Source organism: Carex rostrata, chromosome 14, assembly GCF_964058835.1.
Source record: "Carex rostrata chromosome 14, lpCarRost1.2, whole genome shotgun sequence".
NCBI lineage: Eukaryota > Viridiplantae > Streptophyta > Magnoliopsida > Poales > Cyperaceae > Carex > Carex rostrata.
The window spans coordinates 7,463,568-7,607,746 of record NC_135931.1 but is presented as its reverse complement, the minus strand read 5'-3'; the positions used below and the strand labels follow the sequence as shown (position 1 = coordinate 7,607,746).

The window sequence follows — 144,179 nt, the reverse complement described above, 5'->3', positions numbered from 1 at the left end:
TAAAAACAAAAGCATAGCAGTACCACATTCTATAGATATTCAATGAAATAAACATGATTTGACATTTTAGGCGTAGGTTTTGGTACAAAGTCTGGTCGGAATATAGATAAAATAGTGAGACATCATACTCTTTGTCTAATTCAACTAAACTGTGCTCGAGACCTATCACCAGAGGAGTCGAGATCCGGGACCGAGATTTGTCAAGTGATATCACAGCAAGTTCAACAACCACCTTCGTGCTCGCATGAAGTTGTATCCCCGACAACCACCCCATTTGACAACTATCTTCATCTACCATTCTATTCAACAATGACCGACTCAAACCTTATCGCCATTTTTGAACGAATGCAACAAAACCAAATCGCGCTAGTCGAGGGAATCTATAACAATCAAACCAAGCTTATCACTACACTCATGGAACAACTAAACTTGAACAACAACCAAGAAGAAGAAAGACCACAAAATCGAGACCAAAACCCTTAGGTTCGTGAGCGGGACTGAAATTAAGACGGTGGTCTTCGAGTAGAGATTCTAGATTTCTCAGGAAGTCTCAAACACGAGGAGTTCCACAATTGGACCAACACCATTGAAGATGTCTTCAAATTGAAAGATATTACGTCTGACAAATGCGTGCCATGAGTGACAATTCATTTTCGAGAACGGGCCGTAGTATGGTGGCAAAATTTCAAATCTTGTTGTTATCTCGACAACCTCCTGCCACTGAATGACTGGAATAAGCTCAACCACGGGATGAATCATAAATTTTTGTCGCTCAACTATCGATAGACTTTATACCAGCAATTTCATACCATTTCTCAATGTTACGTTACGAAATTTTAACAATTTATTTCTAAATATCTTAAAAGCAAGAATCGAAAATCGTGCTAACAAAATAGAAGTTTAAACCTTAATTAAGGTTCCTCTAAATAAGTAAGTCAAGTGTGAATCAAAATCGCGTTGAAATTTCGAGAATTTGAGACTTTATAGGCTCAGTGCGTCCGCACTGGTAGTGAGTGCGGGTGCCTGACCCGCACTGGCCTCTGTTTGCCTTGGATTGTTTTCTGAATTTCTCCTCAGTGCGTCCGCACTGGTGTGAGTGCGGATGGGTGACCCGCATTGATTCCAATTTCTCTTTTCCTCCAATTCTAACCAAGTCCTGAGTGCGGGTGACCGACCCGCACTGAAATTGAGTGCGTCCGCATTACGCTCAGAAATTTCCCTTGTTCAGTGCCGTTTTCATGAAAATTTGACTAAGTACTGAGTGCGTCCGCACTGGGGTATTCTTTTATGTGTTTTCCAAGCTGCCGAAATTCTGCCAAGTGTTGAGTGCGGGTGATTGACCCGCACTGGAAATGAGTGTGTCTGCACTCGTGTATATTTCTGTGTATTTTCAACTGCTGAAAATCTGTTCTAAGTTCTGAGTGCGGGTGGCCGACCCGCACTGAATTGAGTGCATCCGCACTCAGGGTATCTTTTCATAAAGGCCCAAAATTTCTTTCTTTCTCTCTCTTCCCCTGCGCCCATTTCCCCATTTCTTTGTGATTTTCGCCAAGAGAGAAGAAAAAGTGTGAGAGAGCTTTCTTTCCCTCTCAAACCCCCGATTGTTGCAAGAAATCGAAGTTGGAACCGAGCAAGTGGCCGTAGATCTCTCCTAGCTCTCCTATTCGGTATTTCTTTCTCTTTCCGTTTCTCTCTAAAAACTTGGATTTCTCGATTTCTCGGGTTTTCGTTTTAAACCTGAGATTTGTGTTTGAATTGCTTGTAGACTAGCTCCTTGAGCTTTTTTTATTGTTTATTTGCCGATTCTTTCCCCGATTTCACCCCGGTTGCGGATTTTGATTTCTAGGGTTTCGTGCCAAAACTGAAATTGGGCATAATCGTGAATTGATTAGTTTAATCCAACCGATTAGACTTGTAATCGGTAGGGTTACCTCTTGATCTTGAATTGCTAGAACGTTTAACGGCTAATTTGAGGTTTTGACCAAATTAAGGTTAACCACTTGGTGAATTGAATTGTTACGGGAACCGAAACTGTGAACTAGTAAATGAATTGTTACCAAATTGAGATCGTGTATGGTCTAGAAGACCCAAATGGAAATTGTGAGAAGTTAGAGATTTTAAAGAAAGAAAGAGGAATAGGAAAGTATAAACCCTAATATAACTTGAGTGAATACCTCGATCATGAACCACGGTTAAACCTAGTATACGTGTAATATAGGTGTAGGCTCGGTCGAGCAAGACTTCCCGGGGCAATTCGAGACGCCCGATCCTTAATTAAGCGATACGCTCGTCGTAATCAGGTGCAGGATTCTTGGACTTGTTTGATACTTTATTTTCAGGAATTAAACTGTTTATTCATTTGTCATATTGAATATCTGATTGATTGCATCATTGAATTGTGTAAAGCATTTGCATAGCCCAATCAAATTAAACTCGAATTTATGTGACTTGAGTAATTTGCATGCTGGTATGGTTGTTGGTTGTGTCGATCTATTATGATCTGATTTTTATTGAAAGTCACCACGAACTATGTATGTGAATGGATTTACGAAGTTAAGCACTTGGATCCAATGAATTTGCAAAGTCGGGTTGTATGCTGGCTTTAATTCCCAGGATCCTTCTGGCGCATTAGGTGAACGGCCCTCAATGTTTCCCAGTACCTGTTGGGACGAGGGAGGGTGATTATGTTATGATGTGTGAATTGAAATCGTGGGTGACTAGTGTGTAATGTCTGTGGCTCGGTGGTATTCTCCTACGTGTTAATGCATTTGGACGGTCAATTGAATATTACGAATATTGGAAACGATTCTAAAGAGAATTTTCTTTATGTGACTTGAACCAGACCTTAATAACTGTTAAGCCAAGCAATTGCAGATGGGTGTCAGATAAAGGGTCCAGCTCGGTGGAACGTCTGTAGGTGTCAGTAACCCTACAGACGAGGGTTTGATAAAGGGTCCAGCTCGAAAGAACATTTGTAGTTGCTACAAGCCCTGATGAGTCGAGTTAAGCCAAATATGTGTTGTGTTTGAAATTCATCTTGGAAATTCCGTTAATTGTGATTCAGTTTGATTAATTGTTATCAAGCATTGGCATTCTGTTATTTATGATTATATATCTATTTGAATTGTTTTGGTTTGGGTTTCATTTTTGAATATGGAGTTTGATTGCAAGTCCAATAGTCTAAACTGTGGCAAATTCGCACTGAGAATTTTATTCTCACCCCCACCCTTCGGGTTATTTTACAGGTACGGGTGCGACTGATTCCGGAGAGGCACGCGAGTAGTAGGCCTTAGTAGTTGACCATCACAGGACCCTAGATATGTTTTATCGTGTAGTTTTAGGGTATGCCTCATGGTTGGTATCCGGATGAGATACTTTTGTTGTATTATATTCTGACCAGACTGTGTACTCTGATTTATATTTAGAAACTTGTTTTATATTGCTTGTTGTTTGGATTAAATTGTTAATTGCCTTGTAAGCATACACGGTATTGTATGCTTACGGCGGGGGACTATTACGACCCTGGCCGCATGGTGTGACACTCAAGGTCCAAGGAGTGTAGACAGGTATACTCTCGAAGTCTATAAATTGGAAGCTCAAACCAGTTGAATGAAATAGAGGATTAGTGAGTGGCTCGATACCTTCACTGGCTTAGCCACACCATTGAAGATGCATTTGCCGTGCACACCTTTCATAATGTCTTTGAGGATCAGTCCAAAATGAAAGTAACGGAACAATAATAAATTCGTACTCGCAATTTGGTCCTGAGGAACACATATTCACCAAACCGTACTCAGCTCGAAACTCCACTAAATTTAAATCAACCACTTATTAAACCAAACAACAACTCATCTTACTCACAAAATTGCACTTCACCTTCATTACTCAACCAAATCAACCCTCAACCACAGAGCAACCGGAAGGCCAATATTCGGTATCATAGATGTCATGATTTGTATAGGGATATAGAAGGTTAAAAATCTGGATATTGAAAATCTGGAAATGATGGAATAAGGAAAGAAATCAGCAAATTTATGCCATGTCACAGACAACCGTTATAATGGTTGAGGAACCGTTGTAACGGAACAGAAAATGCTTATCAAGCATTGCAACAGTTCCTGTAACAGTTGTCTCCAGAATAAATCTAGGATTTTCAGAGGAAAGATTTGATTTATTCTGTTACAACGGAAGATTAAACGTTACAATGGTTAATGATATTTTGTTCTTTCTGAAGTTAATGTTGATATAAATTTGTTCTAAATTGTTGGTATGATTCCTGAGTCCTAACTAACACATATGAACGCATTCTAGGATATAATTCAACATTGGAATTCAAGTATGCATGCCCAACCTAAACCTAAGATCGTTGTTTCTTTTGAAATTCTGCGAGCTTGATACAAATATTTGTCATGTGATGTAAAAATTTATTTTCAATGATCCAAGCAATTTATTTGTTAGTAATAATCAAAACACACCCACAAGAGTATATAATAGTTATATAAAAATAGATAATAACTAATATACACCTTTATCTTATCCCCCCCTTAATATTTTTGAATTTCAATAATTTGACCAAGATTTAGTAATCCAAACAATATTTGACATGTTGTTTCCCTTTCTAAATCTATATTCCAATGAAGTATGCTCAATCTTACAACAATAATTACAAAAAATTAGTGATGGTTTTCAAGATATTGAGGGATGAGGTGTGTTCAAATTCGGACTTTGCTTGAAATGATTTTGGAAGTGATTTTTCAACCCTTGAATTTTTTTTCAAATTTCATTTGAACTCCAATTTACTATTTTATGTGAAACATTTTTATTTTGGTAGGATTTAACTTTATTGTGAGGTTCAGAAATATTTCTAGTTGTACCATTAGTTTGAACTCTATTTTTTGAGATATTTTTATCCTTTAAATCATGAAACCATTGATTTGGTCCTTTAGTATAAATTTTGTTTGCTCCTTGGGAATTATTGTCTTATTACCCTTCTAACTTTTGTTATTATATCTATACCAAAATGCATAGTTATGTGACCTTTAATTATTATTCTTTGAATTTTGAGTATGTTTCTCTTTTGATTTCGAGCTTGAGGAATTATTGGATTCTAAAGAGGATTGTCCCATTTTGTATCCGACACCCGACGTGTCAAGTGTTTGGAGCATTCCAGTAGTATCTCCAAATGGTAAAATAATAAGGCATTTACAACTCCAATACAAAACTCCAGTTGAAAGTGTTTGGAGCACTCTAGTAGTGTCTCCAGATGGCAAGATAATATGGCATTTACAACCATAATACAACACTACAATCGAAGGTGTTTGCAGCGCCCTAGTAGTGTCCCTCTATGGCAAGTTAATAAGACATTTACAACCCTAATTCAACACTCCAATTGAAGGTTCTTGGAGAACTCTTCACTATATGGCAAGATAATATGGCATTTACAACTCTAATACAACACTCCAATTGAAAGCGCTTGAAGCACTTTAGTATTGTCTCTATCTGGCAAGATAATATGACATTTATAACCCCAATGCAACACTCTAATTGAAGGTGGTTGGAGAACTCTAATAGTGTCTCTATATGGTAAGATAATATAGCATTTACAACCCTAATACAGCACTCCAATTGAAGGTGTTTGGAGCACTCTAGTAGTGTCTCTATATGATAATAGGGCATTTACAACCCTAATACAACACTCCAATTGAAAGTGGTTCAAGAACTCTAATAGTGTCTCTATATGGCATGATAATAGGGCATTTGCAATCCTAATACAACACTCCAATTGAAGGTGTTAGGAGCACTCTAGTAGAGTCTCTATATGATAAGCTAATAGGCCATTTACAACCCTAATACAACACTCCAATTGAAGGTGTTTCGAGCACTCTAGTAGTGTCTCTATGTGGCAAGATAATATGGCATTTACAACCCTAATACAACACTCCAATTGAACATGTTTGGAGAACTCTAGTAGTGTATCTATATTGCAATATTATAGGGCATTTACAACCGTAATACAACACTGTAATTTAAGATATTTGGAGCACTCTAGTAGTGTCTCCAGTAGGCAAAATAATTAGACATTTACAAACCTAATAAAAAACTATAATCGATGGTGATTGAAGTGCTCTAGCAGTTTCCTTCTATGGCAAGATAATAGGGTATTTACAACCCCGATACAAAACTCCAATTGAAGATACATGGAGAACTCTACTAGTTTTACTATATGGCAAGATAATAGGGCATTTACAACCCTAGTATAACACTCCAATTGAACGTGTTTTGATCACTCTAGTATAGTCTCTATATGGCAAGATAATATGACATTTACAACTCAAATACAACACTCCAATTGAAGGAGGTTGGAGAACTCTGATGATGTCTCTATATCGCAAAACAATAGGGCATTGGAGCACTCCATTAATTAGATATGGAAAGAAAATAAGGCATTTACAACCCTAATACAACACTCCAACTAAAGATGTTTGGAGCACTCTAGCAGTGTCTATATATGGCAGGATAATAGGACATTTACATCCCTAATACAACACTCCAATTGAAGGTGTTTGGAGCACTCTAGGAGAGTGTCCATATAGTAAGATAATAGGGTATTTACAACCCAAATACAACACTCTAGTTGAAGGTGTTTGGAGCACTCTAGTAGTGTCTCTAGATGACAAGATAATAGGGCATTTACAACCCTAATACAACTCTACCATCGAAGGTGTTTGGAGCGCCCTAGTAGTGTCCCTTTAAGGCAAGATAATAGGGCATTTACAATCCTAATACAACAGTCCAATTGAAGGTGCTTGGAGAACTCTAATAATGTCACTATACGGCAATATAATAGGGCATTTACAACCCTAATACAACACTCCAATTGAAAGTATTTGGAGCACTCTAGCATTATTTGTATAAGGCAAGATAATATGACATTTACAGCCCTAATACAACACACCAATTGAATGTGTTTGGAGCACTCTAGTAGTGTCTCTATATGGTAGGATAATAGGACACTTACAACGCTAATACAACACTCCAATTGAAGGTGTTTGGAGCACTCTAGTATTGTCTATATATGGCAAGGTAATAGGGCCTTTACAACCCTAATACAACACTCCAATTGAATGTGTTTGGAGAACTCCAGTAGTGTCTCTATATGGCAAGATTATAAGGCATTTATAACCCTAAAACAACACTCTAATTTAAGGTATTTGGAGCACTCTAGTAGTGTCTCCAGTTGGCAAGATAATAGGACATTTACCACCCTAATACAACACTCCAATTGAAGGTGTTTATAGCACTCTAGTAATGTCTCCAGATGGCAAGAAATTATAGCATTTACAACCCTAATACAACACTTCAATTGAAGGATCTTGGAGCACTCTAGTAGTGTCAATATATGGCAAGATAAGAAGGCATTTACAACCCTAATACAATACTCCAATTGAAGGTATTTAGATCACTCTAGTAGTGTCTCCAGATGGCAAGAAAATATGGCATTTACAACCCAAATACATCACTTCAATTGAAGGAGGTTGGAGAACTCTAATAGTGTCTCTATAAGAAAAGATAATATAGCATTTACAGTCCAAATACAACATTCAAATTAAATGTATTTGGACCATTCTAGTAGTGTTACTATATTGCAAGATAATAGGGCATTTACGACCCTAATACAACACTTCAATTAAAGGTGTTTAGAGCCACTCCAGTAGTGTTTCTATATGGCATGATAATAAGGAATCTACAACCCTAATACAACACTCCAATTGAAGGTGCTTGGAGCACTTTAGTATTTTCTTAATAAGGCAAGGTAATAGGGCTTTTACAACCCTAATACAACACTCCAATTGAAGGTGCTTGAAGCAGTCGAGTATAGTCTATATATGGCAAGGTAATAGGGCATTTACAACCCTAATACAATACTCCAATTGAAGGTATTTGGAGTACTCTTGTATTGTCTATATATGGCAAGGTAATATGGCATTTACAACCCTAATACAACACTCCAATTGAAGATGCTTGGGGCACTCTAGTGATGTCACTATATGGCAAGATTATAGGGCATTTACAACCCTAATGCAACACTCTAATTTAAGGTATTTGGAGCACTCTAATAGTGTCTCCAGTTAGCAAGATAAGAGGGCATTTAAAACCCGAATACAACACTCCAATTGAAGTTATTTAGAGCACTCTAGTAATGTCTCCAGATGGCAAGAAAATATGGCATTTACAACCCAAATATAACACTTCAATTGAAAGTATTGAGAGAACTATAGTAGTGTCTCCAGATGGCAATAAAATATGGCATTTTCAACCCAAAAACATCACTTCAATTGAAGGTGGTTGGAGCACTCTAGTATTGTCTATATATGGCAAGGTAATAGGGCATTTACAACCCTAATACAACACTCCAATTGAAGGTATTTGGAGTACTCTAGTATTGTCTTTATCTGGCAAGGTAATAGGGCTTTTACAACCCTAATACAACACTCCATTTGAAGGTGTTTGGAGTACTTTAGTAGTGTCTCCAGATGGCAAGTAAATAGGGCATTTACAACACAAATACAACACTTCAATTGACGGTGGTTGGACCACCCTAGTAGTGTCTCTATATGGCAAGATAATATGACAATTACAACCCTAATACAACATTCTAATTTAAGATATTTGGAGCTCTCTAGTAGTGTCTCCAGATAGCATGAAAATATGGCATTTACAACCCAACTACATGACTTCAATCAAAGGTGGTTGGAGAACTCTAATAGTGTCTCTATATGACAAGATCATAGAGCATTTACAGCCCTAATAAAACACTCAATTTAAAGGAATTTGAAGCACTCTAGTAGTGTTACTATATTGCAAGATAATATGGCATTTACATCCCTAATACAACACTCCAATTGAAGGTGCTTAGAGCACTCTAGTAGTGTCTCTATATGGCAAGATAATAGGGGATTTACAACCATAATACAACACTCCAATTGAAGGTGCTTGGAGCGCTCTAGTGGTGTCTCTATATGGCAAGATAATAAAGCGTTTCAAACCCTAATACAACAGTCTCATTGAAGGTATTTCGAGCACTCTAGTAGTGTCTCCATTTGACAAGACAATAGGGCATTTACAACCCTAATTCAACACTCTATTTTAAGGTGCTTGGAGCACTCTAGTAGTGTCTCTAGTTGGCAAAATAATAGGGCATTTACAACCCTAATACAACATTCCAATTGAAGGTGCTCAGAGCACTCCAGTAGTGTCTCTATATGGCAAGATAATGAGGCATCTACAGCCCAAGTCCATCACTTCAATCGAAGGTGGTTGGAGAACTCTAATAGTGTCTCCAGATGGCAAGGTAATAGGGCATTTACAACTCTAATACAACACTTCAATTGAAGGTATTTAGAGCACACTAATAGTTTCTCCAGATGGCAAGAAAATATGGCATTTACAACCCAAAAACATCACTTCAATTGAAAGTGGTTGGAGAACTCTAATAGTGTTATATGACAAGATAATAGAGCATTTACAGCCCTAACACAACACTATATTTAAAGGTATTCGGAGCACTCTAGTAGTGTTACTATATTGCAAGATAATAGGGCATTTACATCCCTAATAGAATACTCCAATTGAAGGTGTTTGGAAAACTCCAGTGGTGTCTCTAGATGGCAAGATAATAAGGCATTTACAACCCAAAGACAACATTCCAATTGAAGGTGCTTGGAGCACTCTAGTATTGTCTATTTAAGGCAAGGTGATAGGGCATTTACAACCCTAATACAACACTCCAATTGAAGATGCTTGAAGCACTCTAGTATAGTCTATATATGGCAAGGTAATAGGGCATTTACGGCCCTAATACAACACTCGATTTAAAGGTATTTGGAGCAATCTAGTAGTGTTACTATATTGCAAGATAATAGGGCATTTACAACCCTAATACAACACTCCAATTGAAGGTGCTTGGATCACTCCAGTAGTGTCTCCATTTGACAAGATAATAGGGCATTTACAACCCTAATACAACAATCCAATTGAAGGTGCTTGGAGCACTCTAGTATAGTCTATATATGGCAAGGTAATAGGTCATTTACAACCCTAATACAATACTCCAATTGAAGGTATTTGGAGTACTCTAGTATTGTCTATATATGGCTAGGTAATAGGGCATTTGCAACCCTAATACAACACTCAAATTGAAGGTATTTAGAGCACTCTAGTATAGTCTATATATGGCAAGGTAATAGGGCATTTACAACCTTAGTACAACACTCCAATTGAAGGTAATTAGAGCACCCTAGTAGTGTATATGACAAGATAATAAAGCATTCACAGCCCTAATACAACACTTGATTTAAAGATATTTGGAGCACTCTAGTAGTGTTACTATATTGCATGATAATAGGGCATTTACATCCCTCATACAACACTCCAATTGAATGTATTTAGAGCACTCTAGTTGTGTCTCCAGATGGGAAGAAAATATGGCATTTACAACCCAAATACATCACTTCAATTGAAGGTGGTTGGAGAACTCTAATAGTGTCTCTATATGACAAGATAATAGAGCATCTACAGCCCAAATACAATACTTGATTTAAAGGTATTTGGAGCACTCTAGTAGTGTTACATAGCAAGGTAATAGGGCATCTACATCCCAAATACAACACTCCAATTAAAAAAATTTGGAGCACTCTAGTAGTGTCTCTCTACATGGAAGATAATAAGGCATTTACAACCCTAATACAATACTCCAATTGAAGGTATTTAGAGCACTCTAGTAGAGTCTTCAGATAGCAAGAAAATATGGCATTTACAACCCAAATACTTCACTTCAATTGAAGGTGGTTGGAGAACTCTAATAGTGTCTCTATATGACAAGATAATAGAGCATTTATAGCCCTAATACAATACTCGATTTAAAGGTATTTGGAGCACTCTAGTAGTGTTACTATATTGCAAGATAATAGGGCATTTACTACCCTAATACAACACTCCAATTGAAGGTGTTTGGAGCACTCGACTAGTATCCCTATATTGCAAGATAATAACGCATTTACAACCCTAATACAATACTCCAATTGAAGGTATTTGGAGTACTCTAGTTTTGTCTATATATGGCAAGGTAATAGGGCATTTACTACCCTAATATAACACTCCGAATGAAGGTATTTAGAGCACTCTAGTAGTGTCTCCAGATGGCAAGAACCATTTACAACCCAAATACATCACTTCAAATCAAGGTGATTGGAGAACTCTAATAGTGTCTCTATATGACAAGATAATAGAACATTTACAGCCCTAACACAAAACTCGATTTAAAGGCATTTGGAGCACTCTAGTAGTGTTACAATATTGCAAGATAATAGGGCATTTACATCCCTAATACAACACTTCCATTGAAGATATTTAGAGCACACTAGTAGTGTCTTCAGATGACAAGAAAATATGGCATTTACGACCCAAATACATCACTTCAATTGAAGGTGGTTGCAGAACTCTAGTAGTGTCTCCATTTGACAAGACAATAGGGCATTTACAACCCTAATTCAACACTCTATTTTAAGGTGCTTGGAGCACTCTAGTAGTGTTACTATATTGCAAGATAATGGGGCATTTACAACTCTAATACGACACTCCAATTGAAGGTGTTTGGAGCACTCCAGTTGTGTCTCTATATTGCCAGATAATAAGACATTTACAACCCTAATACAACACTCCAATTGAAGGTGCTTGGAGAACTGTAGTATAGTCTATATATGGCAAGGTAATAGGGCATTTACAACCCTAATACAATACTCTAATTGACGGAATTTGGAGTACTCTAGTATTGTCTATATCTGGCAAGGTAATAGGGCATTTACAACCCTAATACAACACTCCAATTAAAGGTATTTAGAGCGCTATAGTAGTGTCTCCAGATGGCAAGTAAATATGGCATTTACAACCCAAATACATCACTTCAATTGAAGGTGGTTGTAGAACTCTTGTAGTGTCTCCACTTGGCAAGATAATAGGGCATTTACAACCGTAATACAACACTCCAATTGAAGGTATTTAGAGCACACTAGTAGTGTCTCCAGATGCCAAGAAAATATGGCATTTACAACCCAAATACATCACTTCAATTGAAGGTGGTTGCAGAACTCTAATAATGTCTCTATATGACAAGATAATAGAGCATTTACAGCCCTAACACAAGACTCAATTTAAAGGTACTTGGAACACTCTAGTAGTGTTACTATATTGCAAGATAATAGGGCATTTACAACCCTAATACAACACTCCAATTAAAGTTGTTTGGAGCACTCCAGTAGTGTCTCTATATGGCAAGATAATATGGCATTTACAACCATAATACAACACTCTGAAGGAGCTTGGAGCACTCCAGTAGTGTCAATATATGGCAAGATAATATGACATTTACAACCCTAATACAACACTCCAATTGAAGGTGTTTGGAGCACTCTAGTAGTGTCTCTATATGGCAAGATAATAGGCCATTTACAACCCTAATACAATACTCCAATTGAACGTCTTTGGAGAACTCTATTGGTGTCTCTATATGGCAACATTATAGGGCATTTACAACCCTAATACAACACTATAATTTAAGGTATTTGGAGCACTCTAGTAGCGTCTCCAGTTCGCAAGATAATAGGGCATTTGCAACCGTAATACAACACTCCAATTGAAGGTAATTAGAGCACTCTAGTAGTATCTCCAGATGGCAAGAAAATATGGCATTTACAACCCAAATACATCACTTCAATTGAAGGTGGTTGGATAAATCTAGTAGTGTCTCCAGTTGGCAAGATAATTGGGCGTTTACAACCGTAATACAACACTCCAACTGAAGGTATTTAGAGCACACTAGTATCTCCAGATGGCAAGAAAATATGACATTTACAACCCAAATACATCACTTCAATTGAAGGTGGTTGGAGAACTCTAATAGTGTCCCTACATGCCAAGATAATAGAGCTTTCACAGCCCTAATACAACACTCGATTTAAAGGTATTTGGAGCACTCTAGTAGTGTTACTATATGGCAAGGTAATAGGGCATTTACATCCCTAATACAACACTCCAATTGAAGGTGTTTGGAGCACTCCAGTAGTGTCCTATGGCAAGATAATACTGTATTGACAACCCTAATACAACACTCCAATTGAAGGTGCTTGGAGCACTCTAGTATAGTCCATATATGGCAAGGTGGGCATTTACAACTCTAATACAATGCTTCAATTGAAGGTATTTGGAGTAGTCTAGTATTTTCTATATATGGCAAGGTAATAGGGCATTTACAACCCTAATACAACACTCCAATTGAAGGTGCTAGGAGCACTCTAGTAGTGTCTCTATAAGACAAGATAATAGGGCATTTAGAACCAAAATACTACACTCCAATTGGAGGTGCTTGGAGCACTATAGTAGTGTCTCTATATGGCAAGATAATAGGTCATTTACAACCCTAATACAACATTTAATTGAAGGTGTTTGGAGCACTCCAGTGGTGTCTCTATATGGCAAGATAATAGGGCATGTACAACCATAATACAACACTCCAATTGAAGGTGCTTGGAGCACTCTAGTTGTGTCAATATATGGCAAGATAAGAAGGCATTTACAACCCTAATAAAATACTCCAATTGAAGGTATTTAGAGCACTCTAGTACTGTCTCCAGATGGCATGAAAATATGGTATTTACAACCCAAATACATCTCTTCAATTGAAGGTGGTTGGAGAACTCTAATAGTGTCTCTATATGATAATATAATAGAACATTTACAGCCCTAATAAAACACTCGAATTGAAAGTATTTGGAGAACTCTTGTAGTGTTACTATACTGCAAGGTAATAGAGCATTTACAACCCTAATACAACACCCAATTGAAGGTGTTTAGAGCACTCCAGTAGTGTCTCTATATGGCAAGATAATAAGGCATCAACAACCCTAATACAGCACTCCAATTGAAGGTGCTTGGAGCACTCTAGTATTGTCTATATAAGGCAAGATAATAGGGCATTTACAACCCTAATACAACACTTCAATTGAAGATGCTTGGTGCACTCTAGTATTGTCCATATAAAGAAAGGTAATAGGGCATTTACAACCCTAATACAATACCCCAATTGAAGGTATTTAGAGCACTCTAGTAGTTTCTCCAGATGGCAAGAAAAATATGGCATTTGCAACCCAAATACAACACTTCAATTGAAGGTGGTTGGAGAATTCTAATAGTGTATCTATATGACAAGATAATAGAGCATTTACAGTGCTAATACAACACACAAATAAAAGGTATTTGGAGCACTCTAGTAGTGTTAATATATTGCAACATAATAGGACATTTACAACCCTAATACAACACTCCAATTAAAGGTGTTTAGAGCACTCCAGTAGTGTCTCTCTATATGGCAAGAATTGGCAAGATAATTATTCATTTACAACCCTAATACAACACTCCAATTGAAGGTGGTTGGAGCACTCTAGTAGTGTCAATATATGGCAAGATAACAAGGCATTTACAACCCTAATACAATACTCCAATTGATGGTATTTAGATCACTCTAGTCGTGTCTCCAGATGGCAAGAAAATATGAATACATCACTTCAATTGAAGGTGGTTGGAGAACTCTAATAGTGTCTCTATAAGAAAATATAATAGCATTTACAGCCCAAATACAACACTCAAATTAAATGTATTTGGACGATTCTAGTAGTTTTACTATATTGCAAGATAATAGGGCATTTCCGACCCTAATACAACACTTCAATTGAATGTGTTTGGAGCACTCTAGTAATGTCTCTATATGGCAAGATAATAGGGCATTTACAACCCTAATACAATACTCCAATTAAACGTGTTTGGTGAATTCTAGTGGTGTCTCTATATGGCAAGATTATAGGGCATTTACAACCCTAATACAACATTCTAATTTAAGGTATTTGGAGCTCTCTAGTAGTATTACTATACGGCAAGATAATAGAGCTTTTACAGCCCTAATACAACACTCGATTTAAAGGTATTTGGAGCACTCTAGTAGTGTTACTATATGGCAAGGTAATTGGGCATTTACATGCCTAATACAACACTCCAATTGAAGGTCCTTGGAGCACTCTAGCATAGTCCATATATGGCAAGGTAATAGGGCATTTACAACTCTAATACAATGCTTCAATTGAAGGTATTTGGAGTAGTCTAGTATTGTCTATATATGGCAAGGTAATGGGGCATTTACAACACTAATACAACACTCCAATTGAAGTTGCTAGGAGCACTCTAGTAGTGTCTCTATAAGACAACATAATAGGGCATTTAGAACCAAAATACTACACTCCAATTGGTGGTGCTTGGAGCACTATAGTAGTGTCTCTATATGGCAAGATAATAGGTCATTTAAAACCCTAATACAACATTTAATTGAAGGTGTTTGGAGCACTCTAGTGGTGTCTCTATATAGCAAGATAATAGGGCATTTACAACCATAATACAACACTCCAATTGAAGATGCTTGGAGCACTCTAGTTGTGTCAATATATGGCAAGATAAGAAGGCATTTACAACCCCAATACAATACTCCAATTGAAGGTATTTAGAGCACTCTAGTACTGTCTCCAAATGGCATGAAAATATGGTCTTTACAACCCAAATACATCTCTTCAATTGAAGGTGGTTGGAGAACTCTAATAGTGTCTCTATATGACAAGATAATAGAGCATTTACAGCCCTAATAAAACACTCGAATTGAAGGTATTTGGAGAACTCTTGTAGTGTTACTATACTGCAAGATAATAGGGCATTTACAACCCTAATACAACACCCCCAATTTAAGGTGTTTAGAGCACTCCAGTAGTGTCTCTATATGGCAAGATAATAAGGCATCTACAACCCTAATACAGCACTCCAATTGAAGGTGCTCGGAGCACTTAAGTATTGTCTATGTAACGCAAGGTAATAGGGCATTTACAACCCTAATACAACACACCAATTGAAGGAATTTTGAACACTCTATTACTGTTTCCAGATGGCACGAAAATATGGCATTTACAACCCTAATACAACACTCCAATTAAAGGTATTTATAGCACTCTAGTAGTGTCTCTCTATATGGCAATATAATAAGGCAATTACAACCTAATACAACACTCCAATTGATGGTATTTGGAGCACTTTTGGATTGTCTATATATGGCAACTTAATATGGCATTTACAACCCTAATACAACATTCCAATTGAAGGTGTTTGAAGCACTCTAGTAGTCTATATGGCAAGATAATAGGGCATTTACAACCCTAATACAACACTCCAATTGAAGATATTTAGAGAACTATAGTAGTGTCTCCAGATGGCAAGAAAATATGGCATTTTCAACCCAAAAACATCACTTCAATTGAAGGTGGTTAGAGCACTCGAGTATTGTCTATATATGGCGAGGTAATAGGGCATTTACAACCCTAATACAACACTCCAATTGAAGGTATTTAGAGCACTCCAGTAGTGTCTCTATATGGCAAGATAATAAGGCATTTACATCCCTAATACAACACTCCAATTGAAGCTGCTTGGAGCACTCTAGTATTGTCTATATAAGGCAAGATAATAGGGCATTTACAACCCTAATACAACACTTCAATTGAAGGTGCCTAGAGCACTTCAGTAGTGTCTCTATATGGCAAGATAATAAGGCATCTACAACCCTAATACAACACTCCAATTGAAGGTGCTTGGTGCACTCTAGTATTGTCCATATAAAGAAAGGTAATAGGGCATTTACAACCCAAATACAATACCCCAATTGAAGGTATTTAGAGCACTCTAGTAGTGTCTCCATATGGCAAGAAAAATATTGCATTTGCAACCCAAATACAACACTTCAATTGAAGGTGGTTGGAGAATTCTAATAGTGTCTCTATATGACAAGATAATAGAGCATTTACAGTGCTAATACAACACACAAATAAAAGGTATTTGGAGCACTCTAGTAGTGTTAATATATTGCAACATAATAGGACATTTACAACCCTAATACAACACTCCAATGAAAGGTGTTTAGAGCACTCCAGTAGTGTCTCTCTATATGGCAAGATAATTAGGCATTTACAACCCTAATACAACACTCCAATTGAAGGTGGTTGGAGCACTCTAGTAGTGTCAATATATGGCAAGATAACAGGGCATTTACAACCCTAATACAATACTCCAATTGAAGGTATTTAGATCACTCTAGTCGTGTCTCCAGATGGCAAGAAAATATGAATACATCACTTCAATTGAAGGTGGTTGGAGAACTCTAATAGTGTCTCTATAAGAAAATATAATAGCATTTACAGCCCAAATACAACACTCAAATTAAATGTATTTGGACGATTCTAGTAGTTTTACTATATTGCAAGATAATAGGGCATTTCCGACCCTAATACAACACTTCAATTGAAGGTGTTTGGAGCACTCTAGTAATGTCTCTATATGGCAAGATAATAGGGCATTTACAACCCTAATACAATACTCCAATTAAACGTGTTTGGTGAATTCTAGTGGTGTCTCTATATGGCAAGATTATAGGGTATTTACAACCCTAATACAACATTCTAATTTAAGGTATTTGGAGCTCTCTAGTAGTATTACTATATGGCAAGATAATAGAGCTTTTACAGCCCTAATACAACACTCGATTTAAAGGTATTTGGAGCACTCTAGTAGTGTTACTATATGGCAATGTAATTGGGCATTTACACGCCTAATACAACACTCCAATTGAAGGTCCTTGGAGCACTCCAGTAGTGTCTCTATATGACAAGATTATAAGGCTTTTACAATTCTAATATAACAGTCTAATTGAAGGTACTTGGAGCACTCTAGTAGTGTCTCCAGTTGGCAACATAATAGGGTATTTACAACCCTAATACAACACTCCAATTGAAGGTGCTTGGGGACATTCTATTATTGCCTATGTGTGGCAAGGTAATAGGGCATTTACGACCCTACTACAACACTCCAATTGATGGTATTTAAAGCACTCTAGTACTGTCTACATATGGCAAGTTAATAGTGCGTTTACAACCCTAATACAACACTTGATTTAAAGGTGTTTGGGGCACTCTAGTAGTGTTACTATATTGCAAGATAATAGGGTATTTACAACCCTAATACAACACTCCAATTGGTGTTTGGAGCACTCCAGTAGTGTCTCTATATGGCAAGATAATAAGGCATTTACAACCCTAATACAACACCCCAATTGATGGTGCTTGGAGCACTTTATTATTGTTTATATATGGCAAGGTAATAGGGCATTTACAACCCTAATACAACACTCCAAGTGAAGGTATTTTAAGCACTCTAGTATTGTCTATATATGGGAAGGTAATAGGGTTTTTACAACCCTAATACAACACTCCAATTAAAGGTGTTTAGAGCACTCCAGTAGTGTCTCTCTATATGGCAAGATAATTAGGCATTTACAACCCTAATACAACACTTCAATTGAAGGTATTTGGAGCATTCTAGAATTGTCTATATATGGCAAGATAATAGGGCATTTACAACCCTAATACAACACTCCAATTGATGGTATTTAGAGAACTCTAGTGCTGTCTATATATAAAAAGGTAATAGGACATTTACAACCCTCCTACAACACTCGATTTAAAAGTATTTGGAGCACTCTTGTAGTGTTATTATATGGCAAGATAATAGGGCATTTATTACCCTAATATAGCACTCCAATTGAAGGTATTTGGAGCACTCCAGTAGTGTCTCTATATAGCAAGATAAATGAGCATTTACAACCCTAATTCAACACTCTATTTTAAGGTGCTTGGAGCACTCTAGTAGTGTCTCCAGTTGGCAAGATAATAGGTCATTTGCAACCCTAATACAACACTCCAATTGAAGGTATTTGGAGCACTTAGTATTGCCTATGTGTGGCATGGTAATAGGGCATTTACAACCCTACTACAACACTCTAATTGAAGGTATTTGGAGCACTCTAGTACTGTCTATATATGGCAAGGTAATAGGGCGTTTACAACCCTAAGACAACACTCGATTTAAAGGTATTTGGAGCACTCTAGTAGTGTTACTATATTGCAAGATAATAGGGCATTTATAACTCTAATACAACAATCCAATTGAAGGTGTTTGGAGCACTCCGGTAGTGTCTCTATATGGCAAGATAATAAGGAATTTACAACCCTAATACAACACTCCAATTGAATGTGCTTGGAGCACTCTAGTATTGTCTATATATGGCAAGATAATAGGGCATTTACAACCCTAATACAACAATCCAATTGAAAGTGCTTGGATCACTCTAGTAGTGTCTCTATATGTTAAGATAATAGGACATTTACAACCCTAATACAACATTCAATTGAAGGTATTTGGAGCACTCCAATGGTGTCTCTATATGGCAAGATAATAAGGCATTTACAACCCTAATATACAACAGTCTAATTGAAGGTATTTGGAGCACTCTTGTAGTGTCTCCAGTTGGCAAGATAATAGGGCATTTACAACCCACACTCCAATTAAAGGTGTTTGGAACACTCCAGTAGTGTCTCTATATGGCAAGATAATAAGGCATTTACAACCCTAATAGAGCACTCCAATTGAAGGTGCTTGGAGCACTTTAGTATTGTCTATATATGGCAAGGTAATAGGACATTTACAACCCTAATACAACACTAGATTTAAAGGTATTTGGGAGTAGTCTAGTAGTGTTACTGTATTGCTAGATAATATGACATTTATAACCCTAATACAACACTCCAATTGAAGGTGTTTGGAGCACTCCAGTAGTGTCTCTATTTGGCAAGATAATAAGGCATTTACAACCCTAATACAACACTCCAATTGAAGGTGCTTGGAGCACTCTAGTATTATCTATATATGGCAAGGTAATAAGGTATTTACAACCCCAATACAACACTCCAATTGAAGGTCTTTGGAGCACTCTAGTATTGTCTATATATGGCAAGGTTCTAGGGCATTTATAACCCTAATACAACACTTCAATTGAAGGTGCTTGGAGCACTCTAGTAGTGTCTCTATATGGCAAGATAATAGGGCATTTACAACCCTAATACAACACTCAAATTGAAGGTTCTTGGAGCACTCTATTATTGTCTATATATGGCAAGGTAATAGGGCATTTATAACCCTAATGCAACGCTCCAATTGAAGGTGCTTGGAGGACTCTAGTAGTGTGATATGACAAGATAATAGGGCATTTACAACCCTAATACAATAATCCAATTGAAAGCGCTTGGAGCACTCTAGTAGTGTCTCTATATTGCTAGATAATAGGGCATTTATAATCCTAATACAACACTCCAATTGAAGGTGCTTGGAGCACTCTAGCAGTGTTTCTATATGGCAAGATAATAGGGAATTTACAACCCCAATACAACATTCAATTGAAGGTGTTTGGAGCACTCTAGTGGTGTCTCTATATGGCAAGATAATAAGGCATTTACATCCTTAATACAATTGTCTAATTGAAGGTATTTGGAGCACTCTAGTAGTGTCTCCAGTTGGCAAGATAATAGGGAATTTACAACCCTAATACAACTCTCCAATTGAAGGTGCTTGGAGCACTCTAGTATTGTCTATGTATGGCAAGGTAATTGGGCATTTACAACCCTACTACAATACTCCAATTGAAGGTATTTGGAACACTCTAGTATTGTCTTTATATGGCAAAGTAATAGAGCATTTACAACCCTAATACAACACTCGATTGAAAGGTATTCGGAACACTCTACACAACTGACCAACTCACCTAAAAAATAACACATCTGCTTGTTTTTGATAGAGTCAAAACTTGGTATATCTTTTTTGAAGGGTAAACGTGGTATATATTTTTTGATAGAGACAGATGATAAATGCTTTCTTTTTCTTTACTTGTAAATGTAGCACAGTATATGAGATCAGTGTTTTCTCCTAATTCATGAACTTTTGTTTCATAAATTAGAATAGGGGTATTAAAAGTATGTTGTTATAATAAATTGATGCTCTTTGTATATATGAAAAGTCTTCAAAGTCTGGTAATTAGATCTGTCATATATATATTTGGTATATTTGAATCTGTCATATATTATTAAATTTGTCATATATATATTTGTATTTCTTGCTATTTTTTTGGTAAATTGATTGAATAGCCAAATAGGTTTGAATTTCTTGCATTAATATATTTTTTGCTATTTTTTTGAATTGTGTCTTGAATCCAAACCCGATCCCGTTAATTTATTTGAACCTGAATCTGATTTTTGTCTACCCCTAGCTCAAATTCTAGCCTCGCCACTGGTTATGAATCTCATATCAAAGAGACCTAACATGCATGCAAACAGTAGGTCTGAAACTTTATTGGTATTGCATCTATGTTTTTCCTTTAAAAAAAATATTTTTCTCTTTTTTCTTAGAACTATGCTGCCTTCACAAACTATGGTATTGCATCTATGTTTAAATTAGGTATCAATAGCCATTAGTGCTTACTTGAAGCTTGAATTCTTATATTTCTTTGAATTTCATAACTTGATTCATATTTGGAGTGTCAAAATATTAGTAATGTAGTAACACTATATACCAATCTCAAATTTATTTTCATTTTGGTTGTTGCTATTGAGAGTCTCGTAATTAGAAGGATTATTGAATTACCTTAAATTGACCTCATTTTGTTTTTGACATCCATTTGTACCTTTGATGAAAGGGTTAGATGAAAAGGGTTAAGTAAATCAAGTAGTAGTGGTTCATGATCCATTTCTCTTAGATGAAAGGGTAAAGTAAATCAAGTAGTAACACCATACCAATTTCAAATTTATTTTCAATTTAGTTGTTGCTGTTGAGAGACTTTTGTATTTTTTTTTTGTAGTTTGTTGCATATGAATATCTAGTAGTAAGTGAAAACTATGAACATTTAACTTGATGCTCTTAAAGGTAATATATATATATATAGAGCTAGGCTACGGTGAGTTGCGAAGTAAAGCAACTATTTTACTTCACGCTCATATTTTGTGATTTTAAAGTTCAAAACATCGATCCTAACCGTTCATCTTGTTCTTCATATTGAAATGTGCTTGAAGACCAAATTTTACATTTTTTGGAATTTTTTTACTATTTATTAAGCAATTTTGAAAATCGCTGATCTGATGGTCCAGAAAATTTTACTGCTTTTTACTGTTCACATTAAAACAGCAATTTTAAAAAATATTTAATAAATAGTAAAAAAAATTCCAAAAAATGTAAAATTTGGTCTCCAAGCACATTTTAATATGGATTAAATATCTAACGGTTCGGATCAGTAATTTGGACTTTCAAAATATAAATACGGCGTGAAGTAGAAACGCATTTTACTTCGCAACTCACCGTAGCCTAGCTCTATATATATATATATATATATTACCTTTAAGAGCATCAAGTTAAATGTTCATAGTTTTCTTTTAGATTGGGCAACAGCAGCCATGGCTAAGGAAGCATTAGAAGGACACTGCATCTAAGCTTTATCTGGCCTACTCTCGTCATACTGATCTTATTGTTAAGGTATCACATAGCAAACAAAATTATATATTACTTTTTTATGTTTTTAGAAGGATCAGATCTGATGTCATTTCTTAAAACAATATTTTTCATTTTGATTGGTTTTAGGAGGTGTGTTCATATCTGTTTATGATGATTGGTTTTAGGAGGTGTGTTCATTTCTTAAAAAAAATTATGATGATTGTTTTAGGAGGTGGTCTGAAATGTATATAATTTATGATGATTGTTCATTTTTAATGTTGAAGTATATAATTTATGTTATTGGTTTTAGTGGTTGTTTGTAAAGGGTAGAATATAATTTTGAAATTAGTGGGTGTTTGCTGGACATATTGGAGCAAAATTATATCCACATTGGTCAGTATTAGTCATGTATCTTTCCAACTGATGCATTGTTTCAGTTAGTTGTATACCTGCCAAAAAAAAAAAAAGTTGTCAGAAATATTAGAAGTCAATACTGAATTTATCTCACAAAAAAAAAAAGTTACTGCTTAAAGAAGTATATTGACCTATTGCTGGATTCAAGCATATCTTGCATTGAAGTTAGATTAAAATAAATTAAGTATATTCATTGATTGGTTAATTGGTTTTAGGAGTTGTAGAAGTTAGGTTAATCTTGGGAAGAAAGAAGGAGATGAGAAAGCTCAATCTTCAAGGGAGTAACTGCTTGTTATCAGGCAAGTTTTCTGTCTTTCTTAATGATATTATTAATATAGTATTATGTTATAATCCAACTAAACCGGAACTTATAGCTAGTATGCCTTTTAGGTTTATACCCGTTCAAAATTAATCCAATAGTAATTAATTTTAATAGTACTTGATTTGGGACTGCTCTCTGAATGCTTTGTCTCAACTAGGATGTGAAGAAATGTATGTGGATCTAGTATTTAAGAAAAAAATTGGTATCATTTTCCTTTGTTCCTACGAGTACGTATTGAATTACATGTCCAAAAGGATGTGTTTCTAACGCGTACTCGGGGAACTGAGGGAAAATGCTGTCGAATTTTTATTAAATACTAAATCAACATACATTTATTCACTACTGAGACGTAACATTCAAAGAGTGGGATAGGATTGTACACCGGCCCTGTGTAAGCTCCAAAAGACTAATGAGTTTGGACTTATTAATATTTAATGTCATTATTTTATTGAAGTGTCAAATAAATAAGCAAGGCATAACTTTAAGTTTAGTTTTGACCTCGTGCGCATTTTATTTTATTTAGAACTAATCAAGGCAAGGCAAGGCAAGGGAAGCATCATCTCTCCCTCTCTCTCTCTCTTTGGTACGTACGTTTAAATTCATAGCTTATGTAGATGCCACTTGTATGGCTATATACAAGTCCTGTTGCATGGATGATGCAATACTTGATTTGATTTTGTGTTTCTTCCGTAACTTGTTTTTAGAGGGTCTGTTATCAATTGATGATATCTGGAGGGTCTAAAGTATAGATTTGGATTTTTGTTTCCTTTAAATTGAATGAACTAAGATCGTGTATTAATTATTACAATTCTAAATTAGAATACATGTGAGAGAGAGAAAGCGAAGGAGTACAGTTGGACGAAATTTTAACAATTCTTTTGTTTTTTTTTTGCCTGAGATTTAATGTGGATGAAAGAGAAATTCTAGAGAGAGAGAGAGAAAGTATGAAGTCAATCCAAAATGTGTGTGCTTGAATTAAAATGTTTGTACCAATATAATTCTTGTCAAAATGTCTATGTTCTAACTAGAGCAAAGCTAGGGTATGATGTGCTCACCAAAAGGGTTTGGTGAGTACAACTTCAAAAGTATATCGAATTGACTTCAAACGACGAATCTAAACCGTTGAAATCCATGTACTTCATGAGTGATACATGTACATGTAAAATTTTGAAAATTTCAAATTAATTTGCTACAAGGTCAAGCGGTCAAAGAAATAATGAAAACAACTTATAAAATGATCATTTCTTTGACCGCTTGACCTTGTATCAAATAAATTTGAAATTTTCAAAATTTTGAATGTATATGCATCACTCATAAAGTACATGGATTTCAATGATTTGAATTCGTTGTTTGAAACCGATCTGGTATACTTTTTGAGTTGTGCTCACCAAACTTTCTTAGTGAGCACATCACACCTTAACTTTGCTCTAATTATAACATTAACAGGGACATTTTAACAAGAATTATATTGGTACAAACTACAAACATATTTTAATTCAAGCACACACATTTTGAATTGACTATAGTCATACTTTCTTTCTATCTCTCTAGAATTTCTCTTTCGTCCACATTAAACCTCAGGAAAAAACAAAATAAGAATTGTTAAAATTTTGTCCACCTGTACTCTTTCGCTTTCTCTCTCTCACTTTCTGGTAATTGGTACCAATAAAAAATCATCAGATGATGTATGTCAAACCTTTCTTCTCCACTGGAAGAGTAGAGACCCAACATTGAATCTCTCTTCTCTCTCTTTACCCCCTCTTTCAAATTTAATACTCCTCCTGGTCCTAGTCAAGGTTCTCTCTCTCTCTCTCTCTCTCTCTCTGAAATAGTGTTTTCAATTCTATCTCAATCTGAATCGTGGTATAATTTGTTAAAGGAAGACCTAACTAGGGTGTACTGTTAGGAATTAGTATGTGTCAGTGTCTGGACACGTGTTGCACTACAGTGGTAGTAGCAGTAGGTGCCCACCTTCAGTTCCTGTCCTTGTACTGTGAGATGTAGTGCTCAACCATGCACTCAAGGTGTTTCTGAAAATGTCTGACTTAACATTTGTCAGGATAATAATGAAAAACACCCACGAAACGATGGTTAACAAATAAGGACTAGATGAACCTTCTCCTTGTATCAAGGCAATAATGAAGAATTTAGCCTTTCAGTTTTTCAAAAACCTAGAAATAAAAAAACCATCTTGCACGTGCAAGGTGAAAGATCTCTGTACAAGAGGTTAAATCAAGAGAAAGCCCAGAAAAATTTTAATGAAAATTTTGGAGTGGTGTACCAGTACTAGTATCTTGCAAGTTACAACCATGCTTTTGACCTACTGGTATTTTCTCAGTAAAGAAAAGGAAATAGACAAATTGAAAATGAGCAAACAAAAGAATGACGACCAGTGTGGAGAATTTTTGGTCATAACTACAGAAGTTTTCACAAATAACTTTAATTAATTTAATGTTATTCTTTTTTCGCTTATAACCATTAAAAGTCTGATCTTTTGCATTATGTAGGTTTCTTTTCTTGCTTGATCTTCAAATGGAAAAGGATGGCAAAAGCATGATATCTAAAGCCATGGGACATGTCTCTTTTGTGATACGTAAATGCCTCTTTTCTATCCTCTCGATGGGTCCGGTACCGGTCCACATTGCATTCATAATGGACGGTAACCGTCGGTACGCAAAGAGACATGCCTTGCACCAAGACAATACCGACCCAAATAGTGGTCACCGGGTCGGGTTTAAATCCCTCATATCAAATCTCCAATACTGTTATGAAATGGGCGTGAAGTATGTGACAGTGTATGCTTTTAGCATCGACAATTTCAGCCGGGACCCACACGAGGTTCAGGCATTAATGGATTTGATGAAAGAGAAAATAGACGAACTGATGACAGAAGGGAGCTTGTTGAAGAAATTTGATGCGAGGATCAACTTTTGGGGTAATTTAGAACTTCTTACCGAGCCGGTACGTGTAGCTGCAAAAAAGGCTATGGATATGACAGTGCAGAACAAGGGACCCGTGCTCTCGGTTTGTGTAGCCTACACCTCGACAAATGAGATAACACATGCAATAGAGGCATCCGTTAGAGAGAGGAGAGAGAAAGTTCAAATCGATGTGAATGATCTGGAGCGAAACATGTACACGGCTGGTTGTGTGGAGCCTGAAATCATTATACGGACTTCGGGTGAGACCCGTTTGAGTAACTTCCTTCTGTGGCAATCAGATTTCACCCACTTGCAGAATCCAAACCCGTTATGGCCTGAGTTCTCTCTAAGACACCTTGTTTGGGCTGTGCTCAAGTATCAAAAGGTTCGTGGGTATTTGAAAAAACATAATGGGGAAACCGATAAGAACAAATGAGATTCTTCATTATTGTTTTGTTAATTAAATTATTGTATCGTTATTGTGTTATAAGAGTTATCTGTGATTTTATCAGGGTTGAAATATGATGATGTGTAGCTTAATTTTGTAAACATAAATAAAGAAAATATAATTAAACAAATGAAATAGAATTTTGAATGGTATGCCCCAGTTTCTTTTTTTTTCTTGAAATCTATGTCCCAATTTCATAAGAGATTATTTGTTCTGACTTGCTGTCTTATTATTTCGTATACTTAAAAAAGGTTACTTGCAAATAGCAAGGTCTTACTAGCAAATTTAGCAGCAACACTGATTTGGTACCGTATGGAACTGGTACCACTGGTATGATATGTTGGTACAATTTACATAAGTGCTTTTGAGTAGTTTCTGTGCTATCTATAAATGATCTGAATTTTTGAGTGCTATTACAAGAGTTTGCAGGGATTTGTTTGCAAAAGATACAACTGTAATCTAAAAAAAAAGAAATTTTGTGCAGGGATAACTGACAAGTATTTATGAGGAAATTGTTTATTTAATAGTCCTCAGTTGTGCAGGGACGATTTAAAAAAAAAAATTGTGCGGGGACATGATGAATTGATTTATTTTTTCATAAATAAAAATCATTGCATAGAGATTAATACTTTGCAAATTCAAGATAAATATTTTGATGCCTCAAATTAAATACTAACAGTTTACGAAACGCTTATTAATGACTGAGCGGTTCTCTCATGATTTTTTTGACAGTTTGTATGGAGTTTTTTGCGGGGATTGTTATCAAGATAAAAAAAAAACAGGATTTTAGCAAGACACCAGATTTTGGGTGGAATGATTATTTCCAAAAAAAAAAAACCATCCAAAAAAAATTACTATATAAAAGAAATATTACTCAATCAATTATACTCTTTCAATTTGTTTATAGATATATAACTAATTAAGCCATAACCATACCATCTCATCAAACTAATACATTTTGTTTCTAGATATTAAGAAAGTAGTGTACTGATCTATTCCCTTTTCTTTTTTGTATCCTTCTCTTAGAAAATAAAAATTAGGTGTAACGTAAAACACTTATTATTTTTCAATTTTTCAATTGAAATTATGTCCTTCCATTTTAATGTATCCATCTTCATCTATATTCTTTTTAATGTCTATATTGTTTCCTTAATTCATTGCAAATATGATCCAAATACTTAATCTTTCCTTTTCTCTTTACCAGGATTAATAAAAAATAGCCAGCAATTGTTCGGCATGTCTTCTTTAACAGTTTCATACACAACAGTAAGTTCATTTTTCTTAACTCTCAATTTCTAATTCTTTCTCCCATGTTTGCCATCTTTTTTTTTTTTCAATTTATATTTTCTTACAAATATTTAAAAAATATTTTTGAAATTCGTAATCATTTAAGAATATATTCATACATGACACCATCTTATGTCATGAGCAAAAGAGAGAACGAGAGACTAAAGAGGTTAGAGATCAAGAGAGCAAAAAGAGTATGCCGCAGTTCTCCACCTCAACTGGAAAAACAAGTTTAAATGCATCGGATCGATCCTTATAATATTAATCATGAATTAGAATTTTCTGCTCAACACTCTCAAAGACAATCTTTTGATCGATCTAATCAAGAACTGACAATAAGAGGCAGTGCACATAATCAATTCAATGGTCGTCATGATGATATGCTAACATGAGTAGAACTAGGGTGCTCTTAAGCTCACCAAAGTTTTGGTGAGCTTAACTCTAAAACTCATTAAATCGATTTCAAATGACGAATCCGAACCTTTGAAACCCGCCTACCTTACGTGTGATGCATCTACATGTGAAATTTTTAAACATTCGAATTAATTTAGTATAAAGTCAAGCGGTCAAAATTAGAAGGTTAATAAATTAATTTTAGTGCATTCATTTTTAAACGTTTTTTGACCGCTTGACTTTATACTAAATTAATTTGAATGTTTAAAAATTTCATATGTAGATGCATCACACATAAGGTAGGCGGGTTTCAACGGTTTGGATTCGTCATTTGAAATCGATTTAATGAGTTTTAGAGTTAAGCTCACCAAAACTTTGGTGAGCTTAAGAGCACCCTAGTTCTACTCATGCTAACATTACCATCCACTGATGGTAAGTTGATTTTTCTTCACATACATATCTATATGTATAACATTGCGTGAAAGATGTCTGCTTAATGTAAAAAAAAAAAAAAAATTGCTATTTCGTAAACAGGCTTATATCAAGCTACCACAGGATGAGAGAAATCAATCAAATGTTGCTTCTCTTAATCTACTATAAACATCTTTATGGAGAATCTTTTCTAGAGCACGTCTAATAGTAATCTTACAATTTATTTCAAATTGACATTATGATAGATACAACCTATGCATTCCAAGTAAGGTTGTTAGATCAACCTCTCCTTCATGCACAAAAATATTAAAATATCATTCATCTTAAAACAATCCAACAACCATTATTGTTCAGTTCAACTTCACCTCAAGCGAAATTTACATCTGCCAAAATAGACACGACAAATAAACTACCAACTTTACTACAACATGAGGCAGCATTGCGAGATGACATTCAACATTCTACTCAGAATGAAGCTATAACAAGTACGCACATATCTTAATATAGATATACATATAAATATATACATTTTTTGTTACTTTTACTAAATGGTTGCATACCAAGAGTCATATAACAATTCTATAATAACAACTATTTCACTTTTACCATGAACATCTGTTTTCATTCATTGGTTAGGAAAATATTTGCAACCACTTGAGTTGGGAGTGCCTAATCACATCTGCAACTATTGTGGTGCATACTTTTGGCTTGCCGAAAAGAGTACCAAAACATCAACCGCAAAAAATCCAAAATATAATCTTTGTTGTAGAAAAGGAAGAGTTTCAATACCAACTGTAACCAGTTTACAAAACACGATCATATAGCAATGTTATGAATAACATTACTTGTGTCTATTCCTTGCCTCGTGATATTATGAATAATATACAAAAGTATGGTGGTGTCATCTTTGTAATATGTTTGTTTCCTGATCTCTCAAGTAAATTATAAATATATAGTTGACAACGCTTCAACTATACTGCATGCATTTATAATTCTACTCTATCAAGGGGCCCAACAATATCATCACTCATTATAAATGAGGAGCAATAATACTATTGACATATATCTTTCTCCCGCACATGCCATATACAAAGAACTACTATTTTTATCATTACTTACAATAAGCAACTTTTAATAGTAATTACATTATACATTTATCATATGAAAAAGATACAGTCTCATATCTTAGAATTGTAGACACAATGAAAACATTAATGACACAAACACAATTCATATAATGTTTCATTTGTTAGGTCTTGTTCAATGTATGGAACCTTTCATACACTCATGTTATCAAATGATAATATTTTATCAACATTCATAGAACTATAATGTACTTTAACTAACACAACAAGAATGAGACACCTTTCGCGAGGATAAAAAAGTGACTTTTTGCGACGGACTACTCTCATTCTTCAGCTTTTTCTTTTTGCGACGGTACTTTTCGCGAGGGAGTACCGTCATAAATTTGTTTTTTCTCTCGCAAAAAGTATCTACATTGTTGTAGTGTAACACGACAATTCTTTTGTGATATATTAGTGTTCCATGCTAATTATCAAGATTGTGAACATTTTAGAGTTATATGTTTATTATGATTTAGAGTTATATGGTTCAAGACTAAGAGCATCTTCTTGAACACTTCTAAAGTCAAACATTAAACTCAAGGAACAAAATGTATATAACATCCAATTCATAAACTCAACATGTAAAAGTAATCAACAAAAGATAATTTTTAGAAAACAAAACTAACAAAATAATCCCACTTACAATATTTTAGAGTTGCCTATAATCCACAAAGGTCAGAAAAATTTTAATATAATTTTGTCTTCACTGAAATGAAGTTTTTTCACTATTTTTCACAAGTTTTCACAATTGTAGATCTCATACATTACTTGACTGTTCTATTCACTGTGTTGCTTCACGCTTCCTCACAATTGCCCTCAATTTTGTAGTTATTAGATTAATTTCTCCATATCTCGCATTCCAATTTGTCTTACATGTTCATTCATCTTCATTTATAGATCTTATAACAAATTTCGCCTTCTGCTTTACAAATGAGAATGGTGTCTTCATGCCTGAATTGTCCTTCTTTGATATTGTTGCTTAGCAGCTGCAAGATGAATTACGGCGTAGGTCGTATGATAGCAAGCAGCAATAACTGCTTGATTCTACTTTGGTTTATTCATGCTCACTTTTCAGGCTGGTAACTATTTCCAGTATCATGTCTTACTTGAAATCTGAGAGGATAAATATATTTTAGTTTTGCAGTCCATTTCTATTGACATAATACAAAATATTTTTTCACACTGAACGAGTCGTGTACTCACAAAATTGGTCTTTTCTTTTCTATTGTGAGTGATTATATTACAAAAGCGCAATTTTGTGTGTAGTTGTGGGTGCAATAATAAAAGCTTCACGATAATTGGATATCTCACCCCTCTGTTCGTATCCTCAAACTTGCATAATATTTTTATCCTAATTTTGAAGGTTGCTTAAGTCTATCAATAACAAGATTTCTAGAGATTTTTAGGTTTTTTCTCATTATTTTCCACTTAAAAATTTTGTCTGTGTAGCATCGCATCATGATCTGTGAACATTCCAAAAGCCTACCACCATTCTCCTTTGGAATATTAACCAGTGCTCTACTGGACCTCTACTGAGATAATGATACTTTTACGTAGGTTTCTGGTACATGACGATAGATGCTGGGAGTGGCAACCATGAAATATTGTGCAGTTCATTCTCATGAATGTTTTATCGAACTCACCTTAGGACTTTGCACGAAGGTAATTTTATTTATTTCTCACAATAATTTTAGATCATCTCAATTTCTCACCTTCAATTGATTTACATGTCTATTTTTTCTGGTAGGATAAAAAATCAAAGGCAATAGCAGTGTTCGAGAAAATATACAACTCAGATCAGCTTCAGGAGGACATAGACCATCTAGAGGCTGCTTCAAAGCAATTTTATTAGTCTTGACAAACTGTTTACTTATTTGGATGTCAGTTGAAAGAAATATAGCTTGCATTCCTCACTGGAGCTAGACTACAGGTATATGAACTAAATTAAAGATTGAAAAAAAGTTTATTCTGCTAGAAGAATTTACCATTGCCTCATATATTTTGGGATATGTATTCATATGAGCTGTGGTTATTATAAGTTATAACAGATCTAAGGCTTTGATTTTGCACATTTTTTTATTTCAGTAATGAGCGGCTAGACTGATGTGAATGTGAATGTGAAAACATTTAGTTTGTTAATCACCCTAAACCCTAAACCCTAAACCCTAAACCCGGTAAAGGAAATATTTTAAGAAGTTAATCAAATTAGAAAGTCTCTATTGTAGAAGTATATTCACTGGTAGGGGATTTGAGGATACTCCTAATTATATGATATTAATACATTCAATAATTAAACAATAACTATAGTATATATTTAATATATTAAGAATATAACATATTAATTTAGTAATAAGAGTTAACAATCCCTAGAATAATCAATAACCACATGAAAAAAATAATAATAAAGCTACATAAAATTTTATTATATCATGCCTAAGTAAAATTAACAATTCACTGAAATTTCTTAAAATAAAAGTTTAATTTGCTCATGTTTCAGCATCGACAGATTTTTTTTTTCTATTAGCATCGACAGATTTATATAGTATGAAATTCACTTTTTAAAATAAAAATAATTGTGAAAATCGACAAACAAATAAAATTTACAAAAAACAAAAGTATGCATATTTTAAAAAAAAACTTTGATAAACATGCAATTTACTTACAAAAAAATAATATGCAATTTTTAAACAAATATTGATATACTTCAAAATAATTTATTTTACTTGAAATTAATTTGTATTGATATATACATGTGTTTCGTCAACTTCAAAATACCCTCAACATCACCGAAACTTTTCTTCGTACCCTCAACATCACAAAAATAATTTACAAAAAAAAATATGCATATTTTTCAAACCACAAACCATGACCCTACATTTTTAAACAATTCAAGCAATTGAACCATAAACCCTAACCCTAAATTCCGAGATTTTTATTTCTATCCAAAAAATAAATTATTTTATTATAAATAACCACGTTATTTGAAAAATTATATTTATACCCAAACCGCATATATTCCTGGCGGTCTGAATTTTTAATTCGAACCGCCTAGAATATATGTGGGGGCGAATTAACAATTCCAACCGCCAGAAATATATGCGGTGCGAATTAAAATTTCCCAAGTATCCTCTCTGTCTCCGCCAGAAAAAAGAAAGCCAGAAAAAGGAAAAAAAAAAGAAAAAAGGAAAAACAGCGCCTCCGCCCCCACAGCGCCGCCCCACCGCGCCGCCTGTGCGCCCGTCCGCTCCTCCGCCTCTTCACTCGCCGCCACCACCCTCTCCCGCTGCAACTCTTCCCTCTCTTGTGCCTATCTGTTGAGGAGAAGTACAAGAAGGGAGGGAGGATCCGGTGCTTCAACCATCTCGGACTAGTAATTTGAATTTTTTTCTTATTTCTGTACTGATTTGATCGATGATCTTTGGAATTTATGTATAGGAATTGATTTTGTACGTATGAATTGAAATTTAATTAAGGTGCGGACTGGTACTAGAACCGTAACCAAATTGTTTGTTGTGAGAATTTGAGTGGTATAGGAATTGATTTGGTGCCGGTTGGGTATGAATTGATTTTGGTAGTGATATTTTTCTAGTTTAATTTAAATTTGGTACCAGTTGGATGCTTGCTGTTACTGTTCTGGCACTGGTACCAGTCAGTACCAGTGTTGTTACGGTTCTAGTACCAGTTAGTTAGAATTGAAAAATATGTCATCTAGGAAGTCAGTACCAGTGTTTGCTGTTACTGTTATGGCACTGGTACCAGTCAGTACCAGTGTTGTTACGGTTCTAGTACCAATAACATTTTTTTCTTTTGTTTGTTTATAAGCTCGAATTGTGCGTATACCATCTTAGGTAGTCTTGTGGGATTTCAAATAACTATAAAATTAAAGATTGAAGTTTCATCATCCCCATGTATATTGTATTGACGGGCTTGATTGCCAAATTTTGCTTGTTTATTTTTTATCCGAACCAACTATCAAGCTCCTCCAATAACGAAGCATATGACCATTTGCATCTTTCTAACTATAATGTGCTGTGATTCATAATGTTTTGTAGTTTGAACTATGTTATATTTGATACTGTACCTTGATTGGCACTGCTATGTACCTTAAAAATTTATAAGGGTGTCCTTCCTATATTGGGAATTTTTTTATGTTGGTGCATATATATAATTTAGAACTGATGTGCAATTGTGGTGTCCTTCCTATATTAAGAATTTTTGAAGAAATTGAATGAAAAAATTATGCATTCTTCATGAAAGAACCAAAACTGTGCTATGCATAGTACTAACACCTTTGTGCTATGCATAGTACTAGCACCTTTGTACTCCAGGTGGCAAAATTTCATAAAGGATGTCCAAAATTCAGGTACTGCACCCTTTTTTTTTGTATGGTTGGATTTGTCAATAATCCAAACCCAATGAATTGGCAATCTAGCTATTTGCCAAGAACTTCTAATTGGTTGGGTTCTTATAAAAAGATTCAAGAGAACTTCTAATTGAATTTGAAATTGGTTTTTTACTTGTTAGGAAATGCAAGAAGGAAATGATCTAGTGCCTTGAATAGAACAAGAAGAAAGAAGAGAAGAGGTTGAAAGAAATAGAACATTGCTATTTTAATTTTTTTTGGTTACATAGTGAAGACTGTAAATAAATTAAAGAAAGAACAATGCTGAAAGAAATAGAACAATGCTGGATTGGCGATGGAAGAAGGGGAGATTGGCGAAGAGGGAAGATTGGCGAAGGGGGCTGATCGGTGCTGTTAAGTCTAGGGTTCACAATTATTAAAGTTTTGTAATGGCATTTTCACAATTTTGAACTTTGTAGTGGCATTTTCACAATATGAAGGTTTTGTAGTGGCAATCTCACAATTTTCCCTATTATATGGTCCCATCTTATAGCACAGGAATTCACTTTTATTAAAGTTCAATCCACAAAATTATTGAAGAAAACTACACTTCACATATTTGTTAAATTATTTTAGCATTTGAGACGATTTCTCAAATAAACCAAAGATAGGTTTAAATGTGGTTAAGAGTTAAGAGCCGTCAAAGTAATAGAAGGCAATATATTTAAACTGTGCATCATAGAGTAAAATGGCAGAGATATGACAAGAAAAAATAACTTTGTTGGCAATACTTTAACTAAACTGTGCATCATAGAGTAAAATGGCAGAGAGAGAGAGGATAGTATTAACTAATACTTCAACTAATACAAAAATTGTTAACTAAACTGCCATTCTTCTACGGCTGACTACCTGCCATTCTCCAATTGAACTTTGTTGATCAGAACCAAAATAGAAAAGAATTGAATTCTTCTTCATTTATTGATTGGAAAGTATACATAATAGAAGAGAAATAATTTCAATTGAATAAAAATGACACTTATGCTAATTAAATGTGATAAATGTTAATGCTACAATGATTTTTCTCATTTTAACACAAAACTATATTACATATAGTGTCACAAAATTTAGGAGCTTAAGTGTAATTTCTGGTGCAATTGCAGAGGCATACTGGAGATGAGGAGCTTAATTCCAGGGTTGGCATGCAAAACAAGGACACCAGTAGCATGCTATATAATGGATCGATGCCACTTTTCTCTCAGAACAGAACAAGTCAGCAAAGGTAACCGCCTTAATCAGGCCCTCTGGCAATGCCCTTAATTTGTGATATAGTCAGATATAGTAATCAGGCCCTCTAGCAATGCCCTTAATTTGTAATATAGTCAGATATAGTAAAATCTTGATGTCTTTCAAGGCAAAATTCTTTTGAGTTCCTTCAATTTCCTTTTGAATGATTGCTCTGATATCTAAGTAAAAAGCTTGGAAGTTTTATATTTCTGTCTTTTCAGTTTGGCCAGCAGGGATCCACTGCTAGAAGTTTTGGTGCCAAATCAGTGCAGATAAAATTAGCTTTCAATTAACCTTGTTTAACGTTTTAGTAACAAGCTAATAGGTTTGATATCATATACATGTTATATTCTGTGTACACAGATTTTCACCATTGCACCATGAGCTGACAAAAACAACAAAACAAATATTGCCAATCTTTACTCTCTTGATGCCTATCAAAATGACATCCAAATCCCATGCCCCATGGTTTAATTTTTTTTTTTTTTATGTATTGCCAATGTATAGCACAGAAAACCATTGGCATGACTACTCAAACAAATAGAAGATAACAAAGTCCATCCCATTGTGGTCCCCTTGTTAATTTTGTCTAAATTGAGACAGTTACCGTACCAAAATTAAACCATAGTTCCATCAATACAGAATGTTATTTAACTATTTTCATGGAGGTTTAGGGTTGTATTGTTGTAAAGTGCAATTTTCAAGAAACACATTATAATTGAATTCTTTGTTGATCAGAACCAAAATAGAACTGAAAAGAATGTTATTTAACTATTCTCCAATCAATACAGAATGTTATTTAACTATTCTCCAATTGAACTTTGTTGATCAGAACCAAAATAGAAAAGAATTGAATTCTTCTCCATTTATTGATTGGAAAGTATACATAATAGAAGAGAAATAATTTCAATTGAATAAAAATGACACTTATGCTAATTAAATGTGATAAATGTTAATGCTACAATGATTTTTCTCATTTTAACACAAAACTATATTACATATAGTGTCACAAAATTTAGGTAGTCCCATGTTGTTCAATGCCACATACTAAGTACATCATCTACTACAAAGAACTTTTCAAAATAAAATAAAAATTGAAATTGAATGCTAAATAAACATTCTTTACCAGTCCGTACATATATTCCTATACATAGTACCAGTCCGTGCTAATCACCGGATCTAGTACCAGTCCGTACCAATCCGTACCAAATCAATTTCTATACATAAATTTCAAAGATCATCCATCAAATCAGTAAAGAAATAAGAAAATAATTCAAATTACCTGAACAGAGACGGACTAATCACCGGATCCTCCCTCCCTTCTTCTAAACCACCACTGGCCGGCGACAGAGAGGAGACTGAGGCGGAGGGGCAGACGAGCGGTGGTGGCAGAGGCGGCGACTGAGGTGGTGGTGGCGGCGACTGAGGCGGAGGGGCGGACGGGCGGACAGGCGGCGCGGTGGGGCAGAGGCGCTCCCTTTTTTCTTTTTCTTTTTTCGTTTTTCTGGCGGAGACAGAGAGGAGAAGAGAGACGGTATATGAAAATAAGTTCGCCCCGCTAATATTCGCTAATATTCCTGGCGGTCCGAATATTTAATTCGGCCCGCATATATTTCTGGCAGTTTGAATTAAAAATTCAGACCGCCAGTAATATTAGCGGTTTGGGTATAAATATAATTTTTCAAATAACACGGTTATTTATAATAAAATTATTTATTTTTTGGGTAAAATTAAAAATCTCGGCCCTAAATTGAACCATAAACCCTAAAATTTTAAGCAATTCACAATTCAAGCAATTGAACCATAAACCCTAAATTGAACCATATCACACTCAACTAATTCAAGCAAGTTTACCATAATAAATAGATATTAATAATCCACAATTCAAGCTATTCGATAAAGCATCCAATTCGAGCAATTCAACAAATTCGAGCGATTCAACCAATTCAGCCAATTCAACAAATTCGAGCAATTCAATCAATTGAACCAATTTGAGCAATTCAACTAATTCGACTAATTAAAAAAATCTAATTTAATTCAACAATTCACAAATCAACTAATTCACCAATAAACTGTTACGTTACGAAATTTTTACAATTAAATTGAAATGAATTAAAAGAAAGAATCGAGTTAATTGTGTTAATAAAATGGAAGTTTAAACCTTAACCAAGGTTTCCCTAAATAAGTAAGTTAATTGTGAATTGAAACCGCGTCGAAATTTCGAGATTTCGGAACTTTATAGGCTCAGTGCGGATTAGATTGACCGCAGTGCGGGTGGAAGTCATCCGTAGTGGCTCAGACTTTTTCTGGAATTTTGACAAAAAAATGACTAAGTAGTGAGTGCGGGTGAGGGATCCGCAGTGCGGATGGGTTTAGCCGCACTCATGAATTTCTGTATTGCACTGAATTTTTCTGAAATCGGCTAAGTAGTGAGTGCGGATGAGGTTGAACCGCAGTGCGGATCAGGTTCATCCGCAGTAGGCTCGGACTTTTCCTGGATTCGGCTGACAACCGACTAAGTCTCGAGTGCGGATTAAGTCACCCGCAGTGCGGATTGGCTAATCCGCATTCAGGGTAATTTTAACCCTAAAACCCAAATTAAACCTTCTCTCTCTCTCACTTCACCATTTTCCCCATTTTCAAGTGAATTTCGGTTAAGAGAGAAGGAAAAGATCCCGTGAGTTTCCGTTTCTTTCAGACTCCCGATTGTTGCGAGAAATCGAGTCTGGAACCGAGAAAGCAGCCGAGGATCTCTCCGAACCCTTCTATTTGGTATTTCTTTCTCTCCTTTTTGCTTTCGAAACCTCGAATTTTCTCGATTTCTCAGATTCTCGTTTTAAACCCGAGATTTGTGTTCGAATTGCTCGAGGACTAGTTCCTCTACACTTCTTACTAGTTTGTTTGTCAATCTTTTTCCCGATTTCTTCCGATTTGTGAAATCTGATTTCTAGGGTTTCGTGCCAAAATTGAAAGTTGGCATAATCGTGATTTGATTTGTTTAACCCGACCAATTAGACTTGTAATCGGTAGGGTTGCCTCCTGATCGTGAATTTTTAAAACATTTAACGGCTGATTTGAGGTTTTGACCAAATTAGGGTTAACCAAACGGTGAATCGAATTGATCCGAGAACCAAAGTAGTGAAACGGTGATTGATGGTTACCAAAGTGAAATAGTATAAGGCTAGAGGGCCTAGATGGAATTGTGTACCGTTATGTGAGATTTTGGTAAGAAAGAAAGAACCGAAAAGAATCGATACCAAAACATAAGAATTGATTTAGGACTGTACAAACCCTAAGTAAACGTATGGACCACTGAATCCAAATTAAACCAAGTATACGTATAATATAGGTGTAGGCTCGGTCGAGCAAGAACTTGCGAGACAATACGAGACGTCCGATCCTTAAATTAAGCGGTACGCTCGTCATACTAAGGTGCGGGATTCTTGGACTTGTTTGATACTTTATTTTCAGGAATTAAACTGTGTTTTCGTTTGTCATGTTGAATATCATTGATTGCATCACTGAATTGCGTAGAGCATTTGCATAGCCCAATTAAATTAAACTCGAATTGATCTGAATTGAATGATTTGCATGCTGGTATGGTTATAGGTTATGTTGATCTATTGTGATCTGATTTTGATTGAAAGTCACCACGAACTGTGTATGTGAATGTATGTGACTGGATTTACGAAGTTAAGCACTTGGATCCAATGAATTTGCCAAGTCGGGCTGTATGCTGACTTGGATTCCCAGGATCCTAAATGGCCTTAGGTGAACGGCCCTCGATATTCCCAGTACCGGTTGGGACGAGGGAGGGTGATTATGTTATGAGATGTGTGATTGGAAATCGTGGTTGACTTGTGTAACGTCTATGGCTCGGTAGCATTTTCCTACGTGTTAATGCATTTGAACGGTCGATTGAATATGACGAATATTGGAAACGATTCTAAAGTGGATTTTCTTTACATGATTTGAACCAGGCCTTAATAAACTGTTAAGCCAAGCGGTTGCAGATGGGTGTCAGATAAAGGGTCCAGCGGTTGGCCATCTGTAGGTGTCAGTAACCCTACAGATGTGGGTTTGATAAAGGTTCAGCTCGAAAGAACATCTGTAATTGCTACAAGCCCTACTGAACTGAGTTAGGAATCGAGTTAAGCCAAAATATATGTTGTGTTTGAGATTCATCTTGGAAATTCCGTAAACTGTGTTTCAGGTTGATTAACTGTTGTCGAGTAGTGGCATTCTGTTATTTATGTTTTCTTATATAACTGTTTGCATTGTTGTTGTTTGGGTTTCATTATTGAATATAGAGTTTGATTGCAAGTCCAATAGTCTAAACTGTGGCAAAATTCGCACTGAGAATTTATTCTCACCCCCACCTTCCCGGTTATTTTACAGGTACTGGTGCGACCGATTCCGGAGAGGCACGAGAGTAGTAGGCCTTAGTAGCTTACCAGCATTACCCTAGATGTGTTTTGTTGTATAGATTTAGGGTAGGCCTCGTGGTTGGTATCCGGATGAGATACTTATATTGTATTATTTACTGTCCAGACTGTGTACTCTGATTATATATTAGAAACTTGTTTTAAATTGCTTGTTGTTTGGTTTGAAATGTGAGTAGCCTTGTAAGCATACACGGCGTTGTATGCTTACGGCGGGGGACTGTTACGACCCGTGGCCGCGGGGTGTGACATAAACCCTAACCCTAACTCTAAATTGAACTAATTGAATCGAAAAAAAATATAAACTTACATTTAAGAGAGGGAGAAGCGAGAGAGAAGCTCGGTGCAGCGGCAGTGGAGGGGGCCGTGGTAGCGGTGGTGGCACCGAGCGAGGGAGAGGAGAGAACGAGAGGGAGGAGTGGAGTAGCGGCGGAGGCACGGCGGGTGCGGAGCTGGACGGAGCTGGGCGTCCTTCCTTCTTCTTTTTTGGGGACGGAGTGGAAACAGAGAGAGAAGAAGGGCTGGGGGGTTCACGGGTCGGGTTAAAAGGAACCATAGTGGCCCGTCTCTGTGCCGGGCGGTCCGTTTGATTTTTGGACCGCCTCAGACCCAGGCGGTTGGGTCATTTTTAAAAAAAAATGACATTCGAGGTTATTTGTAAAAAAAAAAAAAATTGGAGGGTATTAATAAAAATGCCCGTTTATTTCTCTATTTGGAACTGCAATTGTATAAGAGTATAATAAGAGTATAATAGGTATCTTTTTCGTTAACACTAGAGTATAATTGAATTAATGAAAAAGACTGGACATGTATGATATTTGTGTTTAAATAGGTGTGTACTAACTTCTAAAATTTTGGTGGAAATATATTCAATACTAAAATTTTTGACGTACCATACTAATAATTTTATGTAAATTTATTGAGGTTCATTTGACAAAATATCTAAACTTATTGTGGTTCATTTGGCAAATTATCGAGTTTTATTGGTAAATTTACTTGCGGATTGCGGTCTCTCTCATTCACCTCACCGCCATCTCTCGTCCATTTCTCTCCGCACGCCTCTCTCTTTCTCTTCCTCTTCCTCTTCCTCTTCCTCTCTACACCATGCCAGCCATGGCCACTTCTCTCTCTGTTGCTGTCCGACTCTTCACCCCAAAGCCTCTCTCTTTTTTCTCCAAGCCCATCGCCAATCCATCCAATCTCTCTTTCTCCTCTCCCATCTCCTTCCAACGAATCAAAACAAAAGCCCAAATTCAACCTCAAGACCGAATTTCTCTCTCTAACGCCTCATCTCCTTCTCTCAATCTCTCTATCCTTCCTCCAAAGTTGGTCGAGATCATTTCTCTCTTTCAATCAGTTCCCGACCCAAAAACCCGGTACCAGCAGCTCCTCCACTATGGTACCCAGTTGCCCCCTCTAGACTCGCACTTCAAGACCGATGCGAGCCGGGTCCAGGGTTGCGTATCACAGGTATGGGTTCGTGCATTTAAGGACCCGCAAGAAGGTGATAATGGTGCTGATCCTGTTGTGCGCTTTGAAGCGGATTCAGATTCGCAACTCACGAAAGGAATTGCTGCGCTTCTAGTTTTCGGGTTATCTGGTTCGCCTGTTTCTTCAATTGTTCGTCTAACGCCTGATTTTATAGATTTGTTAGGCATTAGGCAGAGTCTCTCTCCTTCCAGAAATAGTGGGATGCTTAATATGCTCAAGCTCATGCAAAGAAAAGCTCTTGAATTAGCTATCCAGGAAAATTCAGGGAATTTTGATGGTCCGGGTAGCAAGGACTTGTTCTCAGGTACTAATTCAGATGAAATTGAGGGAAAACTAGACAACAAAGTCAATTCAAATGGAAAAGATGTAAATTTAGGTGGAATTGTAGGGACGGATGTGGTTTCTAGCTTCAATGGTGATGGTGCCTCAGTCCATATAGAAGAAAAACTGCCGAGTTCGATCGGAGAATTTGGAGGGAGAAAGGAGAGAATAAAGGATAAATTGGAAAAAAAATTGTCTCCAGTTGAATTGAATATTGAGGATGTATCTCATCTCCACAAAGGTCATGCTGCCATGATTGGAAACAATAGCAATGGAGAGACCCATTTCAACGTAAGAATTGTATCAAAAGAATTTGAAGGGAAAAGTTTAGTTAAAAGACATAGACTAGTGTATGATTTGTTGAAGGAGGAGCTCAATAGTGGATTGCATGCTCTTTCAATTGATGCTAAAACGCCATCCGAAGTTTAGTTCAAGGAAGAAATGGGTGTGATTTCATACTAGTTTTTGCCCTCTTACAATTTACAATTTTGAGAAATAATGTATTTGTTATGGTTCAAAACTTTTAGATGTGTATTTACTACAAATGTTGTATCTTGTTAAATTTAGTAGGGAACTAGTAGTTTTGGTCTTTAGTTAGCAGAAATTTTGATCTGTTGAAAGATATTTCATATGCTGTAGCAATTTTTCATAATAAAACTAATAATTCAGTGGCTATTTGAATTATAGTAGTGTGTAGTTTACTGCAGTTATTATTTTCCATTCAAGATATATTTGAAACATGATCCTCAACTAAATTATAGTTATGTTTAAATATATTTCTTTGCCAATTCTCTCTATCTTGGTCGCGCATGCACACCCACACGCACTCGGTCTGGTATCCCAAATATAAAGTTGTAAATAATTTAATTAAGCTGGTAACTGATCAGATCCAAAGAGAGTTGTACTATAGATTCTAATGAAAACAAAAATAAATAAATAAATAAAACATTTAGCAAAGGTTCACCGTGTGACAAAATATTAGTTGTTCAAAAAAATTGGCCTATTATTGTTGAGAGAACAAATAAAGCAAAATAATTTAGATGTAGGTAGGTTTCTTAAGCATTTCATAGAAGTATTTTTTGCTTTTCTCGTACCACATCAAACAAGTACACTTCTAATCCAGAGCTGATAAAAGTCTGGTTTTGCCTGACGCTCCAGAATTTTGAAACGTTCATTTTGTGGTTTTCCATCAGACTGTATTTTTTTTGTTCTAATGGAACCAATTACCAACCTGTAACTCTAGATAATTAACCGTATTGTCAAATTTTATTTAACAATATTTAAGCAACTAATTAAGAAAATAACTACAAGGGAGAATATACATTTTAATCTTCAATTGGTAACCTTTTGGTGATTAACTATTTGCTCTATACACCAATAAATACTATAGATCACCTTTAATCTTAATCCTACTATTATTTCTGCTTTTTAGTATAATCCGTAAGGTTTATCTTGTCATAATACATAGTGTTCTTACAAAGAAAGTACAAACAAAGTATAAAAACATAAACCTTAAAATAATTACAAAACAAAGTATAAAAATAAAAATAGGATGGCTTACTTTATGTTGACTATGTTGGCAGATTATATATATATAGACCCTCATCATTGACAAGATCTTCTTACAGAAAATTAGAATGAAGTTAAGAAAAATAAACTTGGCCATGCCAAAATTTATAATGTGAATAAATTGAGAATAAGGGGGGAAAAAAAAAAACTATGAACACTGAGTCACCGCTCTTCACTCTGTATACAACATACTTGTATTAGTTCTACTGTTCTAGCAACAATTCCTATGTCCTAAAACATAGATTACAAACATTGGCATCACCTCTCAAGCCCAATTACTCTCAAATCAAAACATAAAGTAGAAAATCCTCTCCACACACACCCCCCACCACCCCACTCCCCCCCCCCCCCAACCAAGCATCATACCAGTTGAGGAATTTAAACAATAAACAAGATAACACTATATTCCATAAAGGCATTAACCCATCAATCCATCATAGTTAGGTACCAACTGGTCCTGCCAGAAGATGTTATCACGTACCAAGTAGTGCCAGCAAGACAACAGATGCAACGAAGAACAAAGAAAAATGCTTGTAAGTAGCAGCACTATCAAAAGAACTAAAGCAGCTGACGAAGGTGCTGGTTCTCCTGCCGTAGCAACTGCACTTCCTTTATTAGAAGTTCCTGCTTTTCCAGCAACTCAGAAATTAAGCTTGTCGTATTCATCTGAGAGAGAGAGAGAGAGATTAGTTAACCAATAACTGCCATATTGGCTGAATGGTGTGATTCCAAACCAGCAAGGTACCCCTATGGCCCTACCCAGCATCAAGTTCCTCTATGAGTATTCTATTTCCACAATTAATCCAGGTACACCTTAATTAAGCCTTTACCTGTTTAATACTCAATTTAATCCAGGGTTACTGCTTTCATATCATCTTACCCAAAGCAGTATCCATACCCACAAATAGTGAATAAGGGTGTTAATATTCATACCCACCTGCATACATATGAGAATATAAACGATGGTTGGAAGGGGATAAATTAACAAAGTTGCACAATATATAATACCCTTATGTAAATTATATAGTGATTATCAGTTTCTTCCTACAGAAACAATGGACCAAGTGCAACCAGCCACTTCAATTTTAAAGCAGGAAATGATATAGTCAGAAAAAAACACTCAGACTATAGCAGATTAGCAATATTGCACAATTAAATAGTTCATGTGATCCAATACTATATGCAAGCTTTTAAAAAATGGCAATTAAGTGGTTAAACTGGATTCTGGACTCGCTAGCATTAAAATTCTGTAAAAGAACAGATCCAATGAATTTTGAGTGCTTAACAGGATTTAGTGTAAAAAACAGTTTTATTAAGCATCAAAAACCAGTATTATCTTGAAGCTTTTCTTTATGGTTTAATTCAAGGGTTAAAATGCAATCTAAAGTCTGACATTTTTTAAAAAGTTATTTATAAACTAATTTGTATCTAAAAAGGATTGTGTTATATTATTAAGATTAAGGATGTGTTATTTATAATTGGACTTTGTAAAACTATTTAAAAAAAAGACTTTATAAAAAGTGCTGGTCTCATGGTTAATTGGCTGTTTTATTCCATTTAATCATTAAACATTATATAAAACAGTTATATGTATATCACACATTTCAGAAATAGTAAAAAATGATGCAAGTTTTACCATTAATCAAACAACTTGATGTAACCGTCCATATTTGGTGGCCATATTTGGTGGCCTATAGAACATCAATGGAACTCAAATTGAACAATTCAATAAACAAGGCCAACAACATGTCCATAAACTTTTTTATTGCTAAAATGTGTTGGCTTAATTTTTAAAATATTGTCAAGGTTGTGAACTTTGCTATTGACACTGAAAACGCATTGACACATAACATTAGATTGTTTTCAATGACTTTTAAATAGTAGGAGTATCATTCATTTCAATACCCAAATACATATTGATATCCATATTCCTATCCAGAACAAATTTGATAAAAAATATGACTACAGATGACGAATCCATTTAACCCAGGTTAAATCCAATTATCCTTGTATCGTCCAACCAAAACCAAATGCCCAAAAAACACAAAAAGAAACACGAGCTGAAAAAGATGATTCACTGGGGACAATGAAAAAAATCCGTGAGTACAAAATTAAAGAAAACATTTATAACCTCTTGCATGTGGAACTGCCTTATGAGATCAATATGAAGGTTCCTGACGTCCTCATGTATTGACTTCTGAACAGCACCTAGGGTTTCTTCAAGCGTCCTTTGCACCAGCTGAAGAGAGAAGGAAGAAAAGGCACCGGCCTGCTGGTCCAAGTCAGGTGTATCTAGTGCATGGACTGCTTGTTCCGTCATTCCCTGAAAGATAGAAGCATGAGAACCTCAACTCGAATAGTGTGTCTTTCTAATGTATACTCAGGTTTGTACTGGACCTCTTGTATAATGGAAGTACAGGTGGCCAACTGCCACAACTACTTCTTTAACTGCAGAATATAAATAGGTACTCGGTTGCTATTTGAGGCAGCTAAGTACTGGTGTTAAAACTCACCCGCAGAGCAGGCAAAAATGTTTTTTTTTTACTCCTGAAGGTACATGCATGTCTATCATTTAGGATTCAAGAAATTAAACAACAACATAGCAAAAATCAAAGAAAAAATAAATCAAATAAGAAAGTTTTGATGGAACTAGCAGCAACACTATGATACATTGACGAAGCTTGAATTCCATGATGTTTGATTTCTAATATAAAAAAAAAGATGCAATTCTTACATTGGTTGCAATCTGTGTGCTGGCACCAGAAACGGCAGAAGCTGTTCGGCCCACCTCTTGCCTTGATATATTCAACAACTCCTCCCTAGTCTCCGCCCCAATTTTTTTCATCTTTGGAGATGCCCCACCCAACCCATCATTAAATGTTGATGTGGCACTCAGCCTCTCAGCATAGCTGGATAGCCTTGCCGAGCCGGGTTGTGAGTTGTCCAGATTGCCCTTGGTCAGTGTGGCTGTGGTAATCTGAGACAGACTGCGGGAGTTGAAACTAGTGGATGGATCCTGGACAGATGAAAAGGCCTGACCAGCACTGGGACCAAAACGTGAGAGAGAGGCCGATTGGCGCAAAAAAGATGGATCATTTCTGATTGATGGTGAACTAGTTGGAGAGGAAGTATCATCCTGTTGCAGAAGGAAGGCTATAATTATCACAACAGTATGTCTGTTTTGGTTGAGGGTACATGCAACAGGCACTAATATATTCTTTAAGAATATGACACAATTTAAAACGACCATGGCAGCCAGGTCAGATCAGTATCTTTTTTTCCAAAACAAAATTGAGTTCAGTCCAATCCAACCAACCGGTGAATATCCCCTACCCCTTGACCTATTGGATTGACCTGCCACATCGTGAAATTTGATTATTCCATGCACAGGATTTTATTCACTTTAGTATAACATTCTTGATTACTTAGGAAAAAAAAAAGTATAATCTTTCTGAACGACAGCTGGCAATCCAAAAAAATAAACCACTAATCATAACATGAAATAAAAGAAACACAGCATTGGGTCTATTCGGCAACCCCACCTGTCAATGGATCCAGGAATCTCAATTCAAAACTGACTAATTAAAACAAAAAAATTGGACTTGCACAGGTCTATCCTGGGCAGGCCAACAATTTTCAACCCGAATATTAAAGGTACATTAGACTTAATATAAATAAAGATTTTAACCAATATGTATGTCTATCTTCAATGTCCAATAACAACTGAATTGGTTTACTACAACCTAACTACATCCACCATAATTTATTATTTACCTAAAAGTATAAAGCAACTTAAGAACCAAACCTGTTTGTGGTTTAATGTGTGCCTCCAATCTGATCCATTACGCTCTTCCCCCAAGGGATACTTCCGAGAAACACTTAAGTCCGAGAAATCAATGGAACGCTTGTCCAGGGTTTTAAAACTTCTCTTCCCTTCATCTCCGTCCTCCCACCACTTGCTGAGAGAAGGTGTTATAGGTTGCACATCAACAAGAGGAGAGAACACATCCATTTCATCCTTCAGTGCCTGAGGCTTGGAGATAGAAGTGGCTTTCAGGGAAGTGCGAATGCCAGAAAGTGCGGTTGCAGAGGTGAGAGATGAGGAAGGTAAGGGATCAGGCATGAGCACCGAGTCATCAGCGGTCCCTCCTAGAAGAGCGATTTCATCAGAACAGTTTTCGTTTACTGCTACAGGCTTTGATCTCTGCCAGGATAGGCTTGTAACTGCCTAAGAAACAGAAAAATTAACACATAAGAAATAGTAGTAACTAAAAAGATTTCTCTGTTAAAAACAAATAAATAAAAATGAAAAGAACAATCAGAGGTCTCAACTCTCAACTCTCAAGTGACTTATCTAAAAGGTACAAGAAACATTTTGGAATAATGATAAACAAATAAAACCCAAACCCATTTATGTTATAGTTCTGGGCAGAAAATGAAGTGGCCAAAAAAAAGGCAACTACAGCATGCAGTATACCAACATGGAACCTGTGCTGTAATAAAACTGATATATACCAAGAGACCAAGGATGCCATGACATTCTAGAACCGAAGAAATGTGAGTAGTAATTTCATATAAGAAATTATACCTCTGAGCTATTGTACGCACGGAAAAAGGTGAAAGGCTGATGCCTGGCTCGTACATCAAAAAACACTATCTGTCCCCCACTCGTACCCGCAGCAAGAATGGTGCCATCATCATTATAAGCCAGAGAAGCAAAAGGCTCTTTGTATGGGACGCAATCACTCGGCTTTTTCATACCAGTGTCAAACAAGTACAGCTTCTTGTCAAGACCAACACTAGCAATTATCTACACCAATGCATAACAAACAAGAAAAAAGGGTGTGACTAACAACCAGAACAGATCTACAGAAGCTAAAAGGTATAAATGCCAGTACAAAAAATGCATCATTTTTGGTATTTTACCGGTAAATTCATACAAAAGAACAAAATGAGGATTTGTTTTTGGTTATCAGCTGATGGCGTGATGCTTAAATCAGTGTGAAGAAACTCTATGAAGTATAGAAAGTATTCCAGTCACACCCTTATAAGTGATCAGCTGTAATAGGAGGTATAAGAAACTTTCAGAGAGATGGCATAGATGACCTTGTCAGTAGATGGTGAGAGGCATAAACCAGTTGTAGGTGCAGAATGTTGCTTCAACCAAGAGACCTGGGAAGAAATCAATGCAAAATAATAACAAGAATTATAAAAATCATAACATCAGAGCTTAAATAGCAAAATAGAATAAAAAATTCAGACAGAAAATATAACTCAATTTAAATTTATGGATTACCTACAAGGAATATGAAGGTAATTGATGCTGTTTTCTTCTTATTTTATGATCAACAGAACAAAACTAACATAATAAATGGAGGATATCTGGTAATTTTGCTTGGTACCTTGGGTGACCTAGCAGTGGTGTCCCACAAATGAACACTACCATCATCCCCAGCTGTAGTCAAAACGTGGCGGCTGAGTCGGGAATAGTCAAGTACTCTCAAAACCTGACATTACATTATTCAAAAAATATAATTAAAATAAAATGAAGTTAGTTGCTCCAATGCTTCAAAAAAAAGGAACCTCTTTTTTTAAGAAGTCAAGATGTGACAGAGAGAAAAGGTAGTGCATCTTCTGTTAACTTATCCAATCAATAAAGACCACAGTTCATCATGTCAGTAGACTACATATATGTGACAAGCAGATTGAGAGAGAAAGAAAAATAAATAAACACATACAGGCATGGCGCGTTATACACCTCATATACACTAATCCAACATAACAAAGTACTAATATGAAGCAGGAATTAGAGATAACCTGACGATGTGGATCTTTAACCTCCGTTGTACGGGCCCCAGAGGCAAGATTGTGAAGAATAAGGTCACCCCGCACGCTAATTGATGCCAGGTACTCGTCACGGCAGTTGTACATGACGCCTGTTATGGTATCCGAGTGGCCTGCGAGCCATTTAATGCATTTCTTTCTCTGTATATCCCATATCCTGACAATTTGCCCACTGCCGCCGGAGCAAAGGTACCTTGAGCCTTTGTTGCTAAAACTGATAGATGCTATTGATTCCTGACAGGGAAAATGATAGACAAACAACTAAATAATTGAAAAACAACAAGAAGGATAAGGTGATTAATTACGCTTAATTAACACCTCGTGGATATGGTAGTCAATTCCTTGTAGTCCAGTGATATTTCAAGAGAACATATCCCTTTTCTAGAATGATTGTTGACTTCTTTTTGTCTTGAATTATGCAATTTTGGTTTTATTTTTATTAATTGATGAGTACAGATGTGAACTGAAAGGCCATAGGGTCTAAGTCTTAGATTGTAATTCTTGGTGCTAATCAAAATCGAGAGATTTCATTTCTACAGCATCAACCTCTATATTGTCTCCCACATCAGTGCCAGGATCAGGTAGAACAGCTAAGCACCGGCCTTTCTTATGCCAAAAGGAGATTTTCTTATCATCTCCCGCACTTGCAATTACTAAATCTGGAGAATAAGCATGAAAGTAGAGCTAGATATGCATTAGAAATACTGTTCATAAATAAAGCATTCTAATAAGAATAACACGAGGGTTGCAATTTCAGCTGAGGGGCACTGGTACTAAATCCTTAGTTACAATAAAAATAGATGGCACCCAACTGACTCAATTAACCCATTATGCAACTGAACACGGTCAAGCACAATCCAACTCCTTTTTTTTTTAAAAGGAATAGGTCAGTTAACCATTCCATTTCGAAACACCTGGTACAGACACTAACACTTTTTAGCAACTAAGCCTAAATCTAATCACATTGGCTTCAATCACACATCCCACCCCCACACTGAACTGTGCAACTGACGTCAATTTATCATTATCTGCAAAACTGAGCCTCCATTAAGCTAATTTGGGCTCGGTTACATATCAGCTCAATTAAACCCAATTCAGGCTGTATGGAGCCTCAAGAAAACAGATGACTATCTTTAAATAAGGCACGATCTTAAAAAATGTCTTCCAATCCAGTGTGCAAGCCCTTCAATGTAACCGATCATTTGTCATATAATTAAACCCTTCCAATATTGAAGACCCCTTAATCAGTTAAATTATACATTTTTGAATGCATTTTTCTGGAAACAGCACTATCTAAAAATCTAAAATAATAGCATGATATTTAAAAACCCAATACCAGACTTTAAGTGCAAAATCAACCATTTGCAATTCAATTCCAATTTTACTGGAGCATACTATAACCATGTAGGGGCAGTCCCTCTACACCTAATATTCCCAAATCAAACGACAGAAAATTAACAATAGATGCAAGCATATAAAGTGAAAAAAATTACTTGTGTGATTCCACCTGACAGCATTCACAGATCCGGCACCGGGAGAGTAGCTCAGAACACACGGGTCGCCTCCGCCCGAGCCCAGCACTACTCCAGTGTCAATTATCTTCACTGTAGACCCGCCGCACGTGGTGAGGTGGAGCCCACCCGTCAGATCCGCATACCCCATGTCCACACTGTACAGAAGGGGCAATGGAGGTGTTGGTGTACCTTGCAAAATGGAGGGAAGATGCAGTGGAGCGGGTACCTGGAGGTGTCTGTAGGGTTTCTCTTTTCCGACTGTCGAACAGCCAAGAAATAGAAATAGAAATAGAAATTAAATATTTGAAAAGAAATTTGAAAGTTGGAGAGAGGGTGTTTGCGGGAAGTCGGAGAACTGGAGAAGTTGGATGGGATCTATACTGGATCTTTTGTTGTTACGTCCTTTCACTTCGCTATTATAGCATGTATGTTATATAATCATTTTTCTTAAAACCTAATCCACATCCCTGACTACTAATCTGGTTCCCTCATTTCCCTTTTTTTTTTTGAGAATTTCATATATGCCGCTCAAAAACTGTAAAATTACGTATTTACCATCCAAATTTCTATAATTACATATTTACCATCTAAAAATCTAATAACTCACATATTTACCCAATTAATTAAAAATAGAAGATTTATTAAGTTTAAGATTATTTAAAATATAATTAATAAATTATTTAGTCTCTTCTCTATCTCTTCCCCTTCATCTTTTGCGCACATATTTCCCTCCCCCATTTTTGCTTGAACTCTCCTCATCTCGTCTCCCCCGCTTAAACTTTGAGAAAAGGGGCAGCATACTCAGATTTAAGAATTCAAACTCCATCTTAATCGTCTAAAAATAAGGTAACCACTCCAACTTTTCCAACAAAAATAAATCATACTGAATTCGACGATGATATCGTAACTCATTATCAAAGTAGTAACTGAGTTTGATAATCTGTGTTTTGTTACTGGTTCAGTTTGAAATATCTGTTTTTAATCTTTTACATTGGGTATAAAGGAGAACGGTTCTAAGGAAAGAAAGAGAGGGTGCTAAGTTAATCCTTGATTAATTATAGTTTTAAGAAAATTAAACATAATTAATCAGAGTTTTAGATATATTTGATATATACTAAAGTTATATTGGGTAAATGTGTGAATTATTAGATTTTTAAATGGTAAATATGTAATTACAAAAATTTGGATGGTAAATATGTAATTTTACAGTTTTTGAGTGGTATGTATGAAATTCTCCCTCTTTTTTTACTTTACCTAAATTACCACAAGCTCAAAACTTCTATTTAGGGGTGTCAACAGTATCTTTTTATCTGTTTATCCGATACGTATCGTATTCAAAAACTCAAAAAAAATATTGTTAGTTTATCGAATATGGATAACGATTTTTTTCGTTATCTTACCTGTTATCGTATAAGATAATTTTTAAAAATAAAATTTTTTATATATATATATATAGAGAGAGAGAGAGAGAGAGAGAGGTTGGCTAAGATCAAAGTGGTAGTTCCTGAGCTTTGGTGTTACCAATTCGTTTTTTTAATTTTCAAAGTTCAAAACGTTGATATGAACCGTTCAAGTCAATCTCTATATTAAAATATACTTGGAGACCAAATTTTACATTTTTCTTAATTCTTTTACTATTTATTAAGCCACTTTAAAAATCGCTGATCTAATGCTGGCTTAACAAAACAGTAAAATCAGAAGCCACCGTTGCATCAGCGATTTTCAAAGTGGCTTAATAAATAGTAAAAAAATTTAGAAAAATGTAAAATTTGGTCTCCAAGCATATTTTAATATAGAGGTCAACTTGAATGGTTTGGATCGACGTTTTGAACTTTGAAAATTAAAAAATAAATTGGTAGCACCAAAGCTTAGGAACTACCACTTTGATCTTAGCTAACCTCTATATATATAGAGAGAGAGAGATATATATATATATATAGAGAGAGAGAGAGAGAGAGTAAGGTTATGGTGCTATAGGTTGCATAGAGGACTACGGTGCTACAACTCAATATTCGAGTTTTCAAAATTCTAACGGTCGATCCGAACCGTTCATCTTGTTCTCCATATTAATATGTGTTTGGAGACCAAATTTTACATTTTTTTGAAATATTTTACTATTTTTTTAGATAGGTAGAAAATTAAATATCTGAATGGTGCATAATTTTTTAGATCAAGTGATTTTCAATAAATCTAAAAAAATAGTAAAAAATTTCCAAAAAATGTAAAATTTGGTCTCCAAACACATATTAATATGGAGAACAAGATGAGCAATTCGGATCGACTATTAGAATTTTGAAAACTTGAATATTGAGCCATAGCACTGTAGCCATACTCATATATATATATATATATATATATATGGAACCTGCTAGCATGCTACGCGTAGCATAGCTCCCCTTCATGCAACGGCTCAATATTTGACTTTTCAAAATCCTAATGGTCAATCCGAACCGTTCATCTTGTTCTCCATATTAATATGTGTTTGGAGACCAAATTTTACATTTTTTGAAATTTTTTTATTATTTTTTAGATTTATTGAAAATCGCTGTTTTTTATGGTCCAGATTTATTTTTGCTATCATAACGAATACGGATATGAAAATACCTCCACTAGATCCGTATCGTTTCCATTGACTATCCAACATAAAAAAAGGCCCGTGCTTCGAATTCGTAAATTCTAAATTTTGTAAGCTTTTCATGCATCCTAATTTTCATGAAAATATTATGTGATGTCATTATTATGTTATCATACAATCAAAAAAATTTAACAAGTCCGCATTTTTTTTTTGGTCCGGTTAATTTTGTGAACAGATTACCTTTTCTATATTGTGTAATATCCTGACAAACGATTTGTGTATTATTTTAGCAGGCTTTCAAAGTTGGTCCGGCGAATTTCTACGACAGTGCTTTACAATTCAGTTTGTGCATTTTATTTTATTATTTAATTTAAAATAATTATTATCATTCCCACGCTCTACTTCTCTCTCTGTCCCTCCAACAATATTAGAGAAAACTTATACTATGGTCTCCGCTAATTATATGATCCCCTTTTTCAATTCCCACACTCATTATGCGTCAACCTTCATAGATATAAATATTTGGAAATTAAGAAATTAATACTTGCAAACTAAGATATTAATACTTGCATGCGTAATTTGATATGTCCATCCATTTTTCAGTCCCTCAATGGTCCCCGCACCAACCTTCCTCTAATAAAGTAGTAGGGACCCTCCATCCTCGCATCAACCTTCTTCAATCATCCCTGCGTCAACCTTTCTCTAACAAAAATAGTTGACCACATAGGTATAAATACTTCAGTGCATAAGTATAAATACTTGTAATACTTGATATTAACATTTTCATATGTCAGTCAGTGTCATATGTATAAAATACTTGCAAGTATAGATATAAATACTTGTGTGATGACGAGTCCGAAAGTACGTCATCATAGATTTAATTTGAAAGATAAAATTGCGTAGAAGACGTTCATAGTTTTAGATTCACAAAATTTCTCATAGATCGTCAGAAATGTGGATGAGATTCAACGAAGAAGAAAAAAAAACCTCTAAAAACGTGTATGGTCCCCCCCCCCCCCCCCCCCTATAAGTCTGAGTGGTCTCCATATATATATAGTTGGAGATAATTATTTATGTAAAAATTGTTTACCTCCATTCATATATATAAATACTTCAGTGCATAGGTATTAATGTTTTAGAAAAAAAAATTAGTACTGGAGTTTTTGTGGTCCCCCGGACAATTATGGTAGTCATGATACAGAAATAAATGTTTTATTATTTGTCACCGATTATTTTATTAATAGAAAAAAAAATATCAAAATAGGAGTATATTTTACATAAATGTTGATATATAGACAGGACAAGATAAATATTTCCGTCCGCTACATTATTCGTTCTTTTCACTATAAATTGTCCGGGAAATGAAATATGTAACAGGAATGTCTATCCCGTTCATAGAAATGTACTCCTATTTTAAAGTATATATTACACTACATAATAAATATCTACTGTTCGAATCCAAATAATTAAAATTTAAAATTATATACGTATATGTATTTACACGGATATTTAGATATCTAATTTTCGAATACGAATCAGATACTATCTGTTTTGTTTTCACCCCTACAGCCCTACTGGAGCTTCAACTACTCAGGCTATGTAATTTATTGCTAAATTTAAATGATATAATTTTCAATTTGTGCACTATATTGTTCGTTTAAGTACATTTGTTTGATTCAGAAGATGGTTCAGTGTTCTATTTGTGTGCTTAATTGTTCAATAATAATGGTTTAGTATTCACTCGGTATACTTTATTGTTTAAATTGTGTACTTTATAGTCCAGCTTAAAAGCTTTAATATTTAATGTGTACTTTATTTATTGTTCAGTTTTAACTTCTAATAGTTTGAATGTGTGGTGTGTGATTTCTATTGGTTACTTTAAATACTTTAATGTTAAGTATGTGTGTTTTATTATTTTATATTATTATTTAAATACTTCTTTGGGAGTTTCTTTCGGAGCACCACAGAGTTCGTCGAATTAAAGTTCACCTGATCAAGATTTCCACACAAGATTGTATGGGATAGAAAATTAGGTTGGTTAAAATATTTACCAGTCAAATACAGTAATAGTAACAGTACAGTAGCAGCAAAGCTATCGGTCTGGTAGCTTTCATTTTTATTATACACACTGCTTAGAGTTTGTTTTTACGGACGATGATCTAAAAAACATGCATTGGTATTAGAGTTTAAAATAAAAAAATTTCGGACTCCAAAGTCTTTCTCTGTTTTTTCTTCTCGGCTCAGGACTGCGGTTTAGGGGTGGCAAAAAAAATCGTACTATGTGATTTGATCGTGACTTGTATCTGATTCGTTCGCTAATATCATTTTTGTTATTGGACCGAGTTGTTAATGAACCAGCTCACCACTAGTTTGGTCCAGAATTAACGAGTTCAAGCTGAGACTTAGCTAGCTCGGATAGGTATCAATTTGTGAATTTATATGAATTTGTGTGCATTTTATACTGTCTAGCTCAGTTCCGCTCGGTCCAAAAAGTTTGTAAATTTTTTTTTTCTTAAAACAAACTAACTTGGTCCAGCTCATGACGATTTCAAACTGAGATTTTAGCTCGGACCTCTAAAATCTCAATTTGAAATCGTCATGTGCTGGATCGAGTTAGCTTGTTTTAAGAAAAAAAAAATTTCTGCAAATTTTTTGGACCGAGCAGAACTGAGCTAGACAGTATAAAATGCACACAAATTCATATAAATTCACAAATTGATATCTACTCGAGCTAGCTAAGCCTCAGTTTGAACTCGTTAATTACGGACCAAACTAGTAATGAGTTGGTTCATTAACAACTCGGTTCAATAACAAAAAAAATGTTAGCGAACGAATCGATACAAGTCACGATTCTTGGACCTCTAAAATCAGCTTGCTCGTGACTCGAACGAACCAGCTCGTTACCACCTCTAGTGCGGTGTAAGAAAAAAATATAAGAGCAATTTTTACAATGAAGTATTATAATTACCGTTTTCATCATTTAGCGAGTCAGGTGTAGTCGATTCTTTTAATATTCAAAATTAAATACAAAATAGTAGAATTGTCCAACCTTAACATTTTTAAAAATGCTCAGGCCACTGGAATTTTGGCGGACCGAATATTTAATTGGGTCGGTCAAAGTTTTTGCAGTCTGAAATTTTTTTTTTCGTGAAATAGTTGATAATTTAATATTTTGATTGTGTGATTTCTTTGACAGATTACAATGCAATTTTGACCGAAATTTTTATTAATATTCAAAAAAACTACAAAATTACGCAATCTATCCATTTTCTGATGGAATTTCGAAAATTGTCCCTTCCGGTTACTAAATAACCGGACAAATGGCTCTTTCCGGTGATTTAGTCACCGAATCCAGTTGCTAAATTAACAGAAAGAAGTTCTTTGTTCGGTTATTTAGTGACCGGACTTGCAATTTTTTTAACTGAAGCCATGATTTCAACTTCATAAGTTCCGTTTTTTCTAAGGCTGCCCACGTGTCTTTCTGTAAGGCCAGCAAATTTTGGCTGTTACTCTTAATGATATTTATGATTGTTTAAATATGAACTTAAGTCAAAAGTATTAACTTGTTATTTAAAGGTCATTAAACAGTTCAAATCTATTCAGATCATGTCGGTCATTTTACGATTATAATTTTTCATTAGGGGACGCTTGGTTGGAGAATTTTTTAGGAGCCTGGTAATTGTACCTTAAACATAAACAAAATTTCCGAGTGCGTTCCCCTTTAACAGAAAAAACTTTTAATATTATATAATTTTCATTTCCAACCTAATATTCAAATATTTAAAGCTCTGTTTATAACATTTTACAATACTACTCATAAACATTTAAACCTCTGTCAGCAAGCATTAAAATTATAAATCTGTATAGTTTTAACTCCTAACTATTTTTGTTTTCAAGTCAAAAATGAAAAGAATCATTTTACCCACTTTTTTTTTATTTTTCTCTCTGATCATTCTCATCCATTTTCTCGACGATCCGTGATGAATTTTGCGAATCTAAAAATATGAACGTTTTTTTATCCGTGATGAATTTTGTGAATAAAATATTCTCGCTTGGTTGCCTGTTTCCCCGTATTTATGCGACAGACACATGGTTCGGTTATTTCGGTTTATTGGATCGGTTCAGTTATTTTAGTTTATTGGATCGGTTCGGTTGGCTTTTCAAAACCAAATTATAACTTCGGTTCGGTTTGAAAAATTTCAAAACCGAAATAACCGAACTGATCGAACTTTCATATAATATGAATTTGATCGGAACCACCCCGGTTTTTTAATACTTCGGTTTATTTCTTAATCAATTGCTTTAAATACTTGGTTTATTTCTAAATATCTTAGTTTATTTCTTAATACTCCGGTTTATTTCTTAATTTACTTCGGTTTATTATAAATCAATTGTTTTAAATAAAAAAATTAATATATTTCAGTTTGAACCGAACAAACCAAAATAAAACTTCGGTTCGGTTCGGTTCGGTTGCAATGCTAATTCGGTTCGGTTCTATTTTTAAAGCTGAATTATAACTTTGGTTTGCCAAGTTCGGTTCGGTTGAAACCGAACCGAACCGATGAACACCCCTAATCCCAGGTTGATGAGATACGAGTCCATCCGGTCATAGTACTGCATTTGAATAGTCCGATGCTTGACATCTAAGGGCGTGCTACACAAAACCACCACATAAAGTGAAGGAATGGAAGGAGAAGGAAGGGATTGGCGGTTGTTTACTCTGTCTACATCCCGATTCGGAGGTGACAAAATTTAGAACTTTTATATAGCGAGTTCTTCCTTTCTCATCTCCGCTCTCCTCCGCTCCTCCTCTGATTTTCCTCTTCTGGAGCACGATAACGACCTCGATCAAAGTCGGTCACCTGGCCTTTCTCCTCCTCTCACGTTCCTTTCCTTTAATGAACGATGTTTCCCTTCAATTGAAGCACAACCTAAAAAGTTCGTGTTCTCGTTGAAAAAGTAAAATTTAAACTTTAAAATTAGATCAAAAAAGTAACATACCTCACAAGAAGCTAGTGAGACTCGGTGCTCGTGATGGAGCATTCATAGAAGAGGAATAAAATGTTCCGTGCTATTAGTTGGAATCGGATCAACAGCTGGTACCGGCTGAGGTCGAGTCCTAGATCGTCCTCTAGACATTCTAATTTCATAAAAATTAACAGTAAATCTAAGTCGAGTCTTATGCCAATTATACTAAAATATACTAAATTATGCTAATTATACAAAAATATACTAAATTATACTAATTATATTAAATTATACTAAAATATGCTAATTATAGCTAATTATCCTAAATTATACTAAATTATACATAATTATGATAGTTATACTAAAATAAACTAAATTATGCTACATTATGCTAAATTATACTAAAGTATGCTGATTATACTAAAATATACTAAACTAAGTAAAATAAACTAAATTATGCTAAATTATACTAAATTATGCTAATTATACTAAAATATACTAAACTATACTAAATTATATTAAATTATGCTAATTATACTAAAATAAACTAAAAACTAAATTACACTAATTATAATAAATTAAACTAAATTACACTAATTATACTAAATTAAACTATTAACACTAATTAAAACTAATTGAGAACTATATTATACTAATTTTGATACATTTCTAACAAATTTTAACAATTTATAACCATTTTGGACTTAAAAATAAATTTTAAAAAAATATAGGAACTTACTTGTAAATGTGAAAAGAGGAAGATAAATTTTGAAGAAAGAGAGAAAGTGAGAAGAGTGTGAAATTTGATAGAATGAATTTTAGAAAAAATGCATAGCCTCCCCCAAAATTATATAAATACTCGGGCCAGCTAAAGTTTCGGTGGTCTGTTTATTTATTCGGCTAGCCAAACTTTCGGCAGATTGATTAAAAATTCATCCGGTCCATGTTTTGGCGGTCCGAGTATTTTTAAAAATATTCAACAAAAATGGGCAATTATGCTATTTTGTATTTAATTTTTAGATATTTAAAAAATATCGGCAGGTGTAGTGTTTCCCATTGCCCCATTAATTAATATATTAAAAAAACTAAGAGAAAAATGGAATATAGTAGCAAAAAATTCTGAATTTATGTTTTCATCATTTGAACGAGTGTTTCCATGCATCTGTATTGTTTGATGAATTATCTACACTAGCCTCAATGCGCAAAGAAATGAAGCCACCACAAACAAAATTGTTTTCTTTTTCCAATGAATGTTAAATACAAGACCAATTTGGTACAACTTGAAAAAAAAAAAAAATTTAGAACCAAACTAATTTTAAAATAAATTATATTATCAATGTATATGACGTAATCCAAATAATAGGAATTTCTAATTATACGGCCCGGCCCAAAGAAATTTGCCTTTTTCCCAAGCAGCCTATCCTACTCGACGAACTCATGTCATCGTCTTTTACCTTTTAATTATCAAAACATACTTCACGGCTTCACGCTAACCCTAGTTCCTCTCATCAATTCAGTCACATCCAGCTTCGAACAATCATCAAAAGATATTACGAATCAATCGACGCAAATAGCAACAATATCCTACTCGACGAACTCCGACGGTTTGGAAAGTCGCCTAATAAACGGATCGCGAGCTGCCGATAGATTTTCCCAACCATGGTAGCAAGTAGCAACAATGGAATACCTCTATTTTATTTTGAAGTTCATTTTTTATGGATGAGTTTCTAATTTCTTTTTCTACATGGTACATGCAGATCAGTTTAGTGCATCATTGAGGACTTGAAGCTGTCGATTTCAAAGAAAAGAAACTTATTCTAAAAGCACCATGTGTCTCCTATGATTTACTCTTTTTGAGGTGTTAAATTGCAATATTACAATAATCTTTTCAAACCATGCGGTAACACAGTCACCAAATAACTTATTGAAATCGACCAAAAGGAGCAATGCATAGGGGTGGCCTCGACAGATTTAAGAAAGCCCAATCCATCGAACCCTTCTCTGTCACCACCAACTCAAATACCAAAAATACCCCTCCAAATACCAAGCCCCCTCATGCCCAAAGTTCTGATAAAGAAGCCGTCGCTGCAGCTGCAGCCGCAGCCGCAGCTGCATCAGCACATGCCACACAAATTGGTGGGGGACAGTCCACATGGCAACCACCTGACTGGGCTATCGAGCCTAGACCGGGTGTATATTACTTGGATGTGTTGAAAGATCGAGAGGTGATTGATAAAATAAATCTAGATAAAAAAAGACATATTTTTGGGAGGCAATTTCCGATGTGTGATTTTGTTTTGGACCATCAATCGGTCTCTAGACAGCATGCTGCTGTTGTTCCACACAAAAACGGATGGTATTCTCTACAACTTCAGTGACTTTTTATTAATAAAAAATTGCAGGTTCCCTTAGTAGTTGTTGGTATGTATCATACCAAATTTTTTTTTATCTCTGTTGCTTATAAAGCAAGTATTATGTTACATGAAGTGTATACTGTTATTGATGTTGATGGTTACACCAAAGTTTAGGCAACTTGTTTTATTGCTAAATTGCCTGAAAGCTTAAGATCAAGGAAATGGAATAGAAACAAAGATAGAAGTCACAGTTCGTGGTAGGATTTTGGTTTGGGCGAGTACCATTTTTTAGTTTTCTATCAGCTTGTAGTTCTTGTCGCACAAGCAAATTGAAGATTTGTTATTCAAATTTATCAGTAATTGACAACTCATTGAGTATTAACAATGCAATGTTGGATTGTTTTAGAACTTACAATTTGCCATTGTTTTAATTACATCAAAATTTTCTGTCTTTCTTTTTGGAAAAACTTAGCCAGCAGCTGCTAAGTAAGACTCTTTCTTTCTCTCTGTAGCATTTTTGTGATAGATCTTGGATCGGTTCATGGCACATTTGTGGCAAATGAGAGGCTAACGAAAGACAGCCCAGTTGAGCTGGAGGTTGGCCAGTCACTCCGTTTTGCGGCCTCTACGAGGACTTATGTTTTGCGAAAGAACAATGCTGCTCTTTTCCCAGCAACTCCTACCCCATCAGAACTCAACCTTCCCTCCCCGCCTGACCCTGATGACCTTGACTCAGTTGTCTCATACAACACCATCCTCAACCGGTATATTCTCATGCTCTTATCCAATACAAGATCAGCATTAGCTGGGATTCAATTGCATATAATGATCCATATCTGCTGTGATTCATGCCTTCAAAATTAGGTCCATCTGATCTAAAATGAACAGATTGGACGAATATTTAATATGGGTTTTTACTTTGAGCCATCCATGGAAACTCGTGCCAAACCATAGCATCCAAATCTGACGGCCCAGAACTCCCTACTATTCCAGCTATTCATGGGATGAATAACAGCAGAAACATATTTTAATTGCATAATGTAATAGCTTTTGTTAATCGATAAGGCTTGCCTACTTTCTTCCAACGTTTCAGTCTAGTATCTCAATTAAACATGCATGAAGTAACCTATGATTCAAGGATATAACTGAATGACTTTTGTTGCTTTACTGTGTTGGCCAATTTTCCAGCACTCAGTATTTGGTTCGTTTTTTTCCTTTGGATTGCTGGTGCTTAGTAGCATAATTGAGGGTCATTGGCTTATAGAAGTTTTAGTTGGGCTAAATTCGTTGTAGTTGATATTTATATTTAATTACAGTTATGGCATTCCTCGGCCCGACCAGCCATCAAGCTCGGGACTGAATGAAAGGCCTGCGAAGAGAAGCAAGAAAGCACGGATCTCATTTCGAGACCAAGCTGGTGGTGAATTAATCCAAGTGGTTGGTATTTCTGATGGGGCTGATGTGGGGCCTAGCCCTGGTCCATTAGGAGTAAAGGAAGGTAGTCTAGTTGGAAAGTATGAATCTCTTGTACAAGTCACTGTCATACCAAAAGGGAAAGAGCAGCAAGGAGGTGGTGCTTCTCTCTCACCGAAAGGAGGTGTCACGGAGAAGTTGCAAAGAGTGATGGATAAGGTAAAAAATGGCCCCAAAAGTGGAGAGGGAATTTATGATGGGATTTATGGTGAGACTGTGCAGGATAAAGTGGGGGGTTCATCTTGGGCATATAAATTGGACCATCAAGATGAGAAATTAGAAAGAAATGCGGGACATGTGAATGTAGATGATGACGCTGATGATTTGTTCGGTGATTAGTTAGAACGATAGAATGGAGAGTCTGAACATGTTTCGAATTTGAATTGGGGGTTATGCTCCAGGGTTGCATTAAAACAGAAGTGTTGTGTTCTTTCGACACGATTGTAAGATTGAACTGTTGTGCTCTGTTGTGATCTGAGAAATTTTGTAACTACTATTATTTGGAATACGTCTTTGTGGGATTAGCACAAAATGATGGGTATAAAGACGAATTCCAACCTTTGTGCCGAGTTTTTACTGCTCTTTTACCTTTCTTTCCCTTTTCCAAGTTAATTTTTGGCGGAGCCCCCAAAGTACAGTGTAGGCCGACCTGACTTACAAAAATTACACTATCACAGTGTAGCTGTGTAGACCATTTGTATTGCAAAGTTTCACGTGAAGTTGCGTGTTCAAGCCCTCCAAAAAAAGATCCTTAGATTATCAATGATAAGAATTCAAACTTGAACCTTGGACTTGTTTAAACATAAAATTCACAGGGAGGCAAACATAATATAACAAAGACTTGCTCAAACTGCTGTCGTACATATCTGCAGAGCTAACAGATGTAACCTTATTTTGTGTCTGTTCTAATGATTTCAGTTGTTACCCAAGTTGCCCCTATAATAACAACCACAGAAAATATAGTTTAACATCTTATCTAAATTTAGAATTGTTCAACTGTCTCTATTTCCCTCCAACTCATTATGCTATCCTTCCCAAATAATTTGTTCTGTCAAAATGTAAAATCCCAAAACCCTCTCTCTCTCTCTCTTCCCTACCTCCTTTCTACCATTCTCTTTCCTTCCTCCTCCCCTCCCCCACCTTCTCTATTTCTCTCATGGCATACAATACAGGAAACCCCGTGCCACCTCCACCGCGGTATGTGATGCTTGCAGAGCAGGGTGGCAGGGAGTCGATGAATCTATGCCCTCCTCCCACCAGTAGAAACTTCCCCCGCTACCATCCTGAGAAGTCGAAGGGCAATGGCTGCTGCAAATGCTTCTGCTGGTGCTTCTGCTTCCTCTTCCTTTTAATCCTTGCCATTGCTGCTGCTCTCGCCTACCTTTTCTTTATCTACAAACCACAAATACCATCTTATTCTGTTACAAATTTCTCGGTGGGCTTTCTTGAGTTCCGCCCATCTGAATTTACCATGCATACAAAGCTCTTTGTGTCAGTGCGTGCCGAGAACCCTAACGAGATGATTGGCATCAAATACGGGGGGGCATCAAGTGTTGTGGTATCGTACCGCAATAGCACTTTGTCATCAGGGAAGCTGCCAAGTTTCTATCAGGGACAAAAGAATGTAACGGTGATGCATGTCACATTGGAGGGGGTACACCCATATGGATCGGGTCTACAGAAAGCCATCGAGGAGAGCTCAGATTCGGGTAGCGTACCACTTGATGTGTATGTACGTGTTCCTTTCTCGCTTAGGCTGGACACGCTTGATTTGCGTGAGGTGACTGTCAACGTGCATTGCGCACTTGTGGTAGATAGTATCTCTCCTAAGAAAAAGCCAAATATCAAGTCAGCAACTTATGATGCGAATGTCGAATTCTAGTGCAAGCTGTCATTGCATAAAGAAGAGAAATAGAATGGGAAGGGAATTCAGGGGGTAGAGAAGAAATTAGAGTCTTTCAAAGCAATATGTGATGGAGCAGAAATAGAGAAGGGAAATGGTATTCTTCCTTGAATTGGATGGAGCATAAAGATTATTTCATGTAAGTTTAGAGCCTTTTGAGATCTGTTTTATCGGACACTAATCGTAGGATAGGACTTGTTTCTGAAGTAATTAAGTGTACAAAAACAATAACATCCTGTTTATCTGTAAAAACTAAATTATTTGTAACCTGAACATTTTATGTCATCTGCACCTTTTCTTAAATATATAATAGTAATGTAGTTTCTCTTCTATAGACCAAAATGTTTTGGGCCTAGAATTTATCTTTTAATGAACTTGCTTAATTAAACATGTTCGGTCCAAATTCAAGCTGTTGCTTGAACGTTTAATAGCACGTTCTTAAAGCCGATTATTTCATCGTGAAGTAGTCAGCGCAGTGGAACTGTGGATGTAAGTTAGATTGCCCGATTCCTCTGTAGCTTTAGTTCGTTGATATCATAATTAGAACAACAACTGATCATATATGTTCACAACATAAATGATGTTTAACTCATGATTAATTCAAGAGCAGACCTGATATTTCATGAAATTTGGTGCCGGCTTAATGGATTATGGCGAATCATGTTGCATTACAAGGGTTTGTTTCTGCTGGTAGTCAATCCAACACCGAGAAGAGGAAGCCGCCTTCTTTGGTGTTGTTCATGATTCGGTGGTGTGATCTGATCTGTTCTGTCTTTTTAAGATCAGATGGATCAGAAGAAGAGACCTTTTTATCATGTGAATAATAACAGATATGGAATTATGGATCCACTGAGTCAATGGCTGGTTTGTACTTTTGAATTTGTTTATTTCTTAGTTGGGTTTTGGGCTAACAATTTTAGAAACCATGTCTAATTTACTTACTATACGTAGGTGCATTTAGGCCCATAAGGTACTATAAAAAAATGCTGTAAAATTTGGTTCATCTTCTGCTTAAGCTCAACTGTCAACATAAGATGAAACTAATTGGAAGTTGAGCTATTATGTTCTTTCAGAAGTATATATAGTAAAGGGAGGGGAGGGGAGAGAGAGCGAAGAAAGTTGACCTCTTCTGCATCTCCATTTTAAATTACAAAAATCGAACAGTTTGTATACAAACTTTCCCCTTCCCTTCTTCTTTCTTTCAAATTTTGTTGCTTGGGAAATGAATTGTAGCCTTGTAGGATACAAAAGGTCCTATCGACGCTCTTTTGTTTTCTTCATGAAAGAAAATTTCTTTTTTAAATTTGATATTTCTCTAATTAGATATGTATATTATACTGAATATTTTTTTACCCTTGATAGCACATTAATAAAATTAGTACCAGTTTAAGCTCACCAAAAAAAAGGTTTGTGAATTGAACTTCATAAGTTATTTCGTTTAAATGATTAATTTCAATAATTAATTTTATTCTATTTAACAAGTTTAAGCACTTACGTTCCAAGTTTTTAATTTGTAGGGCCTTTTTTTGCATGCAATCAACATGTAAAAAAATATTTAAAAAAATTAGTACACCAAAAGGTACCTTTTTCACTTCTTGATATCAAACCAAATAAATTAAAAAAAAAGGTTTGGAGTGTAAACTCTGCTCATCAAGCATATTTATGGTCAATCATTCGTCAAATAGATTGATTATCTTTTTGAAATTAATCTCGCTAAAGCTCTTAGTGCGAGCTTGCTGTACTTGTAAAAATCTTTACTTAAGATGATTATGAAATTATTTCAATTCCTGATGAGGCGCCTTTTGACAATGTGCAAACAATTGGGCTCATTGTTGCAATTTCAAAAAGAAACTAAATAATCCGTCTAGACTTCACCAAATAGCGCACCTTTCACATAAATTCAAGGTACATATCAATTGCAGATATCTGTAACCGTTGACAATGATAAAACATAGTACAACTGTACAAGGCTACAAGCAGCATTCCAATTGGATTGGCAAAGAAGGGGTAAAAATCCAGGGGACAGAATCAAGCAAGAGAGGATCCATCTGGCATCCCGTGTCTCCACATAGTGACACGATGTACGGCCCACTGTGTGACACGTGTCTCACTCTGAGCTCACATAAGGAATCATGAAAGATTGTGTGGGAATATATACTGGATTCTGGGGGAATCCCACAAAGAGGAGCAAAAATTATAAGCTCCTGCCTCCTGTAGATCAGGTCTAAGATCTAATAGTTAGATAATCTAGTGTATATTTGATTTTTATTTTTATTTTTAAGAAAGATGAGTGTACATTTGATTTTTGTTTTCAATTATTTAAAAATTTAAGTTATAAAATAAAAAGGTGTGTGTGTTTTTTTTATTAAATAATATGTGTATCAATTTTATTTATAATTAAGGGAGAACTTCATGTATAGTTTTCAATAACTTCGAAATTACCTATTTCTCTTTCTAAAATTTGTTATATCATATTTGCCCTTCTGAATCAAAAGCTTACAAATATATGCAAGTTATTATATTTTCTATTAAAACTCATTTTAAATTTATAAAGTTCTCATTTTATTATTTATTAAATAATTAAAATATATAACTTATGTAAGAGAAATATTTAAAACATGAACCGTTTATCTACTTATGACGTATACATGGTGTTATTTAGGCATGCTCTTATATATGCGTCACAATTAGAGGAATAAATCATTTTCCTCACAAACCGATCACTTAGAAGATTGAATATTTCTCTTACATATGCTACATATATTTTTATTTTTTTTATTAAAGGATAAAAATAGGAACATTATAAATTTAAAATGAGTTTTAATAGAAAATACAATAAATCAGATAAATTTGCGAGTTTTTTAGATTTAAAAGTATAAATATGATATTATGAATTTTAGAAGGAAAACATATGTAACTTCGAGATTTTGAAATTTTTTAAGGGGAAAATACATATTTTTGAAGGCAAGAAAATTTGAGGTGCATTGAATTACCTTTCTTTTTTCATCTTTCTTATGTTATTTGTTATGTTTATACACAAATTCATGTTGTCCATGTAGTATTTTAAACCAAGTTTCTGTACAAATCTTTTACCCACTATATATATATTTCTCTCTTCTTTCCTTTTGTTTGGTGTATGCCAACGCCTTTAAGTACTCAATCATAGAACCCAACATGAAGCAAGGTTGTGGGAGGTGGGGTTTGGAATTCTTAGGAGATGGTAGATACCCTTTTGGCCTTTCAATGCTTTTATGATTGCCAACTTTGATCATACCATTTATGACAGAAATGATTTGTCATGATAGATTTCAACAGTGTTTGTCCCGTATGAAAGCAAATGACACGGAGGATTTTACGGGCCTGGTAGACAAACAAATAAAATAAAAAAGAAGTAGGTTGGAAGAAATCCATGAAATGAAATTAGTATTTTGAAAACTTTTATGTTTGGCTGCAAAAAAAATTTGTAGGTACAATTTGTTCTCTGAAAGCTTTCTGTTTTGGTTGCAAGAATTTCATGCGGGCGTAATAGATAAAGGGACGTGCATTTTTTATTTTATCTATTTAGGCAGTTATTTATATTTATTTTATTCCAAACCAATAGAGTCATATAAATAATGACTGGATGTATCTTTTCAAACTATCTGATTACTAAGAAAAACCGATTTTTTTTTATAAATATCCAAAACAATAATTAAATTTCAAAAACTAATCAAAGTTGCACAAGATTTCGAAATCTACCCAAACCGCAAAAAAAATTTGCGGTTTTAAAATTCCAAAACCACATTAAAAAAAAAAACCGTAATTTTTTTTGCGGTTTTAGAATTCCAAAACCAAAAAAAGAAAAAAAAAGCGGCAAATTTTTTTTGCGATTTCAATTTTTTTTCATTTTTCAGATTTTTTTTATTTAAATAGAAATATTTATAATTTATTTATTTTTTGTATTGAAATATTAGAAATATTTAATATATTTCTTTGAAAATAGATGGAATACTATATAATTTGATTTATTAGAAAGACTACTACAAATAACCCAGATCAACATTTTTAGTGCCGGATTTTTTGCGGCTGTAAGAAAAATTAATATATTTCTTTATGAGTTATTGAAAAAAAATAAAAAAGCTTGGATTCTTAGTTATTGATCCCGGTTTCAAAGTCACTTCTATGTAATACAAAAAATATTGTGATATTTCTAGTACATTTAATTTATAAAATGTTGTATCTATTTTGAGAATTCTTTTTAATAACAATCATTAAATAACTTAAAATTTTTGTTTTTTTTCAAAAAAGATACAACTTTTTAGAAATTAAATGCACTAGAAGGATGACAATATTTTCTGTATTTACTTAGAAGTGATTTTTGAACTGGGATCAATAACTGAGAATCCAAGAATTTTTATTTTTTTCCAATAACACATAAATAAATATATTAATTTTTCTTACAACTACAAAAAATCTGGCACGAAAAATGTTGATCCGGGTTATTTGTAGCAGTCTTTCTAATAAATCAAATTATATAGTATTCCATCTATTTTCAAAGAAATGTATTAAGTATTTCTAATATTTCAATATAAAAATAAATAAATTATAAATATTTCTATTTAAATAAAAAAAATCTAAAAAATGAAAAAAAAATTCAAACCGCAAAAAAAATTTGCGGCTTTTTTTTGTTTTGGAATTCTAAAACAGCAAAAAAAAATTGCGGTTTTTTATAATGTGGTTTTGGAATTCTAAAATTGTAAAATTGTAAAATTTAGATTGAATTACCGCAAAAAATTTTTGCGGTTTGGGTAGATTTCGAATTCTACCCCAACTTTGGTTATTTTTTGAAATTTAATTATTATTTTTGGATATTTATAAAAAATTCGGAAAAAAAATGTTTCTCACATTTGATTGTGGATGCAAAAGGAGTTATTCTCGCTACTTGTTGTGTCAACAAACATGCATAAATTTCATCAATTACACACAAACATCGTGTTTTGTTTTTGTTTATTTTTTTATTTTGAATGAAATATCAAAGGAGATACGATAAAATGAGAGAAAAAAGGAGGAAGAGTAAAATGATGAAGAAAGGACTGACAGAGAGCAGAAAAATTAAACACGGTGAAGCAAGAACAAAAGGGTGAAATCTTTTTGCAAATTTAATATGGTTTATTTTCAAAAGCTTTTTTAAGCTAGCAATTAAAAACGGACACATTGGAAAAATACATAAATCTTTCACATATCCACTATTAGTGAAGAAACTTACTGAGTAATTGATTCTTGGTTGAGTTCCTACTTCAAAAAATATAAAAAAAAAAAAAAGAAATATTCTTGGTCGAGTCCAACCAGGTAGGTTTCAGTGCATTTCGACCTAAATCCACAAGAGATTTGCATTGGATAGCATAACTAATTGCATCGCACAGCATGAGCATGCCTTTGCTTGGTTTGAGAGAAATATTAAACTGTATTGTTGGCAGTTGGCACAAATTCACATTTGAACTCAAACCAGCGAACCAAATTGAAAATAAAGAGACTCAAATAAGTAAACATAGCTGAAAATCAATCTTTGAAATAGTGACAAAAAAAATGTTTTATATTCTCTAAAAATATTAAATAGTTGGGATAAATAAGTGAACATAGCCATCACATATTTATTGCAATGGTGAGCTGTTTATTACCGACTGATTAGTGATTAGGACCAAAATTTATTTTTGTTAACAAAATTAAAAACATTCTAGAAGCGAAATAATTTGAGCATTGACTCTTATGCTGTTCTGCAAGCCAAGTTTCTGTCTTGCGTTAATTAATGCTGATCAAAGAGATCGGTTCATGTCAAAAATAGATACTCCAATCTCTTTCTACAAGAAGTTTAGCTGGGTTCAAATTCTATCAATTATAAAAAAAGTTACAAAACCTAGGAGGCTAGGAGAGTATGAAAGATTCTTTCCTTTAATTGCAATTAAGAACAAAAGCCACTAGAGCCTCCTTTCTTCATGTTTGGTTCTTAATTTTTTTTTTTACCCCTTTTAAACAAAATATTTCCCTCATTTAGGTTATTTGTTTATACTTGCCAAGTGCCAAAATGTCTGCATGTTTTTTTTTTCTTTAAAAAAGACAGAAAGTACTTGAATCAGAACAAGTTGGTGGCAATAATTATTTGAAAGAAAAATGCAGGGTGATGCCTCCACTCTGTTTGCAACTTGCACTGAGAATCACAGCCTATAAAAATTAAAATTTTGAAAAACATGCCTCTCCTCTTCATGTTTTCTGGTAATGAAGACGCCTCCACAATATTATAATTGAGCCATCCAATTTCAAATAAATATCATTATTTTTCCTGTATTAATTCCATGCATTTTTTGTATTATTAAATGTCAAACATTCTATATTCCCTCCGTTGATTCTGTAGATTAATTTCTAAATATATACTTTGCAACATAAAAATATATAAAGTTTACTTTAATATATATTTTTTTCCGTCAATTAAATAATATTCGATAGGTTTTGAAGCAGGTAACACTCAATCTCAACATAGTAGTCTTGACTTCTCCAGAAATAAAATAAATCAGAGACAATTACTACAGAAACACCTGAAACAGACGACACCGCATTATCAGTGTGACAGAAATAAATTTCGGTTTTTTTTTTTTTTTTTTTTTAATTCTGTCAGAACAATAACACGACAGATATGGCCAGTTATTTTGTCCGTGTGTACCAATTCCTCTTTCATTAATTGCTTTGTCTTTCAAAAAACTTTCAATTAGGTATGAAACAAGGTACGTAGAAGAAGGTGAAGTTTAAGATTGACTGAAACAGAGAGATCATTCTCTCTCTAGCTTATAGGCCCTCAACAAAGCCTACACAAAATGGTCAAAATATTCTGTTGCTGAGATGAGAAATTATCTTTTTTTGACATAGAATTTAACAATGAAATATGGCTGAAACTCATGGATTCATAATTTTTTGTTGTAATAGCAGCGGTATTAAATAGTTTGACGGCTTAACTTACAATCTTTATTATAAAAAAAAATAAAAATCATAATAAAATATAAAATACATAATTTGTAGAAGATGAAATTTAAATTTAAATCTTCTCAACTACAAAGTGGAATTCTAACCGCTGAACAAATACACATTTAAGCTGAATTATATAAGAAATTTCAAGACAATAAAACTAAATTAAATTTCAAATACATATATAATTAAAAAAATTAAAAATCATAAATATGATTAAGTATTCTTCACTTACATTAGAGGAGGGTTTAAATGCACCATGATTTTGTGCTCCAATATGCTCTTCATCATTTATCTCCGTTTTCAAAGTCCGAACAGTCAATCCGAACCCCTCAACATAAACTTCATAATAAAATATTCTTGGAGACCAAATTTTAATATTTTTTAGAATTTTTTTACTATTTTTTTAAATAGGTACAATATCACTTTATTGGATGATCGAAAATCTCCTTAAAACAATGATTTTGTATCTATATAAAAAAATTCTAAAAAATTGTAAAATTTGATCTCCAAGCATATTTTATATGAAGATTATGTTGAGCGGTTCGAATCAGACTGTTCGAACTTTAAAAACGGAGATAAGATCATGTGGAGCATATTGAAGCTAAAAAAATTATATTAAGATGAAATGACATTACTTGCAACATAGACAAGGTCATATATAATCCAGTCCCAAATTAATTGATGCCCTTTTTTTTTTATGTCATCTCCATGACTAGAAGATGCTAGTACTATATTGATATCTTGACCGTGGCAACGATTAGAGTAGATATTAGATCTTCTTGTTGGTTGCGTTGCCGTTTTAGTTGCCATCAATTTCTATACTAATTTACCAATCCGCTACCGGCTACCCCTCCCAATTAGAATCTCTTGATTGCTTATATCCCCTTTTAGTCTTTTACCTCACCTCCTTTTAATGTATATATGAATGGTTGTAGAAAGAACTGAATCTCTACAAATTAAAGCTCTCTCTCTCTCTCTCTTCCCCTTGTGGTTAAGGTGGTTGAGCGTGTAAGCTAAGAGAATATATACCCCTCTCTCTCTCACCTTTTCCTTCAGTTGGACACACAGATACATAGAGAGAGAAAAAGGTACACACATCTATATATCCCAAGCACATGCTGAGATCTTCAATACAATTATAGGAGAAGGGTCACGGAGTACATGTATTTAACGAGGTAAACATCCTCTCTCTCTCTCTCTCAGACAGACACACACACACACTGGAACACTCACCATACACTTGTGCTTGCATAAGCACTGGCGCATGCAGTTCATCGTGATTTCGAGGTAGATTTTTGATGCCTAAATTTCGTAATTTTTTTTTTATTATATAACAAATGAAAATTAATTTCCATTCATAAGCTCATCAATCCTTTTCCCCTGTTATCTTTAACATGTAAGATTGTACAAGTACATTATTCGATCAGAAATCATTATGAATTTCTAAGTATAGGAAATTTCCAATGCATGAAAGGTTCTTAATTTCTTTTTCTGAAGAACTTCCCCATTGTGAATTATATCGTTTCGCCCTTATTATAAGTACTACCTATCATAAAAGCATGATTCTATATATTTTTCAGTATATAACTATATATACTCAAGCAATTCTGTTGCATACTCTTCAATTCTGCTATTTCCTCTGTTGCCTCCATAAAATGAAGTATGACTATAGCATGCAGCAATAACAATAACGATAGCAATATGTCATTGATAACTAACCATTGCATATTTTTAAAAATTAAAATCCGGTAGAAGAAAAGGTCCAAGTAAGGCACAAAATAATTGCCAGGTAGTAGACAATTCTTTGAAAAGAAAAAAAAAAAAAAGGAAAGGAAAGGAAAAGGATGTAAAAAGAAAACACAATAACAGAAACAATGATGACAACAACCATGATAACAATATTAAACAATTTATATATATTATCATAATGAGAATAGCTATCTCCCTCTCTATATCTATTTTGTCATAATCCATGTCCTATTTGCATGTGATATGCGTTCTCTTTTCAAGTACTCAGCACCCTTGTAATTTATATTATTCTAACAAATACCATTATTCTAACAAATACCCTGCTTTTTTGTTCCAGCAGATCAAAAGCCAGATTGATTGATTGCTTGATAAATTAGAGAAAATTAGAGAAAATTAGAGAAAGAAATACCCATGATGGCTACTGCTAGCTGGAAATGATAGCTTGAACAGGTCAGTATATATTACTGTTCTATCTTAAACATGCACAGTTTTTTAGTGCCGCCTTTTCTAACCCACAAGCTACAAGGCCCCAACTGATATTTATTTCTCTAGATCGTACATTCTTGTGAGAAACATTTATATATGCTTGATCTATATACAGTGACTTACTATGGTGTAGATGTAGGTGTAGCACGAACTAAACTCGAAAATTTAAATTAGAGGGGTTGAAATGTAAAATGTATAATATGAGATCATTATATAAGATTTAAACACACAGTTTTCACAACTATAAAATTAAAGTTTAACTACTACACTATAAACACATATTTAACATTTATGAAGAAAGCTGAACTATATTAAAACTTGAAAAAAAAAATTAATATTCACAATTAAAAAATTTAAAATTATGAAGGTGATGATCATTTGACAGTAAATTGGTCCCTAAATGTTAAGCAATACTTCATGGTTCACTTCCTCGATCTAGGTCACCACATCCTGTCAAGTGTCTAGTGTGTGTGTGTAACACCCTGTCATGCATGATGCACCCACCTAATCAACTTGTTGGTCGCGGTGAGATCCATGCATACATGAAATTCGACGTCAACGATTAGTTGGAATTTAATTATAAAATAGCCTTTCTCCAACCAAGTCAACTGCAACCAATGACTTCTCTGAAACTGTAATATATTGGAACTTGGAAGTCTGTCTCTCTATATATAAAAAGTATTAAACCAAACTGAATTTTCGTCACTCCCAGAGCAGCCACAACGTTCTTAAATAAATTTATATTATTTTTTAGTATCATGCATTTTGAATTATTTTTAAATCTGACGAATTATACATACTAACAACATGTTATTTATCTGATATAATTCAAAAAAATTACAAGTATTAATTATTTGTTTTGTAAGTATTATTATTTTGATATATTGTTTGTGCTATAAAAACAACGAATTATTTTTGAATTATAACTGTATATATAATTAATGTTCAAACATGAACTAATGTGTAGGTTAGACTGAATTAATCCTGAATTACAAAACTGTTACGTACTATGCTCCCAAATCTCTGTCAAGCCACATTTCTTGTGACTTGCATCTACCAAGTTTTCAAAACAAACAAAAAAAAAAAAAAAAATTCTTGTGAATTGTTTACACTTGAAGAGTTCGTCTAACTTTGAAAAGGGTCATTTTGCAAAAATTTCGGAGAACTCCAAGCAAACCGTTAAATTAAATTGATATTCATAGGTTGATCGAGAGCTTCATGACTTCAAAATAATTTAAGTCATCAAGCATTTTTATGGCAAAAATATATTTAACTTTTCACTAATAAATGTTCATCAATCAATTAATGAGTGAGATTATATATCTAATTCAACATATGAATTAATTTTTATTGTTATCAATTAAATTTTTATATATTTTTTAACATTTATCTTAATTTAACATTGTCTTAATTAACATTTGCCTTAATTTAAAAAAAAAAAAAAAAATTCAAGACTTATTTTTATTTTAGGCACGAAATCTGAAAATATATAGTCCTAATTGATATATAATGCTCTTAACATGCATGTCGTCTTAAGTCTGATTTTCAATTATATATAGCCTACTACACACAATCGAGTTCTTATGACTCCATTTAAACATTTTTTTCTCAATAAAAAACAATCATCAAAGTGATGCTATTAATACGGCCACAGCATCTAGCCGAAATAATCTTGAAGGACATGAATAAATATATATCAAAAAGTTGGAAATGTGACTTCTGTGACATGAAAAATGAAGAACCGGTCTTTATTGGTCTAGTGGCAAAAACAATACTCTCCGTGTAGGAGATTACATATTTGAAACTCAAAAGGAACAATCATTTATAAATTTTAAATAGCATGATGGACTCCTAACTTTTACTCAAAAAATAAAAATAAACATGAAAAACAAGGGTAGTGATGCAGATTTACACTTTAAAGTCGGAATTTGGTGCATGATGGTCTTTCCCATGACAAATATTGCTGGAGGTCCCATATATATGTCCTCCAATATTACCTTTTGATTTTGCATCCTTTGGTGATCTTTTAATAATGCAATGGAGAATAGGAAGAGGATGTGTGTGTGAGTGGGTGGGTTGGGTTGGAATTCTTATCACCTGAGGTAACATAAATTTTGAATTTGGATACGGACCGTCTGATCTTTTTTGGCATGAATATTAAAGGGGCCTCGTGCATTACTCTTCTGACCGGATTGGCCAGACTGCTGATCAGATATCCATCTATAAACTCAAAATTTCTGTTACTTTAGGGGATCCAGAATCGGGTGTGTGTGGTGGGAGGGGGGGGGGGGGGGGGGGGGGGGGGGTCCCTTAACCCACCGAAACCTCGTTTAAAGTTAACCTGGCCATGGATCTCTAAATATGCCAAAGACAAATCTACTTGAAGAATAACAAATTAATTTCCCATATATATTTTGCTTTGCAAAATTATCGTAATTTACATGATGAAATATACGGTGACTTAAAAAAAGAAAATTAAAAAAAATCAAAATATTTAGCTGAATTACACTAGGTTATTTTTTTTTGGTCCTCTGATTTATTCGGTTTAAAGGTTGCAGCCATCTCAATTTAACGAGCACAACCGGTTTTTTTTTTTTTAACACTCATTTGATATACATGAGGTTAAATGTTAATGTTGTCATAGAAACATCATTCTCCCAATATCTTTTATTTTCCTCTTCTCAATTGAAATATCGAAATTACAAAATTTACAAAAGTCCAATCTTAGCTAAAACCAAACCCGACCTGATGGTGACTCTCAAAAGTCCAATCTTAGCTAAAACCAACACAATTCAGGGGATCTTCAATTTCTTCTTACAAATCCTTATTTTTGGATTTTTTTTTTTTTTTTTTTTTTAAATTTGACAGCCTCTGTCAAATATTATAAAAAAAATCCTTATTTTTGGATTTTTGCTTCCTTAAAAAGTGCCCATAATTTGTGTAATTAGTCCGGATTGCCTTTGTCACAAATGTGGCCAACATGCTTTATTGCCAACATAGATCATGTTTGTTTGTGCACATTCTCTTCTGTTTTTTGAACAATTGGAATGCTATGCAATTCTAAATTCGTTTAGAGGAAGCAATTTATAAAAAAGAATCTAAACTGTTGATCATGTTCTATATACCACGGAAACTATTTGCTTATAAAAATTATAATATTCGAGTTTATTTGATACAAGATAAAAAAAAAAGGCAACACATAAAAGTGGTAACCAAATCTTTTTCTACAAATCAAACTCTAAATTTTTATAATTTTTAACAGATACATATTGCTAATGAAAAAAAAAAACAAAATTAACAATTTATTTTTATTATTTGAAGTTTAAGAAATTAAATTATCAATGCAATAAATAATATCTTGAGTTATTGTGATGTACCATAAAACAAGTTAAAAAAAAAATGAATTGGTACCAGAAATGGATCAAACTTAATATGTGAAATTGTTGGATGAATTATTCTTGGGGTCATATAATCACAATCAGACCTCACCCAAAAAATGGGACCTATCAGGGCAAACTCTCCATTAACCCTAGTGGAGGTGATGTCATGCTGAGACCAATATGAACATAAACAGGAAAAAAAAGATTTTTTTTTTTACATATAATCTAATAAATTAGTGACTTGCAGTAAAAAATAAAATAAAATTTAGTGACATTTCCTAATTTGTTGAATGCCAATTTTTACATATAACCTAATAAAAATCAGCGAAGAGTGAGTACTGTATTATGCCTCATTATCATTTATCTTTCAAGTTTTGACATTCTCATTGTATTATTGATGTTTTTGGATGTCAATTTCAACTTCTTTTTTGGCTGTAAAAAAAAATATGACAACACTAACATACATTTTTTTTCTTCTAAAAATTATATATAACGCATAATCGACATAAATGTCTATCTACAAGTTATGCTAATTTTATTATTCATTATAGAATAGAATTTCCACCCACTAAAATCCAAAAGTGACTTAGATTTAGCTTACACCTATTATTAATTAGATGGAATTGCTAGTTGTATTCTCTCTTTTTTAGTAAAAGTTAGAGATTTAGTTATAACTATTTAATATTTACAAAAAAAATTCAATCGAATTTTAAACCTGTAACATCTCACTCAGAAAATTCTAACTGCATAATCGGGTACCAAGCAGATTTGGAAAATTTTCCTTAAGGTCCCTGGTTGGGATAAGGGGCTTTTTGCAAATGGGGTGCTCAAAAACCAGCAAGTAAGTTTTACCGTAGAAGGGGTCAAGGATTAGAGTGTTTAGTTTAATATATATGATGTAATATGAAGTGCTCCTGAGTGTAACTCAATTTTTGGTTCTAATATATTAACTGACAGTATCTGTCAGTTCTTTCAAAAAAAAAAAAAAAAAATAGAATAAAAATATTGTGCCTACTGCCTAGCACCCCTGCACACCTTACGCCACCGCATCCGTACTCTGCTCATGTATAGTAATTTGTACAGGTATTTATATTTGAGCTACTAGGTGCATAACCTTAACTTATTTCGGTATGTTTAACTTGTCTATTTAGGTGTATTATTTGAACAATCACAATATTTAAATTTGAACTATTCCGTATTTAAACATGCACATTCATATGTTTGCTCTTTATTTAAAAGTTATATATTCCTTACTAACTAAAATTAAAAAATAACAATCAATAGATATACACTGATTACAAATGCAAAACTTATATATCTAGAACAATGAAGATAAGCATGTTTTGCATCTATAAACCCAAAAAAAGAATACCTAGAAAGAAATTTGTACGATAAAAATTAAATTGACTATTGGGTTTGAATATTTTTCCCCGGAAGAAAAATGGTAGCTCAACTTATAATGATGTTCACCTTTTTTTAACTCAATATGTTCTTACTAAGATTCCTATCTATATTTCACCAAATAGTTTGCACAAATTTTGACACGGATCGTACGACTTTAATCGCACATCATATGAAATTTGACCTGATACTCATCAGACCATCTCTATTCCTATTACCTTTTAATCCTTGATGACCACAATGCACGTTCATTTTACCAACACACGGAGCAACTTAATAAATAAAACAGAGCAATAAATGGAACTTGAGAGGCAATAGATTTGGGATGTGAGCAAAGCATAGTGAGAGACAAACGATCACTTCAACAGGAGATGTGGTCCAAGACTGTGTGAGTGACTACTGAGGTTTCTTTCATTCACTCTGTCTCCCATCTCAAATAAAAAATTGATTTTTGAGTTTTACCTGCAAAAAGGTTGAACCCTCCTTTTCAACTTTTCATCTGTCTAATGCCCCACCAGCTCTAAGAGAGAGAGGGGTCAGTTTTACTAAAAGGACCCTCCTAGTAACATAATTTTGGTTTGCTTGTTTAACAGGTTAATTAAAATTAAAATGAAATAGATGAAAAATTGAATTGTCCTCGTTAGTGAAGTTGGTTTATTTTAAAATAATTTGTTTAATTCATTAAAATATATTCAGGCACTTAGATTACCATCCTTCACTTGCCAAGAACATGCTTGAAAAAAACTTGTTTTGTATTATGGATTCCCCAAACAACAGAATTCATTGGGCTAAAAGTGCATTTTCTTGGTAGACAACTAGACATGCAACAAGAAATAACAACACTTACAAATTATCAGATTTATTTGATTTTAATTACTTTCTGGACTAGATATTTGCATTTTTTGGAACATTTGATGACGTGTTTTATAGCCCTGAAAAGAAGTTCCAATGCTTCAGTATGCTAAAATGTTTTGGACAATCTATGTTAATCAGACGGTTATAATTTAACTTAAAAGTTTACTGTTAGTAATATTATGTATAAATATTGTCTACTTAATGTATGTTTTAATTAAATTTTAATCCATATAATCAATAGATAGAATATAGACCCGAATGTAGGGCTGCTCATGAGCCGAGTTGAGGCCGAGTTAAGGACAATTTGGATTCAACTCACGAACTCATGAGCCGAGTGAGTCTGAGTTGCTAATTCAATTCCAAATCAAAAACTCCAATTTGGAATTAATTCACGAGCAACTCCAGTCGAGACGAGTCAACTCGTGACTCATCATGTAGTACATAGTGAGACAATCTAATTTAATTCTAACAAAAGAAATATTACATAGTCTATCAAAATAATACACAATTAAAGACAGTATATAATGAGACAATAATCAATACATAATTAAAAATTACGTATATACCAAAATAGTATATAATTAAAAACCACCAAATAGATAAGGTTTAGTTGTTTGAGAAGTGATGATTTTTTTTTAGTTCCAAACGGCAATATAGTAGATTATAGAAAACACGTATAAGGTTTGGGTACGCAAAAAATAAGATATATGGATTAGGGTTTGATGTGAGTCCAACCGAGTTAGAAGTAATTTGGATTTAACTCATAAATCAACCGAGTCAGTAAACTCAAGTCAATTTCAACTCGAGTTATTAGCGAGTTGAATCTAAATTGATTCCGAACTGAGTTTCAAGTCGTGAGTTTTTTGTGCACCCCTACCTGAATCCATCAGGCCCACATATATCCTGTATTCTCAATTGTTACAATCTAAAAGCAAATAGATTTATTACAGAAAGCAAAAATTAAATATCTTTATTTGTTCATATTCCTCTTGATTTGTCTTTGTCAACCAAGAGTAATATTAGAACAGGAGGCAGAGGCATGTGAGGTTTTTCTTTTATAATCATAGGTGCATATAGGTAGACTGACTGTACAACTGATATTTCTTATTTTACCGGGGTACAGTTGATATTTTGGCATTTTGCAAAAAGGAAAAAAAAACAATAAGTTAAACCATTTTTAAAAATTTTAAATCGGGGCTTACGAAGAGGATGATTAACCCCACTTATTGTTCTTCATTGTAGATTTTGAGGAAGTTACGAGCAGAAAGAAACTTAAAATTTAAAAGAAAGAAAAATCGAGGGAGGTCTGATGTTAGTAGAAAGAGGAGCAGAAATCAGTGATGAAGTATATGAAACTTGGATCGAAACCAGACACGTTCTACACAGAGGAAGCTACCAGGTTTGTACCTATAAATCAAAGAAAAGAAATATTGACCACAAAATAATAGAGAAAACTTCAAGCAATTTTTGTTGCTTTTCTGCAGGTCAGTTTTATCTGAAGTTCCAACAGACATCATCATACAAATTAACAACACCAAGTACCATTTACACAAGGTAAACTCTCATTTCACAAAAATTTACTCATTGTTTTAGTAGAAAAGTGGCACAAAATACTAAGCCAATCCATAAGAAATGGAAATTGAACTCAAATGACCAATATTCGAGATCAAGTTCTAAATTTTTTTTTTTGTAATACTAGACCTCAAAAGTAAAAAAATTTACAATCACAATTTTGGTAGTTTGTAGTATACAATAGTTTATGAAGTCGCACTGAACAAATTTAAAATTTAAGTCAAGTTTTTTTTAATTATTTATGTATCGATCAAAACTTGGAACATGAAGAATGCAAAATGTTAAACGCTTTTATCGAAAAGCAAAGCATCCAATCATAACAAAACTTCTATATTCTTACAATTTAACTTTTGCAAATTAAATAGAAGAAGAGAGTGCTTCTTGATTAAAGTTTCTAAAGCATATCTTTAAGTACAATGAATCACATTATAAAAAATAAATAATCATCAATTACATGATGTAGCAGCCTAATCATAAAGGAAATCCTGAAATCAATATTTAATTAATTACAATAAATAAAAAGGTCTCTACTTTGTAACTTCTGTAGAAGCGTGGCTTCCAAAAAGAAAAAGGTAGATGCTCTCTGATCAAAAGTCTAAGCTACTATTCTGACTAAAATACTGAGAAAAAAATACAGAAAAAAGAGAGCTCCTAACTCCTTTCTTTAGCCTACTCCTTTTTTTTTTCTCTTTTTTTATTTAGCGTGACAATCACAACCGAATCCAACTATACTCTAAAGAGCTTTAGGATGTACTAGATTATACATCCAGCTCAGGTTGACCCAACTTAACCAGGCGCAAACCACTACATATACTGTTATCCTTTCTCTGATAACACATGGAATCAAATGATTGCTACAAATCTAGGTATGTACCACTTTACATAGCTTTGGTTAAGGTCACATGATTCATAATTATATATATAACTAGATATGGTTTAATCAAACTTCAATGAGTACTCCACATGCTGTGGCTAGTTTGTAATCATCATCAGGGACTTATTTTAATATAATCTAAGGATTAATTTTAATAGAACATAAAAGTGATACTTATCTAGTCATCAGGCTGGTAATGATGAGACGTGATCGCTTAAAGTTGAGAGAACAATATTATATTGATTAAAGTAATAGACAAAGAGCATCATGATATTGTACCATAGATTAATGTGGTATAATACTGGTATGTTGTGGTGTGCCAACTTTAATTCTTGATTGTAGCTGTATAAAAATTCATATTAGTAATATGAATATGAGAATCATTTTTAGAAGAATAGTTAGTTCAATTATCACATATTTTGTGTTCGTGTGGAGTGAGCAATACAAATAACTGACTGCAATTATTTTGTTAGTATAATCATGCAGCAATATTCAGAAAATTAAATTAAAGTTATGTGAAAGTAATCAATCACAGACTATTCATAATAATGGAGTAAAACATTTCAAATAAATTAAATTATAGTTCCCATTTTGTGGATTTAGTTTGCTTATTTGATGATCACTTAATTTCACAAATGTGGTCATTACGGTATCCAGCTCCGCATAAAGTACATGTTACATGAACAGCAGCTAGTATCCCTATCATACATATTAATCCACAGTTCATTTTCAATTGGAGTTGACAATCGTTTCAGCAAATGCCTGGTGATATCTTCAACTGGAATTCACCAATTTTTGTACCTTAAAGTACAAGAGATAAGTCAAAAAATTTGAAGGACGAACTGCAACTTTTCAGTTTCTCTTTGTAACAATTTTCAATAGTGCAACCTCTTGATTTCAGGCCTTTTATTGCATATATAAAATGTAGTTCCCTCTCCTCCTCAAATGCGGTCTTCTCCAGCAACTCTGCTCCTCCCCTTCCTCCCCTACTGATGAGCGGTCCCTGCCGTTTTGCCTCTCTCTCCATGACATTCCTGGAGGCCATCAGGCCTTCGAGCTGTGTGCCAAGTTTTGTTATAGCATCGCGATCAATGTTAGTGCACACAATTTCGTACCAGCCGTTCTAGCGGCGAGGTACCTGAAGATGACAGAATCGGTTTGCAGGAGCAATTTGGTAAATAAACTAGAGAACTTTTTCGATTCATGCATTCTACAGGGATGGCGGGATTCAATTGTGGCACTGCAGTCTGCCTGGCAATTCTCAGGTTGGGCTGAGAACCGCATTGTGCAACCCTGCATGGATTCTATTGTAGAAAAAATATTGGTACATCCATCTCAGGTTAGTAAAAAGAGCGGCATCTTACATTTTATAGATTGATGGTTCTAGGCCTTACAAACCTGAATCCATATCATCTGAGGTAACAGAATATTTCTATTTAGATTTGGACCGTTCGATCGGAATTCGGGTCAATCTGGTCTGAGGTGAAACGCACGAGGCCCCTTTAATATTCGTGCAGGTTCTGTTTGGACAGCTGGATCCGAACAGAAATATTTTGTTACCTTAGGTAATACGAATTCTTACAAACCTTCGCATGCACAGTCTCCTGGTACAAACCAACATTCCTTATAGGCAAATTCTTAAAAATCATGTGTTCCTGATGTAGGTAAATTGGTCATACACGTATACTAGACCAGACTATGCAAAGAAACAACACCAATCAGTACCAAAAGACTGGTGGACTGAAGACATATCAGATCTCGATCTTGACCTATTTCGCTCTATAATATACACCGTCCGGTCCACCAAGGCTCTACCACCAGCATTGATAGGCGAGGCACTCCATGTATACACATGCAAGCATCTGCCTGACCCGCTTTACACTGCGGGATCCCAGCCCGAACCTGAACCTGAAGAGATGCTGGTCAAACAGAGGAGGATCCTTGAGTCCATTGTTACCATGTTACCACCAGAACCGGGTTCAGTTACTTGCAGGTTTCTGTTGAGGCTGCTGAGAATTGCTAATTATATAGGTAAATATTCTTTACAAATCACGAAATTTATAATTTTGCATGTATGACACATTAGTTCATGTTCATGTCTATTCATGGAATCTTACTACCATCAATGCAAACAGGAGCCTCATCTTCTACCAAAGCTGAACTGATAAAACGATCAGGAAGGCAACTTCACGAAGCAAGTGCAAAGGACTTGTTAATTCCATCACAATCTGATCCAACAACTTATGATTTGGGTGCGACGGAGGCAGTCCTTGAAGGCTTCCTAGCACAGTTCAGACACCGGCCATCAGATCCAGCTGAAGCACAGCAGATGGGATCCGCAATGGAACGTGTGGCGACTGTGTTTGACTCGTTCTTGGAGATGGTGGCAAGAAGCAATTTGGATTTACCGGTGTCAAGATTTATTGATATGGCTGAGGCTTTGCCAGATGTTGCAAGGAAGCAACATGATGGGCTGTATAGAGCTATTGATACCTACCTCAAGGTAATTTGTTAGAATGAATCATTTGCAAATGCAAAAAAATAGTCATTAGAAGAATCAGGGTTATTTTTTCTCTTTGCAATTCGCTGAAATGTAAAGCTTTTTTTTTTCACTATTGCTTGGAAATAAACATAAGCATAAAACCACACTTGTGTGCATGAATAATGAATTATGCAGAGATTACACGCACTGAAAAACTAATATATATGACTTAAGAATGATAAAACTCGGTTAAATTTTAGTGAATGGTGTTCACTGTATACCATAGGATGACTACTCTGTACCTACCAGGTACCTCAACTTGATCTAGACCTAGTATCACCATTATGTACAGGACCTAATTAAGCATATTCTTTTCATTAATTGACCAAGCTAAGAAAAAAAAAAAAAAAAAAGACAGAAGCTCGCGTCATTCCTTTTTTTTCCCTTCTTTTCATGTTAATTAGGAGCATGCTGAGGTCAGCAAAGCAGAAAGAAAGCGGCTCTGCCGAATGATCGACTGCCGAAAACTATTACCAGATACCCGTGCAGAGGCCATCTGTAATGACCAGATGCCGCTCCGTACAATCGTTCAATTACTGTTCGTAGAACAGGAAAGATCATCTACAGGCAATGCCTTGAACGTTAGTAGAGTAATACATGAAGAGCCGAGGAGATCCGAGCATGCATTGAGAGAGCAGGGCCCACAGGAAAGAGGGGTAAGCACAGCTGTGCCTGCCATGTCCAGGTCTTTGTCAGTTTCTAAAGCAGTGAAGAAGAAACAGTAGGTAACAGAAGGTAGTGGGAGCAAATCTAGAATATACTTTGCCATTTTTGTTGAAAAAATATTGAAGATTGTTGATTTGTAGCTCTGCTGCAAGAAATCGTTTGTACCCTTTGGTCAGAAGGAAAAAAAAAATGGAATGTTCTCATTTTCCAAAATTCAACGGCCATGTTCAACATGTAAGGAGCAAAACTTAGCTCTGAAAATGCGCATCCCAGATCAAATTACTTGACAGCTACTGTCAAGGTTTCAAAAAAAAGAAAATGCGCATCCCAGAAGTACAAACGAACTGTTATTCGAATAACCAGTAACCACATAAGAGCTAACAAAATATTGCACAAAAAATAGGAAGATGCATTTCTTTTTTGAGTAAAAAGTAAGGATCAAGCTTTTATTTGTATATATATTGATTGATGAAAGAAGTTCAGGTTTTGACTAAAACCTGTTGCGCACAAACATGTTAACTAAGAAAAACTAAAAAGAAAAACCTGGACTAAAATAAAAGGAAGTCTGATAACAATAAAACAAAAACTGAAGAAAAAAATAAAGGAAACCAAACTTGAACAGTGAGTGAAAGAGAAAGAGATCCGCAGAGATTAAGACATTCTTATTACAAGAGAGATACTCATAATTGCTTTATATAATTTCATTAACCTGTATATTGTTTGTACCACAACCAATATATATAGGCGTTAAATAGCATTTTGTAACAAACTAGACATTAGACAATGCTGATTAATTGCTGACTGAGTGTGATTTGACCAGTAATACACACTTAAAAAACCCTCTAAAGATGTAATTGATGAAAGGATCAAATCATAACTTTTATCCTTAAGTCTTGTAAAAATTAAAGATTCATACAATTGGGTCAATTTAGCTTAGATTCGGGTCCTAATTCACGTTGTGACCAAACACATCATAGCACGGTATGGCTCCGTCACGGAATGGCACAACACATGTGTCAATCACGTGTTGTGTCTCGTGTGTCCTGTGTCATGATCATCTTCCGAACTGTATGGTCACAGCATAGCATGTGGTCACGTGAGTCATTAAAGATAAATCACCCCGGATGACTCTAGTGATTTTTCATCAAACAGTGAATTTTGAATAAATTTGAAAATAAAGGCATGTGAATCACCCCGGACGAATGTGCATCGGGGATTGGGGTTACCACATGTGACCACACATAACTAACACGACCAATTATGAGGTGACTAACATGTCACGTCATGAAAATTAGAGTTTGTTGTTTTATGATTTTCAAATTTTGTTTTATAATAAACTAATCAAGCCAAATTAATACAAACGGTTAAATGTTATTATCCGTTTATTGTTTGACATTTTTTTTTTAAATTCCGTGACAGGAGCTGCTGAGGATGTTGCATTAGCAATACTTCTCATCAAAAATACATGGTACAGTGGGAGAAAAGTTACAACCTATTATCCCACTTAATCTATCAAAAAAGAACGAATTAAAATAAAGAAAATAGCTAAAATAAAAACAAAAGAAAGAACTACTGCGCCTAACAAAAACTAAGCCAAAGTTTATATTCATCTACAATCCGATCTACCATCAGCTCAGGAGGTAGATATCTTTCTCTAAAAATTTGCTCATTTCATTGTTTTCAAATGGCCCATGCCGCACATACGAACCATGATATCCAAGTTTTCTCCAAGCACCCCGCCAAATGTGAGTTGGAATAAAACTGCCGTAGAGATCGAAAAGAAGAAATCCACATTTGTTGTATGGTTGCTTCCCTCTTGATGAGATTAATACCCAACTTCACCAATAGCTGGTCCCATACCGGCGTTGCATACAAGCACGTAAAACACACACCTCATTTAGCATTGTATATGTTTTTGTTAGTGTTATGGTCTAGAATCCAATCACATGATAGTTTTTATATTTTGTTTATGATTTGTATTATTTTGTTCCTTAAGTATTTGTCGTATTATAAATTATTTGAGTTGATAACTTGAATTGTAGAACTCTATAATTAAGATGGTAATTACTCTAAAAATAGTCTCTAATCTTAGCAATTAGCATGAAACACTAATTTACTGCACAAGATTTGTATGTGAATTAAATGATGATTATGTTCTACAAATCATAGGTAAGTAGTTACCAATTTAATCACATAAATGCATGTTAGAGAACATGATACCCTGAATTAATGATGACACCCTAAATGAAACATTGAATGGATTGTGTTATGTGTCATCAATTGTTTCCTATGTGTTGAATTCTAAAGTATGAGATGTTCACCTTTCCTACATGAGAAATGTATATTGTGAGTATTGTCCAATGCTATCCTTAACCAGTAATTATATAGATGATATTTCAATATGCATGACTTGTGCGGAGGGAAGTTATTCATCAAGATTACTATTGTCCTTCATGTTTGATGAGTGATAATATCACCGGGCCCCTTGATAAAATATGATTGTATGCATGCTATATGACTAAGAGTTAATTATAAACAATCTGCTTTAAATCAAGAAATGAATAAATTCTAAAGGATGACACATTCTTACCTTTAATTTATTCATGATATCATGAGACATAAAAATTAACACAAATATACATTTATTTTATATTGTATTGTACACATCATTTGTGTCAATTGGGTAATCACAATGTATTGCTAGATGCCACTTGTGATTTATATAATTAAAAGAGTTTAAATTTTATTGCCAACATGACATAGATCCTCTTGAGTCACATCAAAATAGGATCTTAATTAGATAAATTATTTTAGTTTGTCATATGTGATATGAATATGGTGGTCGAATAATTAATTATAATAGTTATACTTTAATTGATTATATTCTATTTATTATATGATACTAAAATAAATGTCATCGAGATGACAACCTTAGTAAAAAAAAAAAAAAACTACTATGTCATATGTTGACATGTCATATAATTTTATTATCAATAAAAACATGAGAAATATATTGTATTATAATTATATGATGCATATGATGCAACATGCAATTAATTGGATTAATTGTAGTGGATTAATTTCGAATAAGTGAGAAAGAAAGTTGGCAGTCATAATTGTCAATTAATTCCTTTAAATTCGAAATTAAAGAGAAATGGAGAAAATGTGAACAATTAGTTTAGTAACATTCCAGCCTTTCTTAATTAGTGGAAAGTCCTAAAGATGTTCCTTAAATATTAATTTCTTTCTCTCCAATTGTGCAGAATTTTTTTGTCTTCCTCTCCAAGTTGCTGAAATTTAGTCCACTTATTTCTCATGTGTTGAGTATAATTTCTACTAACAACAAATAGTATTCTCTAGCAAGAAGAAATTTGTTTTTCTAATTAATCCTATCTATTTGTTGCTTGGAGGTAGATCAAGAAACAAGAAGGCCGACTAATCCATTAGAGGTTCTTCACCTTTGATTACCACAATGAATTCTTGTTTTGATAATGGCGCCACCACCATCTCAATAACAATGAGATATTTTGAATCTCCAAATTTCTTATTCTCAACCCTCCCCATTCTTTCGGCATACAAGCTGTTTTCCAATTTATCAATGACATGCCTCTCCCACCATTTTCATTGTTGCCTCACAAAAACAACCGACGTACCTTGTCCATTATTGTTTGACATCTTGATATGTATAAAATAAGCTCTAACAATCACAAAATTTTAAGTTTGACATCTCTCAAGTAGATAAACAAGGTTAAACGGTTTGGATTCAATTTGAGTTTCTAATTTTGAAATATAAATAGAAAAGTGAGGGTTGTGGCATCGAAAAAATTGCTCAAATATGGTATTTGTAATTGTAGTGAAAGATATTTGTAATTTCGAAATATAACAGAGATATACATGAAATTATGTCTTATGAGTTTGAACAAGAATACAATATGGACATTTTTTAGTAAAAGATTTACTTATGTTTAAAAATTAATGAAAATATAGAGGAAACATTTGTTCTTGGCTCTTTGCAAAGGAAATGACAATCAGAAAATTAAGCGGCTGCAGAGATAGACACTAAAAGAGGATTAAGTGGTCATTATAAAAATATAGAAAAAAAAATCACATTTTATAAGAAAAAAAATTAATTGTGGTAAAGATTAAGAGTATTACAAGATGCTATATATAAAATAATGACAGATTCGTAATAGAAGAAAAAACAAATACACTTTTTATAAGAATCAGCCCAAAAGCACAACTAATAAAAGAGAGCATAGAATAAAGAAACGAACTAAAAAACAAATAGAAAGTAAAAGCAGACTATACTATATATAATAAAATTATATTAATAATTAAAACAAAAAGGGGTGGTGGCGCAGTTGGCTAGCGCGTAGGTCTCATAGCTACTGAGTAATCCTGAGGTCGAGAGTTCGAGCCTCTCTCACCCCAATATTTTTTTTCTTTATGACTGTGCTCTATTTTTGGGGCTATTTTTTTGGAAATTGATACTGCGGCCGACAGTAAACTCACTCATGTTCCGGTGTAATAAAAGCAATTCGAGTTTTCGATTTAAAAATTTTTTTGGAACAAAATACTTTGCACAATAGATGGATTGATGTAATGATTTTCAAATCAATTAATTTTGACAAAAAAAAATTCAGATGAAAGCCACCTAGCAAAATTAATGATTTTGGCCCTTGACAAGAGATTCTGTAATTGTGCAAATTTTCTTCTGCAAATAGTGAAACAAATCTGGATTCATTTCTCCCTTATGTATTCGTTCTTATTATGGTATATGAAAGCAAAATTACGGCGTTGCATGCCTTCTGAGGTCTGAATAATTTGAATGGTTCTCAAATTTAGTTGTGCAGTTTTCAAATTTCAACTTAACATAATAATGCTAAGTTTCATAATATTTATTCATCAAAAGGAACATTAAAAATATATCAAATCTCAGGTGGCAGCTTCTGCCACTTTTCTCAAAAAAAAAAAAAATATCAAATCCGGTAAAGGTTTAACATATTTAAAGAAATTATTTATAAAAGTGGGTATATTTAGAGAAGGGTGGATTTTCATTTTTCAAGGTAAAAAGTAAAAAACTATTGTGTGTTTGGATCGTCTAGAATAGTATGGGATTAGCATTGTTTTTGGGTTAGCGACTATTCTTATCCACTATTCTACGTTTGGATCGCCCTAGGAATAAAGCTATTTTTTGGATTAGCATTGCTCTTGCTAACACCATCCAAATAATGAAATAGCGCTAACTTCAAATCAGTGCTATTTCTGAGATTGCATTCAAATAATGAATTTCTCACACTAAGCTTCAGTTCACAACACCATCCAAATAATGAAATAGCGCTAACTTCAAATCAGTGCTATTTCTGAGATTGCATTCAAATAATGAATTTCTCACACTAAGCTTCAGTTCACATTTTATTTTGTGTTTTGGGCGTTTATTGTTACTTAACCAACCCCAGTCCAAATGGTTGGGCCAAATGCTCACAAAAGAAGTTCGGCTTCGGCTATTTCCAGAAAAAAAATTTAATCTGAACTAGCATTTTGTCAAGTGACAGAGATAATTTTTTTCGTGTGGAGGGTTGCAGGTTCGAAACCTGAAAAAGAAAAACAATTCTTTGTGAATATTAAATAGTTTGGTGGCTTGATCTCCATCCTTTACTCAAAAAAATTATCATAGAAATAATAGAAATTAATTTAGAGCATCTTCATTTCTAAAATTAACTATAAATTATAATTGAAAGTCCAATGTAAAATTAGCAATTAATAATCAACAAATGAAAATCTATAAATTTTCCAACGTGGTAATTAAAAGTGCTTTCTTTTAAAGAAAGCTTACTAATTATGAAATTCTCATACACCCTAGAAATTGGGATTTTTTTTTTTGTCAAGTTGAATTAGAAATTAAAATAGAAAGTCCAATGTAGATACTCTTAGTCTTTATTAATCTGGTGTATGCAATTATGCCGCAATTACACTTTGATTAACCCCTTTACAACAGTTAAACAGTGTAATATATTGCATATGATAATTCCTTGATTATTTAAGGGGTTTCTAATATTCCTTTTTCTGAGTAAACTCTGATATTTCTTATATTGGCATAATTCTTCTCTTGATGAGATACAATCATACAAGGTAATTTGCCAGGACATACATGAATTCCAAAGAAATCACTTTGTATCATCGTATGCATGACTCTCGTCCCGTTCAAATGTTCAATGCCTTCTATCCTTTGGCTGGGATAGGCATTGTCAGTTTTGTTTGTAGAATTATTGGAAAATATGAAAGACACACACTTGAAGTGAAACATGTTGAGAAGTTCGTATCTCTTCTATTTCTTATTTTTTTGGTGAGATTAATTAGTCAATATGGTACGCTTTACGTGTGATGTTAGAGGCTGAAGAGGTAGGATGGTTCTCATTTGAATTTCTAATGTCTTTTGAAATGTGACAATTTATAATTTTGACAATTCTTTCTATCTTTTTTAATATTTTTTAATTAAGTGAGAGATGTACTCTTGTTAAATTATCAAAATATGTATTATCAAGGATCCAATCCTAATTTTTTGGGCATCTTTTTTTTTTGTGTTATTTTGGATAATTTTTTCCGCACTTAATCGCTGGGAAATGTTGTTGTCTGCCCTTGATTTAATCGCTTGGGATTTTTTGTTTTTTTAGCAGTTTATACGGAAAAGACCTGTGATGTCTCTACCGTGGTGTTCAAGAGTTTTGACAAAGCGGCCATTAATAATTTTTATCTATACTGATTATCCGTATATTCAATTTGTACAATTTCATTTAAAATAAAATATTTGATGGACAGTATCCAACTAAGTTTAAATGAGCTGATCCTCACATTGAAAAGTTTCAATAGTACACATCTCATTTTAATTTATAATTAGTCATGCATCTTACATTAAAAGGTGTGAAAATTAAAATATGGGACAACTGCATGAAAAACTAGAACAGAATCTGTCTAGAATCTTTTGTTTTTCTTTTGGTTTTTTTTTGTGGTTTCAACTCAAATTTTCCCCAAGGAAAGCCGCTCCCGGTCTGTCCATCAAAATAAAAAGATTTGTTTCATGTCAGAATGAAAATAAAAAGAGGTGAATTTCTCAATAAAAATTAAAAATAAGTTCAGAACCTTGGGGACAGCTAAGCATAAAAATTTTGCATTAGGTGCACCATATTGAATACAAATAAAAATGAACTAGGTGTGTTTTCGATATAAAAAAAATAAAAATAAAAATAATAAATTAAGAAGGCTTTGCAGAAGACTTTGCATTCAGTTCTCCATACACAATAGACACGGCTGCAAACGAACCGAACCGAACCTACCTGGTTCGAAATTATTTCAAACCGAACCCAGTTCGAAATTGAAATAGATTTCAAACCTAACAGGTCAATTCGAATTCGGTATAATTCGAACTAGTTCGATTTGATTCGAAATTAATTCGAAATTGAGAGCAAAAATATTCAGATTTAGATCCAAACAAATTTAAATTCAAACCCATACTGAATCCGAACCCAATAGCGGAGTCCAGACCCGTTCGGGTAACTCTAACAAACACCTCAAGGCTCCTTTTATAAGCTGGAGAGCGGTTTTGACTGTGATCGGTTAGAACTGTGGGACTAACATTTTTCAAGTATGCATTGACCGGAATTTGAATAAATTGGGCCGTCGGGTAAATTTGGGCCGAAGTAAATTATAGTTAGTTAAAAGCTTCGGAGATGTTCAAATGGAAAAATAGAAGCATGGACACAATTATCAGACCGATTCTGTCTGAATTTGTATCATGCTCTCCACGCTATTTTCAGTCATGGACACGGTTTATGGGAAACCTTCATGTATTGAGTCTATGGTTTATAGCACCGGGTATAGGCGATATAATGAAGCCTTCTCTCCCAAACCGTTCAGCAAAAGAGAACAAAACGCAAGGACACAGCTGGCGCCAGCAAATTCCTCCTTCAAATTCTAAAACCCTAGACTCTTTGGCTGCAAATGAATCGAACCAAAAAAAATTTCGAACCAAACCGATTCGAACCTGCCCTGGTTCAAATTCGAATTGAATTAATTTCAAATCTAATTGATTTGAATTAATTTCCGAATTACTTTCGAATCGAAATTTTTTCGAACTTTTTCGAATCGAACTTGAATCGAATCACGAATCTTGAATTTTTTGTGCACCCCTAGACACCAACCAATCTTTTGAAAGGTAAAAAATAGAAAAATCAAGCAGAAGAGTTAAGCATGCATTGCATACCTCTAATGTAACCGAAACATTTAAAGAGCTTTCTAAAATAGCCAGTTTCGTTTTCTCCAGATTTGTTTTCTTCGTCATGTAGACCTTCATGTGCTGTTCCACCCTTAACAAAAAGTGCGGCCATGATTTTGGCCTTCTCGGGTCAGGTTTCTCATTTGAGGAAGCCTGTGGGAATCAACATTCTTTTTAATAATTTTATTCCAATACAAGACAAGAGAAATAGGCTACCTAATTTATTACTGGTATATCATTACAGAGATCAAGGTAATAACAAGGAGCTATTCAAAACCAAGATTAAAAAAGCCAAGAAAAGAAAAGACAAAAGGTTCTTCAAATTTGAGATTGCAATCCTCAAGACAAGAGAAAACAGAGTAGATATATTTCCAAATAACATGTACTTTTCTGTTTGTATCTAAGACCCAGCATTGTTCAAGTTTTTGGTTTTTTTTCCAGTAATATGTAGTCATAAACTTTTTGAGCAAAAGATGACTAAATGAACCTTAACATTTTTCATATTAAATGATACAGATGTCAACATAGCTGATGCGTAATTGCTTACCAATTGCCACCATCTGTATCCATCAGTAATTCAGAATCATATGCAGAAATTCAAAATGCTAGCCGAAAGTACAGTACTCAGTATGCATATATAGAAACATGTGGATGTAATTTGCAAAAGGACCCTGCTGGAAATTGGGACTTGTTGCTTACAAGAAAGCGTGAAATTTCATGTTCAATTTTTGAAAATGTTGTCGCTAAGGCCTCCACACGGCCAGTTGCCTGACAAAACTCGCACGGCTCACTTATCACAAATGAATCACTGTGATGCACCTGCACAGGAACAAATAAATAAATAAACAAATCACAAGAGATCACCTTCGTTTCATTGGGCATTGACAAATTTACCTCTTGTTATATTGAGAATGCTAAAGTGCTTTTGCAAATTACCATATGTTAAATTCACAATAACAACCAACAAGTTAATTGTTGTTTGTAAAAGACCCAAACTGCTAAAACCAAGGTAAATTCAAGTAAAAGAAATTGACCAAATTACCACTTTGTCGAATGGGTGAAAGGACACAAAAGGTTGATTACATAGAAACCTTTTCAATCACCTCATTTTAATGGTTCAACATCACTTACATATGATTGGAAAAAGATCAGGGTGTTGATTGCAGAGTAACTGCAAAGTATTTGTAAAGATGAAAACTTTTCTGTATCAACCAGAAAACCAGTACAGAAATCATTAACTTTCAACATGAAAGAAAAATTATTACACACCATTTCTCTTGTTATTTCCATCAATCCTAGATTGGATATTTTTGAGATTGCCACTTTAGACCTATCCCTCTCTACTTCCTTCTTCATTTCTTCATACACAGAGATCTTATTTTCTGAAAATAAAAATCAATTAATATTTTCTTAAAAAGTCCTCCTCTGGTGGTGCCCATTCCCAACAGCCAACAGAAGCCCAAAGAGGGTAAAAGAAAAAAGATTTCGTAATCTCACAGTTGATTTTGCATTTCTTCTTCTTTTTTTTCAGAAGGAAACAATAACTGGTTCAGGTAATATGAGTATTAAACACAACATAACACGAGATACCGATATTTGCTATATTGTACTATGAGAGCCAAAACAATCGTAAAATAGCATTTTACATACGATCATTGGCCATGTCGATAAAATCCACAATAATGCCTCCACCAATATTTCTTAAGCGCAATTCCCTTGCAATCTATTATAACAAGCAAAATATTAGTATTTACAATTACCAAAGGTAAACTAATCAGCTCTCGCTTCACTGCTTTTCCTTTTTTGTGTGCTTCTGTGTTCTTGTTTGTGTGTGCTAATTTGGTACATGTAATGGGACCCATGATTAACTATAGAAAATTTATCAGTAAAATGTTGAATTCAAGGATTACAATACCACCGAGTATTGGGAACAGAACTAATCTTGTCTAACAATTTTATTCAAGCACTTACTTTTTCAGCCATGAACTCTTAAGACTTAATTAAGCTTCAAGTGATCAATCACACAATTATAAGACCAAATAGCAAACAATTATCCAGCAGGGACCGGTCACCCCCGGGAATATCCCTCCTTATCTGTCGGAGGTCTTAATCATTACCTGCTTAGCAGCAGCAAGATTGACTTTTTTAATTGCTTTCTCTTGAGATAATCTCTGTCCAAGCATACTCCTCCCACTATTCACATCTATTGAGACAAAGGCTTCAGTTTGTTCTATCACCAGATGTCCACCATCTGGCAGTGGTACTCTATAAGAATTAAAAAATTATACGTTAGTGAGCATGCCATGTCTTGTACATATAAATGGTACAAGTGACATGAGGTGGTATTAAACTGGAATAGTAATCTTCGGTTGATATGATGCGGTTGTAAGCTTCTGTCGATCTTATTTTCATAATCAATTCCAAAACAAAAGAACTAAGTAAAATCAAAGTTTTGTTTTGTTAGTTTTTTTGTTCAGATCAAATCCCCCAGTCACACCCATGTGCCCATTCCCTCCCACAAACACGCACGCAGACACACACAAAGGAAGACAACAAAGAAGAATATCTCCACCGACAAGCAAAATAAATTTTGCAATTAATACCTGTTACGAAGAATTCTCTCTATCTCTTCTTCAATTTTATATTCGTCAAAAATTGGAGTTCTCTTCTTGTAGAGCTCAACCCGGTCACAGAGCTCTGGTGCTATTTTTTGTACGTCAATTGTCACCTAATAGATTATGCAAGAGACTAATTAGTTCAAACTAAAAATGTAATTAATTTACTGAGACATGGATAAGATGTTGATCATTGAACAAACGAGGGTCTAGAATCTAGATTAAAATTTATGATACACAAAAAAAATGTCAGTATCCATGTAATTAATATGTGATATTGAAGACAATATATTAGTATTCATGTCAACTTTATTAGTTGATCATTGAACAAATGCTATTTGTAATTCTAAACAGACCATGCGATAGATGACAATATTATTTTACGGATGTTAATTTAAATGCAGGACTGGTTTGGTAAACATTGGAAAATCTAAAAGCAAAATGATACTTTTATGACTTTTAAGGACCAAAATAAAAAATGGGTAATACTTTTTTTTGTTTAATTTGTTCTACCTCTACTGTTCTTCATTTGTGTGTGCAAATTAATATATGCTAATTGACATTCATTTAATGAATTAGGAGCAGTGAGGCTCTAATATGGCGTTCAGCCAAGGAAATTTACTAATAGAAAACACAAACAGAGCTACTCTGGCGTGAACCACACTGATACTGTACAGTACCAGCAAGGTACAGTGCAGGAATGCAAGCTGATAAGTATGCCATTCCTTTAAATTAGCAGTACCTCATGATAGCTACGAGGAGAGTCAACCAGCACACTCTCGACCTGAGGCAAATTGAATATCATGTATAGCAGTTAATAAACAGAGTTTTATTAGCTGCAACAATTAAAAAGCAATAACTAGTCGTAAGCACAAAGAAACATATTATCGAAGTTCTTAGAAAAAAAATTAAAAACAAATAGAGTCACGGTCAGGGATTGTAGAAACCAAGGATACTATACATAATGGCAGAAGATCTCTATACTTAGTTAATAGGATAAAGTGAGTCATTTATTCACTTTTGTGGATTCAACAGTTGGTGTTTTATGCAAAAAATAAAAAATTGCTTAATGCTCACAATGTAATTGCAAGCTTAAGAAATCTCTGGTTTATTTTGTAAATTGTAAAAATGATTGCAAAAGACAAAATTAGATATTACCTTATCAGAAAAATAGTCGTAAATGACAGTCAAGTTCTGATTCATGGCTCGATGAAGCATGGCAGGTACAGCACCTACAATTTTCTCTTGTGCAGCCTGTACTGCCGATTTTGCATGCTCAACTATCCCATCCCAAGTTGACAGCAAAATGTCAAAATCTTTTTCCAACTCTTCAGATGGGTGGCCAGCAGCTGCTGGTTCTGCCTAAATTTGCAAAGCGGAAGGGCACTTTAGTTTTTCTAATGATACAATATTTTCAGCAGATTCCAATTAGGATATCATTTTCTTGGTAACAACACCCGAAGTTTCAGGTTTTAAGCAAACAATATGAAAGTATACAATTTTAAATCCAGCTACAAGAAAATCAAATAAGAGGGCAATTTCCGCGAGTTAATGGTGTATTTTTTTTTTTTATTTTGGGTCAGAACCTAGCTTTCGCCACTTGGCTACTAGGAATATGTAAATAAATTTTTTTAGTATCAATATCTCTGTTGGCGGCAATCTGCCGCCAACCATCAAAAAAAGAAAATCAAATAAGAGAAGGGTTTAATTCATATTATTTCAAAAAGATCACTATGAGATCATTACCTACAAACTTAAGACCGAGCAACCAGATCTTTTTCTGGCAATTTAGTTTAATTTCGGTTTAGAGAGGAGAAAAAAAAAAAAGCTAATTAAGCAATTATAGATAGGAGTAAATATGTTTATATTAATCAGAATAAACATTTTATTTCACAATAGTATAATACCTGTTCGCAATTACAAAATATATCCAAAAATAGCTACTAGCAAATACAGCAAATATATGGTATATTTGCTAATGCAATAAGCATGTGTAGCAAAATTAGTCCCTTGAATCGGGCATATAATCTAACCAGGAAACAATAAAAGCTAAAGTAGACATGGTTCATATAACCTAAAGTAGATATGGTCCGTATACACCCGAACTATTACAATTATCTAGAAACTACTCTATGAGTACCTTCAGACCAAAACCAGCCGGCTTCAATGCTTTAGCAATGGCAAGTAGACGGGCCCTCTCTGGCTCTTCTACTGCCAGTGGGACATCAATCATTTCGTCGCGAGTCATAAGTATCTGTTAAAGCAATAAATAATATAATTAACCCTTCTCTGGCAGCTCAAAATTTAGAGCATGAATTGCTTAAACTGGTATTAGGGAAGAGGTCGTGAATTTGACCCCAGGAGTCTCGTGTTATTCAAGAAGTAATCTCCCATCGATATTCAGGGACATGATTTTTGTTTGTCGAAGTTGCTTGGGTGTAGGATGCGAAGTAGGTAAAATCAACAGGAAACCCAACCTTCTACCAGATAGCTTTTAGAGCAACTGATTGGAGAAGGCTAAGGTATACAGTGCATACTTACTAATGATGCCAACTTAGTTACCAAAAACTTGAATTCACCATAATTCATCAGTGTTTCTTTCTCTTAATATCACTGTCCCATAGTTCCCACTATTCACTTTTTTCTTCATATATGCCACTTTTTCAGAGTTGTGAGCAATGCATACTGGTACTAAATTGGTTTCCCACAAAGTTTTTGCTTACAAAGATCTTTTGGCTTAAGGGAATGTGATCCAATGACCATACCAGTAAAAAAGTCAACTATTTGCCGACTTGGGTCATGGAACAACAGGACTCTCTATAAGAGGGGAAAAAGGGAGAGGTGCCAAAGTCTTTTGCCTACTTACCCAAAATCTACTTTTGACTATCGGGTATGGCGTGAGCATCACAGAATTGGTGCTGCTACCAGTTCTCTCTTCCTTTGGTTTAATTACCTGCACGATTATTTTGGCCCCTTTACTAACCCCGGCCCACTTATTCACATCCTCGCTACACTCAGAATACTTACTCTTTGTAATGGCATTGTTTTTAGGGTACAAAAATAGTCCCCTGTTCTCTCTCATGAACATAAAGACCGGCTCAGTCAGGCCTATGTCCACGACCATGAGGACCCCACCCTTTTGGGGCATCATCTTCTTAACAACCCCCAAATATATGTTGTTGAACATCACAGAATTGTTAAGTGGCTCCAAGATTAGCTCCACTAGGGTGTCATTCTCTAGAACTGCAATCCTTCGCATGTTACATGCAGAGGAGTTTATCAAAATCTTCATGGTAATTTTTTCCCTGCTGGAATTTTCTGGAACTGTAGCCATGCTGGAAACTAATGGGTCTTTTACTGGATTAAATTCTTCAATTTGGAAGTCTTTAGTTTGAAGCAGTAGTCGTGGTTTCTTAACGAGTTGGTCCTTCAAATTTGAATATTCATTGATATAACTTGCTTTATCTTCTGTGCTTTGGATCGATGGATTTTCATTTGGTTGATTACTTGGGGAAAAATTTGCTTCAGTACGCCTTTCTTTAATATATTTGCTTAGATTGCTTGGAGGTTTTTGTTTCATGGGAACTCCATTCTGACTCGTCAGTACACCATTTTGACCTGTCAATACACTGTAAACATTAAATTATTCAGCACCATGATAAGAAAACATTGCACGAACTGATATCTTTTAGCTCTTTTGTTTCATCTGCATAAAATAAGTAAAAGGTAGCAGCCATGCATTGACAGGATTAGTGCACAGTTCTGGAACTAAATTGATACCTAAACAAGTAAACATCAATATATGGCCAGAAAATCTTTAAAGAGCAGAGGAAAAGACCCCATAGGTACTTGCTTGTACTTGTGGGATTAATATCCTTCTTATTACAGGAGCACTTTCGCGTCCCTGCAGAAAAACATAAGCCCCTGTAACTAGTATTATTATGTGCATCCCTACAAGTGTAGGGAATATCACAGCTACCGCTACATAACTGCAAACAATACATCTAACTACACCTTCCCTCAAAAAATACCCAACGTAACCATACTGCAGGAAAATAAGGAAGCAAAAAAGAGTAATCGGAAACTAAATTAGAAGAGGAAAGATGTATGTGATATTTTCCATATCCTTTTAGAAGGATATTGTTAGATATTTCTTGTTTTCCAAGGGAATATAAGACATTTCGACGACTTTCAGGGGAATGCATGAAAATATTGCAAATGTAAACTACCTGAAAAGGAAGCCTGATTAAGCGATCCATTCACAGGCTCAAATGGATCATGACTTGAACTTAGATGAAATAACCAAGAGTCCCAGGAAGGAGTTGGGTTCCTATGGCCCACGTCACGGACCCAACAATCCCTAACAGAAACAGGTTCATTTCCCTTGCATGAGGGAGGTATCGAAAGCGAGAACTTTGGTCCTGGCCGGTATGAGGAAAGAGGCCATGAGCTTGTCTTCTTCATCAGAAGATAGTTGTACTTTATGTGAATCCCACAAGGCACCTATGATTTATCAGGGGATAGATATGTTATTAGAATCTAGTATCATATTAGTAGCAAATGATTTTAATAGTTGATCATTGAGGTGAAGATTGTTCCCTAAAATGGGCAAGAATGAAAATTTAGCTTCATTTGTTCCCATATCCTAATTGGAGAATTTATTATTTATAGTCACATCACTGATCAGAACAACCACTTAACATATTAGAAGTTCCAAAACTGAGGCCTACAACTGATAGCAATGGGCCTCACCTCTCTACGGATTTTTTTCAAGTTTGATTTCCTTTCGAGGCATCCAAAAAGATATGGATAATGGATTTAACATGACTTTTATTACAAAGAGAGAGAGAACATATCACAATTTTCTTTTTCTTTTTTTTTCTTTTTTTTTTGAAAGTTGGCAACAATTGCCGCCAACAAGTAAGTTATTAACATATTACGATTTTCATTTGAGGCTTGCTTTATTCAAGAGTAGCAAGCCAACTTTAATTGTTTATTACAATTTCCACACAATTGCAATTTGCATATTTCCACTGGAACAAGGTCTGGGAGCCTAGGACTAGTCACTTCCTTTCAAACCACGACCTTTACTTCTATTTTACTTAAAATACCGACCTAACAAAAACTGCAGTAAAAAGCAAATCACATACACACAAAGAGAGTTAAAATGAATGAACAATATACATGCATAATAGGAGTACCATTATTTCAGTTTCCCATAAGTTGGCCATCTGGAGGGAGGGCGACAATGGAATAGCCAAATCAGGGTTCCAACAGCCCAGAACATCAGGTTCACCAGTTAAGTACACACGCTCATTGGTTAGTTCGATTTCTAAGCTCCAATTTACTTTACACAATCCTTCACATGCCACAGCAGTATCACCTAGAGCAAAGAAAAAGAACAACAATAGCACATACAGATGCTCACCAAACTTATACCGGTTGTCAATACTTTTCATGTTACATGAATACAATGGACTATAAGCCTCAGTTGAACCCAAAACTGCCTCAATAAAGCATTTAAGCAATAAAAGGACCAGAAGAACTAATTGCCCTCAGTTGGATGAACTTCTAGAAAAATAAATAAAGGAAAACTACAATCGTACCGTTTCTTAGAGACATCAATCTTAAACTAAAGGGATAAGATGGAACTCCTGCAGCTTGGTTTACACTTGGTTCATCCCTCAGTGGCATTAAATGCACAATTTGTCTGCAAGATAATGTACCGTGCTAATTGAAGTTCTAAGAAAATAAGATAATTTCAGTATACCCGTGTGGGAAAAATTATAGTCCTGACCAACCAAACACTACCAATATAGTACCAGTACTGAATGGTGACAAAAACCTGTCGGTCAGAGTTCAGCAAGATATATATCTTTTCTGTTATTGACAGATGTTATTTTGGGCTTTTAATTCAACTTGAGCATAATTCTTATTACTTTTTAAAGACATAGTACATATTGTATGCTTCACAGGGACAGAACAACAACAAAACAGCATGCATTGCTCCCAACCAACGAGTCCACATATCTCATTGTATTTTCTAATCTATACGAGCAAATTGCAGAATAATTGTACCCAAAAAAATAATATTAATTGTCAAAGGCCCAATTCTAAACTGAGCAATTTAAATAAAATAGAGTCAAACGGAGAAAAGGAGAGACCTTCGTGTGAGGCCAAAAGAAGACGACCCTGCCTCTTTCGACGCTAAAATGAGGTTTCTAGAGAGAGGCAAAGGAGGTGAAGAGAGAGAAACCATAGCGTGGGGGGTGTATTACTGTATCACTGACTTTGAATAGCAAGGTTTAAGGTTTAGACAATCGCTAGCAGAGATAGAGAACGGGGAAGGGATAAGAAAGAAAGAGTAAATGTCTTGTAGCTACGTTGCTCGGCCCCTTTTTTTAACCATGGGCAGCATTAAACGGGCTGATTCTGAGCAACACTGTTCGAATTTATAACTCATAACGGGCCTAAGACTCGAGTTGTTTTCAGCCCGTTTCATTTTATAATTTTTTCTTCTTTCTTTTTTTGGGTCTTTGAAGGTGGGATCGAATCTCCTGCCCCCCTGGAGGCAGGAATTTCCTGTCGCCAGAGTCACTGTTAGTGGGCCCCACCCATTCTAAACCCTAAACCCGGCCCCACCTATCCTAAACCCGACCCCACCCCACAGTGACTGAGGGGGCAGGAAAATCCTGCACCCCGGGGGGCAGGTGATCTGCTCCCCTTTGAAGGTCTAGAGACTAGATGCCAATTACCAAAGCACTGACGGAGTGGCGGACATGAAATGACATGTGTATTGAATATTGTGCTATGAGTTACACAGACGATTACGATGCTACTGTTCAATATTCAAATTTTTAAAATCCGAATCGAATCTTAAATCTTGCTCACCAAACTTATACCATTCAAATATTTGATTTTCTACCTATCTAAAAAAATAGTAAAAAAATTTCAAAAAATATAAAATTTGATCTCCAAACACATATTAATATGGAGAACAAGAAGAACGGTTCGGATCAACCGTTAGGATTTTGAAAATTCAAATATTGAGTCGTAACACCGTAGTCCTCTATGTAACCCATAGTACCGTAGCCATACTCTTCAAATATAGATGTACTCGTTAAAAACATGAAATAAATTGACACTTATATAGATGTACTCATTAATTTAAGAGAAATCAGAAAAATTGTTCCGAGTGCGATCGCCAAATGTTTGCCCGGGCCTGCACGCTCGAATATTGATGTTTATTGTAAAATTTGTGCACACAAATTTTAATACATTGGAAGAGTGAATCATGTCCAAATTTAAATTCATACATGATTCATCCTTTTTATTGCTTTAAAATTTTGTGTAGGGTCACATTCATTTCGTCAACAAATACTGCAAAGAATTGCTAATGCTTCTTTTGATATCGTGTGCATGAATTTTGATGCACCATTATAGGTTACCATCTGTATAAATTTTATTTTGTACGCGATTCGCCATTTTTGACATATCAAAATCGTGCTAGCAAATTATCAATTTAACATCAATATCTAAATGAACGTTAAACTATCGCTTTCCGAATGATGATTATCGATCCTGTTAAATTAATTCGACAGCAAGACCATCCCGAAACTTGCCCTTTTAAATCAATGCAAGTCTATATACATTAGCACTTTAACAAACCATTCTCTGATATATATGTTTTGGAATTGTCATATACAGACAATAACCTTCAATATACTTCATATTTTATTTTTTATAAAGAAAGTCTCCAAATTTTTCGTTTATGTCAAATTGAACTTCGAACTATAATTTGACAATCATCTTTCCTCTCCCTCCCTTGAATTGTGCAATTGATGACATTGACCACTCTCAACAATTAATTTATTATTTAATGCTAAACTTTATATATGGAATGATCAGAACATCTTTGATAAATTTAAATTTTTGTTTAAATATTTTAATAAATGATAATACTTTCTAATTTGCAATATCAATTTTAAATTAATAATAATTAACTACTTCATAATGTTTGTTGTATTTTGTGTGGAAGTAAAAAAAAATTATCAATTTTAATTATTTATTATTTATACAACTATACCTTTCATATAAAATTATAAAGCATATATACAAAACTAATATTAGAAAAAAATGAAATATCAAACATCTCATTTTCATGAATATTTAATCAAGTGCCTACCTTTTTTTAAATATTTTACTAACTTTTTACAAATTAAAACTCATAAATTATGAATATTTTGAATATTATCTGTAAACAACCAAGGATATTATGATCATTTATATTTAAATTGAGCATTAAATAATAAATTCACTGTAAAAGGAGATTATTACCATCAATTGTATAAATCGAAGTGAAAGTGATAGGCAAAATTATAAGAAGTCAATTTGTCACAAATCAAAAATTTGAGGACCACTATGGTATTATCCTTATTATTTTATGTACAACTCTCTCATGCTCCCCGTCCATATTTTAGGGTTTTCAGCTCTGCTTACAAAATAAAAAGAAAAAAAGAAGAAGAAAAAACATCTGTCCCTTGCGATGCAAGTTCCCAGTTATCACGCGTATATTCACTTTCCAAGTACTTTTTAGTAAAGGTGGTCCGGTAGATTTAGTAACCTGAATAAATCCGAAGTTTTCAGAACATAGGAAACACCTCGTTTTGATTAAAAATCAAGATTTTGCTTTAAATAAAAGAGGAAATCCATTGCGTCCCATAAAGTAACTAAAATGAGGTAATACATCAGCCGCTTGAAAAGGTCTAAACAAAAAGCTTGAAATGCTGCTTCTATTAACCAAGGACACTACAAAATGAACAAGTTAAACAATTCTAGTATCCTCGATTACTTACATCACAAAAGAATCAATAACCTACAACATAACTCTAGTTCAAATAACAGAGATTACTAAATTAGAAACTCAGAGAGAGAGCGAGAGAGAGAGATGGGATACTTAGCAACTGCTGCTAAATCTTTCAAAAAAAACATGAGAGATAATTATAACAATAAGCAGTAACAACCAAAATAGGAAAAAAAAAATTAAAAAAACAAGAGAACCTCTAACTAACTTCTTTAGAAACCTAAATCCTGGGAACCCTTATCCTTGCCCCTTCCATACATATTCACCAGACGCCCTATCATATGATATCATTTATGTACAACCCCTTCAATTTACCCGCTCCCCCCCCTCTTTTTCCTTTCTTCTAAGTTCATTTTTCTAACGGCAGCTTAGAACACTCGACAATCTCTTCAAGGAAACTGTGAAAAACAGTAAGAGTTCAAAAAAGGGGTTACAAACAATCAATTCCGCACCATCTCACAGCAGAATCAATAGCTACCCGCCCAGTTGATCGGGGTTCGTTGTGGAGCTGGTGGGGGCGGGTAGAGGCCGGCAGTAGGCCCTACCCCAGCAGCAGTAGGGCCCACCATCTCAACTGAGTGAGGGGGGGGTGGCTGGAGGAGCTGGTGGTGTGGAATGGCCATTGCAGCAGTGTGAGGGTAGATTCCAGCAAAGGCATGGGGACCGGCAGCAGCTGTGGGAGGAGCCTGGGCCTGCTGCCCAGGCGGGCCAGGAGCAAAGGCTAAATGTTGCCCGGCTGCTCCTTGAGGAGAGAGCCCATAGAATGACCCAGTCTGAAGAGTAGAAAGGTCCCGCCCTGGTGCTGGTATCCACATTGCAGAGGCTTCACTCTGGAATGTAATCATTTTTAGTAAGATTTTAATTACGAAAGGTGTAAACTTGTTTTCCAACCCTACAAGATCCAGAAATATAGAACCATCATGTGCCCCTCCATTATGAGAATATTCTTTTCGAAGTTTTAGTTCAAATAATATCCATTTGACCTTTAGTTATTTGCTTATTTTCTATGGAATTGACTTTTTCCCTTTTTTGCCTACTACTACCTGGAATATTGATTCTTATTTAATTCAGGGTTTTGAACCAACCATGTGAAGTACCATTTAATTTTCCAAATTTTCTTCAAAATATTTGCAAGATAACCTTTTGATCCCTATTAATCCTATCAAACTAATTCTCACTTGTACAGAAAAAACATTAACAGAAATGTAAAAAAGCTAGATAATAAAGACGTACCTGTTGCCCTGTAATATACATGTTATTCTCCTTGAATTGCGCCCCAGTCATTTCATCACTCTCACCTGGATTCCCAGTCGTCACAGGCGAAGCACCCGCATAACCAATGGTGCTCAGTCCATACGCACTGTACATGCTCGCTGAACCAACATTGGTAAGAGCCCCTGTATTAACTGCAGGTTTGTACTGTCCGCCCACCTGAGGATACCTCATAGGCAAGGCCGGAGCAGCACCTGGTGCACCAGTTGGAGCTGCATAGATGCCTCCAGTAGGTGCCTGCTGCGGAAATGCAGTACCAGCTGCATTGCCAAGGAAAGGGTGGAGAGTGGGTGGTTGTACATAGAAGGGAGAGATGTACTGGTTATAAGGCAGATAGTTAGGGGGGTAATGTGAAAGCTGTAGTGCCCCGACTGGGTGGCGAAAGACTGGCAAGGATTGTTGTGGAACTGAGATAGACGCTGGTATTATGTTGCCTGCTGGGCTAGCAACTGTGGACGAGCCAGAGGAGGATAGTATTACTGGGTTCCCTCCCTGCTAGAAACAATGCGACAAAATTTAGAAATGACTGTAATCAAGGACAATGGTTTTTACCAAACCAATATTTGTCATATTTTATTTATTCAGTGTTCAACCAAAATTTTGAATTACCTTTTCTATAAAGTACATTTTTCTTTTACTATACCGTTTTGAATTTAAATATATCATTTTTCTACTATGCTACCATTATACATTAAAGCTACCATATCTGTATCAGACAAGTATTTGATATGGATGCATGCACAATACGTATACAATACGTATCAGTCAAACCACGTTTTAATCCACTTAATATTGTATACGTATCAGTCAAGCCACGTGGTAATCCACTTAATAAAATTAATTTCTTAGGCAGATTTATAACGGAATTCGCATGATACCAAATTTAGCACAAAATCCTGTTACAGCAACAATCCAAACCACTAAGAGGGGTGTGTTGGGAATGCATGTGACCTGAGGATCTTGTATGTACTGAGAACTCAGTGATTTGCTCTTCTACAAGCTCCGACGTAGACTAGTTCAAGTCTATTATTTTGTTCGTTTTACATTCTGTCCTCAGTTTATTTTTAAATTTGGTCTAACTATCCAACTTCGCAATCATATTATCATATCTTTGTATTATTAAAATAGAACATCTTGTACTATAATTAGGTTCATATAAACTTATTTTCTGGAAAAACATTATATATCAATATTTTCAAGCACAAAAATAAGAGAAAAATTAAGTACAAAAAAGTAAAACATATTGTATCCTAGATTTTAATAAATTGCCAAATCGCCGTATACATATAGATACACGCATCCTTATCCATGAAGCATAGTTTTCCTACTATACACCTTCCGTAAGTGTCTTTTTGAGGAGAAACTTCTGGTGAAAGCAACATATTGGGTTTATTTAGGGTATAACAACCTGTCGTTCAGATTGCCACGCCAAGAAATATAGCAAAAAGAAAAAAAGAAAAAAAAGGCTTTTATTGTTATAAAGATACCAACCTCTGCAGAAATGTGACCAGCTTGACCAGTCAAAACTGAGATGTTGCCATACTTGATAGCTGCACCAGGGGCAAGGAATGGAGAGAACCGGCCATCATCAACTGCAGGCCGATACAACTGGGAGTAGTAGTTTGATGACATATCAAATGGTTGTTGTACCTGTTCAGTACAAGTTTAACAAAATAATTTTCCAAATGAAACTTTAAATCTGTGTAGACACAAATATGCAAATTCGGATCTAATTCTTAGTTTAAGGCACTAAACCAGCAAAACGTGTACACATTTTTTTTGAAACATTATGTGCACAGACAAATATACAAGTTTCTTTGTCTAATATGACACAAATACAACAATAGGGCAATTTTCCAAAACCCTAGGACAAACTTTTATTATTTTTATCAAAGGTTTAAATAGCGTTTATTGCATCATAGCAGAACAGCCAAAAAAACGACGCTATTGTCATATTGTGATGCTATAGCACCATAGCTTTTGTGGTCCGAAAACGCTATAGCGTGCTATTTAGAACCCTAATTTTTATGCAAAAAAAAATATTCCAGGTTTATAAACTTCAATATCAGGCTCATACAAAATTATGGGTGGATGGGAGAAAGCAATCCAGACAAGTGGGAGGTGACGGTCCATCTTTTCTGATGACCCGGACAAATCCCAGACAGTTTCATGGGTAACGCAAGCTATAGATGAGGCTAAATTGATTAAAATTTGCGAAAAAAATGTGGTGATATGCCCAGTTTCATGCCCTAAATAAATCATAAGCATATGCCATGTGGATCTGTATAGGGTAAGCACCTAATACAGGTGCAGCAGGGAGCAGATTGTGCAACATAGGTCATGAGAACAATATTTGAGCATATTCTGATAGATGCGAGAGAAAAAAATAATAATAATAGCATACCGTCACATTTGGCTGACCGACAGCATTACCATCATGCGCCATTACCTGGGCTGTTTCTGGTACATCCATGTCCTGAGGTTGGTTTTCAGTAAGCATATGGTTAACCTGGCCAAATAAGAAAATAATGAGATGGCAAACAACAACAACCACCAAGCCTTTAGCCCCGAACAAGTTGGGGTAGGCTAGAAATGAAACCCAACCGGAAAATAAGGAGATGGCAAGGCAAGTTTAAAATGCAACAGAAAGAGTTAATTGTACATTTGTACTGGTAGAATAATCATCACAACTGGACCTCCGGCATCAGCTAAAAAATTCCAGCTTCATTCTTTTTCTTTCTATTCAATTATGTGTTTATCAGCTTTTTACCAGATATGCAAATTATCTTCTTTTTTAAGGTTCGCTAGAAAAAATTTACACAGAACTACTCTACCCTTATTCATGCATCACCAGTTATAATGGTAGACAGCACCACGGGTATAATTCAGAGTAAACTAAAACAACTTGTACAAGAAATTGCATAAGAAGTCAAAATCAGAAATTGAAGCCATACCATTGAATTAGGTATATGATTTACGGTACCATCTTGTTGCTGTTGCGAAGTTGTTCCTGGCACATCCATAGGCTGTTCATATGAGGAATAAGGAGCTGACGAGAACTCGGCACTGTCTTGCAGGCTCACAGTGGCTTGTTCCTCCTTAGACTCCGCATCAACAGTTGAGGCAGAGGTAGGGGCATCAGCAGGAGAGATGTTTTCTAATACTTGCCTTATTGTACTTGGTTGATCTGGTACAGGGGTAGTCAAAGGTACCTCCTGAGGGCTGTACACATGCAGCATATGTAAATGAAAATAAAATAATTAATATTAAATTAGTAATGAATATAGAGAAAATTGTTATGTCAACCCTGAAATAAAGGTCCTAAATTTCAATGTATGGAGTAGAATGGAGTACAATCCAGCACAGGTACAGTTATTGGCCAGCCATTCTGGTTTCTTTATTTGTTTCTCAGCCAAAAGCTACTTTATAACAGCCAGATCCATTTCTAAATCCGATCATTAATGTCATACAAAACGCAAAAAAATACAAAATACTTGAGAACAGGACTTCAATGTGGCTGTTATACCCAGAATTTAACAAAGAAGAGCTCTCTCACCTTGAGGTACTTTCCTGGGCTGATTCCTCAGCCTGCTGGGGCAATGCAGCCTCAGGCTTGTATGACTCGGTGCTTTTCTCACTCATTTTAGGCCCATTTACAGAAGCTGCAATCAGACTGCAGTTCGATTCAAAACTCCCGAAGCTCAGACCATACTTCTCTGACTCTGGCACCTGTGATATTACACAAACCAAAGAAAGTAGTTACAAATATTGAGATTGCTTCTGTGTAGGATTGAATATTTTGCAGTAACAATACTGCTGGTTGGTAGCATACCATACTGTATTGTATTTTGGTCTATAAGTTAACTTCTTTGTTGTTTACCTTCTATCCCTTTTGAGTTTTCACTTTTTTTCCATCATAAGGGAAGGGTTGCCAGTAAAGAGTACAAGATCCTATATTATGGTCTAAGCCAAAATCCATTTCTTCAGCATATTATAACAGTTTGTCCATAAAAGGTTGCTATTACCAATACTCTTAGCAATACTACCACCAGAGAAAACGAGTAAAATGTTTCCAATTGTACCAGTAATCGACAAGTTCATTGCCAGTACGGAGCATACCTGGAGGTGATTAGGAATAATGACATGCTGCCTTTCTGATACATCAAGCTCATCTAGCTTTCTCTCCACTTCCGTAACCATACTTGTGCTCTCATTTGGATCAGGTGCAGGGACAGAAACTGTAACATGCTCAGAGCTTGAAGGTGCTAAATCTGTAGTAGCAGTGGGTGCATTGGACGGCTCAGCGGAGGCAATGTTGTTTGTAGATTTTGGCTTCCATTCCTTATTCGGTGCTCCTGAAACAACATTTTGATTAACCAAAAGTAAGCACTATCATTTCTTAAGGCAAGATTCATGCCAACCATACTAATCATAAGTAACTAAATGTTATTTTTAATCTGATGATAACAAACTAATACTTCAATTAAGCATACAAAGCCTCAAATAAAATCTTCAAGGCAGATCTGCACACAATAGGCAGTTTGCAAGAAAAAAAAACTCTGGGGTTGAAGGGTATATTTCTGCTTTTATAATGGCAACATGCAAAGCACAGGTATCAATTTGTTTTTCTGCAGGAGCAGGAGAGGAAATTTCTCAAAAATAACAGAAGTATGGAACTACCTCTATGAGGACCATTGGGAAGCGAGCCTCTGCTGTTGTATCCAGAAGAAGGTCTGCTGTTAGACGATGATCTGCTGCTGGAAGAGGGTCGACCATTAGAAGGACGTACATGAGCGGACGGAGCTGCATGAGTTGTCTCTGCATGAACAGTCTCAAATTTTATCAGATAATTCAAGGCAAGTAAATTTGACTTAAGCCTGCCAAAATCTGAGTCAAAATAGATGATAATAAATAAGTATCAGTGTTAACGCAAGAAAGTTTGTTAAGTATTTATACATCCCTCCCCCAATATCCAATATAGCCCTTCACAGTACAGAAATTTTCTACAACTGCCAGTTAGTGCAGCTATTTCCTGCTTTTTTGTAACTTTAACAACAACTTAGTGTTCTGATCCATCCCAAGGTGAACAGTTCCGCCATTTTATGCTTGGAAAAGGTACTTAATTGAAAGTACATACTTGTGCAAAACTAAATGGCACAGCACAAGGATCCAAGGTTGTTTATTACTTCGCCCAGTACTCAATGAAATCAATTGAAAAGGTATACACAATCACCTCTGTTGGTGAAAGAAGTACCGGAGTTCCTCTGGCTACCAACAGGACGCCTGATTGCACCAGCTGCACGAGGACTGCGGGCATCAAGGATCGGCACTAGCACGGGATCTGATGTAGATGAACAAACAGCAGCTGCCAAGAGAGAAGAGGAAGGAGGCTTTGCCAAGATACCAGCACCAGGTACAGGGGCTGGTGGGAGGGATCCATCTGAGCCCCCCTTCTCAGTCAGGGCTGATGGAGAAGAGGGTTTTGGCTTGAGCTTGTTATTATTAGCAGTTGTGTTGGATAGAGGTGGCAGAGATTCTTTTGCCTTGAAATTAGCAGTAGTGATCTTTGGTGAGCGGCTGTGAGATGAAGGTGGATGGTCTATTATGATGGCCCCATTTGGTTGACCAGTGGGGAGGCTAAAAATGAAATAAGGATAAATAAGTATACAAAACCATTTTTATAAAAGCAACAGTAAACTCACGATAATTCTTCACTTAGATATCTACTTTTTTGTATGTATTCTTTGGGATTTGTTTAAAAATATATATAATTGCTAGAGGTTTCACAGGGATTTGTTGCGTCAAGCAAAGCAGCATTTGTTTTTTTTACAAAGTGTTTGTGATTTATAAATAGTTACTCAAGCTCTAGTACATTGTCTAATGGGCATATGATGCAAAATTGAAACCCTAGGACAGATAGAATAAGATTATTTACCTTGGTGTAGAAGTAGACGCTTTGGCCTCCTTTCTGGGGCTGACAGATTCAGTCGGCATTTTTCCTTTCTCTATAGTTTTATCAGTTATTGCTCCATTTTCCTTTAAAGATGCTGCACTTTTGCCAGCCTTATCTGAGGCATTAGAAGAACAAATCATTTTCAAGATATTATAAGTCAGAAATAAGGACTATCAGGACAATACCTGACAGGTCATTTGTTGGTAAAGTAAGGTAACTACACTGACAGTACTCGAGACCAAATCAGGTGCCTTGACTATGATTCTAATGTTAAGTCTTGTTTAATGTTTTATGAGTGGGGCTATGGTACTATGCATAGCGTAATTGATCTCTACTATGAATCAATATCTTTATTTTTGAAGTTCAACCAATTGGCCTGAACCGTTCAGCATGATTAACATACAAAAATATATTAGCAAACTAAATTTTATATTTTTGGAACTTTCTTTTTGTACTATTTTTTAAGATAGGTAGAAAATCATTTGATTTAAATATTCTAGACCATTCAAAAGTAGTGATTGTCTACCTATCTAAAAAATAGTAAAAAAAATTTAAAAATATAAAAATTTAGTTTGCAAGTATATATTCGTATGTTAATCATGTTGATTGTTGAACCATCCAGATCTGACTATTTGAACTTTGAAAACAAAAATATTGTTGCATAGTACAGGACCAATCAGTGCTATGCATAGTACCATAGCCTCACTCATGTTTTATTGTTGGAACTGTGTGTGATTAGGTCCTTTCTTCCCTTCCCTCCCTAAGATATCACAATTGAGTTGAATGCCTGCCAGCTAGACTGTATGAGCATAGGTATTGCATAAAGGTTACCCCCCGCCCCCCCCTCGATGGTCGGTAATTCAGTACACCTCAATCAGGCACAAAGAGCACTGTTTCTCTGTCACCAGCTTCTACTTGCTTAGGAACTATCACAGTAAACTGCAGTTCCACTAAAATGAGTGGAAGTACCTTTCAAGAAGCGGGAAGAGAACCTCCCTACTCGCCCATAAGCTCCAGGCCTATTTTTTGGATCAACTGCCTCTCTGTTACCTCCCTGTCAAGTTAAAAAGCAAAAAAGTGGAGAAATCAGTGAATATTAGTGCATTGCAGGGAGTGAGAGACTTGACTGCATACAAGTAGCACTTGCTGAACTTGTATTACAATGAACTATAACCTGTGAGTTAAGGTTTTGCATGGATATTTGGCAGTATGTTAGTGTTCAACCTTTCAATGAGCGCAAGTTTTCCTCAGTTAAGCAATCAAAATGGAAGAACAGCAAAAAAAAAAAATTAAAAAAATTATTGGAACCGTCTCATGCCAAAAGAAAATAGGTTGGTCATACCAGTCCAGGAATTCAATCAACCAGTCCTGAAAAGTAAAACTACAAGTGCATCAACTAAAACCAGGCATTACTAGACAGTGATTAGGCTTATAAGAAAATACATACTCCAATTATGTGCCTTAAAGATAAACATGCATTATCCAACAATGTATTGTTCAATTTCCAACCTTTTTTAATTAATAATTCCCACAATTGTTGTCCAAGCACCATTTAGCAGCTTATACATTGAAATTAACTTCAAAATAAGCCAGGACATTATGTCCATCATAATGAAGTAGGATTGATGGGAGATATAAAGGGATTTTACCTCCTTTTTCTTGTCACGCCTCCTTTTGACTTCATGGAAAGTATCTGAGAGAAAAAATGAACTTAATTACACAGTAACAGATTACAGGGACACAATTTAACCAGTGAGATTTTCTCCATCAGTTAATAATGGGACTTGAGAAAAATAAACTTCCGAGAAACTAACCTAGATAAAATCACAAAATTAACAGATTAAGTAAAATTGTCTCAAAGTTTAATTTCCGAAATAGTGGTTTTGGCAGACTAAAGCAAATAAGACTGACAGCCTATAAATCTCCAGGCATTGGAGAGAGGAAGTCAAACAACCAGGCTCGAGTGAACCAAATGGAGCTCGAACTGAACTGGATCAAGCAATATCTACGTGAGATAGAGAGAAAGGGAGAAAAATATCCATTGAAACCTTGGAGAAGAAGCTTCTGGCAAGTTTCGTTGGGATCCATCGAGCATTCGCGAAGCATGGCATAGACTTCTTCATCGCTATGGTTCGACGCGATCTCCTTAATGTTATCGATAGTTTTCCTTACCCCCGCCGGAATCGACGCTGCCGGAACCCTAGATCCGTCGCCGCTTTTTCCTGTACCTCCGTTCATATTCGTTTTTCCAGAAAGAGAAGAGGAGGGGGGGAAGAGAGATTTGGGGTCGAGTCGGGTGGGGTTTAGTCGTTTAGAGAGAGACGGGGAAAAATTGAAAAGAAAAATAGGAATACGGGAATTTTAGGGGGGGCAAGGAAATTCCTAAGTATAGTCTAGTCGGAAACAGTGGACTCGAGCTGTCCCCACGAGTCTGTGACTGCTACCAAAAGGGAAAGTTTTTGGGTTCGGAGGGAGAAAAAAAAGACCAGTTTCTTTCTAACAAGTATAATAATGAACGGAATAAAATATATCAGAATATAACAAGCGTATTTTAAAATATAAATAGGACCCTAACATTATTAAGGGAGAGTTTGTAATTTCAGAAATCGGAAGGAGAAAAAAAAACATCAATTTTTAAATTAAAACGATGCAGCTTGAAATTGCAAGAGATTTGTTATTTATTTGCAAACCACGTAGTTAAAAGTAGATAGATTCGGTAGAGATGCTAGTGTCAACTGAGATAAGGATCGGTGGAAATATTTTTTTACCTTACTCATTACAAGTTTTTTTTTATTCGTAGTTTATTTTTATTCGCTACGAATTATCTTATCATTACTTTATTTTTATCTGTTGTGATTGTTAGATAACGAAACAGTAACGGATAATTTTAATGTAATAATTAGAGCAAAATCAGGGTGTGATGTACTCATCAAGAGGGATTGGTGAGCACATCTCCGAAAGGCTATCAAATTGACTTCGAACTATAAATTCAAACCATTGAAATCAATGTACTTCGTGAGTGATGCATGTAAATGCAAAAAAAATTAAAGTTTTGAATTGATTTAGCACATGATTAAGCGGTCAAAACAATTAACATTTTATAAGTTATTTTTTAAATTGCTTTATATATTCATTTTTCATCAAATTTTTGACCACTTGATCATGTATTAAGTGAATTTGAAACTTTAAAATTTTTGCATGTACGTGCATCACTCGCAAAGTACATGGATTTCAACGATTTGAATTTGTAGTTCGAAGTCAATCCAATAGCATTTTGGAGGTGTGCTCACCAATCCCTCTTGGTAAGCACATCACACCATAGTTTTGCTCTAATAATTATATTTATTATTAAGAATTAGTCTTTGGTCTAGTGGCAAAGACACGTGGTCTCTATGTAAGAGGTCGTGTTTGAAAGTCTAAACTTTATTGGAATTTGCTATAATTTATTAACGTGTTTTAATAGTTAATTAAGTATAACATAACTACCAAGAATAATGAATATTCATTGCTCATTAAAATATATAATATATATTATTTTTTTATAATTACTCGACCAGATAATGGGTATGGAATAGACATTAGTCATGCTCTTATCCGTTTAGATAACGAAAAAATATATTTATTCGTACCCAATAAATTTACGACAAGAGAATTATATCCGTGCATATCTTATGACCTTATCGATACGGTACAGATTAAATAAACAGATAAAAGGGTGCCATTGACACCCCTAATGCTAGAAAGGAAGTCCAATTCATTTTTGCGTAGTACTTACAGTATATGTGATATAATTTTATTAGGATATCTGCAAAATCAGCTATATATTGGCATCGGAAAATAATTATAGGATTGCCTTGAAAAATAGTTAAAATGGTGAAAAGAGCATGGAATATGATAAATTAACATTAAAATATTTTCGAATTTAGTTTTATATTTGACTTGGGACCATCTGATGCAGGTTCTATGTGAGGGCATCAGAAAGACCTGCAACTAGAGTGGAAAAAATGTGCAATTCCGTGCTGTACTGTGATTAACACGTCATGTCGTATCGTGATCAAGTTAATTTTTCACGTGCCGTATTCAAAATGTCAAGTGATGGTCATAGCACGCGAATAGTCACATCACGTGAGTCACGTCGTATCCAAACGTGATGTGATCAAATATAACTCGCGTGACTATTCTATCATAGTTTCAATTAGATTGTTCAAGATTCACCATTTGATCAAGATCTAACTGTCCTAATTACACTTGATTGTATGACCACGTGCCGTGCTGTGACTAGAAACTTCGCGTGACGTACCGTATCAAATTTTCAAAAGATTATCGCGTCACATGAATAGTCACAACACGGAATACGCAGGTCACAACACGTAACCGACACACATACCGTATAATAACCGTGCCGTTCCGTGATGAAACCAACTCCATCGTACCATTTTTCTCACTCTACCTGGAAAACTTGAGTTAGAAAGTCGAAAGTTCGCTGGCATTGTTACTAAAAAGAAGTAACAATAATTTTTGAATTGTAATTGACAAAATAACATAATTTAGAAGAAAAATAAACGTTGTTATACATATCGTTGTATTTTATGGTTGGTCTGATTATTACTGTTTGTGGCTTTGAATGTGTCTTTTTATATAGACAGGTGGTTTTATCTTAAAATATGTGCTGGATTCTATCGGCATTTCCTTTTTGTTGTTGTGCATATTATACAAGTAGCGGATACAAAGAATCGAAATTTCTTTACTTATTGTTCTGAAATTTCAAAATTCTAATATTACCATCACTTTAAATAAATTAAAAAGCTGCCACAGGCCCGGTTCTAGTTTGCACGCTATTTTTGACGCGTATGCAGACTGGTCAATACACCAAATCTCTCTCTCTCTTTTTTAGAATCAGACTATAGAATTGGACAAGAGGAAAAAAACAATTTGGTACACATACTAAATCTGCGCACCCACAAAAATAGTGCACAAACTGAATCTACGTAAATGACAACTTTTGATTTTTTTTTTTTTTAAATCGGTATCACGCTATTTTTGTCTCCGAATCAAAACAATCAAAATACGATGGTTAATCATCACTAGCCATATTTCATAGATTGAACCGTTAGAAAATATAAGAAACATTTTGAGATTTAGAGATCTGAAATATAAAAATTCAAACCTAATCACTTTTTCGTCACAAACGATAAAAAAAAATTACCAAGATCATTGACCCTCTGGAGAAACAAATTATCAAATTTTATCCTAAGCATAGTTTAAAAAAGAGCAATTTCATGAACTACTTTTTCCTTTGAAAATTATAAAACAAAATGTTCTCTCTCAATTTTTTTTTGAAAAAATATCCTTCTGATACTCACCCATGAAATTTTTTTCTCTCCTCCCAATTTAATCCCATACTTTTTAGTTGTCTCCACTACTCTCTCCAAATATTTGATGTATTTCTCTTTTCTCATTGTTACTTTTATAAATTATGATCGACAGATACATAGTTTCTCATTCTATCTTTGTATTTAAAAAAATGTTTGTGTTATTTTTATTAAGCTTTCTGATTAAACTTGTTGTCTTTTACTGTAAAATATTTTTAGCGTTTAGAAAAAATAATTTATTTTCATCTAAAATCTACTTGATCGTATATTCGTACATATTTTGTAGAAATTACCATTATAAAATATAATTTATTCTGAAATAAAGGTTATTTCTTTCGAAGTAAAATACAATTTTTTTTTACTTTTTATATTTATATTGGCTCCAACAATAAGCTTGTTTCCGTTGCCATAGTAACGATAGCAGAACAAACTATGGTATTTATCTTGGCCGTTTGATCCAAATCGAACTGATCGTGCACAATACAATACGACTTTTAGAAAGTTTTTTTTTTATATTTATACAAGCTATTCGACAAAGGGTTTAGTTGCTTTGTGATTGTTACCTTAATCATGAAATAATCAAATTGCGCCAAAACAATTGATTCAATAACAATTTTAGAGAATTATTTTTCATTGCTTCGAATCAAACTAATTTTAAGGTGGACCACTGCAATCGTGATTATATTTTATTTTTTCTTATTTAAATACATTTTGTATCAAATTACTGCAATTTAGGATTTTGCTTGTTAAGTTATTAAATAATAAATATTGATAGATCTTATTTTCTATTTTCGCAATTTGTTTTACGGATACAAAATTGATTCTCAATTTCCACCAAATTTGATAAATGGCGTATCTAGATTAAAAACTATATTTACATTAAAATTCCATTTTTATTAAGAAATGGATTGCTTATTGTGATTGCTAAAGAAATTGTTGTAAATATAATCTAAATATTTTTTGCGTAAGAATCTAGGAAATTTGCTCCAAGTTTAATTTATTATATATTCTTTGAGATTTTAAGTTCAAATTAGTTGGTCATCCTAATTTGGGTCCTATTTCAGGTTTAATAAATTCAAGTGATTATTGATTAGAGTAAATTTGTGTTTGAATAATTCATGTTTGATTATATTTGTAATTGGATAATTGTTATTTTAGTATTTTTTTTTTTTTTTTGAATTTATGAGAGTAACGATGAGGAAAGAGAAAGACACCATAATTTTAGAGGAAAGAGAGAAGACAGCTTAAACGGCCATTTTTTTTAATACCCAAAAAAAAAAGAAAAATATTAAAAATAACCTCTGTTTTGGATTTTTTTCATATATGCCCTGACCGCCTGGAAACGGGGCGGGCCAAAATTTTAGCAAACCGCCCATTATACGGGCGCTTCATGCCATTACCAAACCGCCCATATATTGGGCGGTCCACTTTTTTTTTTTTTTTAGTTTTGTTTTTTTTTTAAACAGAAATTTTTTTTTTTTTTGTATTGAAATATTAGAAATATTGAATATATTTCTTTAAAAATAGATGAAATACAATATAATTTAATTTATTAGAAAGACTACAACAAATAACCCGGATCAATATTTTTCAGGTCGGATTTTTTGCGGCTGTAAGAAAAATTAATATATTTTTTTATGTGTTATTGGACAAAAATAAAAATGCTTAGATTCCGAGTAATTGATCCCGGTTCAAAAGTTACTTCTATGTAATCTAGAAAATATTATAATCCTTCTAGGACATTTAATTTATAAAAAGTTGTATCTATTTTTGAAAAAAAAATAAAAACTTTAAGTTATTTAATAATTGTTATTAAAAAAAAATTCTCAAAATAGATACAACTTTTTATAAATTAAATGTACTAGAAGGATTATAATATTTTTTAGATTACATAGAAGTGACTTTTGAACCGGGATCAATAACTCGGAATCTAAGCATTTTTATTTTTGTCCAATAACACATAAAGAAATATATTAATTTTTCTTACAACCGCGAAAAATCCGACCTGAAAAATATTGATCCGGGTTATTTGTTGCAGTCTTTCTAATAAATCAAATTATATTGTATTTCATCTATTTTTAAAGAAATAAATTCAACATTTCTAATATTTCAATACCAAAAATAAAAAAATTTCTGTTTAAAAAAAAAAACTTAAAAAAAAAAAAAATTAGAACCCAAACCGCCCAAGCATTGGGCGGTTCATTTTTTTTTTTTTTTAAAGTTTTTTTTTAAACAGAAATTTTTTTATTTTTTTTATTTTTTGTATTGAAATATTAGAAATGTTGAATATATTTTTTTAAAAATAGATGAAATACAATATAATTTGATTTATTAGAAAGACTGCAACAAATAACCCGGATCAATATTTTTCAGGCCGAATTTTTCGCGGCTGTAAGAAAAATTAATATATTTCTTTATGTGTTATTGGACAAAAATAAAAATGCTTAGATTCCGAGTTATTGATCCCGGTTCAAAAGTCACTTCTATGTAATCTAAAAAATATTATAATCCTTCTAGTACATTTAATTTATAAAAAGTTGTATCTATTTTGAGAATTTTTTTTTGAATAACAATTATTAAATAACTTAAAGTTTTTATTTTTTTTCAAAAATAGATACAACTTTTTATAAATTAAATGTCCTAGAAGGATTATAATATTTTCTAGATTACATAGAAGTAACTTTTGAACCGGGATCAATTACTCGGAATCTAAGCATTTTTATTTTTGTCCAATAACACATAAAGAAATATATTAATTTTTCTTACAGCCGCGAAAAATCCGACCTGAAAAATATTGATCCGAGTTATTTGTTGTAGTCTTTATAATAAATTAAATTATATTGTATTTCATCTATTTTTAAAGAAATATATTCAATATTTCTAATATTTCAATACAAAAAATAAAAAAAAATTCTGTTTAAAAAAAAACAAAACTTAAAAAAAAAATAAAAAAAAATAAAAAAAAGTGGACCGCCCAATATATGGGCGGTTTGGTAATGGCATGAAGCGCCCGTATAATGGGCGGTTTGCTAAAATTTTGGCCCGCCCCGTTTCCAGGCGGTCAGGGCATATACGAAAAAAATCCAAAACAGAGGTTATTTTTAATATTTTTCTTTTTTTTTTGGGTATTAAAAAAAATGGCCGCAGCTTAAAAGTAAGGGAGAAAATTGAGAGGAGGGAAAAATTTACTTGAGTTCGTTCCAGAAAGTTATTCTGTCAAAAAAAAAAAATTTGAGAGGGTATGTTTTGTTTGATTTTCTTCAAAAGAATGATAGTTCATCAAATTTCTTATTTTAAAAAAGATAAATATACGAAGGTTTAAAATTTCAAATTTTACCTTCGAAAGTCGATACGTTCAGATACAAATTTGAATCTCAAGTTTTAAATGGCTTGTCATCTTTTCACTCTTACTTTTTTTTTTTTTTTTTTTAACTGAGCATTTGCATCGGTGCTTTTTTTTAATTGCTAAATCATACGTGATAATTTTTAATTTAATTTATGGGTTGTACGACGATTGTTTATTTAACAATTGTTCAAAAGAATTATTTAATAAGAAATTATTTTTCAAAAATAAGTTGACGAAATATCTAAATCTTATTGGTTAAAATCTTCAACGCTCTCTCTTGGACGTGTAAAGAAATTTGAAGTGATTGTACCACTGTAGGGAATTAAAAATTAACTTGATTTTAATTTCTAAGTTGAAAGTTTAGAAACTAATTTTAATTGTTGGGATGGAGATGGTTAAAAATGACTATGTTCCTAATTTCAAAGCAAAAAATATGGCAAAGTCATTCGTGCGATCGAGGCACTAAATATTTGCAGCCGTTGAGATCCGGTATAGAAAGAGTAGCTGTGTGATAGAAGAATAAGAAACCGATAAGGGCGTGTTCGGATGTCACAGGATTACGGAATGAGAATGGAAATGGGAATGGGAATTCAATTTTGAAAAAGTGAGAACCCACAGGTACGGAATGCACGGGATTAATTATGGGAATATGAGAAAATGAGTGTTCGTTTGTATCATGGGATTAATTGTGAGAAATCTTTATTTATTTTAAAATATGTGTATCTATTTAATTGTTTTAGTTTAATTTAGTTATAAATGATTTTTTATTTAATTATTATTTTTGAATAGTATAGCATTCTGTTTTGTATTGATTTTAACCAATTAAGTTAAAGTTAGCTTAATATAAAAAAGTAATTAAATATAAAATTACACTGAAAAAAATTTGTGGTGCCACCATTCATTTATTTAGACCAATAATATATTGTAAATTTAATATTTTAATAGATTGTAAATTGTAATATTTGATAAACATAATTTTTTTAAAAATTATATTAATAAAATTAAATAAAATTGATTAAATAATAATATTAAAAAGACGAACCATTTCTAATGAAAAATATGACTAGAATGGTACAAATAAAATAAGAAAATATTTATAAATAAATTAAAAATAAGAAAACAACAATTAAAAACAATTACAAAAAATAAACATTTAAAAATATTTACAAAAAATAAACACTTATAAACAAACAAACAAGCATTTAAATAGTGAATATCCAAAATAACTGTCATCACAAATAAGTAAAGAGAAAAAGAAGACTATTTTATATTTATAAATCTCTTTCAAAATCATAACTGATAATTAAAAAAAACAAAGGTGAATTCAAGAGTAGAACATGTTTAGTGACAGATACTCCAATTAATTTAAGAAATAACAAAGAGGAACGAGAAGAATACAAAGGATGGAAAATTTAACTAAACTAGAAGGTATCTTCGTTTGATCCTAATTGAGAAATAATAAAATGTGCTGAAAAAAGGCATTTGCTTTCTAAAATAACAAGAAAATTGTTATATTATTTGTATGGAATTGAATTTATTAAAATGAACTTTACGAAAAAATTGAACAAAAGTGGGCTGCTAAATAAGTATTTATATTGTTATAATTAATAATAAAATAACATCCCAATTTAATTTGTTAAAAAAAAAGTGTTGTTGTTGTTTGGATTTTAAGGTCATCACTTAGTCCGACAAGTGAAAATTTAATTGAAGGGGAAGTATTTATATACTGGCCTTTGATTGTTAAGACACGGTGGAGGAAAGAGAAGATAGAAATATATAATTAAAAATTTAACAGTTGGAAGATAGAGGAGGAGAGAGTGTGATTGGAAAAAAAATGAAGTATGAGAAGATGTATTTTTTTCCATTAAATTGAACTGACACAAGTCCCGAGACAGAAATTAAAATGGGTAGAAATAGGAACAAACTTAACATCTGAACGGTGATTTGGATTGTCTTCCCAATTAGTTAGAAATCCCACTAATCCCAACTTTTTCCCAGTCACCCGAACACGCCCTAAGAGCCTGTTTGGCAGCCTACTAAAGAATAGAAATGGATATAAGAAATGAAAATTTTGAACTAGATTTTACTATTCATATGGGAAAAAAAAAATTTACTCTGAGTGAATTTTTTTTTCTCACGTGAACAGTACTTTCGAGATTACTGCCGAACAGGGCCTAAGAGAGAAACGAAACAAAATGCGTATCCTCTGCATTAACTCAAAAAGGAATTTTTTGAGTTAATGAATTTCAACCGTCTGATTTTGAACGGAGCTAATCCGGCTCTTTCTTACAATATATATAGAGACTCTTTAATATTAATGCGGATCTAATCTGTACGAATCTTAAAACAGATCAGATGATCAAGATTCATTTAACTCAAAAGATTACCTTTTGAGTTAATGCAGAGGATACGGATTCAACGAAACATGCGTTGGTTGCGGCAGAGTGCATGGCGGTTTGTTTGAAGGCACGTAAAAGCCAATTCAAGTCCAGTCAGATATGTGACATGGCAGAATAAGATCCGAAAAACATATATTTTAATCTGGTATGGATCTTAAAAATTTATGTGTCACTATAGAGTTAGGCTAATATGACACTAGTGTTATTTCAAACTAAATAACACCACATCTTAAACCGTTAGATTTGCTTTAATATTCGTAATATCCGCTTTTACTAATCAAGCACTTCATTTTGTACGAATATTAAAGCAGATCTAACGGTTTAAGATGTGGTGTTATTTAGTTTGAAATAACACTAGTGTCATATTAGCCTAACTCGTCAGTATATCTAAAACATACCCGAATAAAATTGAAGATTAATTCAGATACCTGCGGAATATTCTTCCCGTAAAAGGAAGTTTCCCCATCAACCGGCGAAGTAAAAACATATAAGATACATAAATTATCATGATATGGTCACATGGGATCTGCTTTTTACATATAAGAACCCGGTAATTCAATTGAAAAGTATATATACGGAATGATTAATTGGCTCGTTTTTACTGTTGAAAACTCGTTAGAAAAACAATAGTTTTGTTTTCATTTTGGTGAATTTCCAAATTTGTATCCTGACAATAATTTGGCCACTTGAATAGGGGAAGCATATATGTGTGTTAGAAATTTATTTTAATTCATTCACAAATTAACTGTCATTCGTGCACAATTAGACACCATTTGTTTTCTTTAATGTATCGAAACAATAATAGATAATGAATAGGAATTTATATGTCACGATTGTACATATTTGCTTATAAATAACACATGATATATGAAGAGTTTATTACACTATTACCCTACAATTCACATTAATTTCTAAAACAATCAATTTCAATTCTCCCATGAACAACATTATTTTTTTGATAATACAAATAATATTATTTTGCTACTGTTGTTGAGAGAAGTTACATCAATCCGTACCACGGTCGCGGCAGTATGCAGTGTAATTCCGACGTAACTTGAGATTGTCTTATCTGATTATTTTTGCACATAAGACGGAAGGTTGCCTTAGGATGTATAATAACTTTTATTATTATTGTTATTGTTATTGTTATTATTATTATTATTATTATTATTATTATTATTATTATTATTATTATTATTATATTGAATATATTTCGAATATAATTGTTATTTATTTTATTTATCAAAATTCATATTTAAACTAGTTAGTTATTTATTTTTCCAACATCCTTATTAATTTCTCGACTCTTCTTTTCACCTCTTGGTGCTCTGTAGTTATCTGGCATGGGAGCATGAGCACGATTTAATCCGGCGGGTGCTGATTTGCCTTGTGTGTATTTGGGATTTGGCTCGTTCTTATTTTACTTCAGAACAATAGAACCTCCGAGATTTTTATTTTTATCCAAAAAATAAATAATTTTATTATAAATAACCACGTTTTTCGAAAATTTTTATTTCTACCCAAACCGTATATATTCTGTGCGGCCCGAATTAAAAATTCGGACCGTATAGAATATATGCGGTCCGAAATTTTTTTTTTCTTTTTTTGGATTTAAAAATTCAGACCGCCTAGAATATTTGCGGTCCGAAATTTTTTTTTTTTTGCTTTTTTCAAATGGCCTAGGTAATTTTTGAGTGATAATATCTCACGATCTGTTTAGAAATTTGGATGAAACTTCACAGTCTTGTTCTATGATGTCAAGACTACATGTCGGTCAATTTTCATGAATTTTGAAGATATTTTCCTATGTTAACTAGAGATGCAAAGTTGGACTCAGAAGCACTGTTTTAGCAGTTCGGACAATTTTTGAGAGATGATATCTCACGATCTGTTCAGAGATTTTAAATAAAACTTCACAGACTTGTTCTACGATGTCAAGACTACATGTCGGTCAATTTTCATGAATTTTGAAGATGTTTTCCTATGTTAACCAGGGATGCAAAGTTGGACTTATAATCACTTCTTTAGCAGTTCAGACAATTTTTGAGTGATGATATCTCACGATATGTTCAGATATTTTAAATAAAACTTCACAGACTTGTTCTACGATATCAAGACTACATGTCGGTCAATTTTCATGAATTTTGAAGGTGTTTTCCTATGTTAAACAGGGATGCAAAGTTGGACTCAGAAGCACTCCTTTAGCAGTTCGGGTAATTTTTGAGAGATGATATCTCACGATATGTTCAGATATTTTAAATAAAACTTCACAGACTTGTTCTACGATGTCAAGACCGACAGGAAAGCAACTAGGAAAAACAATCCAAAAATATTTTGTTATGCAAATTTCACCAAATACATAAAAATAAGACCCGGTATATCTAATACTTGCAACAAATAAACCAACATTTGTTCTATATATATTTCCAAACAGCAAAGATTTTGAGTAGCCCACAATGAAGATCTGTATCCAATTGAATTCTGACAGCTTCGCCAGACCAGACCGTGATAACTGATAAGATATTCCAAAAATCAAGAACCTGGAGGTCTTCGGGAAGGTACTCATGCTTCCATGTAGTCTTGACATCGTAGAACAAGTCTGTGAAGTTTTATTTAAAATATCTAAACATATCGTGAGATATCATCTCTCAAAAATTACTCGAACTGCTAAATGAGTGCTTCTGAGTCTAACTTTGCATCCCTGGTTAACATAGGAAAACACCTTCAAAATTCATGAAAATTGACCGACATGTAGTCTTGACATCGTAGAACAAGTCTGTGAAGTTTTATTTAAAATCTTTGAACAGATCGTGAGATATCATCACTCAAAAATTGCCCGAACTACTAAAGGAGTGCTTCTGAGTCCAACTTTGCATCCCTGGTTAACATAGGAAAACATCTTCAAAATTCATGAAAATTGACCGACATGTAATCTTGACATCGTAGAACAAGTTTGTGAAGTTTTATTTAAAATCTCTAAACAGATCGTGAGATATCATCTCTCAAAAATTGCTCGAACTGCTAAAAGAGTGCTTCTGAGTCCAACTTTGCATCTCTAGTTAACATAGGAAAATATTTTCAAAATTCATGAAAATTGACCGACATGTAGTCTTGACATCGTAAAACAAGACTGTGAAGTTTCATCCAAAATCTCTAAACAGATCGTGAGATATTATCACTCAAAAATTGCCTAAGCCATTTGAAAAAAGCAAAAAAAAAAAAAATTTCAGACTGCATATATTCTATACGGTCCGAATTTTAAATTCGGGCCGCACAGAATATATGCGGTTTTGATAAAAATAATTTTTTTCAAAAAACGTGGTTATTTATAATAAAATTATTTATTTTTTGAGTAAAAGTAAAAATCTCGGATAGAACCGAGTTCGTACTTTGATTATCTGACATTCTATGCTGCTTTAATTTGATTGATTGCAAGAATATTTAATATGTTCTGCAATGCTATGTACGATTTAACTGAAAGTTAAGTTTGGAAGAAAAGTAAAAAGTAAATGCATCGATGCTAGATGTTTATCGTGTGGTTTTCGGTGCCATCTAATCTCTTTCTAAGTTTACAACAGGCTTTGGCGATATGTGGATACCTCGGTCTCTCAAGTCCCGTTTTAAAATGCACGTGATCGTGAGGGAATGTGAAGTCATCATGTAATTTTAAAATTATTAATTATATATATTGTAATTTAATTAAACTCTTGAATTTTCTTAACTTTTATATAACTCAGTCTCTCTTATAAAATAACAAATGTGCATTGACAATTTGGTGATTTGAATTCTAGTTGGTATGTGTAAGGTCAGGGGCGGATTCATGATTTCTGTCAGGGTAGGGCACTAATCGGATTCAAATTATTTAATTGGGTTCAAACCCATTAACTAATCGGGTATGCTAACTAATTTCTTCTCGCAAGAGATAGAAATGGAAGATCGCTGGATGAGCGCTTCTTCAGAATTGAGTAGATGCTTTAATCAATCCAATTCAATTTTAAATCACCTTAGGCTAAATAAAATAGGGGTTAATTTCTAAGCAGTTTTTATTTTGCCAGTTTAATCTCTTTTCTGTTGCAGTCAAATAGTGGCAAACAAAAAACTGGTATACTGTTGCCCAATTACCTTTCTTGTAGTGAAATTTTGATTTATGAATGAAATTATTTCTACAGACTTTGAATAAAAAAAGCTCATATGACCAATCAGCCCACTTAGTTATCCTATCTGTCAACGAGCTCATCACAAAAGGGCAATGGATTTTCTATATGACATGATTTCTAAAAAGCATCAGCCTGATATCGTGAATAACACCCTTATTTGAGGGCTGTGAAAGAAAGATGAAATTGAGAACACTGGCGCGATTCAAGCACTATTTCAAGATGAAATTGTCTAAAGGGTGTGAGTCTGAGGTCGTGACTTAGAATACTTTTATAAATGGATTACGCAAGATAGTCAATTCAACCAGAAATTCAATTCAAGCATCAAACCTAAGGTTGACACGATCTCCTCTGAATTCTGATCCTCTCTGACTCTAGGACTGTGGTATCCTCTCTGTACGAACTCGCGATCTCAGGCGTGATTCTAAGCGAGAGCGGGCAACTCAGAGACGCACGCGAATTGTTTCTCTATGAGGCGGAGGAGTTTGTCTCTAGCGAAGTATCTTTTTTGAGTTTCAGCGGAGGCAGGAGATAGGAGCGTGCTGAATGGACTGGGCGAAACTTTGAAGTGCTTATCTTGACTGGGCCGTATTATTTTTGGGCCAGGGTTAGGCACCAGACTAAATCAGGGGTAGGCACATGTACAGAACTGTAGTGGGCTTAAAAAAAAAATCAAATTCAGGGGTAGGCAAGTGCCTACCCCTGGATTGCCTACCCCTGGACCTTTATGGATCCGCCCCTGTGTAAGGTCATAGGTTCAATTTCCTTTAACTATATTATTTTTATTTTTTTCATGTATTACATTTTATAGATTAGCCCCTCCTATTCAAATTTTTTAGTTCCACCTTTGCACTTGATTGTCGGTTATACTTGATTCTATATCAAATGCTATGCAACGTAGAATATTAAAGGTCATGCACAGAGTTAGAAAATAAATATTGAAGAGCTGAATAACACAGTACAGTATATTTTCAATTTCAAGAGAGACCGAAATGTATCGAAAGTAATATATAAACGACACAATTAAAATTATTCAAATTTGTAAGGACTTGATATCGAAAGTAATATATAAACGGGCAACAGCCTTTTATCAAAAAAAAAAAAATTTATAGTCTATTATTTATAAAATAATTTTATAAATTTATTGAAAAATGTTAAGAAAAAAAAAAAAAACTGCGGGGACAAATCACACGGTCACAAACCTGATCAATTTACATATTGGTGCAAGACTTCGACATTTAAGATGGCAGCGAGAGAAACGAAGCATGATCAATTTATCGGGCCGTAGAAGACAACAACGCCATTGTTTTAGATTGATTGTTATTTTTTCTATTTGAATAATATTCAGACATATTAAGTTTGTTTAATTAGGTTAAATGTTCATGGGTTTCAAGTAGGCCCGTTAACATTTTGACCAGGGAACAGCTTGGGTTCGATGGTCATTGGACCCAAAGTGGTTCCAATGAGTTCGCTCACCATCGGATCTGCTTTAAGATTCGCGCCCGCGCTTTTGCATATGCTTTAAAATTCGTGCATACTTTTGCCTTGCTGGTTTAATTTTGTAAGGATTTTTTTTGTTTTTGTTTTTGTTTCTGACAACATGCACTAGTGGAGAACTTGGAATTAGTGTCGGCTGTTTATGGATATTAGTGTCGGACATTAGGCGACACTAATCGGACTGATACTAATACTTTGTAAATAGCCGACACTAAAAGTAAGGCATTAGTGTCGGCTATTTATTAAAAAGACGACACTAATACTTAAAAAGCCGACACTAATACTTATTAGTGTCGGCTTTTTAATAAATAGCCGACACTAATGTTTTTTTTAAAAAAAATAAATTTCAAAAATTCACTATAAATCATAGAAAATTCTAAAAATGAAAATTTTTGTTCTGGAATGCTCATATATTTTTGCTGAACTATATATAAAACAAAGATATCAAATAATTCATCATAATTTACAAATAACACTCACTAAATAAAATATCATCCAAATTGCTCATTTATTGTTATCATACAAACCCTAAAACAGAAAATACATAAAAGATACATAAAAGACCCTTTATTGTTATCATACAAACCCTAAAACAGAAAATACATACATAAAAGATACATAAAAGACCCTAAAAACTCTAAAATTATAAATAATATACCAAAAGTCCATGAAGGAAGACTCGGATCGCGAATCTGAGCCCGCATAATGGTGAAATGAATCATAGATTGGTTTCTGATTCGATTTTGGGCTGTGGAGTTCCTGTCAAAATTTCAGCCCGATCCGACGGACGGATCAAAAGTTACGCCCCTTTTCGTGAAGCATGCGCAGAAGAAGCGGCTGAGAATATCAGATCGGAGAGAAGCGTGAAGCGAAGTGAATGTTTAAACCCTAGGCGTGCGTTTGAAAGAGGTGCGCGGGACTTAAAATGAAATTTTTTTAGCTTTAGTGTCGGCTGTTTATAAAAAGGCGACACTAATACATTAGTGTCGGCTGTTTATAAATAGCCGACACTAATTGTTAAGTATTAGTGTCGGTTGTTTATAAATAGCCGACACTAATACATTAGTGTCGGCTATTTATAAACAACCGACACTAATTCTCAGTTATTAGTGTCGCCTACATCTAAATAGCCGACACTAATATTATTAGTGTCGGTTTTTTGTAAACGATCGATACTAAAGTATTAGTGTCGGTTTTTTAAGGCGACACTAATTGTATGTTCTCCACTAGTGATACTATATAGGTTAGTTTTCCGGTTTCCCCATTGTAATAATTAAAAACATTAGTGATAATTTAAAAAAGAATGAGAGATACTTTCTCTTTGTTGTAATGTTGTTACTGACTGAATTTTGATTTTATTAAAAGACATTATTCTTTGTGGCATTCTTCAAAGATTTTTAACGAGTCGGGTGTAAATTATCTTAGAACATCTACATCTTTGATATTATTAGAGTTTCTAATATGATATGATAATTTTTAATTCAAATTTAGAGATGTGAACGAGTTTCTTATTTATAAACTATACAATAAATTTTTTTTATTGAGATTTTGTTTATAAACTCCACACTGGTCAAAAAATTAGCTTAAATTATTTTTCCCTTTTAATTTGTTGCTGACGTAGCTTAATAAAAACTCTAAAATTAATTTTAGAAATATAAGAGTTAGAAAGTTTAAAGATCTTAATTTTTTTAAAATGATTAACAGTTATTTAAAAACTCATTTGAATTACTAGGATGTACTGAATTTTAGCGGGCTTGGTTCATCCATTTAATTCCGACCTTCATGAGTTGATTTTAATTTATTCATGGACTTAAATAAACAAATCTCCTACATGTTCACATCAATATGCGAAAAATATCCTCTTATTTTAAATTCCTCCACTTCTCAAATTTTTAATAAAAAATATTCTAAAATTTATAATAAAATATAGTTATTAGATTCAATTTACATTACTTTCTCCAGACGCACGTAAAAATTATATCTTATGAACTTTTTTTTCTAATATAAATTAATAATTTGACAAATCAACATCTAAAAATTACTAGCGTCAGTGTGATTTTACAAGTATTTGATGCTAATCGAATACAATTAATATAATATAATATTTACTGTATACATAGAGAAAATCATATAAATATTATGAGAAAATTTCTAGTGTACCCATTAAAACTTTTAAAATAGCCAATATCCTCATTAAAACAACATAATATCTTGTATCCCCATACAAACTTTACTTTATTTCTTCTACCCCTTATATCTATTTAATTGACAAATCTACCCTTCTCCTTGTTTAGCACTCTCCCCAGCTATTTTTTTTTTCCATGTCCGCTCCTCTCAATCCACCATGTCTACTCTTCTCCCCCTCTATTAATAAAGAAAAATTCGCTCCTCCTCCTGCCTCTTCTCCTCTTCTCCTCTTCTCCGGTACTCTCTTCATTAAACGACAGCTTGATCGAGAACAAAAAGAGAGAGAATAGATTGGTCCGATCAAATCAGAATTCTGCTTGAAGATATAAGTCATATAACTATTTGTTTCTTCCAAACAATAATAATGAAATAACCCCTTTGCTGCTCTACTCCATTTGGATTCAGCGGAGAGCTGCTCTGCTTGATTTGTCTTTTATTTTATTTTTTTTCAAAATTATAGTAAGAAGTAATTCTTTATTGACAAAAAAGTGAGAGAAGATTTATGTCGTGTAGTTATAATGAAACATAATTAATAAGATCTGTCAGCAGTATCTATTTAGTTTTGTTTGCCATTGTTTGAATTGTCAGTTTTTGGTGTTTGTGTGCCGTCAAAAATGGTGGAGAGGGTTAGGCCTCTTTTTGAAGGGAGGAAAGGGTACATATGTCAGTTCAATATTTAAAATAATTTAATTAAGAGTTAAATAGATAAAAGGGATATTAGAAATAATATAAATTTTGTACGGGGATATAGGATATTATGTTGTTTTGATGGGGATATTGGCTATTTTAAAAGTTTTTATGGGTACACTAGAAATTTTCTCAAATATTATCTAACGATTTTATTTTGATGTTTGATTTTCAATTTTTAGTCATTAAATTTTTGAAAATAGAGACATGAAAACTAGAGATATTTGAACCTTCGTGGCTTCCTCTAAACAAAATGTAAAAACTATCGGGAATTAATAAAATAATAATTTTACAATAATTTATTAATTGAGCATCATTATTATTTTCTAGTAACACAAATTAATACTAGATTAAAATATTTCCAACTCATATTACATTAAAACCATATTTTTTAAACGAAAAATGTCAAAACCTTAGCTTTTATTTCTTATTTCCTTGTATACAATTTATAATTTTTCCAAACAACCATATTTTGAGGTTTTCCTACAAAAATTACCAGCCATTAATTTATTATTGTTGAAAGAAGTCGGGCGGTGCTGTTCCATCTGGAATGTCTTGCGGACCCCAATAGGTTACGTCGGTGTAATGATCTGGTATACCAGGTCTATGTAATGTAATATATAATTGGGGAAGTAAAGGCTCCTGTATTCTTCATTTCTTCTCCTCGACTTCGTCTCTACCGATTCCTCGCTCTCAACCCTAAACCTAACTCTTCCCTAATTAACGTTTGAAGCCATGTCTGGGAAACATAGAGAGAACGATGGCGCAAGTCCAGCGTGAGTCTCTTCTCATCTCTAATCTAATTATTCGATTTGTTCGACTTTTTGCTTAAAAGTACTATCTGTGAGCAGTTTTGCTGTCAACGATACTAAAAAGGTTGCTATATGCGTCAATAGTTCCATGTCTCGCTTTCAATTTAGAGTGATTATTCTTAATTTTTTTCTGGACAATCTGATAATTAAGAGCGAGAACATTTCAATCTTATCTTATGTTTTAATGGGGAAATTAGCTATTTTGAAAGTTTTGATGGGTATGCCGTGAACTAACTCTTTTTAATTACTGAGTAGATGTCTGTGAGCAGCGTACCAAACAGTGCAAACACGGTAATCCATCTTAGAATCTGTGATTCCCTAAAAATCCTCTGGAAATAATAACAACCAAATGGATTGTTTTAAGTTCTGTAAGTACCCTCCAAAGGCATGCTGGTGAAAATTTGGTTTTGTAAGGAGTGAGGGCCTGCATGTGTTTTAGTTGAAGTGTAACCAAAATTTCAGTTAAGATCGGCGTCCGTATAAATGATGGAATCCTGAACTTCTTTATTTTTTTGTATTCGGAAGTCTAATTTAAGTGGTATTTATGTTGCTTTTATCCGGAATATCGGAAAACGAGGTGGCTCAATTAATAAGTTTATTTTTCCTGTGCAGGAAGATATTTGTTGGTGGGCTCCCAAGGGAGACTAGGGAAGGTAAGCTTTTTTCATACTTTCTTCGACCTTTCACACTTCTCTTATTATGCAGAAAGAGAGGTTAAAAATTATATTACAACCCTTTGAAGTTTCAGTAATACTGTAGTATCCAATTAGTTATGTAATCAGTTATCAGTGCAAGTTCTCTTCTATTGAAAGTTTCCATTTTTTTTTTGGTGATTTGGTATTTTATAACTAGTGTAATAGTAATGAAAAGTGTATTGATACACTACTGCGGTAAGTGCATTAGGTCCCTATTTGTCCTTTTTGATCCCTCTATTGCCTAATTAGTCTTTGGCATGCTCCTGTTTGGCTAAGATAAAGTTTTGTAATAAGCAAAGAAGAGGACAAAATACGGTAAATGAATTTTCTACTATACATAAATTAATTAGTCTCTTGCTGTAGTTACATCCTTTTCTGTGCTAAAAATAAACAGATGAGTTTAGAGCACATTTTGGGAAGTATGGCACCATAATAGATGCAGTGATAATGAAAGATCGATTCACACAAAAGCCAAGAGGTTTTGGGTTTATTACATATGATGACCCCGCAGTTGTGGATATAGTAATTGAAGATATCCATACCTTTCACGGCAAGGAGGTATTGTTGCCTTGCAATTTTTTTTTTTTGCAATTTCTTAACTAATAACAGCTAGTTATAACTTATAGACTTGTAAAAGTTTGTTTGATAAGCTGTTTATCCAATGCTGGTCTATATGAACCGTCGTGCAATGTATTGCAATATTACCAAAGTAGCCTTTATTAAACCTCAGCTCCAATTATACAACTAAAAGTAATCATTCGTCCATTAAGCTTGAATCATGCTAATGACTGCAAATTGACTCTCCCGTCTGCTCTTATGTGTCGTCAAGTCTCAGTTGCTATAACTAACTGTGATCTATGAAGTTAAACATAATCTAATCTACAAAAAAAAAAATCAGAAATTTGAGACCAATCTAGGGACCTATTACTCGGTATACTCTTAACATAGCTTGTCTTAGGGAAATATAGGTGCCTGGCCTGGTGCTGATTAGATCAATACTGTTATTAAAATAATAGGTTGAGATAAAACGGACAATTCCTAAGGGCGCTGCTCCACTAAAAGACTTTAAGACCAAGAAAATTTTTGTTGGTGGCCTGCCTTCTTCTATTAATGATGGTGAGAGAAAGATTTTTAGGAAATCAGGTTTCAGTTTGTAATCGTCTTGTTGCATGATCGTGTTCTCCACCTTTTGGTGTGAAATTTGTAGAAGTTTTTTTTTTTTCCAGGCCTGCCATATGGGCAGCATTTGGTCCTTAGCTCAACAAAAAAGGAAATTAACTTGGTTCGCCTGCATTAAAATAGATATGGCAGGCCCTACCTTATGTCAAATTCATGTTGCTCATTGGTTAGGATTTGAATGGATTAGCAGTTCACATAAAACATCTAGAATGCTAAGTGTACCGTTCAAAAAGGGAATGAAATAAAACAGCATTCATGTTTGCATAACAGAAGTAATAGACTCATTTGGGTTTTTTTTATTTGAATTGTGCAGATGAATTTAGGGAGTTCTTCTCCAAGTTCGGGAGGGTGACAGATCATGAAATTATACGGGATCATGCTACCAGCCGGCCCCGTGGTTTTGGCTTTATTGTTTTTGATTCTGAGAAAGCAGTAGATGATTTGTTTGCCAAAAAAGGGAACATGATAGATCTTAATGGTGCTCAGGTGAGCCTTGCTGATAAGAAAATTAGAAGGGCTGTCTCCCCAGTTGCCAAAATAATTTCTTTATTTCATATCTGGCCAATAGTGCAGAATCGCTTCTCTCTTTTGACCACCTTTTTGAATTTGTTAGCTTTTATGAATCATGAATTAATATTTCCGCACTAGTTAGGTTCTTAATTGGTGTTTTAGATATCTTAAGGATATATTTTAGTTCTAGTTTTTGTTCTGAAGGCACATAAGGCACATCTTTTAGGATATAGGTACTCTTTTCTAAGTTCTTTAAGTTTTGGATATATATGTAGGTGGAGATTAAGAAGGCAGAACCAAAGAAAAATTCTAGTAACCAACTTCCCCATCGTTCATTCGTTAGTTCAGAATCTAGAAATTCAGGTTCACGTCCATTCTCTGATGGGTTTGATGGATATGAGTCTTATAGCGGGTATGGTGGATCTGGCGGGTTTGGACCCTATAGTAGGTATTCATCAGGCGGGCTTGGTTCTAGAGCCGGACCCAGTTTCAGTTCTAGTGGTTACGGAGGTGGTTACGGAGGTAGTTTTGGTGGTGATTTTGGAAGTGCGTATGGAAGTGGACTGGGCGGGTATAATAGAGGGGATTCGTCACTTGGTGGGTACTCTAGCCGTTATGGGTCATATGGTGATGGCACTGGGTTTGGTAGTGGGTATGGCAGTGCTGCCTATGGGAGTACTGGATATGTGCGTGATAGTAGTTTCGGTGGTACAGGGTCTAGCTATGGTGGAGGTAGCAGTTATGATTCTTCAATTGGTGGTGGTTATGGGTCAGGTGGGGGTCTATACGGGTCCAGAGGTGGATATGGCAGTAGTGGGTCAGGTGGTACTGGGTCTAGCAGATACCATCCATATGGGAGATAGATGAGGTTTTCGTTAAGAGGTTGTTAAGTTGCTAGTTGAATGATGCAAGGGGGGGCAGACCCCTGCCTTATTTTCTTTGTAAATGGAAAATAAGTTAAGCTGGCGGATGTTGCTTAGATTGTTGTGTGTAAGTTTAACTTAGGGTTTGTGTAGAACCCGAACATGTAGTGTGGTTTATTTGTGATCTAGTACTAAAACCTTGTTAAACCATTTAGATTTTGAACATTAGAAGGTTTTCTGGAAGATTTTAGTCAGATAGCAAATTGGAGCTAGCTAGATGTTATAGATTGAATTATGTGTTGTTTATTTTCCTTGCAAGGTTTTGTCATGCCATCCGCATTGAACCTTTTTGTTTTGTGAGAATTTTACTTTTGATGTTTCATTTTTGGTAGCATTGTGCTCGGATTAGTTTTCTGAGTAAAATTTATTGGAGATTGGTAAGTATAATGGTCGTCGTTATTATTTGGAGCAATTTTGCTGAATGTCAAATTACACTTGTACTATTTTGCTGATTGTCGGTGCCATCCCCTCCGTCATCTCCTTTTCTTCCATTTATCGGGATTTATATTGAATTTTTTTAGTTTTATGTGATGGAAACTCTGCACCCGAACATGTCTGGGTAAAAACTAAGGATACAGTGGGTTCTACTGACTCATTTCACAGATAAACACAGATTCATGTGGTGGAATCAGAAGATTTATGCACCAAGGGGATATGCCTTATAGCATCAACATCCCCGGTATTATTAGAGTTTCTAATATGAGTTTCTAATATGATGTGATAATTTCTAATTCAGTTTCAGAGATGTGGAAGATTTTTTTTATTTATAAATTATGCATTAAACTTTTTTATTAAGAAACTGTTTATAATCTTTATGTTGGTCAAATAATCGACTCAAATTATTTCTCCTTTTTAATTTGTTGCTGAAATAACTTAATGAAAACTTTAAAATTAATTTAAGAGATGTGAGAGTTAGAAACTTTAGAGACCTTAATGTCTAAAAAATAGTTAATAATTATTTGGAAACTCATTTGAATTGTTGGAATATTGATGTTCTTAGAATTCGGATTCTGGTCCAGATCCCCAGGTACTTGAGGTGCAATAACTAAATTTGGATTGTTCTTTTAATCTAACATGAATCTCAAAACGCTCCCCCCCATCCCTTCATAATGTTCATAGACATCAGATGTCTAGATTGAATTTGGCATGGTTGGGATTAATCTTGGCTTTCTGTTTATATATATTGCACCTCAGATACTGGGGGGATACGAACTCCCTGGCTTATGGGTGGGATGCCTTTTATCATAGTTTTTGTATATCTTTGTAATTAAAAATTTAAAAGTAATTGAGAATGAACCATTGATTCAATTCTAGTATGGATTGAAATATGCGGGTTTTCTTCTCTCCTTTTATCCTCTTGTAATGGAACTTATTGGAAAGAGGTCAATGGAACCAAATCAACAAATGCGGACATTTTCATATGGTTTGTGTTGAAGTCAAATGATAATTAATTCTTTCCCCGCAGCAAGAAACGTAACAGAATTTTTTAAGCATGTAATTTATTCATATTTTCTGAAAAAGTTGAAAATTTTTTAAGGATTTTTTACCCTTAGAATTATAAAAATTATAAAATTTTATATCAGATTAGGAACAATTTATTCACGTATCAGATAATTTACAATTTAATTTTGTTCTTGTTTTGCCTTCACGATTTCCGTTATGGTTAGAATGTTGGTCAACTATGATGAATGTGGTTCTTGATTTGTTAATAACATTTTAAAAATAATATATAATGTTTCACTTTTTGGTTCAGCAAATAAGTAGTTCTAACACTTTAGGATATCAATGCACCTATGAATTATGAATTATTGTTACACTAACACAAGTGGATCTAGTTTAAAAAACGGCATTTTATATGTATCTCCAAAAGAGCTTGGAGTTGAAAAACGAGTAGCAACTCAAATATCTCACACCCAAAAAAAAAAAAAAACTCAAATACAGCGACCTGATTAGGCGAGAAATGAGAAGTAAACAATTGGAAAAGTAATACACATTCAAAAGAAAAAGGAAGCTGATAACATCAAGTTCAATAAAATCAAAGAAATATACTTATAGGGTAATTGAGCAGCACTAGACTTGGGCTCAAATTGTTTACATTTCATAATCAGTGCCTGAATGTTACTTCACAAATGTAGATTTATTTTGTGAACGCGCTTAAGTTATGAGTTAAAATCTAAATAGATGAATTAATTTAAAAGGAGAGATGCACATGAGTTATGCAACATAAACAGGTGGGCTAAATTTATAATGGTATAAGTAATTTCTTACACTATACTATTCCATTACACGTCATTTATATTTAACCGTATAAGTGTAGAATAAAATACTTGTGCCACAATCAAATATAACCTTTAAAATATGATTAAATTGCTATTGCTTGCTTAGTGATTAGGATGCTTTTACTTTATGTAACTAAAAGAGTATATAAATTTTCAAAAATATTCGTATTAAATATATATTACATGCTATATTATTGTGTGCGTACTCATGAATTCGTATCACCTAATAAAATATTTGTTTGGCTCCAGAAGTCCAGATCAATCAAATATTAAAGAGGTCTGTGTGTTTCATTTTGGACCGAATTGATCGAATTCTGATCGGAGGAGATTGACCGAATTCCGATCAGAGGGTCCAAATCTAAACAGAAATATTTTGTTACCTCATACGATATGGATTCGCACTCGACCAATCTCTGTCAAAAATAGTAGACTTCTACATCGTATTTAAAAGGATAATTCATTAATTCAACGTCGGATTTCTAATTGAAAATGTTGAACAAAGAATGTACTATTTCTATTTTTTTTTTTGAGTTAGGCTGGGGTGCTATGGATAGCATAGTGGCCTCTATGCTACGGCTCAATATTCGAGTTTTCAAAATCCAAACGGTCGATCCGAACCGTTCATCTTATTCTCCATATTAATATCTGCTTGGAGACCAAATTTTATAATTTTCTGAATTTTTTTACTATTTATTAAGCCAATTTGAAAATCGCTAATTCAACGGTTTTACTGTTTTGTGCAGCCACCGTTGGATCAACAATTTTGTAAAATACTTAATAAATAGTAAAAAAATTCAGAAAAATGTAAAATTTGGTCTCCAAGCAGATATTAATATGGAGAATAAGATGAACGGTTCGGATCGACCGTTTGAATTTTAAAAACTCAAATATTGAGCCGTAGCATAGAGGCCACTATGCTATCCATAGCACCCCAGCCTAACTCTTTTTTTTTTGAAATATTTCGATCGAATCGAATAGAATTCTATTGAATTCGAATTCAATTTTTTATTCCCAAACCCAAAGCATCTAATCAGATGCTACGACGACACAAGTGCAGCCCAAAGCATCTAATAATCTATAAAGCATCCGATTAAAGAGAAAATAATAAGAAACTAGCCAATAAGTTAGAGAGAAAGAGATGACCAGTGGAGGAAAGGAAGGTCTCACCCCTGAAGCCGCGAGGTCTCTCGTCGATTCCGTTGATGTCTTTATCTTCGATTGCGATGGTACATGCTCTCTCTCCTCCCTCCTTCCTCACTCGAATATGTGACCCTTGCGAAACTTAAAATAGTTCATATGACCTTTTCGGAAAAAGTAAAATCTTACATGCTGTTGAATGTTCGGATCAATACCATACACGAAAAACACCTGTTCTTTCTGTCATCTATGGCAGACGACTGAAGTAGAGAGAGAATACAAGTACTACAAGTGAATTTCTTTGGTTTCTATGGTTCCGTAGACATTGAGTTTTAACAAAGCTATGCAAGCAATTGCCATTAATTCTGACAACTGTTTTGTTGTATTATTACTGTGAGTGTACAGGGGTGATATGGAAAGGAGATAAGCTGATAGAAGGTGTTTCTGAGGCTTTGCATACACTTCGCTCACTGGTGCGTTACCAATAGTTTATAAGGAATGCTGTACTATTTTGTTTTTCTCAGTCCTATGCAATACAGTTGTGTCATCATGTTGTATTATTTTTTCTTTCAAAATTAAAGGAGAGTTCATTTTAGCCCTAATAACCCTGGTTTATGGTGAAACTCCCTTCTGAACAGAAATTAAATTGTAAGAAAACAATTAAAAAAGATGATACTAGCTGATTCTGAGTGGTACTGCGACTCAGGTTCTTGAAATTTTAGCTAATCTATTTTTGTGCATTTTAATTAACTAGAGGAAGTATGTGCTCAGAATTTTCACGGATTTTTCATGTAGGGTAAAAGGTTTGTTTTTGTGACTAATAACTCCAGAAAGTCAAGAAAGCAGTATGCTAAGAAATTTTCTAAACTTGGCATGGAAATCGATGAGGTCTGCTTTATCCTTTTCTTTCTTACCTTTTCTCTTTGTAATAAACAACCAGTGAGTTCATGCAGACAATGTACGTGTATCCTACTAGTTATCAAAATAGCAGTACAGCATATTCAGCCTGCAATTTATGAAATAAATCATATGAACTTCTAAAATTTGTTAAGTACCTTATACCCCTCTATTCTTTTATCAGGAGTATTCAAATTACCCCTCTTTTCTTACTCTTGCACAAGTAAGCAAAGCCTAGTGTGGACATCCTTTTAATTTATCAGCAAACTAATAGAGTGATAGATAAATTATATTGTTATTTATATAGGGATACTCGTAATAATATCATAGTGCTATGAACGATATTTCTCATTTTATATGGTAATGCATAATGTGACACTTCACAAGAAGTTGGCTCTAATAATGTACAGTGGTTTATTTCCTGACAGGGAGAAATTTTTACATCATCTTTTGCAGCAGCAATGTACTTGAAGTTAAATAACTTCCCTACAGATAAGAAGGTTGTTCCTCTATTACTGCACAAATAGTTTACCCTTCTGTTAGTTTGTGATTAATTTGGCATCTGATTGTACTGTAAACTGACTGGTGCTATCCACCCCAATGTTCAACTTCATCGTGGTCAAGCCTTAGTTAACCCCATCAATTGTGAAATCACACCCTCCATATAATTTTGTTTTTCCTCCAATTTTGATTGTGCAATTCAGTTCACAAACCATCACCTCAAGAAAAAAAAATTTGTTAATGTGAAATGGGATAAAAGTTAGATAATAAACAAGCAAGCGCAAGTATGATCTAATTTTAATGGTGTGGAAATCTTGTAATTCAATTCTTAGTTTACTCTTCCTTCAGAAAAGAGAATTGTTAGTTTAGTGACTATTCAATGTGTTTTTAATTTTTGCTTGGTCATTTTGCTTGTTCTTTGCTTGTCAGGTTTATGTTGTTGGTGAGGAAGGCATCAAAGAAGAACTGAAGTTAGTTGGCTATGAATCTATTGGTGGCCCTGTAAGGATTTCTTCCCTTTTAATTGTGCAAACTTTGCATAGTTGTATATTACTTAAAAATTAACTTTACAATCATCGATAGACTGGTTAATGTAATGCCCATGCTATCATACCTGCTTTTGAGCAATCTTCACAAAAGCCATATTTTGGTTTTTCGACCTCTTTGGGCTTTTATGTTGTATTTCTCATGAAGCTTTATGGCATAGTAAAAAGTATTCATATCAGGATAAATTTAAATACTTTAGGAGGATGGCAGAAAGTCCATTCAATTGGAATCAAGCTTCTTCTTTGACCACGATAGAAGTGTAATCTTTCACCTATTCTATCTCTAATTTTAAATCAACTTAGTTCATTTCTCCTTTCTTGAGAAATGGGAATGAGGAGTTTTACAAATTATATGGATTTTCAAATCCAGGTTGGAGCAGTTGTTGTCGGACTTGATCAGCATTTTAACTATTATAAGCTTCAGTAAGTGAAGACATGGCATTACTCTTTTCAAGTTCAATACAGTTTGATGTAATTTGTTTTTGGTACAATTTGATCCCAGTTTTTCATTTTCTTATTGTTGTGTTGTTATTTTTATTGGTGCTTTCGTTGAGACCCTTTAGAGCTTTAGATGTTAAAACAGCAAATTTGCACTACCAGTACATCTTGCATTGACTTACTTTTCTACTTGATTGAATATTATCTTATGATAATGTAGGTATGCAACTTTGTGCATACGTGAGAACCCAGGGTGCCTTTTCATAGCCACCAATTGTGATTCCAGTGGAAATCTTACTAGCTTACAAGAATGGCCAGGTATGACATGTTCATACATGCACAAACCCAGTTCGTGCTTACTTTAGTTACTGACATCTCTTTTGAACAACATAATCTTTTTTAGATTTTTGATGACCCTCTTTCTTTTTGCAAAATCACATTACATGTTTCATCCATTTTGAAATTGCCACTTGTAGGAGCTGGATGTATGGTATCTGCTGTATCTTGCTCAACCCAGCAAGAACCAGTAGTTGTTGGCAAACCATCAACCTTCCTGATGAAATTTCTTTTAGAGAGGTTTGGAAAATATGCACTTCTTTTGAAATTTAATTTGTTACCCTGTTCTCTATTGAAGCCACCGTGTCTGTAATTGATACAGATTCACATAGATATGTATAAGATCTGCCATGTGGTATATCAAATATTTGAACATCAAATTTTAGTCAGATATGGTCATTGTTTTGCACCGATATGCGTATCTGCATATGAAAGAATGCACAAAGAAGACTTATGGACCCCCCTGCACCGTAGATGGTGCATAAGATCTAGCATTGTGGAACTTAAGTTCTGCAAGTCTAGACTCTGGATTCTTCTCCTTTTCTTATTTTTTTTTTTTTTTTTTTCATTTTGTTAAATTAGTGTAGGTGGTCCCCATTCCTTGCCTCCCTAGCTACCTTGTTGACAGATCATATCTTTCTCTTCCATCTATTATTCTTCAGTAGCTGTCTCATTAGCACAGCTCTGTACTCTTTGCTTATTAAAAAAATAAATAATCTAGGCTCTACAGTCTGCACTGATCATCACACTGCTCCTAGCCTACTGCCAAAGAATAGCACGTTCCATTTCTTATTATACTATTAACCAAAATTAAAATCTGATTTAAGTCTGATCTATTTATGAACCTCATTAATTTATCTAATTCAAAATATATCACAGAAGCACAACAATAGAACTTTTTAAAATAAAATGAATAGATTGAAATAAATTAAAATCAATATCAAATCTTTCATCTGTATATTTTCAACTTAAAATCCTTTTTGATTTTGTGCATACTTATGTTCGAAGAAAATAAACTAATATGTGTGTAGGTCTATTTTATCGCAAGTTTTTTTTTTTTTTTTAAAGTGTCGTCATCGTATCAGTATTGAATCTGATAGATACCCGTATCTGTATCCGTGCAGCATGGGAAACTTGTGACAAACTTAGGTAGACTATTGTAGTTTTTTTTTAAAAAAATCTACAGATTATCGAAAATCATTGAACTTTTTGTCAAACAATACCAAATGATATCAGTTTGTAATCAATGTCTAATCTTGTTGATACTTCAAACAACACTGAATCTGTTTAATTGTTGTGATGGAAATAGTTAATTTTAATTAAATACATGTTGGTTCAGATTTTTATTTCATGGTTAGTGTGAGTGTTTGGTTGAGCTACAATGAAAATGTCCAGGGCCATTTAGGAACTCTTTTGTCATGTTGGTTTTCATTTTAGTCAGTATTGCAATTGATGGAAATGTTGCATTATTCTGCAAATACAGCAAAATGTTTGACATGATTCTAAAAGGAATTAACTTTTTTATTTACATGTTTGATTGTGTGATTGAATCAGGTTCAAAATAGATGTTTCAAGGATGTGCATGGTCGGAGATAGATTAGACACTGATATTCTCTTTGGTCAAAACACTGGCTGCAAGACCCTTCTTGTTCTGTCTGGTACGTCCCTTTCAAATTCTACACCTGCCCACTTGTTTGGTATGGGCTGGTTGGAACAGTGTGGAGTATGATACTGCTAGGCTGGTACCATTTCAAATATAAGAATCTATTACTGGACCGTCTTATGAGGACAAAAGGGTACATGTCAGTTTTCTTTTGCCTTTATGCCCTTCCCAAATGATATTTATTTCTTGTGCATCAATAACTTTCTGGAGGTCTGAGCTTTTGTTGTGGACCTTTGAAAGGCTATGACCGAAATCATTTCTCTTAGGATCCTTCTCTCTATTTCTTTGAGGGGTCCCTGGAAGTCTTGTGTTTTCTGACCTGGGTATTTTATCTATTTAAAAAGGGTTGCCTTTTGTACCAAGTATGACTAGTTCAAATCCGCTGCCATAGTAACCAGCGCCGTAGTTACTATGGCGCTCTGTACGATCAGTGGCGGGGAGCCACGTGGAGCCAGGGGTGGGTAAGTGCCCACCCCTGGCTAATTTTTTTTTCAAAAAATGTACCTATATTTTTATACTTTTGTCAGAAAAATTTATAAAAATATTCTTAGAACACAAAAATTTACAAAATTTTGCCTACCCCTGGAAATGTTTCTCCAAAATATGCTTCTATTTCTATCATTTACTCAGAAAAATTATAAAAATATACTTTATATTAAATATGATTATAAAATTAAGTCTCCCCTAAAATTTTGCTCCACCCTGTTGATTATCCTGGCTACGCTACTTTGTACGATTGAAGTCAGACGGTTCAGTTCAGACCCAAAACACCCCCTTAAAGACTGCACAGTGATCTGGAGTGTTCGATTTTAATTAAACGGCACATGTAGCATGCCATAGTTATCCTGCCACTGCAACTGTCAAAGCAGATTCAAACTCCTAATATTGGTATTGGTACTAAAAAAAATATATCTGGGTACATGAAACAATTGGTATGCTAAAAGCAGGTTGAAACAGAAGCACCCAAAAAGGTTTCTTTTGGGTTTGCCGATTGTTAGGAGTTAACCTCTTTTTTTTTTTTTTCTTCCAATCACAGGAGTGACTACCTTACCAGCTCTCCTTGATCCTTCTAACAGCATCTATCCAGATGTCTATGCGAACAATTTGTCTCATTTTGTCCAATTGTCGAGCCTGTGATGCTCTTTTCCTTTTGTTTTGACAGATCACTCTGCTCATATTGCACTAATTAATACTCTATT

General features: G+C 34.2%; 9 protein-coding genes, 1 non-coding gene and 1 pseudogene across 13 annotated transcripts in view; 8 read left to right on the top strand and 3 right to left on the bottom strand.

The window, feature by feature from the left end:
- Positions 1-24,943: 24,943 nt before the first annotated feature.
- On the top strand, positions 24,944-26,741 carry LOC144565773 (dehydrodolichyl diphosphate synthase CPT3 pseudogene; annotated as a pseudogene). Its single transcript, XR_013514955.1, has 2 exons — positions 24,944-25,038; positions 25,750-26,741. The product of XR_013514955.1 is annotated as a dehydrodolichyl diphosphate synthase CPT3 pseudogene (transcript).
- Positions 26,742-40,913: 14,172 nt separating this feature from the next.
- On the top strand, positions 40,914-42,409 carry LOC144565548 (sufE-like protein 1, chloroplastic/mitochondrial). The gene has a single exon (XM_078315338.1). The coding sequence runs from the start codon at positions 41,020-41,022 to the stop codon at positions 42,154-42,156; it is 1,137 nt and encodes a 378-aa protein (XP_078171464.1). The 5' UTR covers positions 40,914-41,019; the 3' UTR covers positions 42,157-42,409.
- A 956-nt stretch (positions 42,410-43,365) lies between these two features.
- On the bottom strand, positions 43,366-51,011 carry NEDD1 (Transducin/WD40 repeat-like superfamily protein). The gene is made up of 10 exons (XM_078315295.1): positions 50,634-51,011; positions 49,687-49,799; positions 49,114-49,374; positions 48,699-48,803; positions 48,403-48,468; positions 47,885-48,106; positions 47,102-47,524; positions 46,031-46,432; positions 45,428-45,619; positions 43,366-43,962 (listed from the first exon to the last, which is right to left on the bottom strand). The coding sequence occupies exons 1-10, from the start codon at positions 50,800-50,802 to the stop codon at positions 43,855-43,857; spliced, it is 2,061 nt and encodes a 686-aa protein (XP_078171421.1). The 5' UTR covers positions 50,803-51,011; the 3' UTR covers positions 43,366-43,854.
- An 8,655-nt stretch (positions 51,012-59,666) lies between these two features.
- On the top strand, positions 59,667-62,585 carry LOC144565393 (SMAD/FHA domain-containing protein). The gene is made up of 4 exons (XM_078315131.1): positions 59,667-59,859; positions 59,955-60,553; positions 61,064-61,315; positions 61,868-62,585. Exons 2-4 carry the CDS (start codon positions 60,144-60,146, stop codon positions 62,361-62,363), a joined length of 1,158 nt encoding a protein of 385 aa, XP_078171257.1. The 5' UTR covers positions 59,667-59,859; positions 59,955-60,143; the 3' UTR covers positions 62,364-62,585.
- A 128-nt stretch (positions 62,586-62,713) lies between these two features.
- LOC144565394 (NDR1/HIN1-like protein 13) lies at positions 62,714-64,600 on the top strand. Its single transcript, XM_078315132.1, has one exon. The coding sequence runs from the start codon at positions 63,181-63,183 to the stop codon at positions 63,904-63,906; it is 726 nt and encodes a 241-aa protein (XP_078171258.1). The 5' UTR covers positions 62,714-63,180; the 3' UTR covers positions 63,907-64,600.
- Positions 64,601-71,652: 7,052 nt separating this feature from the next.
- On the top strand, positions 71,653-84,666 carry LOC144565455 (Phototropic-responsive NPH3 family protein). Of its 2 annotated transcripts, none has more exons than XM_078315216.1 (8): positions 71,653-72,098; positions 73,013-73,122; positions 80,037-80,193; positions 80,279-80,348; positions 82,169-82,579; positions 82,905-83,271; positions 83,376-83,743; positions 84,187-84,666. In XM_078315216.1, the coding sequence occupies exons 3-8, from the start codon at positions 80,135-80,137 to the stop codon at positions 84,505-84,507; spliced, it is 1,596 nt and encodes a 531-aa protein (XP_078171342.1). In that variant the 5' UTR covers positions 71,653-72,098; positions 73,013-73,122; positions 80,037-80,134; the 3' UTR covers positions 84,508-84,666. The 2 variants fall into 2 exon arrangements, with proteins under 2 accessions (XP_078171342.1, XP_078171343.1); XM_078315217.1 differs by having other exon boundaries at positions 71,662-72,098; positions 73,010-73,122.
- A 4,128-nt stretch (positions 84,667-88,794) lies between these two features.
- On the top strand, positions 88,795-88,879 carry TRNAM-CAU (transfer RNA methionine (anticodon CAU)). The gene is given in 2 exon segments: positions 88,795-88,832; positions 88,844-88,879. It is a non-coding gene; the product is annotated as a tRNA-Met (tRNA).
- Positions 88,880-91,366: 2,487 nt separating this feature from the next.
- On the bottom strand, positions 91,367-101,655 carry LOC144565140 (ribonuclease E/G-like protein, chloroplastic). The gene is made up of 15 exons (XM_078314801.1): positions 101,500-101,655; positions 100,942-101,045; positions 100,537-100,718; positions 99,565-99,838; positions 98,202-98,953; positions 97,476-97,589; positions 96,494-96,697; positions 96,078-96,119; positions 95,324-95,448; positions 94,838-94,985; positions 94,371-94,443; positions 93,990-94,102; positions 93,420-93,539; positions 92,709-92,873; positions 91,367-91,497 (listed from the first exon to the last, which is right to left on the bottom strand). Exons 1-15 carry the CDS (start codon positions 101,592-101,594, stop codon positions 91,405-91,407), a joined length of 2,604 nt encoding a protein of 867 aa, XP_078170927.1. The 5' UTR covers positions 101,595-101,655; the 3' UTR covers positions 91,367-91,404.
- Positions 101,656-104,113: 2,458 nt separating this feature from the next.
- Positions 104,114-113,765, bottom strand: LOC144565509 (uncharacterized). 2 transcript variants are annotated; one of them, XM_078315293.1, is made up of 13 exons: positions 113,472-113,765; positions 113,073-113,116; positions 112,393-112,477; positions 111,406-111,538; positions 110,704-111,107; positions 110,151-110,288; positions 109,590-109,825; positions 109,027-109,199; positions 108,425-108,692; positions 107,875-107,979; positions 106,962-107,120; positions 105,432-105,965; positions 104,114-105,028 (listed from the first exon to the last, which is right to left on the bottom strand). In XM_078315293.1, exons 1-13 carry the CDS (start codon positions 113,659-113,661, stop codon positions 104,666-104,668), a joined length of 2,832 nt encoding a protein of 943 aa, XP_078171419.1. In that variant the 5' UTR covers positions 113,662-113,765; the 3' UTR covers positions 104,114-104,665. The 2 variants fall into 2 exon arrangements, with proteins under 2 accessions (XP_078171419.1, XP_078171420.1); XM_078315294.1 differs by having other exon boundaries at positions 105,432-105,962.
- Positions 113,766-131,677: 17,912 nt separating this feature from the next.
- LOC144565068 (uncharacterized) lies at positions 131,678-135,506 on the top strand. Its single transcript, XM_078314698.1, has 6 exons — positions 131,678-131,841; positions 132,490-132,530; positions 132,967-133,130; positions 133,589-133,688; positions 134,065-134,237; positions 134,537-135,506. Exons 1-6 carry the CDS (start codon positions 131,801-131,803, stop codon positions 135,122-135,124), a joined length of 1,107 nt encoding a protein of 368 aa, XP_078170824.1. The 5' UTR covers positions 131,678-131,800; the 3' UTR covers positions 135,125-135,506.
- Positions 135,507-138,530: 3,024 nt separating this feature from the next.
- PGLP2 (2-phosphoglycolate phosphatase 2) overlaps positions 138,531-144,179 on the top strand; it is a 5,931-nt gene continuing 282 nt past the window's right edge. The window contains exons 1-11 of the mRNA XM_078314697.1: positions 138,531-138,689; positions 139,006-139,073; positions 139,396-139,488; positions 139,926-139,997; positions 140,428-140,499; positions 140,744-140,803; positions 140,914-140,966; positions 141,202-141,299; positions 141,458-141,557; positions 142,872-142,975; positions 144,017-144,179. The exon at positions 144,017-144,179 is cut by the window's right edge and continues 282 nt beyond it. Coding sequence (XP_078170823.1) covers positions 138,602-138,689; positions 139,006-139,073; positions 139,396-139,488; positions 139,926-139,997; positions 140,428-140,499; positions 140,744-140,803; positions 140,914-140,966; positions 141,202-141,299; positions 141,458-141,557; positions 142,872-142,975; positions 144,017-144,117 — 909 coding nt within the window. The 5' untranslated portion in view covers positions 138,531-138,601 and the 3' untranslated portion in view covers positions 144,118-144,179. The remainder of the gene's footprint in view (positions 138,690-139,005; positions 139,074-139,395; positions 139,489-139,925; positions 139,998-140,427; positions 140,500-140,743; positions 140,804-140,913; positions 140,967-141,201; positions 141,300-141,457; positions 141,558-142,871; positions 142,976-144,016) is intronic.

Bases quoted from the DNA above. Each gene is read 5' to 3' on its own strand.
- LOC144565548 (XM_078315338.1), top strand. From the start codon at position 41,020: ATGCCAGCCATGGCCACTTCTCTCTCTGTTGCTGTCCGACTCTTCACC.
- NEDD1 (XM_078315295.1), bottom strand. From the start codon at position 50,802: ATGGGGTATGCGGATCTGACGGGTGGGCTCCACCTCACCACGTGCGGC. The intron at 49,800-50,633 runs GTAATTTTTTTC...CTTATTCTCCAG, and splicing joins TGTCAGGTGGAATCACACAA to ATTTAGTAATTGCAAGTGCG. The intron at 48,804-49,113 runs GTTATCTCTAAT...ATGTAATGTCAG, and splicing joins TTAAAGATCCACATCGTCAG to GTTTTGAGAGTACTTGACTA.
- LOC144565393 (XM_078315131.1), top strand. From the start codon at position 60,144: ATGCATAGGGGTGGCCTCGACAGATTTAAGAAAGCCCAATCCATCGAA. The intron at 60,554-61,063 runs GTATTCTCTACA...TTCTCTCTGTAG, and splicing joins GTTCCACACAAAAACGGATG to CATTTTTGTGATAGATCTTG. The intron at 61,316-61,867 runs GTATATTCTCAT...ATTTAATTACAG, and splicing joins TACAACACCATCCTCAACCG to TTATGGCATTCCTCGGCCCG.
- LOC144565394 (XM_078315132.1), top strand. From the start codon at position 63,181: ATGGCATACAATACAGGAAACCCCGTGCCACCTCCACCGCGGTATGTG.
- LOC144565455 (XM_078315216.1), top strand. From the start codon at position 80,135: ATGAAGTATATGAAACTTGGATCGAAACCAGACACGTTCTACACAGAG. The intron at 80,349-82,168 runs GTAAACTCTCAT...TATAAAATGTAG, and splicing joins CCAAGTACCATTTACACAAG to TTCCCTCTCCTCCTCAAATG. The intron at 83,744-84,186 runs GTAATTTGTTAG...CATGTTAATTAG, and splicing joins CTATTGATACCTACCTCAAG to GAGCATGCTGAGGTCAGCAA.
- LOC144565140 (XM_078314801.1), bottom strand. From the start codon at position 101,594: ATGGTTTCTCTCTCTTCACCTCCTTTGCCTCTCTCTAGAAACCTCATT. The intron at 99,839-100,536 runs GTACTCCTATTA...GATAAATCATAG, and splicing joins TATGGGAAACTGAAATAATG to GTGCCTTGTGGGATTCACAT. The intron at 91,498-92,708 runs GTATGCAATGCA...TTTGATGGACAG, and splicing joins ATGTTTCGGTTACATTAGAG to ACCGGGAGCGGCTTTCCTTG.
- LOC144565509 (XM_078315293.1), bottom strand. From the start codon at position 113,661: ATGAACGGAGGTACAGGAAAAAGCGGCGACGGATCTAGGGTTCCGGCA. The intron at 108,693-109,026 runs GTGAGAGAGCTC...GCATGTGTACAG, and splicing joins GCCCAGGAAAGTACCTCAAG to CCCTCAGGAGGTACCTTTGA. The intron at 107,121-107,874 runs GTATGCTATTAT...TGTACTGAACAG, and splicing joins TCGGTCAGCCAAATGTGACG to GTACAACAACCATTTGATAT.
- LOC144565068 (XM_078314698.1), top strand. From the start codon at position 131,801: ATGTCTGGGAAACATAGAGAGAACGATGGCGCAAGTCCAGC. The intron at 132,531-132,966 runs GTAAGCTTTTTT...AAAAATAAACAG, and splicing joins CCCAAGGGAGACTAGGGAAG to ATGAGTTTAGAGCACATTTT. The intron at 134,238-134,536 runs GTGAGCCTTGCT...ATATATATGTAG, and splicing joins TAGATCTTAATGGTGCTCAG to GTGGAGATTAAGAAGGCAGA.